The sequence below is a fragment of the Castor canadensis genome, chromosome 4 (genome assembly GCF_047511655.1).
Source record: "Castor canadensis chromosome 4, mCasCan1.hap1v2, whole genome shotgun sequence".
NCBI lineage: Eukaryota > Metazoa > Chordata > Mammalia > Rodentia > Castoridae > Castor > Castor canadensis.
The window spans coordinates 150,621,778-150,741,349 of record NC_133389.1 but is presented as its reverse complement, the minus strand read 5'-3'; the positions used below and the strand labels follow the sequence as shown (position 1 = coordinate 150,741,349).

The following is a 119,572-nucleotide window of genomic DNA, read 5'->3' as shown; positions in this document are numbered from 1 at the left end:
CCAGCCTCATCACTTCTGAGTGGCTCAGTGAAGGATGAACAGGAGTTCTTTGGAAAAACAAAGAAAGAACATTTTTTAGTAGAAAGAACCATTTGTGTGAAGGCAAGAAAGTTAGAAGTTGCCCATTATGATTCAAAGATTTGTAAGTAGTTTTATTCTTGTGCATGAATTGCATGGGGATGAATATCAAATAAAATCATTCATTCAAAAATATTTGTTGTTGCCTGACCATGTCCTAGTTACCATGGAGCTTAGGAGTGTGTGTGTTCTGCAGGAAGATAAAATGTCATGTATTCCTAATGTGTAAGGATAATAAACACCTGGAGAAATGAGGCCTCTTCAGGAAACGGTTTAGTAGTTTGATAAAAATGGGTGAGGTGGTAAAAGTGACTTGAGAGACTTAAGTTTAGTTTTAGGTAGTCAGTGCCTGAGTGCATCTCAGCAGAGTCCTAAAGGACAAGCCCACCAAGAGAAGGAGTGGGAAATGAGCAGTAGATACAGTGGCTCCAAGAAAGAAATGAACTTGTGTGGAAACAGCGCAAAGAAGACCAGCATGGCGGTGAGGAGAGCAGAGGCAAGGTGGTGTGAGAGAAAGTCAGAGATGGCAGGGCTAGGGGGGCTTGAAGCCATCAAAGTTTTGAGCTAGGTTATAATAGGATATGATTTAAATCTGAGAGCTCCATTGTGTAAGAGAATGAATTGTTGCCGGCATGGTGGTGACTAGATCTGAAGCTATTTCTGTATACCCTGGGCTAGAGATGACAGTGACTTGGACTAGGGCATAAGGTGGTGGCATCAGGAAGGAGAAAAGGGGACAGCCTTGGTATGAATTTTAGAGGTAGATCCACCTGGACCAATTGATAGATTGACTGGGCAGGGGGCAAAGGGAAGAAAGGACTCAGGACTGAGTCCTGGGTCTTCGGCTTGAGCAGTTGGGTGAATGGTGGTGCCATTTGGGAAGACAGGGGATGTAACAATGGCAATCAAGGCAAGAGAATCAAAAGTCCTCTCCTGGATCTGCACAGTTTAATTTGCTTCTTTTATTTCCAAGTGCACATGTCAGTTGGATATAGGAATCTGGAGGTCAAGGGAGGGGTCTAGACTGGAGATGCCAATTTAATAATCATTAGTTTATTGATGGAATAAGCAGAAACTCCACAGAGTTGTGAAGTATTAAGTAAAAGTCCCATTTCTGTGATGGCAGAAGAACATTCTGAGTTGTTAGCTGATCTGCCTCCCCCTGCAACTGCTTTGCCTACTCTTTAGAGGTCTGTAAGGGCAGCCTATGCTCCCTGCCTTCAGAGCACAGCTCCTACGGCAGGAACATGGAAAAGAGTTCATGCTCAGTCTGTCTGAAGACAGGCCTTTGAAACCTTTGGCAGAGATGCCAGGAACAAAGATAGGTAATACAATAGACAGGACAGCTCAGGAATGCCAGTGCCAGTGCCCCAAGTTTTCGGCAGGATTTTGTATTGCTGGGTTTTTGCTGCCCAGTGAAATAGGACTTAAGACAAAATTTTAATATATATGGGGAGGGCACATGTGTGTGTTTAAATTTGCATGATAGCTAACCATTGCTCAGTATTCAAGTATATGCCAGGCAAAATGCTTCCCTGTGTTAGTTCATTTAATCTTCATGATAACCTTTGTGGTAGGGATATAATGCCCATTTTATAAATGAGAAATCAGAGGCACTCAGAGAAAGATAGTTAGGTGTTTTGCACATCTGAGCCTGTGCCCTATGAAATCCCATTTATAATTTCACATGGCTTGTTTCCTTAACCACTCAGTGTGACAGAGAATGATTCTCGGCTTCCCTGGAGTGCTAGAATAGTCTACCCTAACAGAGTAATAAAGTTACCACAGTATGTGAAATAGAAACTACTGCAGCTTTTAAAATGTCAGGGCAATTTATCTCCCAGCTCTTATCCATCAGGTTTTCTAAAATTGGAGGGTCTGACCCTGAATTCTTCCAGTTGCTCTCTGGGCTAGCTTGGTTTTGCCAATGATGCACCATGAAAACATGGTTAGTGGGCAGACCCAGTGTGACCCTCCTGAAATGTGATAATTCGTAGTCCATGCTATTTTGATGCTTTTTTTTTTCCCAAGCACATGGAATTTCAGTGCCTTTCTGGTGAACAGAAATGTTTATGTATAGAACACCAGATGTTCTGGAAGATTGACTAGCACAGAGACCCTACCCCAGCCCTGGGCTCTTTGTTTAACCTGTAATCATAACAATGACCTGGTCACTTTTAGTATGTGAAATCTGCAATTATTCCTCGGACTTAGATATTTCTTGAATTCTTGCATTATTATAAGGCTTGGATCTTGTTTTTCCAAAAATGTAAAACTATGGACTTGTCTTTGTTCTGGTGGGGAAACCCACCCTCTCTGGAAAGGCAGGTGTGCTGGGAGCTTACAACCTTGTAGGTCTGAAGACCTTAGCATGGGAACACCAGTTGTTTAAGTACCCTTAGCACTTGTACATGTGTGACAAATAGAACATACAGAGTTACCTCAGGGACACTGATTTCTTCAAATATTTCTATAGCTTTTGTGTATACCTTACAATGTGTACTTGAGTTTGGCGTTTCCTAGTTCTAGTTTATTTGTAAGAATAGAAACCTTGGGTTCTGCCACCAAGTGACTGGATGATTCTCTTGTGTTCTTCCTGCCATGCAACTGCCTAAGGACAGAACGGATCCACCATGTGGAGGGCTGGAGGGTTACATAGCCTAGCCCTATTCTCTTCCACTCCAGAGAAGAGAGTGGGTCCCCCCAACCTCTCTGTGGATGCCTGGGCCTGAGAAGCAGCGTAGAACCCTCCAGCACTTCTCCTGTTCCCCTGTGGTCTTGTAGCTCCCCACATGAGCAAAAGGCATCTCTAGCAGTACATTGTTGTCATGTGAAGAAGGCACTGTTTCTCGCGCTCCTTCCCTTGCTGGAGAGAGCGTTCTCTCTGGCTCCTTGGTTATTACTGGACCTAACTGGGCTTAACTGGGGGCAACTGGAGATTTTAGAAAAGACACAGGATAGACAGACAGAAAGTTGGGGTCAGGTGTTTTGTATGCTTGGCCGGAGATGCACACCCCTAATTGCTTCTTTTCTCTATCTTGATTTTTTAAGGCCTTACCTCTTGCAATTCTTTAAAACCTTGCTTAAAACCTCTTTACTTAGGCTCACACTGTCCCATGTTTGCTCTCAGCTTATCTTTAGCTTAATTGCTCTTAAAGTCTTTTGTCCTTAGGCTTGCACTGTACCATTTCTCTTTAGCTCTCTCAAATCCTCAGTGTTCAAACTTGCAAACCAGCAGATACTCCTAAAAACTGCACATACATAGCTCTAAACTTGCACTGTGCACTGTCCCATGTTTTCTTTGGCTTTTCTTTAATTTAGTTTTCCTAAGGCCTATGTATGAAGAAGTTCTTTCTCAGTTTTGCTTTCTGAAGCCTATGTTAAAATTCTCGGTGCAGACTTTCCATCAACCCTTCTTTAGCATTTTCCCTTCAACAATTCTTTTCTCTTCAGCAATTTTTTCCTTCAATAATTCTTTTCCCTTCCAAAAGCTTCCCACACCAAAAGGCCCAGTGTAAAAGCTTATTCCCAATATTCAAAGCCAAAAAGCCTCCCAAAGCAAAAAGCCAAAAGCCAAGCCAAGTCAAAAGCCCAAAGTAAAGCCCCAAAATGCAAAAGCCCCTCTCCTCCCTTCAGGGGTCTTATATAGCAACAAACAGGGTGGAGCCACGGGGAGGGGCATGACATTGCAATAGGAGAAACCTGTGTTCCTGCTTCTCTGAACACAATTTAGGAGATGCAGCTGTTTTGCTTTTCCCTGTTCCATGGCCGGGGGCTGTGCCTATTTCGGCCTACAGGTGAAAGTAATTAACTGCATCTTGCCTTGCTTGTGTCCAGTTCTCATAGGTTTTAATCTGCTCCCCACAGGAAAATAACCTGCCACGGAACTCCCTTCTTTTAAGCAAACAGATATCCCGTTGCTAGACTTTTCCCACTACTCCCCCAGGACCACCCTGAGCCATCTCTAGAGCAATAAATCCCCTCTAAGTTGTAGATACTCATTTGGCAGTGACAAATAACTTTGCAAGATGGTGTCCAAAAGGATGCTTCTGAGCCTCCTTTGGGAGGCCTGCCCCCAATTTGACCTCTCAGGAAAAGTCCTCTACTTAAGACCTTATGAATACTGGTCACATCTCATACATACAATTAAAGGCCTGAAGCAAATGCACAGAATACCCCATGTTATGTAACAAGGCTGTGTTAATAAAACCTGCCAGCCACCCCACCCCCTCCCTAAGGACTGTCCAGATTTTTCCTAACTTACAATTTATAAACTGGTCTTTAAACAAAGAGATTAATGTTTCTATGCCACCAGGCAGGAGCACATCACTTATTCTTTTGCAGTGCTTCCTCTTACTTTTTCTTTTCTTTCAATAAAGTTTTACTACTGTTTGCAATTTGTTTCTCTGTCCTGTTCTTTGTTCAGGTGACAAAAGAACTTGGATCTTCTGGATTAGTGTCTTCTTAGACCACTCAGCCCAGTAACACTTCCAGGATCATAACTGACAGACTCAACCCTTTGCTCTGTTCTGCCTCGGGCTTTTCACTTATGCCTTGTTTTCATTATTTTGTTTTTAGTCGTTAATAAGATGTCATTATCTCATGCTATGGTTTTCCTCTAGTTTGTTCTTTATTTCATTTTTCCCTGTTTTCTCCTTTAAACAATCTTTTGTGACCACAATGCAATCATACTGAAGATTAATGACAAAAGATAAATAAGATGTATAATTCTAATATAAAATTTCTAAGTATTTAGGCTCAAAGAAAGAATACAAAACAGAAAATAGAGCAGAGCACCTGCCTAGAAAGCATGAAGCCCTGACTTCAAACCCCAGTACCACACAACCCCCCCCCAAACCCCAGAAAATATAGATTACAGAAAAACAAAAGACTATATATCAAAAATCTCTGAGATGCAACTAAAGTTGTATTCTGGGTGATGTTTGACAGTTTTAATTTTTAAAAATTAAACTAGAATGGTTTAGAATAAAAGAACTAAACTTTCAACTCAAAAGGTAAAAAAAGAGATATTAGGAATAGATATATAACAGACAAAAGCAGAAAAACATTTAGAAAATGGGAAAGGAGAATTAACAGGAATTAACTTTTTTTCTTTGCAAGTCTCATTAGTATCTAATAAATCTGATTAAGAAAAAAATAAAATTCAAATAAAATTAAGAATAAGAACTAGGATAAAATTATTATATTCAACTTATGCTTATAGAATTGTAGTATGTACTACCAAATTTATAATAGGACAAATGCATGTCAATGGAAAAAACTGTTGAAAATCATATATAGATGCTTTTAAACTGGAAAGTCAGACCCTTCCCTATTTTAACAACCATCTGATTTATTTTCTTTGACCAAGTGTATTTCCCCAGCTTTCCAGTATAAGACTAAGAGATGGGGGCCACCATTTGTAGTCTCTACTCCCATTTCCTGTACGGGGGCAGGAAATGTTTCTTTTTTCCATTTCTCCCCACTTTTCTACTGTTATACTAAATTTCTTTCCTAATAAACTATACTATTATTTTTACTACAAAACTATGCAGAGTCATATGTAATCATTGGTTATTATTGTGTTATTTTCATTATTGTAGTTTCAGAAAACACTCCTGAGAACCAATAATATAAATTGTCTCCTAATTTCCTACTCCTGCCTAGTCTGCCACCCTCAGTCTCTCATACAAGCTGCTCCTACATCTTGTAGAAGGTGCAGAAGGGAGAGGTATACCACAACGAAAAGATGAGAAGGAATGAATGGAAACCCAAAATGGATTCATTGGGTTGAGTAGACTTAGGGTGATTCCAATGTGTGAGATCAGCTTGTTGGTTAGTAAAAAGTTTGTGTATATAAAAACTGTACAAAAATAAGTCTTCTATTGTGTATGCTTAGCATTTGAACATTGATGTCAGAATACTCCAGACTGGACAACTTTTAAATATTCTTTGAATACTGAAAATTTTGTTTATGTGTTTTGAACCTAACCTATAGTGTACTGACTACAATTATTTGGGCATCTTTACCTTAACACAGATTTATTTTGAGTAGTCAAATACAACCAATCTTCATTGTGAACACAGAGAGAAGAGGAAAAGGGCAATGAATAGAACAAGGCTAAACATTAATTTATTGGTGTTTTATTGGAAATATTTCCATAGTCTTATGAAATTGTTCCCTCCACTTTCCTCAAATTATTCTCCTATAAATCAGCTTAGGAGGTGGCTCTGTCTTATTCAACATCTCATTGAGCAAATCAATGATTTTTTGGAAACCGAGAACCTTAGAAATCAAGTGACTTGCCAACAATTCACTTTTTAATTTGTGCATTAAAATAAGCAACTAGCTACTAATTTCACACTCACTGTGGATCATCACTTGTCATACAACAGTATGACAAACACTAATGATAAAAGCCGAATAAGGATAATTTTTAGGCATAGCATTGTAAGCAGGAAATTTCACAAACTGTAAGCAAACAACCACAAAATCCTATTTTCTAATTTTTTTCCTCAGAAAAGGAACATTATAGTCTAGGCATTCATTTTCTCTAATCAGCAGATAAGGACCACACACAATGGAAAAATGCCAAGCTGGTTATTCTGGATTAAACGCCATATTTTTGTCAAAGTTTCAGAAGCATCATTGCTTATCTACATAATTGGGGATTATAAGATATTGTGTAAATGTGAAATATATATATTCCTTATATATTTTAGATAAAGATGTTTATATGAGTGATCTGGTCCATCAGAATGTCACCTTCCGTTCTTGAATCCCAAACATCAGGCCACAGGGATGGACCAAGGCTTACAGCACTTAGAATCAATTTGTGGAATCTAAAAGAAAAATTCAGGAAAAGATTAAGGAATATGGTCAGAAAAGCATTCAAAATTACTCATATAATTAATTAGTTGAAAATAGTTTCTTTTAAAAAAGACATTTAATTTTTTCTTCAAAAATTATTTAACCTGTATAAGCTTTTCTTTTCCTTTTTCCAAACAGGGATTCATTAATTTTGGATAAATTAAAAAAAAAAAACTTCTAATTCTTTGACACTCTAAAACAGAGACTAAGTATACATAGTACTTACTCTAGCTGAAGTGAAACTAAAGAGGTGATTTTTTTCCAATATAGCAGTAAACACAGGGAATCAACATGTTCCTTATATCCTCCTCCCTCCCACTGGTACCAATGCCCAGATAGGACCTGTTTTACTTTCCTGTTCTCTGTTTTTGAAAAAAAGACATTTTTGTTTATTTAAGATATCTGTTCAAAGAGTTTCATTATGACAGGTCCATGTAAATATGTATTTATCCCAAATTGGTTCATTCCCTCAACTCTTCTCCTTTCTACCTTAGTCTTCTTCTTATGGTGATTCTAACAAGTTTAAAAAATTCTATATTTGTTTTCATATAGAAAGTACATCAACCATATTCATCTTCTTTACTCCCTTCTTTTACCCTCCCCCCTGCCATTAGTGCTCTCCCTTTAGTGTGACCTGTTTTTCATTCTTGTCTCTTGTTGTTTAGGTGTCTTTTCATTGGTTGGTAGAGTTTTTGCCTTGCACAACTGCACGTGCATTGTGCTTAAGTCACTGTAACCCTTCCCCACTGTACTTCACCCCTTTCCCCCATCCTGTGTTGTTTAACAGTGTTTAGCTTGTTTCCGTGTGTCTTATTCCTATACAGAAGTGATGAATTTCAGTATTACTCTCTTTCTTTCCTTCTTTTCCTCCTCCCTTAGTTTCCTCTACCAGTCCCACTTCTGGATACATGCTCTGTATATATTTCTATGTATGAATAGTATTACTTGCAATTGTCTTAGGCCTATATTCCACATATGAGAGAAAACATGTGGCCATTGGCTTTCTGAACCTGACTAACTTTGCTTAAGATGATATTCCCCAGCTTCGTCCATTTACCTACAAATGACAAAATTTCATTCTTTTTTAAGGCTGAATAAAATTCTATGATATACAAATACCACCTTTTCTTAATCCCTTCATCAGTTGTGGGGCATCTTGGTGTTCCATAGCTTGGCTATTATGAATAATCCTGCAATAAACAGGGGAGTGCAGATGTCTTTATTGTAACCTGACTTGCAGTCCTTTAAGTATATCTCTAGGAGAGGTATTGCTGGATCATATGGCAGTTATTTTAGTTTTTTGAGGAGCCTCCATACTGTTTTCCATAGTGGTTGTACTAATTTACATTCCCACCAGCAATGTATGAGGGTTCCATTTTCCCCACATCCTCACCAACATTTGCTGTTGGTGGTGTTCTTGATGGTAGCTATTCTAACAGGAGTGAGGTAGAATCTTAATCTGGTTTTGATTTGCATTTCCTTTATGGCCAGGGATGTTGAGCATTTCTTCATTTGTTTTTTGGCCATTTTTACATCTTCCATTGAAAAAGCTCTGTTCAGTTTATTTGCCCATTTCTTCATTGGGTCGTTGATGTTTTTGGGAGCTTAATTTTTGAGCTTCCTGTATATTCTGGTTATTAATCCCATCCCAGCTTGTATAGCCAGCAAAGATTTTCTCCCATTCTGTGGGTTCTTTAATCTGGTGATCATTTCTTTTGTTGTGCAGAAACTTTTTGGTTTCATGTAGTTCCATTTGTCAATACTTTTTCTTAGTTGGTGAGCCATTGGAGTTCTATTTAGGAAATTATTGCTAATAACTATAAGTTCCAGTATATCCCCTACTCTTTCCTTCACTAGCTTCAAAGATTCAGGTCTTATATTAAGGGTCTTCACCCACTTTGAGTTGATATTTGTATAGGTTGAGATACATGAATATAGTTTCAATTTTCTGCATGCAGATATCTAGTTTTCCCAGCAACATTTGCTAAATAGGCTGTCTTTTCTCCATTGTATGTTTTGGGCGCCTTTGTCAAAAATCAGGTGAGCGTAGCTGCATGGATTTATCTCTGGGTCCTCTATTTTGTTCCATTGGTCTTCATGTCTATTTTTATGCCTGTACCATGTTGTTTTTATTGCTATGGCTCTGTAGTATAGTTTGAAGTTGGGGATTGTGATACCTTCAGTGTTGCTCTTTTTACTCAGTAATCATTTTTGCTATTTCTTAAGTGCCTGGCCACAATATTATTTAGGTGCTCCATAAAATTTTGTAGAATAAATATATGAGTGAGTATGTATCTCAGCCTATACTCTACTTTCTCTTTTGCTTTGGCTCTTTAAGAAGAATGAGTCTAACAGTTTAATACACACACACACACATACACACACACAACATAACTATTGATTGGCTGTCACATTTCACCCTTAGTACTGAACTGTACTAAAGTCACAAGCATATTAGAATGCATTATTATTTAACCGTCAGGTCCTTATATGTCTGGTGGCAAAGGGAAGTTTCAGTTAACATGGGTGGAGATAATCTCTCTGTGGTTATAGAAGACTTACCATATCCAGATACCTACCTGTTCCTGCCACTGTGACTCAATCAAAAGTCTTCCTTTGATCAAGGTCATACTGAGAGCTAGTAAGTGGCTGAGCTTGAATTTGAATCCAGCCATCTGATTTCAAAGCCTGCACATTACTCCAACCTTTTCCAGTCTGTCAGCTCAATGAAGGAAGCAGAAGTAGAACATGCTGTCTCCTCTTAAAGAAACCTGCCTCTCAGCTGAGGACCAAGAACTAGGGAACACTGTGGATGAGTGGATAGCTCACAGTTTTTGTGCTGCCTTAGTGTGCAGTCCCAAGCATTGGATGGTTTGCATAGTAATTAACTATTGCTGTGTCTGTCTCTTGCTAGACTTTGGACTCCTTGGGGCAAGAACTTGTGTTGTTTGCTGTGGTTCTGCCTCAATCCATAGTGAGTACATAGAAAGTGCTTGGTGAACTGAGATAAGTGGGGGGTTGTCATAAGACAAATGTAGTAACAGGCAGACAGTGGTTGGTAAGTTGGGCGAGGATCACGGGAATGATTCGTGGAGGGGAGACTTGAGGGATGTGTAAAGTTTAAGGGAACTTCTTCCTCCCTTCCCTCCTCTACCATCTCCTCCTCTCCCTTTTTCTTTCTGCTCCACTTTGGTATGTGTTTTAAAATTCTGGACCTTGTAAAAGTTTGTTTTTAAGCAATTAAAGGATTAACTTCTTCCTCTATCTCCCCACAGCCCCCAAATCACTCTCAAGTACCAGTGCCTCCAAGTCTTGCCTTTTTTCCCCTCAAGTGTAGATGCTAAAGGACAGTTCACAGCAGTAATAGTTCAATAGAAATGCAGTGGAAGCCACAAAGTTTTAAAGTTTTCTAGTAGCCACATTAAAAAGCAAAATATGTTGGTATGGTTTGCATGGGGAATGTTTCCCAATGTTTCATGTGTTGGAATCTTGGTCCCCAATGTGGTGGTAGGAGATGGTGTGGAACTTTTAAAAGGGGAAAGGGCTTAATTGGAGGCCCTTGGGTCATTGGGGGACACATGTAAAATCAATTTTAATAACGAGTTAACCTCAACCCTATATTTCAAACTACTTTCATTTTAACATCTTATAATGTAAAATTATTAATGAAGAATTAATTAATTAAAATTATCTTATAATGTAAAATTATTAATGAAGAATTAATTAATTAAAATTATTAATGAAGAATTTTTACACTCTTTTTTAGTAACTCATGCTCAAAGTATATGTCCAGCACTGATAGCACACCTCAATATGGACTATGTCACCTCCAGGGCCCAATGGCCACATGTGGCTCAGAGAGGGCCAAAGGAGGAGCCTCAGGAGGGCTTCCCAATCTCTTCCAGGTCATACCACAATTAGGAAATGACAAAACTGCTGGGGTAAATGGAGGAGGTGAGTTGTGGCTCGAAGTGGCTTTGTAGCTGAAAGGCCATATTCAGTCTACTGCAGCCCTTTCAGGACCCAGATCTTTGCTCTTCTCTCTCTCTCTCTCTCTCTCTCTCTCTCTCTCTCTCTCTCTCCCCCCGCCCCCCCCTCCAGGGTCTTCCTATGAGACCTCTTAGCCCAGGCTGACCTTGAACTCCAGATCCCCCAACCTCAGACTTCTACTTTGGTGGTGAGCATTACCACCAAGTGCAGGATTCCAAGTGCACCACAATGTCTGTTGGGATTGTGAATTTTCTTTGAAATTCTTTCACGACTCAGTATATCCCCCACATAGACTGAGAATCACTGAAGGGAAGGAGAGATTTACAGACAAGATGGAAGAGTCTCATACCAGCTCTGTAAACTGATCCCCACAGGCCATGCGAATCAGCTCTGGAGTGGCTGGGCTGTTCACTGCCAAGATCGGGGCCCGGCCCCTCTCCCTGTGAGCTGAAGCCACAGCATCAGCTATGGCGAAAAACACAGAAGACCCCAGAAATATTCTGGACTCACCTAGGCCCTGGGAGTAGAGGAGACAAAAAGAAGATTTTTAGAAACCTAGTCCTAGGACAGGCAGCCCATGGGAGGCTGGGAGGGCTGAGCACATAGACTACTGGCCTGAGTGGATTTAGAAGAGAATCCAAAAGGGTTCTCTTCCCTTCCATCCCTGCAACATCCAGTCAGTAGACCTCTGATCTGCTCCCTGCCATATCCTTGGGCTGTCAAGTGCCTGATTCATGTGGGGGCTCAGTGAATGTTTGTTGAACAAATCGACCACAGATAGAGTTCATGTCAACTGTAGCTGAGAGCCTCTTGCCTCTTCTAATCCTTGCCTAACTAGGCCCATTCTTTTCTCAAGATGATGGCCTTTCCATCCATCCCTCTGATGATTGAAGCCCTGAGCTCTGCTATAGAGCTTGCTTTCTATTTGTTTAGGGAACTGGCTGGGCCTCAAAGATGCTCTGTTCTGGAGGAGGGCAGGCCTAGGTGGTAATCCCGATGCTGGCAATGATTGCCAAATGGTGAGAACTTGGCTGAGACCTGGCATATTCCTACCCAAGGGGACTGCATGGGTGTGGCCACAGTTCCAGATATTATCCACAATGCCAACTGGGCTTTCAAAAGATTGAGGAGGGTATAGAAATGTCTTGCTAGTGACTGATACTCCTAACTGATCCTTTGCCAAGGGAAAGGAATTATAAAGTTTTCCCAAGCTATAAACCCAGAGTACTATAATGAGTCAAAGCTCCTTCCAGGAGATTCTGATGTGTTTCCTTTGTGGGTGGTGCCTGTCATTGAGGGTATATGGGTTAGATGTCCTCTGGGGTAAAACCTAAGCATTCCAGTACCTGGCCCTGCACCACTATATCGAAGGGCATTCATTCATCCTGTCCTGTGTGGAAGGTACCATCTCAGATACTGTCAGGGTTCTGTCTGTCTGTACAGACTGATTCCTACACAAGGCTGCATGCCAGAAGGTGACATCTAGCCCCTATCCTCCACTCCCCATGAGGCCTTGATTTATGAGAGGTGCAGCCATCTAGAGGTAGGCAGCCTTTCTCTGATGCGCCAAAGATGCTCTGTGGGCTAGAGCAGAACTGCTGTGGTGACCAGAGTCTGTATACAGCTTTGCCTTGATAGAGTTTAGGTCTGAGTAGGAGAGTGATGTACAAGGAAATGAGCAGACACACAGAGGGGGGAAAAGATGCTACAAGACAGGACAACTGTGGGCACCTACATAGCTGTGGGGAAAAGCTGGCTTCCTGAAGAAGTGACATTTGTACTGACACCTAGGAGGTTGAGAAGGTATCATTCAGGTCAGAGAGGGTGGAGGGAGGAAGGTAAACTCCAGAGGGGTAGTATGATGGTTATGTTTGTGCATTCGGTGAGCTATGGCACCCAGTTGTTTGGTCAAACACCAGTGTAGGAGTGATGTGAAAGTGTGCTATAGATGTGATTAACATTGACTTTAAGAAGATTACCCTTGATAATGTAGGTGAGGCTCCTCCAATCAGTTGAAGTTCTTTAAAGTAAAACCAGGTTTCCCTGAGAAAAAGGAATTATTCTGCCTCAAAGCTTCAACATAGAAAATCACACCTGAGCTTCCGACCTGCTGAATGATTTTGAACTTGTGTCCCCATAATTGTGTGAGATAATTCCTTAAGATAAAACTGCATATGCTTATGCATGTATACCTATACCTTCACATATGTAGCATTCCTATGTATACACACATGTACATATGCATGCCCAAATACTATAACACATGTACATATGTATACATACCTATACACAGATATATCTCATTGGTTCTATTTCTCTGGAGAGCACTCACTGATGCAGGTAACATATGCAAAGTTGTCAAGGAAGAGAAAAGCTGGGCCCATCTAGGCAGCTGAAGGAGATCATGTGGCTCAAGTGCAGAAATCATGGCACAAACTATACATCAGACAAAGGACTGATAACCAGAATATACAGGGAACTTAAAAAACTAAATTCTCCCAAAACTAATGAACCAATAAAGAAATGGGCACGTGAACTAAACAGAACTTTCTCAAAAGAAGAAATTCAAATGGCCGGAAAACACATGAAAAAATGCTCACCATCTCTAGCAATAAAGGAAATGCAAATTAAAACCATGCTAAGATTCCACCTCACCCCTGTTAGAATAGCCATCATCAGCAACACCACCAACAACAGGTGTTGGCGAGGATGTGGGGAAAAAGGAACCCTCTTACACTGTTGGTGGGAATGTAGACTAGTACAACCACTCTGGAAAAAAATTTGGAGGCTACTTAAAAAGCTGGACATCGATCTACCATTTGATCCAGCAATACCACTCTTGGGGATATACCCAAAAGACTGTTACTCCAGAGGCACCTGCACATCCATGCTTATTGTGGCTATTCACAATAGCCAAGTTATGGAAACAGCCAAGATGCCCCACCACTGACAAATGGATTAAGAAAATGTGGTATCTATACACAACGGAATTTTATGCAGCCATGAAGAAGAACGAAATGTTATCATTCGCTGGTAAATGGATGGAATTGGAGAACATCATTCTGAGTGAGGTTAGCCTGGCTCAAAAGACCAAAAATCGTATGTTCTCCCTCATATGTGGACATTAGATCAAGGGCAAACACAACAAGGGGATTGGACTATGAGCACATGATAAAAGCAAGAGCACACAAGGGAGGGGTGAGGATAGGTAAGACACCTACAAAACTAGCTAGCATTTGTTGCCCTCAACGCAGAGAAACTAAAGCAGATACCTTAAAGCAACTGAGGCCAATAGGAAAAGGGGAACAGGAACTAGAGAAAAGGTTAGATCAAAAAGAATTAACCTGGAAGGTAACACCCACGCACAGGAAATCAATGTGAGTCAATGCTCTGTATAGCTATCCTTATCTCAACCAGCAAAAACCCTTGTTCCTTCCTATTATTGCTTATACTCTCTGTACACCAAAATTAGAAATAAGGGCAAAATAGTTTCTGCTGGGTATTGAGGGGGTGGGGGGAGAGAGAGGGGGCGGAGTGGGTGGTAAGGGAGGGGGTGGGGGCAGGGGGGAGAAATGAGCCAAGCCTTGTATGCACATATGAATAATAAAAGAAAAATGAAAAAAAAAAAAGAAATCATGGCACAGGAGCCGTGGGAAAGCTGGTGGGGCAGACTATGTAGGAGTTTGGATTCAGAGTTAAGAACTGTGTCTTATTATCAGGCCAAGGGAAGCCATCAAAGGGTTTTACTGGAATTACACAACCTTCTCCCTATTCTTGTACTCTGTGGTGAATCTGTTGCCTTAACAGTTCAGTCATGTCTTAACTCACATACTACGCCTAAGAAATCCCTTAAGCAGTGCTGGAAATGAGGCAGCTGGCGAAGTGATTTTGGCCTAGGGAGGCTTCAAGGGCCTTTGAATGACATTATCAGGAGATCGTTGCTCCATCTACACACGTTCAGTCAGGTTCTACAGCCCTGCCCTCACCAGCAACTGGATCTCTCTGCAGTTGGAGGCCCCTAATCCTGCCCTCAGAATCCAGAGTGCTGGAGGCAGACAAGAGGAATACTGTGACTGTGGTTCTCTATATGGTCATATGTCACTTAATAATGGGGATATGTTCTGAGAAATGTGTTGTTAGGCTGTTTCATCATTCTGCAACTGTACAAGCTAAGATAGTTGCAAGGTTGCTAGGTGACATAATCTGATGGGTTCACCATTGTATATGTGATCTGTCATTAACTGAAATGTCATCATCTGTCATCTGACTACACTTACTTTCTGCAGGGTGCTGCCAGCATCTTCCCCCATGAAGGTCCCAAAATGTTGAGAAATTTCAGAGAATAACAAATATCTTTCAGGGCAAAGGAGGATTGCTACATGACAATTTGCTAATCTCAGCCCAGATGGGTATGGTGTTGGGTGGGGAAGAGTAGGAAACTGGGGGACAATGGCGTATGTTGTGCTAGGTCAAATATTTCTTGTCATGGTCGAAAATGAATGCCTTAAAAAGGCAAGCCATTGAGAGGGAATTGTGAGGCATCAGCATGGTCTTTTCCCTAAGTGGTTCTGAAACTGCACCAGGTGAAACTCTCCCAAGTCACTGCCAGCCACACAGATTATTCCAGGGTTTCAAAAGGCCACAACTGTTGGGAAAGAGACTGTACTACCCAGCTGTCTCTCCCATACATCCTCTAGAGAAGGTAAGTGCAATGATCAGGGGTCATGTCTATGGATCAGAGTAGTGTCTACAGTAGTTCAACCTTGTAACACACTCATAGAATTCCTTAGGATGCTATGTAGTCTAGGAATCCTGTGATCCACTTCTTATAGAACTATGCATTTCCTAAAATAGATTATTTTAATGCTATGAAAATACATTCTGGAAAAATATTGTGACCTATTTGATTTTTATTTCTACAAATTCTAGTTAAAAGAAGAAAAAACTTAAGTGACAACACAAGCCCCCAATTTTTGAGTAGCCCAACCTTTCATGAAGTTAATGAAATGAAAAGATGATTTATTCTGGAACTTACCCTACACTACTCTATTCTATGAGAATAAGCTCATAATGCTTGTTAGGTATTTCCCATGTTATTTATTAGACAAAATGCACTGGGATTACACTTGACTAAGACATAGAATATGGACACTCCAGAGCAGTGTTTCTCCAACTATTTTTGACCATAAGGCATTGTAAGTTATACACATCACAATTTTTTCCAGAATACTCATGTGTGTAATATGTACAGGCACACACACTTAAGAAATAAGTCCTTTTCTTTATTATGTATAAAACATTTTAATATTTTCTTTGCTGTTGTATCCTATTAAGCTTAATTAAGTGGTAGTTTTAATGCAATAAATTAATTTTATGATCTTCTAATAGGCTGTGAACTGCAAGTTAAAAAACTACTTAGGAACTGATCTAAGAAATTTTACCCAGGGGACATCAGGAGAAGAGCAAAGAAAAAAATGACCTCTGCTTTTCTTTCAGAAGTACAATATAGTGAATATTACATTTTTTTGTGGGGAAATACATTTTTTGTATGTGATGAGAACAGATGCAAGTTTTATATTCACAGATGTAGTTTTAGCCCAGGAGCTAACTCACTTTACTAGTCAGACTGCTTTCAATTACACAAGTTTTTGTGGTATTGGGGTTTGAACTCAAGGCCTCATACTTGATTGGCAGGTGCTCTACCACTTGAGCTGTTCTCCCAGCAATGATTATACAAGTTTTAAACAATTTTCAATCTTTCTTCTTTCTCCCTTCCTCCTCCCTATTCCCCCATGTGAGGAAACTCAAGATTAAACATCCTTTCAGCTCCTTATCTCCTTCACCAGGAGTGAAGGAACTTTCAGTACAAAAAGACATGTAGCTCTGGAGACTAGTGCCAGTACTTTAGGATATAAGTAGACCCAAGTTCACTATTTGGCTCAAAATCACGCCTCTCAGCACATATGCCTGGAAGACCAGTTCCTTAAAAACCAGTCACTCTCTTCCCCACCCCAGAGCAGGACTGCAGCTTTTGAGACACTAGTCTGCTGCTCTTCTCCTTTGTCTGGCAAATGAATAAATCTTATTTTCTTTTCTCCAAAACCCTGTTCTCATTATTTGTGAATTTGACATTGAGTCCAGGGACTGAATTTTCATTATCAGCTGACGGAGTGGGTCTGGGGGACCTTCTGATTTGATTTGAGACAGAAAAATCAATTCAACTTATCAAATATTTATTAGGTACTTCCCATGTTTAGACATTGCTCTAGGAATAAGATACGGGGAGTGACACAGACCTTGTCTTTGAAACTCTTATAGCTATTTACTAATGGATAAAATTATGTAGGGAGTTCTTGTAGAATGAAGCCAAATACGTCCAGGATGGAATCCCAAGAATATCAACATTTTAGGGCTGGGCAGAAAAATGGGAATATGAAGTAACAAGATATAAAGAGCAAACAAAGAAGAAGGAAGAACACCAGGAGAGGAAAACATTGTGGGAAGTAAGGAGAGTGTTTAACAAGAAAATGATAATTGGCAATGAATTTGCTGAAAGATCAAGAAGATTAAGTGTTAAAGTGGGTTCACTGGATCTAGTAGCTTTGACTTCTCTGGGGACTTTGATGTTAGTTGCTTTAGTGGCATGATGAATGTGGAGGGCAGATTACAGAGGTGAGAAGTAAGTAGGTCACATGCTATATAAACACATTTAAGCAGGTTGTTATCTACAAGCAATAGATATTGAAATTGACTATGGCTTGGAGAACCATTATCTTGGCCTTATTAATATTCTCCATTCTAACACCTTATCTCTCTGTGGGTCAGTGTTTTCCCATATCATGAACAATGACCAGTTGTGTAGATGGAAAGGGTGTATTATTGAACAGTGCTGTTATTGAAAGGAAGATGTTAAATCTAGCTTCTTTAAACAACATATTCAGAACCATATTTAGAATGCCCATATGGCCATCCTCAAAACTGGTCAATCATTAAAGCTTAAAAAAGAAAGATCAAATGGAAGACTAGGTTTTGTAAAACTTAAGTTCCATACATATTAAAATGAGACCCCCAGATCTCAGTCCCCTTTTGTGTGACTGCATAAAACTCTCAGATGCTTTTAGTAGGAAAATAAATACCATAAAAATTCTAGAGAAGTGGGAGCAGGGTTGGCTTTAGATAGGAGGGAGTGGAATGGGGTTGTGGAAAGTCAGATGAAATTACAAATCAAGTCATCCACCCACAAAAAGGGTGGGGTTGTTATAGAATGTGTGATAATGTATGCATATGACAACACTGGATTTGGTTCAAGATGGAGGACCAATGGCTGAACATTGGACGGGTAAGGAAGTTTAGGGGATTCCCTGTGTATCACATATGGATTAGGAGAGAAAAGGAGGAAGAAGTGATAAGAATGTAAGAACAGTTTTCTGCCTCAGCAACCTGAGTGAGTTTGGCTAACAGCGATGCCTTGGTCCTGCTCCCTCTGGTTATAGATGTCACTGTTTGGAATGTTGGGGCAGCCCTCTTCACTGGTGAGGATGGCTTCATGAGGAAAGGCTCATGGTAGCAGGTGTGTTGTAGGTAGAATTTAGCCTGCATATTGGTTGAGAGATAGAGTAGAGATGGTGGTGTAGAAATTCTCCTTGTCTAAAGTGTGAGCAGGTTTTATAGACTGCAGGGGCAGAAGACTCTCCCAGGACATTCTTGCTGCTAGTCTAGAGGTAGAGTGAGGTTAAAGGAATTCATAGATTGTCCCCTGCTGTCCTTCCAGAGTAGATGCACAGCCCCAGTGCTGGCCTGCTGCATAGTCACCTTGAAACCTCCAGAATGGGTCCAGATATAGTCCAGACAGACTATTAGACAAATTATTGGAGTTTTCTTTTGAGATTTTCACCAGTTTATGTAAACTAACATCACATTTGTGGTCCAAGAGTGGGGTGGGATCTTTCAATGCCTGAAGTCCCCTTGCGGCATTACAAAATTGTGGGCAGTTAAGCCAGTTCCAAGAAGCTGTAATAAACAGATACTAAGAGTTCAGAATGGTAGGTGCATGTTCTACAAGTGAAATTCATAGCTCTCCTTGTCTGTACGCCCTCCCAAAAGGAAAGAATGTGGCTACCAAATATGTTAAGGGTTGAGGATATTTGTATAGATTATTGCTTTCTTTCTTTCTTTCTTTTCTTTTTTTGCACTTTATTTTATTATTTTTTTTCTTTTATTATTCATATGTGCATACAAGGCTTGGTTGATTTCTCCCCCCTGCCCCCACCCCCTCCCTTACCACCCACTCCGCCCCCTTCCTTTCCCCCCCACCCCCTCAATACCCAGCAGAAACTATTTTGCCCTTATTTCTAATTTTGTTGTAGAGAGAGTATAACCAATAACAGGAAGGAACAAGGGTTTTTGCTGGTTGAGATAAGGATAGCTATACAGGGCATTGACTCACATTGATTTCCTGTGCGTGGGTGTTACCTTCTAGGTTAATTCTTCTCGATCTAACCTTTTCTCTAGTTCCTGGTCCCCTTCTCCTATTGGCCTCAGTTGCTTTTAAGGTATCTGCTTTAGTTTCTCTGCGTTAAGGGCAACAAATGCTAGCTAATTTTTTAGGTGTCTTACCTATCCTCACCCCTCCCTTGTGTGCTCTCACTTTTATCATGTGCTCAAAGTCCAATCCCCTTGTTGTGTTTGCCCTTGATCTAATGTCCACATATGAGGGAGAACATATGATTTTTGGTCTTTTGGGCCAGGCTAACCTCACTCAGAATGATGTTCTCCAATTCCATCCATTTACCAGCGAATGATAACATTTCATTCTTCTTCATGGCTGCATAAAATTCCATTGTGTATAGATACCACATTTTCTTAATCCATTCGTCAGTGGTGGGGCATCTTGGCTGTTTCCATAACTTGGCTATTGTGAATAGTGCCGCAATAAACATGGGTGTGCAGGTGCCTCTGGAATAACCTGTGTCACAGTCTTTTGGGTATATCCCCAAGAGTGGTATTGCTGGATCAAATGGTAGATCGATGTCTAGCTTTCTAAGTAGCCTCCAAATTTTTTTCCAGAGTGGTTGTACTAGTCTACATTCCCACCAACAGTGTAAGAGGGTTCCTTTTTCCCCACATCCTCGCCAACACCTGTTGTTGGTGGTGTTGCTGATGATGGCTATTCTAACAGGGGTGAGGTGGAATCTTAGCGTGGTTTTAATTTGCATTTCCTTTATTGCTAGAGATGGTGAGCATTTTTTCATGTGTTTTTTGGCCATTTGAATTTCTTCTTTTGAGAAAGTTCTGTTTAGTTCACTTGCCCATTTCTTTATTGGTTCATTAGTTTTGGAGAATTTAGTTTTTTAAGTTCCCTATATATTCTGGTTATCAGTCCTTTATCTGATGTATAGTTGGCAAATATTTTCTCCCACTCTGTGGGTGTTCTCTTCAGTTTAGAGACCATTTCTTTTGATGAACAGAAGCTTTTTAGTTTTATGAGGTCCCATTTATCTATGCTATCTCTTAGTTGCTGTGCTGCTGGGGTTTCATTGAGAAAGTTCTTACCTATACCTACTAACTCCAGAGTATTTCCTACTCTTTCCTGTATCAACTTTAGAGTTTGGGGTCTGATATTAAGGTCCTTGATCCATTTTGAGTTAATATTGGTATAGGGTGATATACATGGATCTAGTTTCAGTTTTTTGCAGACTGCTAACCAGTTTTCCCAGCAGTTTTTGTTGAAGAGGCTGCTATTTCTCCATCGTATATTTTTAGCTCCTTTGTCAAAGACAAGTTGGTTATAGTTGTGTGGCTTCATATCTGGGTCCTCTATTCTGTTCCACTGGTCTTCATGTCTGTTTTTGTGCCAGTTAAGTTATTGCTTTCAGTGTGAGGCCATTTCAATGAGAAGGGCTTTAAAAGGTCAATGCAAGGGCCCCATGATCAAGCTCAAGTCAAGATGCTCTCTTGCCCCATCTTTGGTGCTTTTCTGTCCACAGGATAGAGAAATGAGAAGACTGGGGCTGCTCTCAAAGGGAGGTTGAAGAGGTGAGAGGCAGGGCTGGGTATGTGCTCTTGGGAGGAATTTGGCATTCTCTCTTTGGCTCACCTTTGCCCCCCTCTGACTTCCTCCCAGTAAGCTAAGGGAAGAGGGCTTGAGGCATTGCCTCCCAGGGAGCTGTCCTTATCCTGGAAGGCCTGGGGTAGGGATTAAGCTCTACCAGTTAGGCAGAAACTCCTTTTCTTACCCATAGTTTAAGCAAAGGAATCTCCAGGGTATGCCAGTGCCAACCAATGTAGCTCCCAACCTCCCACCTCAGTGTGTGTGGGTATAAGTCAAAACTTTTCTAGAAGAGAATCTTGTGCTTGACTGAGGAGATTGCAGAAAGACTAATGATGTTTACTGAAACCCAATGTTCATATTATTTATTAATTCAAGGACTTGGTAGTTTGTTTAACTGAGAAGGTTTTAGAAGTTGAGAAAAATTTAAATGTGTATGTGTACGTCATTGTTGGAATTGACTTTTGAATGAGTATAAGGAATATTTTTTTCATTTTTCTCTTCAGACAGGCACTGATTAATTAGGAGTGAAGGAGTTAGTTGGTTTCAGGCAAGGGAGTGAAGTGTGTAGTTTTCTGAGCCTGACTGGTATCTTGTTCAAAGCCAGGGCAGTGCAAGTTCACCTGTCATACCGTGCAGATCACTTATCATCCCTACACTGCCCCCTGCTCACCACAGTTGTCTTTCCTAATCACATCATCTTTTCTAATTGCACAACACAGTTAATTTCCCTAAATCTCAGAGTGGGTTGTTGAAATAACTGTTTGGGCAATTTTGAGAGATTTGTCTGAAGGGGTACATGACAATACTTAAAAGAAATGGGAAAAAAAAAAAGAAACGGGGATTTGTGCTAGGAGACGTATATGGATGTTGATGAGTCTTTAATTAGCATCTTGACTCGTTTCTGGATAAAAAAAATCTATCTTGGTCAATGTTTTCCTGTATCCAGGATTGGGTCCTTTCAGTTTTTGCTTCCCCAGTGTTTTCTTACCCATTAGGTCGAGCCATATGAAATGAGTTAAAAAAATAGTGAAATCTACTGTCAATTTTATATGATGCAATCTAATATTAGACTAAGACGTCTAGTGATACACTGTTATTCACCCCTCCTATGCCCCTCCCCACCCCCATGTAGGAATACTTACCCTCCTCTTCTAGCAGACATATAGATTTATGTAATTTTGGTACTTGCTAATACTAATTTGATAATATTGGCATTTGTCTAAAACACTTGAGGAAGGAGTCATTTGACATCCTTGGGACCAAGAGGCTGAGTAAAACCCCAATCCATCTGGAAACCCTTTGATTCTTATTGGTGGGCTATGGTTAACCGGAAAGAGCAAGCAAGATGCAGATTTCATTGGCAGGCCCTCTCCCCCTGCCTCTGCTGATCCTGGCTCCTTTCTGTCATATTTTCTCACATGAGGGGACAGGGGTTGGAACTTTGAGGGGTATGGGTGTGAATCAGATTTTTTTTAAAAATTTTATTTAACAAAAGGGCTCAAACCTCTGAGCCAGGCTTGAGAAACACATGGCCAAGTACTCTGGTATTGACAAGCCTACAAAGACAACCCCCGCCCCCACCACCAAGATTCTGCAAAGGATCTCATATCAATTCAGCACCTGTGTTTTATAAAATGCAAAGGCTCTGGACCCTGAAATGGGTGCTAGAAATAACTCTGAACCAATGATTTGTAGCAGGCAGCAGCTGTGGGCTATCCCTTCACCCTTCACACCTGACATCATTAAATGCAGCCCTTCCTTCTGTATTCTCTCGCATGGCTTTCATTTATGCATCTCTATGGACTTCATTCTCAGTGAATTATCCAGTGTGAGTGGTTTTCTCCTGATAGATACAGATATTGGTCCATCCATCCATCCATTCTTCCATCCATCCATTTGTTAAAGACAAAAAAATGAAAACTGATCATAGATGCTTACCTTGGAGGAGTAGATTGCTTTGGGGTTTTGGGTTGGTGTCAGCAGGGACACATGGAACTCCTCAGGAACATCAGTAACTAAAGGGATTTTGTACTGCTTTGGACCACGAGTGTAGAGGACTCCTTCAGGAGAATACTTCAGCTCCTCTAGAGTATAAAGTCCAAGACCTTGAACAAAAGCCCCTTCAGTCTGTGACAGAGAAAAAAATGAAGCTCACTTTCTGTGCTTTGTTAAGACTTTGCAAATATCATCTAAGGATGTCATTCTTTTAAGTGACTGATTCTCTCTGGAGTCCAGGTTGCTACAGTGCTCTTGCAGATGAGCGATGACTTTTGAAATCCCCAGGCAGATTTTAGAAAAATGCCTGGACATGCTTGCAAAAAAAATTGCTTATTTTGAATGGTCTGATAAATCATTTGAATAATTGTGATTTTAAAAACAGATGCCTGATTCCCCTGTGGTCCAATCTCTGGAACAAGGTCTTTTTACCTCATGACCATTTGACCAGTGGAAAGATAACTCTTCAGCCCCTTTTCCAGGTACCAGAGTGTCCATTCTGGGAATAGCGACCAAGGTCTTGTATCTGTTATTTCTCAGAAGAGAATGTTCCAACAAATTTCTTTAGCAGTAGGCTCATATCCCAGCACCCAACCCCTTCCTTCCCTCATTCTGAAGACTAAATTCTAACATAATCGGAGTGTATTTTCTTTTAGTAGGTATTTAAATAGAATTTATCCCAACAAAAATTAGATTCAAGAAAAATCAATGGTAGGAACTATAAAAGTTATGTTGAAAGAAACCTTAAAACATTTTCTTTCTTCATATTTGTAATATGCTAAACTATTTGGATTCATTAAAATGAATACAATTGTGTGGTTCTTCACTGGTGAGTTAAAGCCCCCAAATTATACACACACACACACACACACACACACACACAGAGAGAGAGAGAGAGAGAGAGAGAGAGAGAGAGAAAGAGAGAATATATATAGAGAGAGTGAATATATAGATATTCGCTCTTATGATCCCTGATTCTCAAATAGTTTTAACTACCACTTCTCTTTGGATCACTCCCAAATACACATCTGTAGCTCAGTCCCTGAAGTGTAGATTTGGACACCTGGACATTCAGTGCTCTTCTCGACACTTCCTGAAGTCAACAAAGCCAAGTTAAACTCATACTTCTCTCTCAGAAGTGTGAACCCTTTTCCATCCTTGGGACCACCATCAACATTGGGTCTCCACACTGGAAATTTGGGATCTATTCTTTTTCTCCCAACCACTGCCTCTTTCTACCAATCCTGGCCAATTGCTGATTTTACCTCCCAAGTATTTCTGAATACCTGTTTCCTCTTCCTCATCCCTCTCTCCATTGCCTTAGTTTCCACCTCTTCTGTTTCTTCTCTGACTATAATGAGTTCCTAATTGATTCTCAGGCATTAATTCAGTAGTTCCCTTATTCACTGTGGGTACCATACACTCTTGAAAATTTTGTTGAAAACACAGATTTCAAGCTTTACTGGATTCCCTGGGTTTGTAAGGGATATATCTATGCAACCCATAAACATTTGTTGAATGAATTTATGGTTTTTAAGGATTCTCCTTCCATGTTATTAAGTGTAACAAATGAAAAAGAAGACAGGGAAATAATTTTAGTTAAACTAGAACTATTTAGTGGTGCCCAGAAAATAGAAGAGAGGGTTGCTTCTTTCAATATTTTTCTAGACCAGGTACAATATTATAAGATTAGTGTATGAAACATTCAGATATTAAGTCATTGATAGAATAAGGTGTGTCCATACCTGTCCTATACCCACAGCAGGATTTATACTGAAAGAAGCATCCATAACAATGTCAGTTCTAATGTTCTGTAGAAATAAAAAGCTCAGATAGTTACAGTACCTCAACCATTTTATAAACATTACGAATTTTTTTAACAGAGGTTTTTAAAAATTTTTTATTTATTTAATTTATTTTTATTATTCATATGTGCATACAATGCTTGGGTCATTTCTCCCCCCTTCCCCCACCCCCTCCCTTATTCGCCCAAGTCCCTCCCTTACACCCTTATCCCTTGCTACCAGGCAGAAACTATTCTGCCCTTATCTCTAATTTTGTTGAAGAGAGAGTATAAGCAATAATAGGAAGGACCAAGGGTTTTTGCTAGTTGAGATAAGGATAGCTATACAGGGAGTTGACTCACATTAATCTCCTGTACGTGTGTGTTACCTTCTAAGTTAATTCTTCTTGAACTAACCTTTTCTCTAGTTCCTGGTCCCCTTCTCCTATTGGCCTCAGTTACTTTAAAGTATCTGCTTTAGTTTCTCTGCATTGAGGGCAACAAATGCTAGCTAGTTTTTTTGGGTGTCTTACCTATCCTCATATCTCCCTTGTGTGCTCTCGCTTTTATCTTGTTGTGTTTGCCCTTGATCTAATGTCCACATATGAGGGAGAACATACAATTTTTGGTCTTTTGGGCCAGGCTAACCTCACTCAGAATGATGTTCTCCAATTCTATCCATTTACCAGCAAATGATAAAATTCCATTGTGTATAAATACCACATTTTCTTGATCCATTCGTCAGTAGTGGGGCATCTTGACTGTTTCTATAACTTGGCTATTGTGAATAGTGCTGCAATAAACATGGGTATGCAGGTGCCTCCTCTGGAGTAACCTGAGTCACATTCTTTTTGGTATTTCCCCAAGAGTGGTATTGCTGGATCATATGGTAGCCTCCAAATTTTTTTCCAGAGTGGTTGTACTACTTTACATTCCCACCAGCAGTGTAAAATGGTTCCTTTTCCCCCACATCCTCACCAACACCTGTTGTTAGTGGTGTTGCTAATGATGGCTATTCTAACAGGGGTGAGGTAGAATCTTAGTGTGTTTTTAATTTGCATTTCCTTTATTGCTAGAGATGGTGAGCATTTTTTCATGTGTTTTTTTGGCCATTTGAATTTCTTCTTTTGAGGAAGTTCTATTTAGTTCACTTGCCCATTTCTTTATTGGTTCATTAGTTTTGGGAGAATTTAGTTTTTTAAGTTCCCTATATATTCTGGTTATCAGTCCTTTGTCTGATGTGTAGCTGGCAAATATTTTCTCCCACTGTGTGGGTGTTCTCTTCAGTTTAGAGACCATTTCTTTTGTTGAGCAAAAGCTTTTTAGTTTTATGAGGTCCCATTCATCTATGCTATCTCTTAGTTGCTGTGCTGCTGGGGTTTCATTGAGAAAGTTCTTACCTATACCTACTAATTCCAGAGTATTTCCTACTCTTTCCTGTATCAACTTTAGAGTTTGGGGTCTGATATTAAGGTCCTTGATCCATTTTGAGTTAATATTGGTATAGGGTGATAAACATGGATCTAGTTTCAGTTTTTTGCAGACTGCTAACCAGTTTTCCCAGCAGTTTTTGTTGAAGAGGCTGCTATTTCTCCATCGTATATTTTTAGCTCCTTTGTCAAAGACAAGTTGGTTATAGTTGTGTGGCTTCATATCTGGGTCCTCTATTCTGTTCCACTGGTCTTCATGTCTGTTTTTGTGCCAGTACCATGATGTTTAACTGAGGTTTTAAAGGTGATTATAAAATTCCACAGCACAGTACTATTTATGGTAGAGGTCCAAAAAGCGTCAAATATTACCAGTTAAAATATGTTTCTTGGAATAAATAAAATGAGAGGTTAGTGGGTAAGTAATGATTATAGAATTATTGACATGGAATCTAGTAGAATTTTTAAAGTTTACTCATATCATCTTCCTATAAAAATTGAAGTTGCAAATTAGCACCTTAATCAGTCATAATATTATGTAGCCATTTGACATAATTGTTATGGAGATACTAATGTGGAAAATGGGTACAATAGCTTATCAAGTAAGAAAAGGCTGTAAAATTATATGCACAGATAAGAATGCATGCATAAAATTTTGCAAAAAAATGGTGGAAGTAAATATACCAAAATACCCAGTATGCTATTTTAAAGTAATAATATTGCAAAAGAGTTTTAAGAGATATAGCTTTTATAATAAAATTATGTGGTAGAGGTTATCTTTAGCTTCAGGATCAATAAATAAGTACCATTTATTATTTACTTTGGATAAGACATTCTGCTAACACTTTATAAAGTATCACACTGAATTCACAGAAATGCCCACAATAGGTTCCCCCCCACCCCGCCACACATTAGTTTTTTTTTTTTTTATTTATTTTTTATTTTTTTATTATTTTTTTTTTTCATTTTTCTTTTATTATTCATATGTGCATACAAGGCTTGGTTTATTTCTCCCCCCTGCCCCCACCCCCTCCCTTACCACCCACTCCACCCCCTCCCGCTCCCCCCCTCAATACCCAGCAGAAACTATTTTGCCCTTATCTCTAATTTTGTTGTAGAGAGAGTATAAGCAATAATAGGAAGGAACAAGGGGTTTTGCTGGTTGAGATAAAGATAGCTATACAGGGCATTGACTCACATTGATTTCCTGTGCGTGGGTGTTACCTTCTAGGTTAATTCTTTTTGATCTAACCTTTTCTCTAGTACCTGGTCCCCTTTTCCTATTGGCCTCAGTTGCTTTAAGGTATCTGCTTTAGTTTCTCTGCATTAAGGGCAACAAATGCTAGCTAGTTTTTTAGGTGTCTTACCTATCCTCACCCCTCCCTTGTGTGCTCTCGCTTTTATCATGTGCTCATAGTCCAATCCCCTTGTTGTGTTTGCCCTTGATCTAATGTCCACATATGAGGGAGAACATACGATTTTTGGTTTTTTGAGCCAGGCTAACCTCACTCAGAATGATGTTCTCCAATTCCATCCATTTACCAGCGAATGATAACATTTCGTTCTTCTTCATGGCTGCATAAAATTCCATTGTGGAAAAAAATTTGGAGGCTGCTTAAAAAGCTGGACATCGATCTACCATTTGATCCAGCAATACCACTCTTGGGGATATACACATTAGTTTTAATACACTTTTTTTCTTTCAGAGCTTTGCTTCTCATGTCTGTTCCTTACTTCTGGTTTCTTTCATTAAGGTTGGTGGCTGAGAAATGCTTTTAGCTTCTATCAGAAAAGGTTTTGGAAATCTAGGCTGACAATTATCTCCTTTAGAAGATATTTCTCCATTGTTTTTTGGAGTCTGCTTAAAAGAAGTCTTGCACCTATCTCTTATAAATAACTTGCCTTTTCACATTTGTAGCTTTTAAATATGTTATCTTCTGTTACTACAAAGTACCTAGATGTGGTTTTATTTTTAACCATCTTGGTCACCACTTGGTATATACTTTGAATTTTCTACCTCCTTCAATTCTAGAATATTTTCAGCTACCATATGTGATGTTTAATCTTAATTGTCAACTTGATTGGATTGAGAAATGCCTAGATTAGTAAAGCACACCACTAGGGTATTTGTGATGGTATTTCCAGAGACAATTTGATCATGAGGGCTTTGACCTATGAATGCATGAAACCCTTGGTGGATTCATAATATAATGGTGTTTGGGGAGGTGGTGAAAGGTAGTAGGTGGGCTCTGATGAAGGAATTCCATCACTGAGGACTTGTCCTTGGGAGTTATATCTTGCTCAGGTCTCTTCCTGTATCCCTCTCTCTATTTCCTGTTGTCATGAGGTGACATGTGGCCTCTGCCATGTTTCCACCACCGTCATGTTCTGCCCAAGTGCAGAACAACTTGGGCAGAAAAGCAACTATGGACTGAACTTTCTGAAACTGTGAGCAAAAAAATCCTTTCCCTCCTTAAGTTGTTTAAGTCAGGTATTTTGGTCATAGTAAAAAAAGAGATGTCTAATACATCATCTCTTTGCCATTCCCTGTATTTTACCCTTCTGAAACTTCTATTAGACATATCCTAAGGCACTTCAGTTTGTCCTTCACATCGCCTTTTCTGTTTCATGTTTTCATCTCTGTATCTTGCTGGGTCATGTTCTCAGTGACTTCCTCAATTTGGTTTTCGATTCATTAATTCTCTTTTTGACTAGGTTTGGTGTCAACATTTCTAGCTTCTGTGACTATGTTTTTTTTTTATAATAAAGATATCTTATTGGTCCTTTGCACACATACATATTCATAGTCACCAACTTTTTTCATATCCTCTTGTTTTTGAAAAAAAAAACATTTCTTTGAGGTGTGTGTGTGTGTGTGTGTGTGTGTGTGTGTGTGTGTGTGTTGAGACAGGGTCTCACTCTGCAGCCCAGATTGGCCTTGAACTTATGATCCTCCTGTCTCTGCCTTCTTAGTGCCAAGATTATAGGCATGTACCACCATGCCAAGCTCATATCAAGCCCTTAAATACATTTATCTTAAAGTAATTTCAAATTGCTATATTTATCTCATGGCATAAATTATCTCTTTTGGTGAATTTCATGGATTAGTTTTTCCTTATGTGCTTTCAAAGTTTTACTTTGCAAGTGCATCCTTAGTGGAGTGTCTTTTATTTTCTCTCCCCCCACCATTCTGGTCTGGCAGTTTTGTGGTTGTTGTTATCTGGTTCTTTGGTTTGGAACCAGGGCTTCTATTAGCAGCTCTGGGCTCTTTTCTGTGGGGATAGGCTGATGGATGAGGCATCTCCTAGTTTTCAGGCTGCAATTGCAGCTTTCCGCAGACTCAGGAATGGCTGGGAAGCTCTGCTTCCCCAGCCCTTATTTTTTTGTAGTGAACAAAGCTCTATTCTTCCACTGTGGCATGGGTAGCTTTTAGTACCCATTTACTGAAAGAGCTGAATTACTGGCTGCTTTTGTCTGTCTTCTGTCCTAGAGTCTGGTGGTCTGAAGGCTTTGGTGTCCAGTGGGTAAGAAAACAAAGACTTAGAGTAATATCACTACCCCAAGTAGTGCATGGCACCTCAGAGCAGTCCATGTAAACTAGATCCCATAGCCTGGGAGAAGGTGTCCCTAGTGTTCTGTACAGAGAAGCTGCAGGATCTGAACTAGCAGAGCTGGGGATCAAGTTCCAAATTTCCATTAAGACATTGACTTCCCAGCAGTGGTCCTATTACCACACATGGAGAGCCCATTACAGCCAGCTCTTTGGTAACTTATTCTTATTGGACATTGGTATATTGATGGTTTGCCATTTGGGGTGGAAACTCTGATTTTTGAGTCTTTTTTATACCATACAGTTAGTGAAACTTTGACAAGTCACTTAACTTCTCTGAGTCTCAGTCTTCTCATCTGCAAAATGAGAATTCCTAGCTCATGGAATTGCTTTGGAGATCCATGAGCTAACTTACTAGAAAGGTTGTTGGTAATTACAAAAGGATACAAAAGCAAATTTATGAAGCATAATTATTATAATAAAATAATATTGATGCACTACAGATAAAGCTAAAAATTCACTAATTCAATGGCCACTTATTGAATATCTAAATTTTGCCAGGCACTGGGAAAGACGCTGGAAAAATAAAACTAAGTGAAACATGGATCCCAAGGTAGGAATGACCATTGCTCTTTTCTTTTCACTTCCTCACTATTCCATCACGAAGTGCCATTCATTTTCCATCTGAAACATGTCTTGAGACTGTCCCATCCTGCTGCTACTCCTCTGATTTGGGCACTCATCCTCTCTTGCTTAGATTATTGCAGCAGCCTCCCAAGAGGTCTCCCTGCCTTCTGGTTCTGTGTTAGTCCTGCCTTTTCCTAAACTCACCCTCTACACAGTCCCCATATTGATCTATATAAAGCACAGGTTTAGCTATGACTTTTTTCTGCTGAAAACTCTTCATTGGCTCCTCATTCCTAAAAATTAAATGCCAAATGTGTCAGTGGGGTATTCCTTGTCTTTCCCTTTCTGAGTGGTACCACCCCCGACACAGTGCACTGGCATTGCTGTTTTCTCTGCATAAAAAAAAAAAAATCCCATCTGCAACCTCTTCTGCCTTTTTCTGCCTATAGGACTTATTTTCTAAGTCACTTTCTCCAGAAGCATTCTCTGGCTACCTCTCTACCTCTTGTCCACCTCAGGTTGAGTTAGGAAAAATGCCTAATAGAATTCTGGCTTGAGCTGTGTTCAAAATGTGAAGATATTTGATGTATCACTTCAAGCAAGGTTATACCACTTGAATAAATCAGGGCCAACACTGGGTAATCACTTTTCCACAGGCTTGCTGGTACAAAAATTATTTATTAGATATGTGCTATGTGATAGGCAAACAAAGGTAAGTCTCACCATTTTTATTACAAATTTACCATATCAGTTGTATGATATTTGCCACTTACCTTGTAAGCACCCCTTAGACAGTCAATTTCAACCTCTGAACAGGCAGCTCCAAAAACAAAATAAGGACAAATGTCACCTTCTCCCTTCTCCCAGTCCATGTGAACTTCATAGCCCCTGAGAAGATAAAATACAGTCTGTGCTCAGGTTCATGGGATTTGCAGTGGAGCTTTCTCAAGACTATGAAATTGAGAGAAATGAAGAGGTTTCAGAGGTAAACTATGCCACAAACACAGAATGCTGTATTTTCCAAAGTTTTACCAAGCACTAAGAGCAGAGGTGAAGGGACATTGTCCCACCATAAGTGTGACCCGTTTCACATGTGGCATTTCTACAAAAGTCTTTTGTAGACTCTTTTAGACTTTTAACCTTAAGCAAGTGGAAAAATTCAGAGTCTAGATATCTATACAGATCTGTATATATGTGTGTATTGTCTATCTATCTATATCTATCTATCTATCTGTCATCTATCACCTATCCATCTATCTTTTTAAAAATATACAACATCATGTTAAATAATTGCAATTGGGAAAAGAAGGAAAATCCAAAATAGTTTGTTTTAAAAATTATCTTGTTGGTTGTTGGCAAGTTCCTGTGGCATTGAGCATGTGTTTTTCAGGAAGTGAGGCTAAAATGAATTCAAATGACAGTTTACCAGATTCAACACACAAACTGCCGCAGGTTACAAAAATTTTGGTACTTTTTTTTCCCTTTAAAATTGTAAGTCTGGACCACCTGGAGAAAGTTGCTCTTATAAAATAATAATAATAATAATTATAATAGGATTGGGTAATTTACTTATCATTTCCAACTTGAGCATCTAACTAGTGAGACTTCTTTTTCCCATAAATTCTCCATTTCCTTCCTTCCTTTTTTCTTTCCTTCCATCCTTTTGTTCTTTCCTTTTTCTTTTTCCTCCTCTTCCCTCCCCTCTCTTTCCCTTTTCTTCCCTTCACTTCTTTCTCTGTCAAGCCCTTCAACTTTTCTGACATGTGAGACCAATGGAAGCTGAGCTTCCTCAGTTGTAGTTGCTTAAGTTCACACCCTTTCTCTGGGTGATTGACATTAAGGATGGTCTCCTGATTCAGCAAGATCCAGCCTATCTCCTAATGTGAGGTGCATCTCTACAGACAGCACTAGGATACGACACTACCCTCCAAAAAGCCTGAGAGAGGTGCCCAAGTACACTCATATTACAAGAGCAGAGTTAGTTTTTTTTTTTTTGCTGTTTTCAGTGAAATCTCTCTGTTGCTTGTTTGGACAAACTCCCTCTTCTGATGTACTTGACTCAACTCCCAATGTTATTTGTATGAGGTTTTGGGCATGTCAGGCTTTACTCACAGCTTTAAAAATGACCCCCCACCCATGCATTTGACAAGAGAAAAGGGCCATAGAGGTAGGATGTAAGACAAGATTTTTGGAGAGCCAAAAATATTAGCTGGGCATGGTGGTGCATGTCTGTAATCTCAGCTACTTGAGAGGTGGACAGCAGGAGGATCACAATTCAAGGCTAGTCAGGGGAAAAAGTTAGCAAGACCCTATCTTAACTACAAGTTGGATGTGGTGGCATGCATCGATGTGGTCCCAGCTATGCAGGAGACCGTAGGTAGGAGGGTTGAGGTAAAAAACATGAGACCTTAATAAATAGTAAGACAAAAAAGGGCTGAGGACCTGGCTCAAGTGGTAGAATGCCTGTGTAGGAGGTGTGAGACTTTAGGTTCAAATGTTAGTACAGCCAGAAAAAAAAAGAAAAAAGAAGTATTGGGAAGTACCAAATGCTATGTTTTATTAAGCATGCACACTGAAAGGCAACAGTTCTAAGTCCATGGTGGACAGCATTAAAAGCTTTGCAAAAATTCCCTCTTTCCTGAGTTGTCCACAGTACACACAAAACCATTAATATGAAACTTGCAAATTTGTGGCTGCTTTATGTGTAATAAGGCATGATACACAGGAAATTATGAGACTCATCTTAAAATATCTACCTTCCTGTCATGATAACATAGCATCTCTCTCTCTAATGAAAAACCTTCCAATGAAAATTAAAGGAAAAAAATAACAGACTTAATATTTAAAATGTAAACAACTGAGCACACCTTTCCAAAGATTCTTTCTGTTCTTAAAAGGCAATAGCTTTAGGACAGCATTAGACACCTCTTACCTAAAATATCCAGTGGCAGAGAGACTAATGCTTTGAGTAAAAGCTTCATTAACCTGCAAAAGAAAGATATTTTCAAAGGACAAATATACAATTGGACAAAAGCAGCAAAACACAAGAATTCCTGCCCTCATTTCCCCATGAATATTTGAAATGATGTGTGGAAAGTAGCATTTGTAGTCTTTATCAAAGATGATTTTCAAATCTTGATCAGTATGACAGCTTCTTCTTGTAAGAACTGCATTGCCTTTTTTTTTTTGCACCTACACATTTTTAAAATTGAACTGGATGGCATAGGCCTACCTCCTTAGCTAATCACCAGCTATCTACAAAGTTTCATTTGTGAATGAATAGCATTTAGCACCTCCAGATGAATCAGAGATTTCTGTCCAATAAGATCCCATTGCAAGGTGCATTGTTGATCCTTTACTTTCTTGCATAGGTGTTACTTGGGAGCTTGACAAAAGTACAGACTTGGAGGTTCACCTGAAACTTACTGAATCAGAATCTGCATTTTAGCCAGATGATTGGGTGGCACTCACTGCCCTGTGTTGGGTAACAGAGAAAGAAGGCATGTGGGATGCAGCAAACTGTGGAACAGTTGCTTCCCCAAATGACTCCAAGGACCTCTGCAGGCTTCAGCTACACCTGGTACTCACCCACTCTTCCCAGGTGCCATTAGGACTCTGGCTGATGATGGGTTCCAGGCGTTTCATGAGGGTCTGGCAGGCATTCTGCAGGTTGGAGAGGACAGCGGAGCACAGAGAATTAAAAGATGAGGTCTTCCAAACACCACTGTTTCTCTCCCTGCACCAATCACTGTACTCTCCCTTCCTCAGATGTCTCCTATGTGGTTTGTCTCCATATTGGGCAAGGATCAGGTCCTGGTGTCCCCTGTAGAAGTGGTGCTGAGGTAGAGCTTAGGGGGCCACCCCAGGAAGTGAGAGAAGAGACCAGAGGGAGGCTAGGTAGAGGGCAAACCCCATTTGCCCGGTTCACCCGAAACAGCTCTGTTTATATTTGTTTTATGTCAAAGTTCCACGTAAGATTTACTGAACATTTTGCAAAGCTATGAAAAACACTACCCAGGGCAGCAAAGTCAAGAATTGTTCCTAATGAGGCCCAGAGAAAGGCAGCCTGGTGTGGAAACACAGCGTTTGGATCCCTGGGGCTGAACAGCACTGCTTCTGTTCAGCGTTTGAGTGGCTTTTGCTCTCCATGCCTTGGGGACCTCATCTTTGACCTGAAGATATCAGCACTAGGTGACCATAACACCCTATTTGGCTCAGTCCAATCCCTAGGAACACTTGCTGTCTTTGTGTTAATATCAATGGCTCTCTTTGCTCTCTGAGGAGATGGATGATATCACTACCTTAATGCAAAGGGTTGTCCTAACTATTAAGTAAGACTAGATAACCACAGCACTCACTGTTAGCTCAGTTACTTTATTGTGGAAGCACTGCTTAAAGTGGAGTGGTGGGGGAAGAGCCAGAGCTCAAGTGGCTACAGTACCATTAAGTAACCCCTGGCATTGGTATCAAGGTCAGCTGACCAAACCAGGGAAGTCTGTCCCCTTTCAGAGTGGGCATTTCACTTGCCCTCTTCCAGATATCAGGCCCCTCAGCTCAATGAGACCTCTGTTCTCTGTCCTGCCAAGAGAGCAATCTGTGGAGATCTTTGTTGTCATGTAAGGAGGTCTTTTATGTAGGAGCTTGTTGTGACTTTGTCCTGCTCAGGTGTGAGTGAAATGGCAAAGATATAGGAATAGAACCGACTACATTCAAGGCCTTCAAAGAGATGACCTCCGTGCTTTAACACAGAGCTCAAGATGTAACAACCTTATCTGAGGATTCTCCCTGAGCCCCTTCCTTGTGTGGGTGCCCACACCAGCCTGGGAAGGACTGGGTCGTATCACCATCCACATGTCAGAAAAGAGGCAAGATTGGCTGCCCTTGGGAGGTTAGGATCTTAGTGTGTTCTTAAATTATATTAAAGAAAAACAGACTTTATGCTGCTAAACAGTACTCTGGTGCTCACTCATTGGGGTGGAACTGAGAGATACTAGAAGATGGTATTTTCCCTTCTTCTTTCTGACACTCTTGTGAAGGAGCATCAGGAACATTTCCCAGACTAAAAAAGTGGGTTCCTTGGGAAAAAGGTTTTGAGACACAGAAGGTGGCTGGGAGTTGGTGAGTCATCACCTGCACAGCTTTTCCATTGATGTCTGCACCAGTGGAGGCTGCGGTGGCAATTGTGTTGGGCACTGTCACAGTGTTCATCTCCCCCAGGTATATGTAAGACATTGGAATTTTTAGCTCATGGGTGGCCACCTGCCCAGGAAAACAGACACATGTACTAGTCCAGGCTGAAACTGGGACTATTTAAGCCTATAGCAAGTTCTGTTTTAAAAAGTAATAAGAAGATTTGAAAATCTGTGATTTGAGTAGATACATTCAAGTAAAACTCATAAAGAATTTTAAACCTCTTTCAAATGGTAAGTGCTTCTTTCTCCCCCAAACCTGTCAAGTGCCAGGAGTCAGGAAAGATCCCCCAGTGCCATATGGCAGGGCTTAAAGTAGGCTTTACTAGGGACAGGGTAATTTGCAGTGACAAAGCACAGATCCATCATATTTTCATTACCCATGGAGAAGTCTTCTGGACAAGTGGCTTGGGTCTACATTCTAGAGAAGGGTTCCCTGATTCTACTATAGGTTCCTATTTTACAGAGTGAACACAAGGAAGTTGAATTTTTGATGGGGAAGGAGCAGGTTGTTTGGCACCAAGAAGTCTGAATTTGGTGTGCTGCTTATATACGGCAGTTGTCTGGGAATGCTGGCCACCCAGCTTCTGAGCTTTGGAGCCCATGAGAAGTTGTGGCTGCTGCAGTCAAGGGAAAGGAGCCACTGATCCTTTGGGAAGCTGAGATTGGGTGAAACCTCTCTCACTGGAGAAGGGAGGTGAAGCCTTCGTCCTGAATTCCAACTGGCTCATTGCCAGGTAATCCAGAATGAGCAACTAGGGAGACTTGTGGGCATCTGATCATTGCATCACAAAGCCCAAAGCTAATTTGTCTGGCAATATTTTATAAAGCCTAATTTTTGTTGATGGAAAAATTGAAATAATTTCTCTTACCTGTATCATTAATACCTTATCCCAGTTCAATTCCGCCATGAGTAACTAATACAGATCCAACTGTGTAGATGTGAACCAGAGCAGCAGCCTGAAAATTGAATTAGAAATCTGTTATTCCTGCCATTTGTATTTGATATATATTTTTTTTGATAGTTTTAGGGATCAAACCCAGGGCTTTGCACATGCTAGGCAAGGGCTTACCACTGAGCTACATCCCCAGCCCTGTTCTTGAATATTTGACAGTGAGACAGTCACAAATGAAGTACTCAAAGTCACTGAAATAAAGCTAGGTTTTCATTGCTACAGGGCTAATGGATCCTCAAAGGTGTGTGCCATCTGAGGACAGCAAAGGTGCTGCCCTTAGGAAAGCCCTAAGTATATATCTTGTTAGAATGTAGTCATGCACTGTTACATTCTCCACCCTTCTCAGTAGCATTAACTAGTTATACTTCATTTGCCTACTGGGCATTGTCCTTTTTTCTGAGTCTTTTCTAGTGTGAACTTGAATTCAACTAGCAGAGTTGCTCACTCTGCACAGAAATAACAAACTAACCTGAGCTGTTAGTAACTAGTGGAATCTGGTGCCCACTGAACTTTGTTGGCCATAATTTGTCATTTGGGGATTGACATTCTATCCTAGTGTATTCTTTCTCTTTCCTCTTCTGAGTGTGTTATTCCTGATTACTTCTGGGAATTAAACAGCAGGCAAAGAACCACAGAGGAAAATATAAGAAACAAATCTTCATTCATCCACAATTTCATTGCCCACATGCCTTTCTTATAAGAAAAATTGATAAATGCTAATATAAGTCTATAATCTTTTAATTGCAATTCTGAATTCCAAAACTTCTGAAAACCTGTCTGGTACAGAAACTTAATTGAATCTTATCCAATGAAGTAAGGTGCATAGTCTTTTTTAAAAATCTTACTTAGTGAGCCAAGCACAATGGAGATCATCTCTAATTCCAACACTGGGGAGGCTGAGACAAGAGGATAGAGAATTGAGGCCAGCCTAGAACACATCATGAGAACTTGTCTCAAAATAAAAACAAAAACAAACAAAAACTTCACTTAGAGTAATCATATACTTCAATGCAGACAAATCACCATTCTTGAATCTAGTGTGTTGCCCATACACTATATGATAAATGATGTATTATGGATCATAAACTTTTACATCTGGCCTCAAAGGTTCCATAGGAGGGAAAATGAGCACCTGTATGTACCTAGTTAAGAAATCAAACTTTTCATAAAGATACAAGGTAAAGAGTGAGTGCTTCATTGTCCACACATCAGCCCAGACCCTCTTCCTAAGCGAAATCAATCATCCATTTGTTTCAATTCCTTTCAGAACTTTTTATGAATATTCCATAACTGTGATATGATTTTTACAAAAGCTGTGATTGGATAAACACTATTCAGTTCTTGATTTTTAAAACTTAATCTATCTTGGGTACTTTTCTGTATCAGCATATATAGATCTACTTCCTTGGTTTTAATATTTGCCTAATATTCCATCATACATATGTGCCATAATTCATTTAAAAAGTTTCCAAATGAGGAATGTTTTGTGCAGGCTTTTGTTTTGCTGTTTGCACTCTTGTAGCAATATCTTCCAACAATGAACATCATTGCATATACTGCTTGGCAAATACATTTTGAAAATTTATTTTCATCAATAGATTCCTAGCAGTGATAGTGGGTATGAAGGGTTTTGTTTTTGGAAGAGGTAATTAATCTAAAATTAGGTTGTGGTGATGGTTGCACAGCTCTATGAATAGACTTCAAACTATTGAATTGTACATATATTTTCTTAAGATACCTGACTGAATTGTACATCTTAAATGGGTGAATTTTATAAAATTTGTTAAAAAACTCCTAGCAGTGTAAGTGGCCCTACTCTACCATGTACTTACTGCCCTGAGTCTGCCAATTGTGCCAGGATGGAAACAATTCCATCTGACCTCTTTGGGTAACAACCAGTCCCACCATTAAGGACTGCATCACACTTTCTTTACCTTTCCAACATTGTCAGACAAACTTTCTAATTTAAAAATGCTTCCGGATGTTTTGTGTTATTTAAGTTCTGTGAGGCTTGTTTTACTATTCCTGCTCTGCAGATGAGGAAACCAAGATGAGAACTCGAAACCTGTCAGGGTCACACACTCATTCAGTATCAGATGCATGTGCAAACTCTGAACTTGTCACCTGGACGAGGTCATGGGTCAATGAGGAGGTGTTGGAGATGCTGTGCTGAGTTTAATACTAAGTTAGTTTCAATTTGCTTTATTCAATAGGGAAGGAAAAAAGATAGTAAGTGGGAGGTGAGAGGATCATTCTTACACAAAGATGTTATGACATCATAAACCTAACATCCATTTATGTATGTGAATGTTTCCTTAGTATTATTTGTGCAAAGAGAAAGAAATGGAAGGATGTACCCCAGACTACTAACATTGGCTCCCTGGTGGCTGGTGGTGGATATGGAAAGTGGGGGGAGGCAATAATCCCACCTCCACTGAAACAAAAGAACAAAAAAGAACATCTTTTTCAAATGTATTTGTAACTAAACACAGCAAGTATAAAATGATGGCAATTGTATAAAATTATATAGGTATGTGCATATTTGCATAGAGAAGTATAGAAAAAGATATTAACAAAATATTAATGGCAGTTTTCTCTACATAGTGGGCTTCCAGATGATTTAAATTTTTTTCTTGAAACTTTTTATATCATTAAGAAATTTTGTTGTAATAGTAAGCACATATTATTTACAGAACCACAACCAAAGCAATAAGGTTATTTTCATTAAGAAAAGAATATTGATCACTGAAATACATTGTAACAATTATCTCTGAAAGGAGGTATGCTAAGCAGCCATCTGTGTGGTTAGGGGTAAATAATGCTTGGTGTCACCTTGTCTTGTAGGGGTGGGACTCTCAGTGGTGTCACAGGTTCCTAAACCAGGAAACATAGATATTTAGGTACTACCTCTAGAAGTCCCTCATTAAATAGAGATTTTACCAGATGGGTACAATTTGTGACCTCAGGCTATCATCTGTAAGAGCGGAGCAGAGAATGTTTTGAGCAAATAGAATCCTGGTCAGGTAAATTTGGAGAGGGGTTGATAGGAATGTTCTGGGAAACAGGGCACATCAGAGTTAAGCTGAATTTGAATTTGCTTGTTTGTGGTACTGGGGTTTGAACTCAGGGCCTTGCTCTTGTTAGGTGGGCACTCTACAACTTGAGCCATGCCACCAGACCCTATGAATTTGAATTTTAGAAAAGCTAAATTAGTCATTCTCTTCTCTGAGCTCAATGGTTTCTTTCAATCATAGTTTGGGGTGTGGTTAAACACCTGAAAGAAATTTGCTTGCACAGGAAGAATTATGTCTCCAAATCACCCATTGGCAAGGTGCAAAGAGAGCAACAGAATTGCTGAAGCTGGCATGTGAGCCAGCTCCAGGCAAGTTAATGCCCTGGAGTTGCTTCCTCTGCCAGGGCTACCACGGGAAGGTAGTTGCTGGAAGCATGAGAAGTTACTTCATAGTCTCATCTCTTAGACAAGGAGCCCATGAATATTCAGTGTGGGAATGTTTAGCTATTTTCATCTGTTTTTTCTTCTAATACAACCCTGTAAAACTCTATTCTTGTATAACATTATCCTAAAATCCCACTAACAATACTCTAACAGCTACTTAGAAACTACTTTTGCTGAAAGGCACTGATGCCTCACTTGGGCCTGAAAATGTCCAAAGGGTAACTAAAAGCAGGATAAAAGCTTAGCATCCCAAGCTTTACATTTGTCTCCTTTACTCTGAGTCTCTCTCCTCTGCAATCACATTGGAATCCAGGAAGGATAGGACTGATTTATAGCATCTTGTGACAAGAGTTGAAATTGCCCCCAGATAACAATGACTTTCTAATTGTGACCATATTTCTCCCCTCAAATGATGACAACTTCTCCAGAACCTCTCAATAATGTTCAACCAGACCACACTTTTCCTGGGACTGCTTAATAATTATACATACCTTTCTTCTCCTTCTACAACTTTTCCTCTACTTAAATCTAAAGCTCCCGCCTGTGCTGTGAAGATGGGGTGAAAGGCTTCCTTTCCTCTTCCCACAGCATGCCTGTGCTGCACAATAAATCTTTCTCTGCCTTTCACCACTACTCATCTTTGATTTTTGTGTGCTGGGACAAGTGGCAAAAACTGACATGTGGAACCTCTGAATTTGGGCCTTTGGTCTTGAACTTCCACTTTGATTACATTTTCAGGGCTATGACTGCCTAATTATGATTTCAAAAGACTCATTATTAGCTTCTGACTACTTTCACACTCCCAAGGTGAAATATGTTCCTTGAAATAGCTATAGATATTTTGCCACAATATGTTTGTGTGTTCTGGGTACGACCCAGTGATTCCACTTGTCCTGTGTAGGAAGGACCATACAGCTCTAACTTATTGCCCTAGAACTTGTAGAACAGTTTCAAGGAAATTACAAAGAAAGACCTAACAAAAATTCCATCACTTCTCATTCATATAACAATGTATCTATCTACCTATTATCCATCCAACCAACTATCCATCCATACAGATATGTGCTTGATTGGGGAATAAACAGATAACTAAGACAAGGGCCTATCTTTTAGCCTAAAGTGAGGAGCCCTAAAGGGAAATCAGTAATTTTGGCACAGTAGAACTGTAAGAGTTAAGAAGCAAGAGTGGGTAATATAGGGCCAATGTTATAGGTCAGAAACTACTTTCAGAAGTAATGCTTAAGGGTTACACCAAAACATAACAGATATTAAATGAGACTGTGATTTAAGGCAGTCCTCAGATGATCTATAAATTAGACCTGTGGCATTTTCCTTGTAGGGGCTTCTCTGTTATCAGCACTATTCAACCCATAGCACCATAGCCACTAAAGCCAAAGAAACAAATCTGCCAAATCAGTACCACAACCTCTGGAATTGCTTTTACAATAAGCCCTTGGATTTTTTTTCAGTCTTACAAGCATTTCTGAAAATTTTACCTGATAATAAAATGTCTTGGGATATCCAACTGAGAATTTCATTGGGATAATTGCAATTCCTCTCTTCTTCCAGAAACTCTGTTGGTTAAATTCCTCTACAGCTTTTTTTCTGCTGTAGTATGAAGAATTTTCCATACATTTTTGCCAGCATCTTATCAGATTCCTTGGATCAAATTCTTGCTTGTGAATTGTCCTATCAATCGTCTTGTACATGTTTAACTCTCTAACCTGGTGGATTAAAATGCCACACTTCACAACAAGATCCATAGAGAGTGAGTCCCAAATAGAGATTAGCTGTAAAATATTATGGAGCCAGCATGAAAATAAAGCATTTAAGAGACAATGTCATCTTATGAACTGAAAGACTGTGCCCTTATCTATTTAAAGATCCCCCCTTTTTTTTGGTAATCAGTTCCTGGTACCTTCTCTGGTGGTAAGTGGCATTTGGTTGTCACAGCGGTCATCCATGTCTCTGTTACAAATGCTGCCTGGGGAAAACCGAACCCCCTGAAGGCTGTATTGGATGGTAAATTGGTCTTGCAGGCCTGGCCTCGGACACGCAGGTTGGGGATCTTATAAGCATTTTCCAGTTTGAGCAAGGCATATTCTATTACCTGCAAATGTGCCAAGGGGAAGAGTAGATTAAAATAATGAAATATGGATTGATGTCACCTAAAGTAGGCACTCGTCAAATTCCTCATCCAGGTAGGAGAAATGACAGCCTCGCTGAGATGTATTACTCTATCCAATTCTCAACACCACCATGAAGAGGAATCTCAAAGTTCCCTGGCTACCTACCTGAGGGACTAGCTACTTAATTTTACATTATGTGGATTTCATTTATACATATGTATGTCCATATTTATATGGGTAGATAAGGGATATTTCTAAGGACTGGAGGTAAAGCTCATTGTAGAGTGTGTGCTTATCATGTTCAAGACCCTGGGCTCAATCCCCAGCACAGAAAGAAACCCAAAAGGTACTTCAGTAATTTATGTTCTGTATTTGGTGGAAATAGAAATTGCTTAACATTAGCTTAAGTTAACATTAAAAAATTCTCTGATACCCCCAAAATATTATGAGTAGTATGAATAGTCAGACTTTGCTTTCTTTAGGTCAGAGACTCCAATTTCTTTACTATTTCCTGGGGTCTTTTCCATTTTTTCCAGCATACTTAAAACAGGAAAACCAAGGAAACCCAAAGTGTTTGATAATTACCTGACCAAATTCCAGATGGCCCTCTGTATCTGAGGTTTCCATATCTGAGAATTCAACCAACCTCCCATCAAAAGAGTTAGAAAAACATTCTGTCTACACTGAACATGTGTAGACTCTTTTAATGTTATTCACACAATATAGTATTGCAACTATTTACACTGTATTTTTTTTTGGTGGGACTGGGATTTGAACTTAGTTCTTTGCACTTGCAAAGCAGGCACTCTACTGCTTGATCCACACCTCCTATCCACTTTGCTCTGGTTATTTTGGAGATGGTGGTTTCATGAACTAGTTGCTTGGGCTGGCGTCAAACTGCAATCCTCCTGATCTCAGCCTCCCAAATGGTTAGGATTACAGAAGTGAGCCATTGGCACCTGTCTTACACTGTATTGGGCTTTATAAGTAATCTAGAGATGATGTAAAACATATGGGAGAATGTGTGTAGGTTATATGCAAATATTATGTCATTTTACTATAAGGAACTTGAGCACCTGCAACTTTTGGTATCTGCAAGGGAACCAGTCCCCTCTGGATAGTGAAGGACCACTGCATTTTGGTATCAGTGGCATAGAGTGACTCCTGAATGTGACTCCTGAATCACTGACTGTGACTCCATGAGGAAAAAAGAACTGACAGAACAGTCCTGCCAGATGTGTATAGTCATTCTCAGCTTTTTGAGCAGGTGGGTCCAACAACTCTTTGCTGGGTCTCAGGACAGCATCTTCTTCAAGGCGCTATAGAAATATTTTTTTTTTTTAAAAAAAGTCAGAATACATTAATTTTAAGAATTAAAAACAAGTAACTTTATGTATCATGAAACCATAAGAGGGTCATGAGAATTCCATCAGTAAGTGGAGCAGACTGTGGATTCTTACTCTAGGGCTCCTTGGTAAGCAAATGCAATGGGTGGGTGGACTTTCCTCTGCTGAGATGAGAAAGTGGAGAAAAGACAAGCTCTGAAGCTTCTAGAATAGGTGGAAATGTTTAATAAGAACAGAGGAAAAAGCCAAATAGGTCAGTGATATATCCATACCTACTTTTTGAGTGACAGGGGCTGTAGGAAGGACTCCATGTGATTTTGTAACATAAGGCACTGCATGGATAGCTCTGGACAAGAGCCTAGATGAGGCCCAGGATCTGAGTGGGAGAGTAGGTACTGGGGATTGTAGGTAAAATGTTTCCTGTAAGCAGAGGAGAGGTTTGCCTGGGATAGTCCCAAAGCCCTGGCTTCCTTCCAGAAGCCAAGAGTGCCCTTCCCTGACACCCACACACATAACCTCCTTGCTTAGGCAGAGGATGTTGGGAAGAAAGGAGAAATGGAGTACTGAGCTGTGTGCTGTGGAAGTTTTCTGGGGGGCAACCAAGGCATTCATCAAAGGTCATGCCCCAACTCTACAGCACAGAAAAAGGAAAGTAAATGTTGGCTGGTCTCTTCGAAGGGTTTCTCAGAGCTGCAGAGTATCTACAGCTCCCTGGTTGCCTCACAGAGGGTGGTGGAGATCTAGAAGCATTTAACTCATCTTTGCTCACAATTTACATTCCATGACAAGTGGCCTTGGGTCAGTGGACACAACAGACCTAAGTCTGTACTCTGAGAAACCAGTACTTAAGCCGGTACTCACAGAAACCCAGTGAACATTAAATCTACTGTCAAAGAACTGGGATCCCAGGTGTTTTTGCAAGTCACATACCAGTTCAGAATCATCTGGTGTGCAGCCTCCGTTGATGTGATATTCAATGTCTGCTGCCTCAATTTTCCCGTTGTTCATAAAACCAACCTGTGAGCAGTAAATAGCATTACTTCTATGAGTGTGTGGGGTGTGAGACTACGTCTGAAGCATTGGAATAGTGTCATTGTTGGACTGGAGTTCCTTCCAGTCCTGGTAAGAGTGTTGCTGGGGAGTGAGCCTGCCTATGCTCAAACTCTGGCTCGACCATTTTGCTTGGGCTGCCCATTCCACCTTTCTATGCCTCAATATCCTCATGTGTAACAACAGGAACAAAACTATCATGTATTAGTAAGTTATGAAATAAACTGATTCAGTTGGGACCAGTGTATTTAAAAGAATAAGTAAAAGAGAAGGAGAGGAAAAGAGACAGGGGAGTAGGGGAAGGGAGAGAAGAGGGGGGCGAGGGGAAGAGGGAAGGAGAGGTAAGAAAGAAGGAGAGAAAAGAAAGTATCAGTGTATCACACATAGCAATAGTAAGTCTCTCTCTCTCTCAACATCTGAACAGGGATTTGCTTCTGATCTATGGAGGAGTAAAAAGCCATCCATACTTTTAGTTGGTTGATAAAGCTCTGCGTGATAACCAAAGCTCCTCTCTTATGGGCTGAAATCCCTGGGGTAGAGTTGGAGTCTTGTGAAGCTTATTTTATTGCAATATTTTCTGCTCCCTTCTAGAAACAAGGCTATATTCTGTGGTAATGAGGTTGCCAAAGGTGGAATATCCTACCAAAAGGTGGAAGCAGTTCTGTAACTAGACTAATGAATGCACGGGATGACTCAAGCTCAGAAAAGTGTCACACCAAATCCTAAAGTTTCGATTCTGAAAGTCCCCAGAAATGGAGAAACCTAAAAATGCCAGAGCTTTGCTCATACTTCTGTGTTGCTTTTAGCCTTTCTCTCATTCCCTGCATTAGTATTCCCTTTTCTTTTATATGCACTGACTCAAGTGTCACACTGGGCAGTAACTAGGCTTGGTGAACATCACTGTGGGGGTGAGCACAGGGCTCTATATAGATTTGAAACTGCAAGTTAGCATATCACTGAATTGGTTTGGTGCCTTTCCTGTCCACTTACCTTGTATTTCCCCAGGAGTGGGTGCCGGCCTCCAGTTATCAACATGTCCTCCTCATGTTCTAGAATAAAATGGATTGGGCAGCCAGTCCTAGAGAGAAAGAAATAGAATGACAATTTTAAGTGATTTGAGATTTTGAGTTCAGGTTTATGGAATGTTTCATGAACCATTTGTTTTCTATCCACATACAAGAAAGAGAAAGAGGAGAGCTACTCTCAGGAAAGACAAGGAAGTTATGAGTTTACTGCTTCTTCATGATGAATGAGGCAGCTAGGAGGTTATCTGTATGTTTAAGAAGTTCCTGTTCTATTAATCTTTCTTAGAAATCATGTTAGAGCATTTATGGTAGTTGTTTTGGGCCTAAACTCAGTTTTTTCTTTTCTTTGGTGGGATGGGGTTTGAACTCAGGGCCTCACACTGAGCATGTCTCCTGTCAGTAAATCACAGTTTTTAAGAGTGCTAACAGTAACATGCTGAATTTTTCCCTCAGAGTAATTTGAGAGTGTTAAACTCTCTGAAGTTTGGTTTCTGATTCCTTTATTATTTTCAGTGGGTGTATTCTTCATTTATATCAGTGGCATCAATGATCAGTAAACCTGCAAGCTCAGTTTGAAGTCTTTATTTCTCATATTCTTCACCCAGATACCAATTCATGTTCAAATACTGCCATTTATTTCTTCTACAACATTTCTAGGATTTTGTCTCCTCTTTCAACAGGCATCCCCTTGTCTGAGCCTTAATTTTCATATATCCAGATGACTGAAGTTGGGGGATTCTGGGATCTTCTCTGGCTATTTCACCTTTACCACCTTCTAAGAAAATCAATACCACTTTGATCATAATTCCCATACACAGACACCTGCTGGCATCTCTTCAGCATAGTGACCCAACTTTTTGCATTTCACTTAGGATTACATCATATATTAAAGTCTTGCAATCATGGTCTACCTAAATATGGTTGGTTGGTACTGCTAAAATTTAACATACGCCTGTGTCTTTGCAATATTGTCCTTTTCTGAAACATTGTATGTGTGTGTGTGTGTGTAATGGCTCACAATTCCTGAGTACTCTCCCTGGATGCTTGATTACATGAGAACATACTTGGTTTGGTTTAGAGAAGCAGAATTTATGATCTGCTCTCTACCAGCATTATTTCAGCATTCTTTACTAGCTGTGTGCATCAGTAATGGCTATAAATAACTTATTTTTTGAATAGGTAATACATGCAGTTGTTACACAATTCAAAAAGTTTGAGAGAGATTCCAAGATGGCGACTAGAGGGAGGAAGCAGAAAGCGTGCTTCCTAAAGTAAAATCTTGGACAGATGCTGGAGATACACCTTACAGGAAAAACCACTGAGAAGAGTCAAAACTCTAACCCCTTCACACCCCCAGCCCATGCATAGCATCCCCACTCCACATTAAATGGAGAAACTAGGAGGGCTCCCGCGCCACCAGACACCAGCTCCTAGACCACTTGGGAAGTCTCAGATCACCAAATGAGCTAAGTGCCATGCAGTACTCCCACAGACAACCCTGGGCCATATCAGCATAGCCTCCTGGACAGACCAACCTTCACCCAGGGAAAAAAGAGAAAAAAACCAAACTGAATAAACAACAACAACAAAAAGACATAGCAAAGAGGGCAAGGCGCCCTGAGCACTGAAGAGTGGGGAAGGGGCAATCCCTTACAGAACTGTAAATAAACAAGCCAGCCGGAGAAGGCAGGAGCAGTGGCACACACCAAGCAACCTTGGAGTGGGAAAGCTTGTAAAAGTGGCAGTGGGAGGAAAACTCCACAGGAGAGGGGGGAGGGTCCACTTCCTATGTCAACTGTAAATAAACATGCTGGCCTGAGAAAGCTGGTGCAGTGACACCTCCCCAGTGTGCTTGGAAAGGGGAAAGCTTGTAGCAGTGGTGGTCACACCCAGGAGAACTCTAAGTAGACAAAGCCTGAGGGGCTAAGTGAGTGTTAAGCTCACTCCTGAGATCTGCATAAATAAAGCCTCCAGCAACAGCAGGCTGACAGCAGCTGGCAGGTGAGCCACAGCCTCAGATAGACATTCACAGAAAAACTGTCTCCAGACCCTTATTTTTTCTTTTTCTCTTCTTAGATGAGACAACAACTGAACTACATCTGCATGCTGAAAAACTTACTGAAACTGTATTGCATTTGAACTTGGGACACTTTGTTGTGTTTTGTTTTTTTCCCCTTTGATGAGACAATGACAGAACAACTTCTGAGACACCATCTCCAGGATTGGAGGCTGAGGGACTAACACCAAAATTATAAGACTGAAACTTTATTGCATTTGAACTTGGAGTTTTTTTTTAAATCCTCTCTCTTTCTATCTAATGTCTGTTTAGCTTACTGTTGATTAGTACACTATCTCTCTCCCTGTTTATATCTTTGACACTGTTTTTTTTTGTTTGCTTTTTACTTGTTTATTTGTTTTTCCCTTTTTCTTTACCTTCTTTGCTTTCCCTCTCCTCTCACCCCTCCATTCTAAATATCACAATTGTTATTATTACAAGCTAGAAAATACTTAATTGAACACAGTACAGGGACAGTAACAATACCAAAGGCAGTGATGGGAAGACAGAAAAAACAGAGAAACCAGTTTCTCCACAGCAAAAAATTAGAACAGGAACCAGAGGGAAATGAAGAAAACAGATACTCAGATCCAGACTCCAACAAAACGAAGATAAACTATGCCAAATAACCCAATGAAGCCCACAAGAATAATCTGAAAGAAGAAATCCTCCAAGTAATCAATGAGAATTTTATAGAGATGATACTGGATAGGGTCAACCAAAATGTACCAGAGACACTCAAGAAATTCCAAGACAACAAAAATAGAGAATTTGAAAAAGCACAAGAAGAAATAAAAGAAACCATAGAAGCACTATATAAACACCAAAGTGAAACAAAGAACATGATCAATAAAGAGATAAATGAACTCAGGACAAAAATAGACAACATTAAAGAGGAAACCACTCAGGATATGGAAAACCTCAGAAAAAAGAACGAAACAGAAATGCAAAACAAAATGGAAGGCCAATCCAGCAGAATAGAACAAGCAGAAGACAGAATCTCAGAACTTGAAGATGAAATGGTAATTAAAGGAAAAACTGAAGAACTACTAATTAAACAACTCAAGACCTGTGAAAAGAAAATGCAAGAACTCACCGACTCCATCAAAAGACCAAACCTGAGAATCATGGGCATTGAAGAAGGAGAAGAGGTGCAAGCAAAGGGAGTGCAAAATATATTCAACAAAATAATAACAGAAAATTTCCCAAATCTAGAAAAATCTATGTCCATACAGATGCAAGAGGGCTCCAGAACACCAAACAGACCAGACCAAAATAGAACTACCCCATGGCATATAATCATTAAAACAACAAGTACAGAGACTTGAGAAAGAATATTGAAGTCTGTAAGAGAGAAAAAACAAGTAACATACAAAGGTAAACCCATCAAAATCACAGCAGACTTCTCAACAGAAACATTAAAAGCAAGAAGAGCATGGGGTGAGATCTTCCAGGCACTGAATGAGAATAACTTCAACCCCAGGATACTCTACCCAGCAAAACTATCATTCAAAATAGATGGAGCAATAAAAGTCTTCCATGATAAGCACAAACTAAAACAAAATGTGACCACAAAGCCACCATTACAAAAGATTCTTCAAGAGATTCTGTACCAGAAAGTGAAACCCAACATAACCACAAAAGGGCAGGCAGCACCAAACTGCAGGAAAAGAAAAAGCAAGAAAGTAGAGAGTAACCTCGATTTAGGTACACACAATCAAACCTTCAAACAACTAAGACAACTAAATGACAGGAATCACCACATACCTATCAGTAGTAACACTTAATGTTAATGGACTTAATTCCCCACATCAAAAGCCACCGTTTGACAAACTGGATTAAAAAGGAAGATTCAACAATTTGTTGAATCTTACCGACAGAAATAAGCATAGGCTTAGGATGAAAGGCTGGAAGATTTACCAAGCCAATGGCCCCTGAAAACAGGCAGGAGTAGCAATACTTATCTCTGATAAAGTAGACTTCAAACCTACATTGATCAAATGAGATAAAGAAGGACATCCCATAGTAATAAAAGGGGAAATAGACCAAAAGGAAATAACAATTATCAACCTATATGCACCCAATGTCAATGCACTCAATTTCATCAAACATACCCTGAAGGACCTAAAAGCATATATTAACGCCAACACAGTGGTTGTGGGAGACTTTAACACCCCATTATCATCAATAGATAGGTCATCCAACAAAAAAATCAATGAAGAAATCCAAGATCTAAAATATCCCATAGATCAAATGGACCTAGTTGATATCTACAGAACATTTTATCCAACTTCTACACAATATACATTCTTCTCAGCAGCCCATGGAACCTTCTCCAACATAGATCATATCCTAGGGCACAAAGCAAACCTCAGCAAATATAAGAAAATAGAAATTATACCATGCATTCTATCTGATCACAATGCAATAAAACTAGAACTCAACAACAAAAATAAAGACAAAAAACATGCAAACAGCTGGAAACTGAATAACTCATTATTAAATGAACAATGGGTCATTGATGAAATAAAAGTGGAAATTAAAAAGTTCCTGGAAGACAATGAAAATGAAAACACAACCCACCAGAACCTATGGGACACAAAAAGGCAGTCCTGAGAGGAAAGTTTATAGCGATGACTGCATATATTAAAAAGACTGAAAGATCTCAAATCAATGACCTAATGATACATCTAAACTTCTAGTGTTAGGACCCGGATTCCAATTTCCCCGAGAGACAGAGAGCCAGGCGTGAATGCAATCAACAAAGCAGAGTTTATTGGGCTGGCTAGCCAGGGTCGAGCTCCCACACGGACACGCAGGACCGGTTAGGAAAGCAAGACCCTGAGCCTCTTAAGGGGAAATCTTATATAGACTGCAGTGGCGTGCATATTTTCGTTATCAACATTAGGCAAGCAGGCAGAGCACATCCTGCACGTACTTCACATCTTGCACGTACCTCACATCTTGCACGTACCGCACATCTTGCTCGTACCTCACATCTTGCATTCCTCACACTCTATATCTTATCTACATGGGATGTTTGGTACTGGTTTCTCCAACAAGGGGGTTGGGGCCCGCTGAAACCTCATATTCCTTTCATTCCCCCCTTTCTTACGGCCTAAATTGAGGAATCATTCTCAAGAGGATGAAGAGCCTGATATTGTTGGCGGAGGACCAGAAGTTGGATAGTATTAATTCGACTTTTGACAAAAGTCATAAGTCGGTTTAGAATCCAGGGTCCTATGGTAACAAGCAATAGGATGATTATTATTGGCCCTGCTAATGCAGATAAAAGGGTAGCCAACCATGGGGACTGGTTAAACCAAGACTCGAACCAGCTTTCCCCGGCCTCTCTTTCTCGTTTTCTTTGTTCCAGACTCTTTCGAAGTTTAGACATGGAGTCACGAACAACTCCGGTATGGTCAGCGTAAAAACAACATTCTTCTCCTAGAGCAACACATAGTCCCCCCTTTTGGAGGAACAGCAAATCCAGACCTCGTCGGTTTTGAAGTACTACCTCGGACAGAGAAGTGAGGGATTTTTCCAGGTGGCTAATGGAGGTTTTTATTCTTTCTATATCTTTGTCTATGGCTGCGCGCAGCGAAGACATCCCTTTATGTTGAGTGGCCAGGGAGGCTATGCCGATCCCTGCCCCAGCCACTCCTAAGCTAAGCAGGGTAGCAATGGTTAAAGTAGAAATAGGCTCTCGTTTTTTCCTTTTTCCTTTAACCATTTTTGTATTCCAGTATGAATATAGACTCTCCTCTGAATGATACAGGATGCGGGGCAGCACAGCCACCATGACACAAAATTCTTTGGAGCTGTTAAACACCTTAGTTGATAGGCAAGGGGTGAGCCCGGACCGTGAGCATAGCCACCATTTCTCGCCCTTTGGAACTATCCATTTAATAGTGCTGCCCCAGTTGTTGTTTCCTTTTGTAACAACAGTACATAATCCTTGTCTATCCCTTGGCACCTTCCCTAAGCAAGTTCCTTGGCCACTTACCTGTCGTATGGTTAGACCTCTTTTACGGTTTCCCCAGGCACATTGGGTGGGGTTGTCACTGGTTGAGTTATCATAAGTGATATTTAGCCCTATTGCCTCATAGAATGGGGGCCTCACATTGTAGCACAGCCAGCAGGAGGTAGTCATGCTAGGGTTGGTGTGGTTTAACGTCAGGAATGCAGCGTCCACCATGTCCCAGAGGGGGTCTTTAGACCTGGTCCTGAGACTGGGTTTTGGGTTTCCCCTGGAAGGGCGGGTTTCTAATGGTTTTGGAGTTGTTACACTAACCAGAGCTGTGGTAAAGGAAAGGTGGTGAGTTGTGGAAGGTCGGGGAGGTGGCTTTACATAGGGTGGCCTAAGTACCCTATTAGGGCCTAACGCTGTGGATGGCGGCCCTGTGGGCTCAACTTTTAATCTGACTACTATGGTTGAACCAGGATATCCAGTTGTATAAAACACAAGTCCCCATATCTTTCCTTGTATCCACCCAGGGGTGTCCATTTTGCCAGCTTCAGTGAAAGTGACCTTGATTCTATCTAGATCTGTGGGCCAGCAACCCCGGTTGGAACTCGGAAGGCTTTGGCCCCCAAAACCTGTGTCCCCCATGAAAATCGGGCCCCCCCCCGCTGCCTCTCCAGGGTGTTATCCTTGGTGCCTCATTTACAAATGCAAATGTGAGCAGGTCTGGCTTTGATACTGCCCATTTTGAGTCACCATCGTTAGATGTGACGCATGCCCATGACTTACAGAAGGAGTATTGTATCCCCCCACAGTCTTTATTCTTTTGGTGCCCTGGGCAGGCATAAAAACCCCAGCGTCGAGCTATGTCCGGGGCGGCGGCCTTGTAGGCAGGATTGATGTCTTTGAAGCAGAATTGTAGTTCTGGCCACCAAGTTCCCAATGGGGAGATGTGAGTGGTCTCGTTGAGGGTGGTGTGTGTCTCCCCATCGGTAAGTATCCAGGTTTGTTTATAAGGCTGGTGAGGGTTGGTTTCCGCAAGGCTCCCGCTCTGGGCAGTGAGCAAGATCAGGGAGATCATCCAGTTTATTTGTGTTGGTTCCTGAAAACTCTGCATGTTTTGGGGGCCGCAAGAGCTTCAGCTTCAGTGGGTTGTCTGGGTGCCGCCGTACAGTCCACTCTCTGGCCTCTTCGTGTTTCTGATGATTGGCTCGACGCACGTGGGAGTAATGGATCCAAGGTCCGATGCCGTCAACCTTAAGAGTGGTAGGGGTAGTAAACAGTACAACATAAGGTCCTTTCCATCTAGGCTCTAGGGTTTTGGACTGATGCCTTTTAACCCATACCATGTCACCCGGGACTATGCCATGTTCCGGAGCCGAGTCCCTCTTAACAGCGTGGTATGCTTGAATTAAAGGCCAAATCCATTGTTGCACTTTAGCTAAAGCCTGCAACATGGTCAGGTAATTTGGGGCCAAATCACCTAGTTCTGGGCTTAAGGTCCTCTGAATGATGGGGGGTGCAGCCCCATACAGGATCTCAAAGGGAGTTAGCCCATGGACATAGGGGGAGTTCTGGACTCGGAAAATGGCTAAGGGAAGGAGCGTCACCCAATCACCGCCAGTCTCCAGGGCCAATTTGGCTAAAGTCTCCTTTAGTGTCCTATTTATCCTTTCTATTTGCCCTGAGCTCTGGGGGTTATATTCACAATGTAGCTTCCAATTGGCCCCCATAGCCTGGGCTAGTCCCTGCAGGACTTTACTAACAAAAGCCGGACCGTTATCTGACCCAATTGCCTCGGGCACCCCATATCTGGGTATGATTTCCTCCAGCAAAGCCTTTGCCACTACCTGACTCGTCTCCTTTTTTGTAGGAAAAGCCTCCACCCAGCCTGAAAAGGTATCTATAAATACCAGCAAATATTTGTACCCAAACTTTTCTGGTTTTACCTCAGTAAAATCTACTTCCCAATTTCTTTCCGGAGCCCTCCCCCGTTCCCGAGTACCTGTATGGTGCCCCTCCCTTCGTCCCGGTTTCATGACTGTGCAGCTGGCACAATCTTCCACAATTTGGCGGACTGCTATGGTCTGGTTCGGAAATCGGAGCTGCGCAGATGTCAACAAGTCTAGTAATTTTCTCTGCCCCAAATGAGTGGACTTATGTAAGTTAGCCAACAGGAATCGTCCGAGTTTTTTAGGCAGAATTAACTTGCCTTCCAAGTCGCTTTTCCATCCGTCTTCCCCTTCTCTAAAGGGGAAGTGGGCTTTCATCCAAGTGAAATCCTCTGTGGAGTATTCTGGTCGGGGGGGTAGCGGAGGGAGCTCTGGGACCGGCACGTCTATCGCCGCAACCGTGGAAGGTTGCCCTGTCTCCATGAGAGGACTCTCCATTGCTACTCTCTTTGCTTCTTGATCTGCTCTGTTGTTACCGACAGCTTCCGGCGTCTTGGCAGACTGGTGGCCTGGGACATACATCACTGCCACTGCCTTCGGTTTTTCCACTGCCATTAGTAGACGCTGGACTTCAGCTAGGTTCTTTAGATGTTTTTCTTCTGCTGTGTGGAATCCTCTTTCGCGATAGATGGCCCCGTGAACATGGATGGTACCGAAAGCATAGCGGCTATCAGTGTAGATATTGACTCGCTTTCCTTTTGCCCTCTCCAGGGCCTCTGTCAAGGCAATTAATTCCGCTTTTTGGGCTGATGTTCCGGGTGGGAGGGCGCTACTCCATACAGTATTTCCTTCTTGGTCGACTACAGCTGCCCCTGCCCTTCGGGCTCCATCTTGGAAAAAACTGCTTCCATCCGTGTACCAGTTTAATTTGCAGTCGGACAGGGGGGTATCCTTTAGGTCAGCCCGTACCTGTGTAACTTCAGAGAGAAATTCCTTGCAGTTATGGACAGGTGTCCGCAGTTCCGGGTTAGGCAACAAGGTGGCAGGGTTCAGGATTACGGGATCTGTGAATATGATCCGAGGGGAATCCAACAAGAGCCCCTGGTAGTGAGTGAGCCTGGCATTCGTCATCCATTTCCCAGGGGGTTGTTTAAGGATTCCCTCCACCGGGTGAGGGGCTGTTACCCAGAGGGCCTGTCCAAAGGTTAGTTTATCTGCTTCTCTCACCAGAATGGCAATGGCCGCTATGATGCGGAGGCAGGGGGGCCATCCTGACGCTACTGCGTCTAATTTCTTGGAAAAGTATGCCACTGGTCTCTTCCAGGGACCTAGCTGTTGGGTCAAGACTCCTTTGGCTACCCCCTTTTTCTCATCTACAAACAGAGTGAATGGTCTTGTAGGATCTGGCAAGGCTAAGGCAGGGGCCTGCAAAAGAGCGTCTTTTAGCTGAACAAAAGCCTGTTGTTCTCTCTCTCCCCAACTCCAATCTGGAGTTTCTTTGGTGGCCTCATATAGGGGTCTGGCTATTTCCGCAAATCCTGGAATCCAGAGTCTACAGAACCCCGCGGAGCCCAGGAATTCTCTCACCCCCCTAGTGGAGGTCAGGGATGGGATAGCTAGAATAGTCTGTTTCATGGCATCAGTCAGCCATCTTGCTCCATCTGCAATCCAATAACCCAAATATGTCACTGACCTTTTACAGATGTGAGTTTTCTTGGCACTTGCCCGATACCCCAGCTCACCTAATTCCGTTAGCAGGTGTTCAGTAGCCTTGATACACTCCTCTCGGGTTTCTGCCGCTAATAGTAAGTCATCAATATACTGTAATAGAGTGACTTGTGGGTGACTCCGACGAAAAGATTTCAGGTCCTGGCTCAGGGCCTCATTAAACAGGGTGGGAGAGTTTTTAAATCCTTGCGGCAGTCTGGTCCAAGTGAGCTGTCCGGATTGCCCCCCATCTTCTTGCCATTCGAAAGCAAATAGCGGCTGACTAATTTCTGACAATGGAATGCTGAAGAAAGCATCTTTCAAATCAAGGGTTGTATACCATACTCGGGAGGGGGGTAGGTGGCTGAGCAAGGTATAGGGATTCGGAACGGTGGGATGAATGTCTTCCGTCCGCTCGTTTACCTTTCGTAGGTCTTGCACAGGCCTATAGTCCCCGCTTCCCGGCTTTCGGACGGGGAGCAGAGGAGTATTCCAGGCAGACTGACAAGGCCACAGTACTCCTTCCTTTATTAGCCTGTGGATATGAGGGGCTATGCCTCTTCGGGCCTCCCCAGGCATAGGATACTGTTTCACCCGAATGGGGAGAGCAGAAGCCTTCAATTGTATAACTACGGGCGGGAGGTGTTTGGCGAGGCCGGTTCCCGCAGTCTCCGCCCAGGCCGTGGGAAATCTTTTTACCCAATGAGTCATGTCCCCTCCTGGTTCCTGTTGACTCTCGAATAGACGATGCTCGTCAGCCAATGATAGAGACAAGACATGAATCGGGCTCCCTTCTCGATCAGTCACAATTATTCCATCCGGTTCAAAATGGATATGGGCCCCTATTTTGGTGAGTAGGTCCCGTCCGAGCAGGGGAGCGGGGCTCTCAGGGACAACCAGGAAGAAGTGTGTGACCTGGTGTTTTCCTAAGTTCACCTTTCTTTTGGTAGTCCATGTACATAATTGCGTACCGGTGGCCCCCTGAACAACACTTGTTCGTGCCTTATTTAAAGGTCCATGTGCCTTGTTTAAAACCGAATATTGGGCGCCGGTATCCACCATGAACCCTATCGGCTTCCCCTCCACATTTATTGTTACCCAGGACTCGGGGGAGGGGTCCAAGCCCCGTCTCCTTCAGTCCTCTTCTCCGGCTAGGAAGACTCTGGCCTGCTCTACTGCTCGTTCCCTTTCCCTGTTTTCCCCCGGTCTCCTTCCAAACCCTCTTCTTTTCTTTAGCTTAGGACATTCTCTCTTCCAATGCCCCGCTTCCTTACAGTAAAAACAGTGTTCCTTATCCGGGGTCCTGGCGTGGCCCCCTCCCCTGGGTTGGTCCCGGACACCCACTAGGAAAATACGAGCCATTTCTCTCTGTTGCTTTCGGTTTTTCTTAGCCTGGAACTCCCGGTCCTCCTTTCTCAATTTCTCCTGGGCTTCCCTGTCTTCCTTTCTCTGTCTTTTCTCCCTTTCTTTTGGAGTTTCCCTAGCGGTAAAGACCTTTTCCGCTACCTGTAGCATTTCCCTTATAGTCATCTCCCCTAAGTTTTCCTGTTTATTGAGTTTTCTCCTAATGTCTGGGACTGCCTGATTAATGAATGAAAGTACCACAGCAGACCGGTGGAGGTCCGCCTCAGGGTCAATAGGGGTGTACTGACGGTATGCCTCATAGAGGCGCTCTAAGAAACCGGCTGGGCTTTCGTTTTTCCCTTGAATGACTGCTTTCACTTTTGCAAAATTGGTGGGCCTTCTAGCGGCCGCTCGGAGACCGGCCATAAGAGTCTGGCGGTAGATCCGAAGACGCTCCCTACCTTCTGCGGTCCCGAAATCCCAATCAGGGCGGCGTAGGGGAAAAGCCTCGTCTATGGCCGGTTGGAGAGTTGTGGGTCTCCCATTATCCCCCAAGACGTTCTTCCTCGCTTCGTTGAGGATGCGCTCTCGTTCCTCCGTCGTAAAAAGAGTATTGAGCAGCTGATGACAGTCATCCCAAGTGGGGCGGTGTGTATGCATGATGGACTCCAAGAGATCTATGAGACACTTGGGGTCTTCAGAAAAGGGCGGGTTCTGCATCCTCCAGTTATATAGATCACTGGAGGAGAAGGGCCAGTACTGAAACTGTTGCCCCCCTCCCGGTCCCCCTTGGCCTACCATCCGGACTGGAAGTGTAGGGACAGTTTCCTCCCCATGTGTTGATGAGGAGGGCCCATCTTCCCCCTCCCTTTCCCGGATCCCTCGGGGGCGAAGTCTTCGACCCATTCCTCCTCCAGCTGCCAGTCCTGTTGAGGAGGATGAGGAAATTTCCTCCTCCGGAGCACTGGCTTGGCCAGGGGGAGTCACGTATGGAGGCGGCCGATCTTCCTCTGCCCCTGCGAGGGATGGGTAAAGGGGGGAACTCTCTGGTAAGACCGGAGATGGTAAAGGAGATGCCCTAATTTTAGAACCGGTCAAGGTGGGAAGAGGAAGTTTTTCCTCCTCCTTTATGACCAAGGCGGGCGTGACTGGGGTTTTAGCCCCAGGGGCTGAACTGGAGGGGTGGGTCAGAAAAACTGTTAACCAAGGGGGAGGGCTCCTCACCAGATCCTCCCAAACCAAAATGTAAGGAACTTGGTCTGGATGGCCTCGATTGTCTGGCTGAAAAATGACTGCTTTAACCTTAGTGATCAGATCTAGGGAGAGGGAACCTTGAATGGGCCACCCGACTCCATAAGTGGGCCACTCTGCAGAACAAAAGGTGTCGAACTTACCTTTCTTGATGTCCAGACCCGCACTTAAGGCCCTTTCTTTAACTTCTGAAAAGTGAGAAAGGATCAGAGACTTTGGGGTTGTTTGTCCCTGTCCCATTGTGGAAGGAGACTCAAACACCAAGAGAGATAGAACAAAAAGGGTAAAGGCAACAATAATTCCACACACACATAACACTCTCCAGCACTCGCTCGGACCGGTCCTTCTCTCACATTGGTGCGCACCCCATTCAACCTCCTCACCGTCCAACTGGGATATCAGGCCGAAAGGCGTCCACTTGACGGGTGGTCGGTCGACTAGCTCAATTAGTTCTTTACCTGGCGCCAGGGTTCCTAAAATGCTCGAGCCCAAATGAGAGGAAAGCCTCTCCCAATAGGACCCTGTGGTCCTCCTTGCGAGATTCCCAGAATGAATCTCCCTGGGGATTGGCCGAATCCCCGCCGCGGCCCAAATGGAACACTCAAGTTCCTCCAAATGAGGGTCTGGGATCCCCTCCCTATGCCTAGGACTTGGGATCGCCCCTGCTTTCTCACAGGCAAGTTCTGTCTCTTCGAGAAAATGAAAATGGAATCTCACTGGGGCCTCCAAATGTTAGGACACGGATTCCAATTTCCCCGAGAGACAGAGAGCCAGGCGTGAATGCAATCAACAAAGCAGAGTTTATTGGGCTGGCTAGCCAGGGTCGAGCTCCCACACGGACACGCAGGACCGGTTAGGAAAGCAAGACCCTGAGCCTCTTAAGGGGAAATCTTATATAGACTGCAGTGGCGTGCATATTTTCATTATCAACATTAGGCAAGCAGGCAGAGCACATCCTGCACGTACTTCACATCTTGCACGTACCTCACATCTTGCACGTACCGCACATCTTGCTCGTACCTCACATCTTGCATTCCTCACACTCTATATCTTATCTACATGGGATGTTTGGTACTGGTTTCTCCAACAAGGGGGTTGGGGCCCGCTGAAACCTCATATTCCTTTCAACATTTATCCCAAAGCCAGGCAAAGACATCTCCAAAAAGGAGAACTATAGGCCAATCTCCTTAATGAACATTGAGGCAAAAATCCTCAATAAAATAATGGCAAACCGAATTCAACAACACATCAAAAAGATTATTCACCATGACCAAGTAGGCTTCATCCCAGGAATGCAGGGGTGGTTCAACATATGAAAATCAATAAATGTAATAAACCACCTTAACAGAAGCAAAGACAAAAACCACTTGATCATCTCAATAGATGCAGAAAAAGCCTTTGATAAGATCCAACACCATTTCATGATAAAAGCTCTAAGAAAACTAGGAATAGAAGGAAAGTACCTCAACATCATAAAAGCTATATATGACAAACCTACAGCCAGCATTATACTTAATGGAGAAAAACTGAAACCATTCCCTCTAAAATCAGGAACTAGACAAGGATGCCCACTATCTCCACTCCTATTCAACATAGTACTGGAATTCCTACCCAGAGCAATTAAGCAAGAAGAAGAAATAAAAGGAATACAAATAGGTAAAGAAACTATCAAAATATCCCTATTTGCAGATGACATGATCCTATACCTTAAAGACCCAAAAACTCTTCTCAAAAACTCCTAGACACCATCAATAGCTATAGCAAAGTATCAGGATATAAAACCAACATAGAAAAATCATTAGCATTTCTATACATTAATAATAAACAAACTGAGAAAGAATATATGAAAACAATTCCATTTACAATAACCTCAAAAAAAATCAAATACCTAGGTGCAAACTTAACAAAGCATGTGAATGACTTCTACAAGGAAAACTATAAACTTCTGAAGAAAGAGATTGAGGAAGACTATAGAAAGTGGAAAGATCTCCCATACTCATGAATTGGTAGAATCAACATAGTAAATTAGTAAATTAGCTAGCATTTGTTGCCCTCAACACAGAGAAACTAAAGCAGATACTTTAAAAGCAACTAAGGCCAATAGGAGAAGGGGACCAGGAACTAGAGAAAAGGTTAGATCAAAAAGAATTAACCTAGAAGGTAACACCCACACACAGGAAATCAATGTGAGTCAATGCCCTGTATTGCTATTCTTATCTCAACCAGCAAAAACCCTTGTTCCTTCCTATTATTGCTTATACTCTCTCTTCAACAAAATTAGAGATAAGGGCAAAATAGTTTCTGCTGGGTATAGAGGGGGTGGGGGAAGAGGGGGGCGGAATGGGTGGTAAGGGAGGGGGTGGGGGCAGGGGGGAGAAATGACCCAAGCCTTGTATGCACATATGAATAATAAAAGAAAAAAAAAGGTTAGTTTGAGAAGAATTTACTTAGAAGGTAACACACATATACAGGAAATCAATGCATGTCAACTCCCTGTATAGCTATCCTTATCTCAACTAGCAAAAACCCTTGATCCTTCCTATTATTGCTTATACTCTCTCTTCAACAAAATTAGAGATAAGGGCAGAATAGTTTCTGCCTGGTAGCAAGGGATAAGGGGGGTAAGGGAGGGAGTTGGGGGAATAAGGAAGGGGTGGAGGGAAGGGGGGAGAAATGACCCAAACATTGTATGCACATATGAATAAAATAAAATTCAAAAAAAAGTTCAAAAGAGTGCTTAGTGAAAAATGTCTCTCCTGCTACTGTCTCCAGCCACATAGCTCTTCCAGAAGGCACAATTGTCAGCAGTTTCCTGAGAGTCCTTCTACACACATTAAATTTTTTATGGACCATCAGGTGTCCTCTTTCTTCAGAAATAGTAAGCCATCCATAGGCAAAATCTTAATATTCTATATGTGTGGAGTTTTGCTCATGTCCCAATGAATACTACTAATTAATAAAATTGTCTGTTTCATTTTTCCTTACTTCCTTTGCTGTTGAGAGGCAGGAAGGACTTTGAGCTAAAAACACAGGAAAAGTTAGATCAGAGATGTTGATTCCACTGAAAGCATGAAGGCAAGCATGCCCAATTCTGTGGCCCTTGGTTACTATCCTCCAGTATCTTTGAGACACCTCTTAGATTTAAAGGAATGGAGTACTAGGAGCTGGAATATGGAGGACCACACATCCCTATGAGTCTGGCTTGCAGATGCACTCACTTGTGTGCTGCCACAGCCGCCACCGATGCCAGGAGCCCAGGCTTGCTTGATTTCCCTCGAAAGGCTCCGCCGACCCTTTTTACATGGCAGTTGATCCTGTTCTTTGGGATTCCTAAGGTACAAGCCACCTTTTCCTGCGAGTCAGGGGTTGGTTGCAGGTCCCCAGTTACACAGAACACACATAATAAGCAAGAGGTTCATTCACCGAAAAAGAAATTTCTTATCATTTGCCCATTGTCCTGAATACAAATATATTTCTTTATCATCTATTTGGAGGGACTGACTCAGAAAACGTTATAGGCACCTACAATGCTCCAATCAAAGGAATAAATTGGTTTTGCTCTTCAAAATTTATTAATGATAGATGACATTACAAAATAACCACATTGAAGTCTTCATTGTCCTCTGCTTAGCAGCCCTACAGTCTTGCAAAGGGTTGCCTGAGACTCTTCCCTGTCAGACATTAACACTAATACCTTGTATGAATGAGCTGGCAGAAAAGACAGAAGGAGTTATGCACTATCCAGAGGGAAATAAGAAAAATGATCCCGAATCAGGGAGCCAGAGCTGATCAGCAGTCCATAGTCCATGTGACATAAATCTGGGCTGGCTGTGACCTCCATAGTTCTGTACAGATAGGGTGCAGATAGGGAGGGACTGAAGCAGAAGCAGGTGGGCTGGAGGAAAACTGGTAAAGATCTCAGCTGCAGCAGGTGAGAAGGGGTGATGAACTTTACAGCAGCAGGGTGGGAGGAAGTTTACAGAAAGGCAATTCCCATTCTTTACATGGCCTATGGGGCCACTCAGTAGAGGATCCATGTATAACTCAGTCATTAGGAAATAATTCTTTGAACTATGGTTTGGCATTAATGAATTTATTCATGTTAAAGATAAGAAAACTTGGAACTATGATTTTAATGTGAAGAACAAAATCTCAAAACTTGAATCCCCATTGAGTAGTTTTTCCATTTAAATAATGGCTACTCTTTCTTCTTGGCAGAATATGGCCATTGGTACAGAATGCTATGAACAGATCACACTCAGAATAGAGAGGTAGAAAGTAGGGCTGGAAGGTGGCTAGAAGGGAGGGCGTGGCCATAGCAGAAGCCACCATGGGCAGTGAGTGACAGGGGGTACTTCAGTGGAAACAAAATGAGAAATAGTATCTGTGCATTCTGAGGATAATCTGTGTAGCTTGAGAATGGCCTGAAACCAAATATGTGATACCCACAGAGTTGTGCAGGCATAAGAAAGATACTAGAAACACAGAAATATCATAGAATTGGGACAGAGAAAGAAGAAGATAAGGATTGTCTTTAGCTATAATTGCCTGAAGACTCACCACTCATTGCATGAGGAATGAATGAAAAGTGAATAACAAAGCACCACCTGATGCAATTTCCATTTTATTCTCCATAATTACTTGTGAGTTACATTAAATTTTAAGTGATTTCTAAAGTTCTTGATACATTTCAGAGACAAATCCCTTATAGATTATTATCAACAGGTATCTAAATTGGATGGCATACTGAGAATCTTGCGCTCAGGGTTTGCAAATCTGATAAGGAGCTCCCACTAAAGCGATACATTAAAAAAATACCTGACTGGGATTTTGATCTAATTGGTCTGAGAAGGAGAAACAAACATTCAAAGAGCTCCTGGGTGATTCCAAGGTATGACTAGGACCACTGTGCAAACAAATGGTCATTTGCTGGATTATTTCTGCCTGTAGTGATGTGAATTCCAGGAGCACCCAAACACCATGGCTGGGGCTAATAGCAATAGACACGGGGTAAACACCCTGAGTCTCAGCTCCAATTTGGATGATTCATGGCAGGTAGGTTGGCAGGAGATGGATATTACACTCTCCAGTGTGTAAGGGCACTGGGGAAAAAACAGTTATTAAAAACTCTGGGACCCGTGAAGACATCCTTATAAAGTATGAAGGTAAGTCCACACACTTTGATAATGAAATGCCAATAACTGAAGCCATATATCCAGCTATTAATATTTAGGAAAATGCTTTATATAATAAGAATTAAACTTCAATCAGAAAATCCTCTAAAATAGAATGTCCAAATTAACTTGACTGCATATAAAAGTGATATGACCATAAAACATTAATCCAAGTAAACGTTGAACCCAGTACCCTGGCTGTATACTGTCAGTAGTATAGAAGAATAAAAAGAAAGCTTAAACTTGACTTAGTAAGCTTGTTGTGGATAGTGTTGAATGAATGCTTCTGAAACTATTGTGTGTGCACTATAGGACTGAGCAAATGAATAAATACATGTACCTATATTGTTGGGAACCAGGGTTCTCACTGTGAGTGAAGGGAGTTGCAAATAAGGAATGAAGGAAAGGAGGAAAAGGACACAGTGCTATTGGACTGAAATTATTAGCACTGTGATGTGATCTTTTTTTAAAAATGTATTTCCTAGCTGTGTCCATGGAAAGAGCTCAGGAGCAATGGTATCCCCGTAGCACTGAACAGATTCAGTTTCTAAATACCATTCCCCATTAAAAATAACCAGGGCTTCTGGGAGCAAAGGCCAATTCTAGCTCTGGGGCAAGGAAAGGACAAAATCAGCCTGAAATACCTGCTAACCCAGAAAGTAATAAAATTCTAAACCACTGATGGATCTCTGTCAAAAGGCTGAAGAAGCCAACTTGAAGGTATTCCCACTGGCCAGATTTGGGGCACTTTGAGCACCAAAAATCATAATTAGAATGAATTTTGACATATCAATTCTATTTTTTAAAAAAAACTATGAGTTTATATCTATACAAAGATAATTTAAAGCTCTCTGAAGGAGAACTAAGTAATAAATATAGGATGTATAATGGAATTAGAAGAAGTCACCAGTTCAGAATGATAGGTGGTACTAAACCCAGCAGGGAATAGACATATACTTCGTCTTAAGTAGCAGACCATAGGTGACTTATTCATCACTAAGGGGTTGGGGAAGGTACTTTTGCTGACCCAGAAGTGCCATTTTTACCCAATGACTAATAATGGCCCCACCAACATCATGTTCCTCCTTATATGGTGAGCTCAAAGACACCACCCTGTCCTCTCAGTGCCAAAAATGTTTATCCTGAATCTAATCAGCAGGGGACAACTCTAAGTCTAAATTAAGGGACATCCCACTAAACAACTGGTCTGGATCTTCAAAAATGTATATGTTATGAGAGAAAAAAAAAAGTCTTGGGCATTGTGTTAGATTAAATGAGACTAAAGAGACAAAGAATGCACGATCCTGGATTTGATGCTAGGTCAGGGGAAAAAAAACCCTAAAATACAAAATCCAGGACATTAGTGAGCCAATTGGGGAAATTTGTACAAAATTCACATAGGAGATAAATAGTGCTCATTAAAGTCAAATTTTCCAAGGATGGTTGTGCTGTGAATATAAAGGAGACTATTATCGGTATGTATGTTTAGCGTATTCTATTTCCTTCTTATGCTTTACTATTTCAGCTTTTATTTTGAAAAAGCTCCATCATTCAGCATAAGTAAAAACTTGAGAAATTAGCACCAGACAAGACAGGAGCATGGAGAGTGACAAGGACATGCTGCGGTGTCCTCTGCAGATGGTCTGTAGTGAGCGCTGCAGTGTGGAAGGCAGCAGGGACATCCGGAAAGGACAGAAACGCATCATTTAGATTTGAGAGGTAGCAAGGCAAACTCATGATCTTGGCAGAAGCGGTGAGTTGAGGCACAATGGGAAGTAAGGAAGTAAGTCAAATGTAGGCAATTGTTTTAAAAACTTGTCTCAGAGCCAGGGTTGGTGGTTTATACCTATAATCCTACGTACTCAGGAGGTGGTATAGGAGGATCAAGGATCTAGGCCAGTTCAGACAAAGTTATTTGAAAAGCCAACTAAAAGCAAAAGAACTGGCAGAATGGTTCAGGTGGTAGGAGTACTTGGCAAGTGCAAGTCCTTGAGTTCAACACCCAGTGCCACAAACAAAACAACATTTGTCTCAGAAGGGAAGGAGAGGTAGAAGCCACAGCCATCTGGTAAAGCAGAATCAAGGGATCACTTAAAAGTGACTCACTTTTGGTTATGGATGGATCGAGATGGAGCAGTGAAGAGTGGGACGTTAATTGTTGGGAACAATGGAGGGATAACTGCGGGAAGCAAATGGGACCAAAGGTGCAGGTGTAGAGCTGGCCCTGGAGAGGAGGAGGAGTCCTCACCTGCAGAGACTGGGCGTGTGGTGGGGGTGGAGAGGGGAGATGGGGACCAGGAATGCTCATGCCCAATGGCCTCAATTTTGTTTTCTAATGAAGCAAGAGGCAGTCATCTGAGACACGGGGGTAGGCTTTCGCATAAGGCTAACAGAATCTAGTAAAAGTGGGACTAGGCTTTGCCTCTACCATGATGTTCAGCCTTTGGCCAAATGTTACCTCATCACCTTGGCTTCACAGTTAGAAATCAGAAAAATGACAATGTCTTATGTAGAATTTCCAGCACAGTGACACAAGTAATTAGATTGGAAAGGAACCCACCTGTGTAAATGCCGCATCCTGGCTGGACATGTATATGTCAATTTCTTTATCTTCTGTCTTTGGTACCACACGCACACTTTGAGTTTCCATATAAAAATGTTCCTGTCCTCCAAAGCTCACTTCCCCTTGTAGACACAGCAAACACACAATGTGCTTTAGAGATATTGTTTTTAAATATATTCAAAACAAAGTGCGGTACATTTTACTAAGTGTTAATACTATTTTCTTCCAGGCCATAGTGATGACATTTGGTTTCTCGCCTTTATTTTAAAGAATCATTGTAATTTGTCTAGTTTCTACAAGCAGCTGTTATTATACACAAGATAATTGAGCAATCATATGCAGTTTAAAAATCTCCTGTGCTTATGGTTCTGTTTCCCTACTTGCTCATGTCAGTGTATTCTCAAGAACTGGAAACTTAATTTTTATTGACTTGAGCAACAACTTGGATCGTCAGGGAAGAGTAAAGAATGAGATGCTCTTACCTAAGGGAAAATTCATTTCTGTAATGAAGCTGCCTGGGGGACAGAGCTGACCTTACACACAACAAAAAACTGATTGTCAACGGTGACAATAAGTCATCTTTTTCCATCTATTTGCAAGAAATATTAAACTCCAAACCACACCTTAGAACCCACTGAATTGACGGAGACTTCATTAAAAAACCCACAGGGGGCAGGGTGTAGAGCTCAGTGGCAGAGGATTTGCCTAACACATGTGAGGAACTCCAGCATCTCAAAACAACACCCCCCCACAAAAAAGCAAAACCAAAACCAAAATACTATGGCTTCTCCCATACCCACCTCTCCAGCCCAAGAATTCCTTAAAGCAGCAGAATCCTTTCTAATTGCCCATGGACAGTGCCCATGAATGTCCTTTGGCCTCAAAGGACCCTTCATCTTCTGTCTGCCTGCAAACATGCTGTAATGTCTGCCATTTCACTAATGATATCACCTTTCCCCTGGTCAAACAAATCTCTCATTTTTAGAATCTTCCTGGATTTTCCTTTGTTTTTCACACCTAGTCAGTACAATTCTCCCTACTCTGTTTACCAATCATCACCTCTCACCTGGCACATTGTAATGACCTTTGTCTCATCTATGTGGACATTCTTCCCATTTCCACCAGGTGCTTTGATCCTCTTACTTTGCTATTCAAACATCTCAAAGGTCTTCTGGAACCAGCACAGATTTTTTGGACAAGGAATCAAGTTCCTTCATAAAACTTCCCCCACCTCTCTAAGTCTAATGTTCTGAGTGTCCTTCTCTTTTCTAATTTCCATGAGAAAAATTAAGATGTATCAACTTTACCCAATGTCTATATAAGCAACATCATTGACTGAAGTAGCATCAATATATTAAAAACTCCCATGATAAAAAAGAGACTTAAGAATTTACCTTCAATGATTTGATCAACACATTGAAATGCCTCTTCAAAGTTTCCCTGTTCTAGTTTTTTTTCAGGTCCTATGAATGATTTATGTTGTATTGCATCCTGTGGAAAATAACAAATAATAGGTATTACCAGTGTTGCCCAATTCAAGATTTCTTTTTTTTTTTTTTCATTTTTCTTTTATTATTCATATGTGCATACAAGGCTTGGTTTATTTCTCCCCCCTGCCCCCACCCCCTCCCTTACCACCCACTCCACCCCCTCCCGCTCCCCCCCTCAATACCCAGCAGAAACTATTTTGCCCTTATCTCTAATTTTGTTGTAGAGAGAGTATAAGCAATAATAGGAAGGAACAAGGGGTTTTGCTGGTTGAGATAAGGATAGCTATACAGGGCGTTGACTCACATTGATTTCCTGTGCGTGGGTGTTACCTTCTAGGTTAATTCTTTTTAATCTAACCTTTTCTCTAGTTCCTGGTCTCCTTTTCCTATTGGCCTCAGTTGCTTTAAGGTATCTGCTTTAGTTTCTCTACATTAAGGGCAACAAATGCTAGCTAGTTTTTTAGGTGTCTTACCTATCCTCACCCCTCCCTTGTGTGCTCTCGCTTTTATCATGTGCTCATAGTCCAATCCCCTTGTTGTGTTTGCCCTTGATCTAATGTCCACATATGAGGGAGAACATACGACTTTTGGTCTTTTGAGCCAGGCTAACCTCACTCAGAATGATGTTCTCCAATTCCATCCATTTACCAGCGAATGATAACATTTCGTTCTTCTTCATGGCTGCATAAAATTCCATTGTGTATAGATACCACATTTTCTTAATCCATTCGTCAGTGCTGGGGCATCTTGGCTGTTTCCATAACTTGGCTATTGTGAATAGTGCCGCAATAAACATGGATGTGCAGGTGCCTCTGGAGTAACAGTCTTTTGGGTATATCCCCAAGAGTGGTATTGCTGGATCAAATGGTAGATCGATGTCCAGCTTTTTAAGTAGCCTCCAAATTTTTTTCCAGAGTGGGTTGTACTAGTCTACATTCCCACCAACAGTGTAAGAGGGTTCCTTTTTCCCCGCATCCTCGCCAACACCTGTTGTTGGTGGTGTTGCTGATGATGGCTATTCTAACAGGGGTGAGGTGGAATCTTAGTGTGGTTTTAATTTGCATTTCCTTTATTGCTAGAGATGGTGAGCATTTTTTCATGTGTTTTCTGGCCATTTGAATTTCTTCTTTTGAGAAAGTTCTGTTTAGTTCACCTGCCCATTTCTTTATTGGTTCATTAGTTTTGGGAGAATTTAGTTTTTTAAGTTCCCTGTATATTCTGGTTATCAGTCCTTTGTCTGATGTATAGTTGGCAAATATTTTCTCCCACTCTGTGGGTGTTCTCTTCAGTTTAGAGACCATTTCTTTTGATGAACAGAAGCTTTTTAGTTTTATGAGGTCCCATTTATCTATGCTATCTCTTAGTTGCTGTGCTGCTGGGGTTTCATTGAGAAAGTTCTTACCTATACCTACTAACTCCAGAGTATTTCCTACTCTTTCTTGTATCAACTTAAGAGTTTGGGGTCTGATATTCAGATCCTTGATCCATTTTGAGTTAATCTTGGTATAGGGTGATATACATGGATCTAGTTTCAGTTTTTTGCAGACTGCTAACCAGTTTTCCCAGCAGTTTTTGTTGAAGAGGCTGCTATTTCTCCATCGTATATTTTTAGCTCCTTTGTCAAAGATAAGTTGCTTATAGTTGTGTGGCTTCATATCTGGATCCTCTATTCTGTTCCACTGGTCTTCATGTCTGTTTTTGTGCCAGTACCATGCTGTTTTTATTATTATTGCTTTGTAATATAGTTTGAAGTCAGGTATTGTGATACCTCCTGCATTGTTCTTTTGACTGAGTATTGCCTTGGCTATTCGTGGCCTCTTGTGTTTCCATATAAATTTAACAGTAGATTTTTCAATCTCTTTGATGAATGTCATTGGAATTTTGATGGGAATTGCATTAAACATGTAGATTACTTTTGGGAGTATCGACATTTTTACTATGTTGATTCTACCAATCCATGAGCATGGGAGATCTCTCCACTTTCTATAGTCTTCCTCAATCTCTTTCTTCAGAAGTTTATAGTTTTCCTTGTAGAGGTCTTTCACATCTTTTGTTAGGTTTACACCTAGGTATTTGATTTTTTTTGAGGCTATTGTAAATGGAATTGTTTTCATACATTCTTTTTCCGTTTGCTCATTGTTAGTGTATAGAAATGCTAATGATTTTTCTATGTTGATTTTATATCCTGCTACCTTGCTATAGCTATTGATGATGTCTAGAAGCTTCTGAGTAGAGTTTTTTGGGTCTTTAAGGTATAGGATCATGTCGTCTGCAAATAGGGATATTTTGACAGTTTCTTTACCTATTTGTATTCCTTTTATTCCTTCTTCTTGCCTAATTGCTCTGGCTAGGAATTCCAGTACTATGTTGAATAGGAGTGGAGATAGTGGGCATCCTTGTCTGGTTCCTGATTTTAGAGGGAATGGTTTTAATTTTTCTCCGTTAAGTATAATGCTGGCTGTAGGTTTGTCATATATAGCTTTTATAATGTTGAGGAACTTTCCTTCTATTCCTAGTTTTCTTAGAGCTTTTATCATGAAATGATGTTGGATCTTATCAAAGGCTTTTTCTGCATCTATTGAGATGATCAAGTGGTTTTTGTCTTTGCTTCTGTTAATGTGGTTTATTACGTTTATTGATTTTCGTATATTGAACCACCCCTGCATCCCTAGGATGAAGCCTACCTGGTCGTGGTGAATAATCTTTTTGATGTGTTGCTGAATTCGATTTGCCATTATTTTGTTGAGGATTTTTGCATCAATGTTCATTAAGGAGATTGGCCTATAGTTCTCCTTTTTGGAGGTGTCTTTGCCTGGTTTTGGGATAAGTGTAATAGTGGCTTCATAAAATGTGTTTGGCAGTTTTCCTTCCCTTTCTATTTCATGGAACAGTTTAAGGAGGGTTGGTATCAGTTCTTCTTTAAAGGTCTGATAGAATTCAGCAGAGAATCCATCAGGTCCTGGACTTTTCTTTTTGGGGAGACTCTTGATTGCTGCTTCAATTTCATTTTGTGTTATAGGTCTATTCAGGTGATTAATTTCCTCTTGGTTCAGTTTTGGATGATCATATGTATCTAGAAATCTGTCCATTTCTTTTAGATTTTCAAATTTATTTGAATATAGGTTCTCAAAGTAGTCTCTGATGATTTCCTGGACTTCCATGGTGTTTGTTGTTATCTCCCCTTTTGCATTCCTGATTCTACTAATTTGGGTTTTTTCTCTCCTCATTTTAGTCAGGTTTGCCAGGGGTCTATCGATCTTGTTTATTTTTTCAAAGAACCAACTTTTTGTTTCATTAATTCTTTGTATGGTTTTTTTGGTTTCTATTTCGTTGATTTCAGCTCTTATTTTTATTATTTCTCTCCTTCTATTTGTTTTGGGATTTGCTTGTTCTTGTTTTTCTAGGAGTTTGAGATGTATCATTAGGTCATTGATTTGGGATCTTTCAATCTTTTTAATATATGCACTCATGGCTATAAACTTTCCTCTCAAGACTGCCTTAGCTGTGTCCCATAGGTTCCGGTAGGTTGTGTTTTCATTTTCATTGACTTCTAGGAACTTTTTAATTTCCTCTTTTATTGCATCGATGATCCATTCTTCATTAAGTAATGAGTTATTTAGTTTCCAGCTGTTTGCATGTTTTTTGTCTTTACTTTTGTTGTTGAGTTCTACTTTTACTGCATTGTGGTCAGATAGTATGCATGGTATTATTTCTATTTTCTTATATTTGCTGAGGCTTGCTTTGTGCCCTAGGATATGATCTATTTTGGAGAAGGTTCCATGGGCTGCTGAGAAGAATGTATATTGTGTAGAGGTTGGATGAAATGTTCTGTAGACATCTACTAGGTCCACTTGATCTATTGCATATTTTAGATCTTGGATTTCTTTATTGATTTTTTGTTTGGATGACCTATCTATTGATGATAATGGAGTGTTAAAGTCTCCCACAACTACTGTGTTGGCGTTTATATATGCTTTTAGGTCTTTCAGGGTATGTTTGATGAAATTGGGTGCGTTGACATTGGGTGCGTACAGATTGATGATTATTATTTCCTTTTGGTCTATTTCCCCTTTTATTAGTATGGAATGTCCTTCTTTATCTCGTTTGATCAATGTAGGTTTGAAGTCTACTTTGTCAGAGATAAGTATTGCTACTCCTGCTTGTTTTCGGGGGCCATTGGCTTGGTAAATCTTCTTCCAGCCTTTCATCCTAAGCATATGCTTATTTCTGTCAGTGAGATGAGTCTCCTGTAAGCAACAAATTGTTGGATCTTCTTTTTTAATCCATTTTGTCAAACGGTGTCTTTTGATGGGTGAATTAAGTCCATTAACATTAAGTGTTAGTACTGATAGGTATGTGGTGATTCCTGCCATTTAGTTATCTTAGTTGTTTGAAGGTTTGATTGTGTGTACCTAACTTGATGTTACTCTCTACTGTCTTGCTTTTTCTTATCCTGTGGTTTGGTGCTGCCTGCCTTTTCATGGATAAGTTGGGTGTCACTTTCTGTGTGCAGGATCCCTTGCAGAATCTTTTGTAATGGTGGCTTTGTGGTCACATATTGTTTTAGTTTCTGCTTATCATGGAAGACTTTTATTGCTCCATCTATTTTGAATGATAGCTTTGCTGGGTAGAGTATCCTGGGGTTGAAGTTATTCTCATTCAGTGCCCGGAAGATCTCACCCCACGCTCTTCTTGCTTTTAATGTTTCTGTTGAGAAGTCTGCTGTGATTTTGATGGGTTTACCTTTGTATGTTACTTGTTTTTTCTCTCTTGCAGCCTTCAATATTCTTTCCTTAGTTTCTGAACTTGTTGTTTTAATGATGATATGTCGTGGAGTAGTTCTATTTTGATCTGGTCTGTTTGGTGTCCTGGAGGCCTCTTGCATTTGTATGGGAATATCTTTCTCTAGATTTGGGAAATTTTCCGTTATTATTTTGTTGAATATATTACGCATTCCCTTCGCTTGCACCTCTTCTCCTTCTTCGATGCCCATGATTCTCAAGTTTGGTCTTTTGATGGAGTCGGTGAGTTCTTGCATTTTCTTTTCACAGGTCTTGAGTTGTTTAATTAGTAGTTCTTCAGTTTTTCCTTTAATTACCATTTCATCTTCAAGTTCTGAGATTCTGTCTTCTGTTTGTTCTATTCTGCTGGATTGGCCTTCCGTTTTGTTTTGCAGTTCTGTTTCGTTCTTTTTTCTGAGGTTTTCCATATCCTGGCTGTTTTCTTCTTTATTGTTGTCTATTTTTGTCCTGAGTTCATTTATCCATTTATTCATTGTGTTCTCTCTTTCATTTTGGTGTTTATACAGTGCTTCTATGGTTTCCTTTATTTCTTCTTTTGCTTTTTCAAATTCTCTATTTTTATTGTCTTGGAATTTCTTGAGTGTCTCCTGTACATTTTGGTTGACCCTATCCAGTATCATCTCTATAAAATTCTCATTGAGTACTTGTAGTATGTCTTCTTTTAAATTATTCTTGTAGGCTTCATTGGGTCCTTTGGCATAGTTTATCTTCATTTTGTTGGAGTCTGGCTCTGAGTTTCTGTTCTCTTCATTCCCCTCTGGTTCCTGTACTAATTTTTTGCTGTGGGGAAACTGGTTTCCTTGTTTTTTCTGTCTTCCTGTCATTGTCCTTGGTGTTGTTACTGTCCCTGTACTGTGTGTAATTAAGTATTTTCTAGCTTGTAATAATAACAATGGTAATATTGAGAATGGAAGAGTGAGCTGAGATGGAAAGCAAGAAGTTAAAGAAAAGGGGAAAACCAATATACAGACAAGAGGGAGAAAGCAGAACAAGGTATCAGACAAGAGAGTTTCAAAGGTATAAACAGGGAGTGTTAGTGTACTAATCGACAGTAAGCTGAACAGACAATAGAGTGACAGAGAGAGGATTGAAAATCAAAGATAAAAAAAATAAAGAATAAGTATATGAAAGTAATATCTATTTCTAAAAATGAATTAAAATAAAATGGAAAATAGAAAATTAAAAAAAACAAAAAAAACCAAAAAACCAAAAAACTTCCAAGTTTATATGCAATGCAATTTCAGTCTTAATAATTTGGATGTCCGTCTCAATCTCCAGTCCTGGAGTTGATGCCTCAGATGTTGTTCTGTAGTTGTCTCATCAAAGGGGATGCATAAAGTAGAACAAAACTACACTCACCCACACACAGAAGAAAAAAAAAAAAGCCCCACCAAGTGTCCCCAGTTCAAATGCAATACAGTTTCAGTAAGTTTTTCGGCTTGCAGGTGTAATTCGGTTGTTCTCTCATCAAAGGTAGGGAGAAAAAGAAAAAAAAAGCGTCTGGAGGCAGTTCTGAGAGTGGTATCTGCAACTGTGGCTTTCCTGCCTGCTGCTCTCAGCCTGTAGCTGGCGGCGTTATTTATGCAGATCTCTGGGGTGAGCTAGCACTCACCTGGTCCCACAGGCTTTGTTTGCTCAGAGTTCTCCTGTGCGGGGAAGGGGGGCCTCTGCTACAGGCTTTTCCCTTTCCAAGCACTGGGAAAGGCGACACTGCCCCGCGTTGTCAGGCCTGCGTGTTTATTTACAGTTCACGTGGGAAGTGGGTCTTCCCTCCTCTCACAAGCGTCCCCGCTCCTGGTTGCTGGCGCGCCCCGCTCCCGCCAGAGCCTCTCCGGCCCGCCCGGCTCGTTTATTTCCAGTCCCGGGAAGGGTTCCCTTCCCCCAATCTTCAGCGCTCAGGGCGCCCCACCCTCTTTCCAGCGTCTTAACTGTTCTTATTGCTTAGTACTCAGTTTCTCTTTTTTTCCCGGGTGGAGGTCAGTCTGTCCAGGGGGCTATGCTGCTCTGGCCCAGGCTTGTCTGTGGGGGAACCGTGGTACCGCGAAGCTCACCTGGTCCGCGTCTTCCCAAGCCGTATGGGCGCCGGCCACTGGCGGCCCGGGGGCCTCCTCGGTTCTCCGTTTAACGTGAAGTGGAGATTCTCTGTGCCGGCTGGAGATGTGGAGGAGTCAAAGTTATGCCTTTTCTCGGTGATTATGCCTGCAAAGTGTGTCTCCAGCGTCTCTCCAAGATTTCACTATAGGAGGGTCGCTTTCTGCTTCCTACCTCTAGCCGCCATCTTGGAATTCTCCCCAATTCAAGATTTCTGACTTTGATGACCTCCATATCCCTCACACTGGAAAACAATATGTGATGTTAACCATTGATTCTAAAATTTTCCAACTGCATTTTTCAGACCATATTTCCTGAGCTGTCACATTTCAGAAAATATGAAACATAACATATTATGGTGATGTTAGTGGATGCTATTTTCCATCATATGCATATTTAACTTACCTACAAATGGCAGTCTTCACTGAATTTGGGACTCCTTTATCTCCTTTTATCCTCAGGACAAACCTATTATGGAGGCTTAATATTAGATTAGTCTAAACCCCCTAGACTAACTTTAGAATTCTTCCCTCTTCCTCCTTTTCTAGTTAGGAATTTTGATGAATATATTACAGGAGAGTGATTTCAATATCTTGACCTGCACAGAAACATACCCTTTGTTCCTTAATTTAGTCAAGTTGTTCTCAAACATTAATCTATTTACATTCTTTAAGGAACGATTTAAGAGATTTTCAAAGTTATATTTAAAATTTCTTTTTAAAAAAATCAGATAATATATTCCAATGGTTTAAGAATGAAACAGAATCTGAATGTATTTGGCCAAGAGTCCTGCCCTGACCTAATCTGGTTTCTGCCCCCTTCGGAGATGAACACCATTGTTAGCCTCCTGTGTATTCTTCCAGAGCTTCCCTATGCAAATACAAGCAAATATGAATGTGTATTATTACACTACCCACTTTGTATACCTTTCTGCATTTTCCTTTCACTTACCAGTATAACTTGGGGATGTTTTTATAGCTGTGGGTAGGAAATGTCCTCATTAAAAAATATGCATACAGCTATACAGAATTCCATTACATACATTTGTATTCTTATTTCTTGCAGTGTTGGGGAGCAAACTCAGGGCCCTCCACATGCCAGGCAAGTGCTCTACCACTGTGTCATATCCAGAAGTCCAAATTCAATTATATAAATAGATGGACACTTTAGTCATTTCTGGTATTTTACTATTGTAAACAATGACTCAAACAACAACTTTGGAAACTATTACGCAGCCTTTCTGTTGCTGTAACCAAATACCTCACAGAGACAATATACAGGAGAAAAGATTTATTTTGGCTCACAGTTTCAGAAATTTTAGTCCACAGTCCTGAGTTCCACTGATTTTGATCCCATGGTGATGCAGAATATCATGACAGTGGGAGAGTGTGGTAGAAGAAGCTATTCACGTCATAGTGAACAGGAAGCAAAGGAGTGGAGGGGACTGGGGACCAGATATGACCTTCAAAGATACACCTCCAGTCACTTACTTCCTCCAGCTAGGTCTTACCTCCTAGTTTCTACCACTTTCCAAAATAGCACCATCAGCTGTGGACCAAGTGTGGCTCAACACATGAGCCTGGGTGTATGTGTGTGGGGGTGCGTTTCATATTCAAAACATAACAGAAATGCATTATTTTGAAGGTGTACAAGCTAAGCTTCAGGATAAATTCTCAGAGTAGGGTTGCTGGTTAAAGGGATTTTATAGATATTGTTAAATTTTTCTTCATAGAGATTGTTCTAGCTTATATTCTTATCAGGAAGATAAGAAAGTACCTGTTTGTCCACTACTTGCCAACTGAATGTGTTGTCAAACTTCTGCATTTTTGCCAATCTGATAGGTTGAAAATGGCATGTTATTATAGCTTTTAATTTAGATTTCTTCCCATTTTTAGTCAGGAAATATCTCTTCCTATGTGTAAAGGCTACTTACAATTCCTTCCTGTGATCTGTCTGCCTGTGACCTTTGCCCATTTTCCTGTCTGCACCTTCTTTTTCATGTCTAGAAAATCTTTATATAATTAGGAAGTTAGCTCATTGCCTGTGGTATGGTTTGCACATATTTTTCCAGTCAATGCTTGTCTTTTGACTGCTTTTTCTATTTTTCTTTATGTTGAAGTATTCTATCTTATGTACTTGAACTTATTAATCTCGTCCCTTAAGAAATTTAGAATTTAAGTCATATTAAGGAGTGCACCTGTGTTTTCTTCCCTTGCTTTTTTGGATTTTACTTTTGACCTTCTAATTTTGATCCTTTTAAATCTTATTTTATCTTGGTGTAGTGGGGTAGTCTGTTAAGGTTAATCCTGGTCATTCCTTATTTTCACTCAGAACCTTGCCTCAAGTGAGATACAATCCCATGGTATTTATTTGTGGGCAAATCTTCAGTTTCTATTCTTAGGTGAAGGAGTGTAGGGTATCCATTTGGCTACCCAAACTGGTCAAGTAATGCAAATGATTCCCACAACTGTCCCTCCTCTAGGCAATGGTGCTACATCTCCTTTAGAGGATCTAGCACAAAAGGCACAAAAGAATCATGATGGCTTTATCTTGGAATGGGCAAACGGTGAAGAAAAGCACAGAGTTTAAAAAAAGACACTCTCTACATTCAGTGAGGTGTGAGCCAGCTCCACACAGGACAAGAGAAAACTTAAGGGCAGTGAAGAACCTGAGCAGTTGGAACATGGGACAGGAGCTAAGGGAAAGAAATGTCAAATTTACAGATATTCAAACTTACCTACGAGGTAAAGGCTTGAACTTTCTACGATTCAAATGTCAAGTTTGGAACTTGGGACTTTCTCCTTGGAAAACCAGCATTTCAGGTTTATTTGGGGACAATGGGTATAATTAGGGATCTGTTGTGGTCTAAGAGGAGACATTTCTAACCAGAAGTATCTGGTGGTAATAATAAGGCAGACTGAGACTTTCAGAAGAAAATATATTTTTTGATCTGTGTTATCTTCACAAAAGATGGAAAGTTCCTCATGATTAAGGTTTTCACAAGTACCATGGTAACAATATCCTTTGGAAATTTCTAGAAAGACTCACTGCCAAATGGCCCAAAGACTGAGCAGATGCTGACATTACCTGAATGGTCACAATCACAGGTTCCACATCTTGATACACAATCTTCACCATTTTTGTGGCCTGCTTAGCACGAGCATATTGAATCGGCTGCCACAGCACAGACAATCTGACCCACACAAATCACCTATAGAAAGCAAAGACCAAGTAATGTGCAAGGAGGAAATGAAAATGCAAGTCAGCAAGGCCCTTATCAACTTCAAGAGGGAAGGAGGCTGTGCCTGCAATGGTGTGTGGGGTGATTTGTAGCAGAGAGCATGGGGCTGGGGTTGAATCCTGGCTTTGCCATCACTAGCTCTATGGCTTCTGACAACTCACTAAACTATCTAAGCCCCAGCCTTCACCTTAAGACAGCGAGAACAGTACAACTTAATAGGGATCTTAGCTGACTTAAATCTGTTCCAAAACCAAGGCTGAGTACAACTAAATAGTCTGAGGTCACTAAGAAGACTACATTGGGTATGTATATAAAGTAACCTAGAAAATAATCAGATCAGGGCACAGCAACTGCCGCTATTATTAATATGCTATGAGAGTCAATACCATTACTACCTTATCCTGTGCATATAGTCTTTCTTCTTCACTGCCATTGTCACCAGGAACATCCTGAACTGTTACCACGTCAATCACACCAGGCAACGCCAAGGCCTCAGATGCATCAGTGGAACTGGGGAGGAAACAAATCACAAATGCATCACAGACCCTCTTCCATGTGAATATTGAACCCACTGTAATTCACCTGAGCATCACCAGGCCAGTCCATAATGGGAAGTGTGTTAAGCCCAGGCTAACACTATGGGAAGTGGAGGACATGGGTTTCACTGGATGTGGAGTTGACAAAAAAGGGGATCTCCAGGACAGCATGTACTTCTCTCCTTCCAGGGAAGGTATGCCCTGAGTTTCCCTAAGCCAGTGCTCAATCAATGGCACTTTGAGAAGCTCAGGCTCCTCTGATGATAGAAAACAAGAGTCATAGCTCTTTGGGATCTAAGGAGCCAAGGAAGTTGCTCCTTTGCTTTCTCAGGTAATAATGGCAGCTCTTCCAATTCCAGCTCCTTATTTTGATAGGGTCCTACTCTGTTATCCATTCTGAACCCCACAGCTTTCTGACTTCTTTAATTTTCTCTTATCAAGGTATATGCTAAGATTATTTTTGTGTATGTGTGTGAAATATTTCAACATGTTAGGTTGGGTGGATTGCCAATAGATAACCTTGCCCTTCAGTGCCTGGCAGGTATTCCTGGCTTCCCAACTCTACCCTTGTTACTTTCATGGTTCTAGCATGTGGCCTGGTGCTGGTTACTACAGCCAAGAAGAGTTTCTCTGCCAGAGGAGGCATGTCATCACAAAATACAGCCTCTCCCGTGGCATGTTTAATGCCAGACTGATGCATGATGGGATGTCCGACTGGGTCTTGGAGAGGCTGCTGGGGATCTATACACTGTGTTTAGAAGACAAAGCAAAGTGTGAAGCAAATTGATGAGATAGGAATGCTTATGATCAAAAACACCCACTAAGAAATGAGTACCAGCTAGTTAGACTTTCCTAACTAGCTGGTGTTCAGCTTTAACTGGCTTTTTCTTCTTCCTTGTTGTTCATCTGTATGAAGCTGCATGGGTGTGTATGATGAAGATGAAGCAAGATAGGGACTGGAGCATAGGTGATACTGATTATGTAGCAGCTGGCATATGAGAAACCGTGCTTTTCTGATAAAATCAAAATGTTTTATCAGAGATATCAGTCAGAGGCCATTTAAGATAAGTTTCCCATTATTGGCAAGTCCAAGTGCTCTGGTGATGTCATTAAAATAAAGGGTGCCATAGAGCCAACCCAGGTGGGACCTCCCTTCAGGTAAGGAGGCAGTGCTGGCTGAATGAGAGTCAGGTGAGAAAGAGAGAGACATGAGTTCTAGTCCCAGTTCCACCATAAGTAACTTCAGGCAGGAGCCTTTGTGTGTTTGTCTTAAGCTCTTTGGGCTTCAGTTTCTGAAGATGTACACTGAAAGTGTGAGACTAGATCCATGCTTTCCAGCTAAAACAACATTTGAACTTGTAAACTAAGAGGACCATGAATTTAGAGGTGGGGTGACAATGAAGTTTTATCTCCCTCCATTTGTGTGTTGTGCAAATGGCATAACACGTTAAGTGAAGATCGTTAAGGGCTGAGTTCTTATATTCTGTACTTTGTGCAATGAAAGCTACCCATTGGATACTCCCATCCCTTGAATCTGCCTCCTGGTGATCCTAGGAGTGAACACCAGGAAGTTTTCCAAGTAATAGGCTCTTTTCTGCCATGTGGTAAACCTACTTAGACCAACAAGCAAACCAGCTACAGTAGATTAATTGATGCCAGTGGGAAAGCCAGGCTCTCTGACTTGACAAATGAATTTGGGCACTGCTATATCCTCTTTCCCCTGGTGGTCCTGGGTATACAGTGGTGGGTTAGCTCAAAGTCCAAAGGTAATGTGCATATGACCATATGTCACATATGTGGATGACTGTAAGTTCTCTTTCCAGCCACGTGGGTCAGCTGCAATTTTTTTTTCTCACATCTTCCTAAGACTTCTAGTTTTCCTTCCTTCCTTTTTTTCTTTCCTTCTCATTTCCTTCCTTCTTTCCTTCTTTCCTTTTCTTCCTTCTCTCTCTTTCTCTCTTGTAGCAGGGAGGAGAACCACAAAAGAAACAGACAAGTCTGTGTTCTGATAATGTAGCAGGGGGAAGGGATGGCATAACAGAGAGATAAAAACTTAAAAGAATTGAAACATGAAGAATGTCACATAGCATGTGAGGGGTGAAATTGCCAATAAATATGCATGCAACCATATATGGGTTAAACCTTGCTTTTTGCTTCTGTAACCTGCTTGCAAGGGTATATAAAAATTTTAACCATGGCTCTTTTTAAGTTTTGTTATTACAGTTCTGATCCTTCTGGGGGCATTTACAATGAAGTCCATAAAAAAATGACTCTAATAAGTACTTATATGTCAACCAGGTTAGCGTTTTAGACGTCTGCTTTTGTTGGATTTTGTTTTGAGCTGTTCTTGTCTAGAAGCCTACTGCTTAAGAGCCACTCCTTCTAAGACTCTTTGTTGCTTAAATTTGGCCAAAAGGGTTTAGTTGGCACTGACTCCCACTTGATCTGCTCGTTACTTCTCCCTGGCATGGGACCAAAACCAACCAATCAAACAAAATCCTCATGATGAGGAAAGAAAATGATCAATCAAGAAAGATCTTCAGTCTATGGCCATACCACCCTGAACGTGCCCAATCTCATCTGCTCTTGGAAGCTAAGCAGGGTCAGGCCTGGTTAGTACTTGGATGGGAGACAGATCTTCAGAGAAGACTGCTCAGAGATAAACAGTTTGGAGACAAGGTGGGAATTCCATCAAAGTTCAAATGGAGTCAGACCTCTAAAAAATAACCAAGACCCAGAAGATTGAGGAAGTGGTTCTTATACATGTGTGGCTATCTGCATTAAAGCCCATCCAGACACAAACTCATATTTTTTTAGACAGGGTCTTCTATTTAAATAGAGACAAAATGACTATTTTTACTGGCTCTAAGCATGTCCTTTGAAACTTAAAGATGGTGGTTTAAATTTTTTTTTAAAACATCACATTTTCTTGGACATATATACTGATAATATATTGTTGCCATGGTAATTCTACTCAGTTAAAAAAAAGAAACCAAAAGATACTATCTGGATTAAAGAACAAAATGTCCAACCATTAAAACCCCATTGGAGGGACCCTTTTGTTGTTATCTTGTCTATTTCCACTGCAGTTAAAGTAGCAAAAAATTGCTCCCTGGATCCACCACAGCCGAGTAAGACCAGCCTCTCCCAAGTGGGAGTGCGTCCCTGACCCAGCCTTACCATGCAAGATCACCCTCCTGAATGCCTGCGCCCTTCCTTAGCAGAACCCCACTTCTCAGGAGACAAGAGGGGACCATGAACAACAGGACAACAGCCCTGCTCTAGTCACTCTAGAAACTGACTAGTCTATGCACTGGAAGCTTGATCATGGGACGCACCCCTGCTCTCCTCTACACACTTGGACTTTTCTCTTTTGGGTTGGCCCTTGCAAGGTTTCCCCCATATACTGAATGTTACAAGAGAGCCATTTGGGGACCTCCGCATAGCCATACTTTGTAGCATGTACCCACAAACAGGTCAGGTGTTATGTTGGCTCATGTACTCCCCAGGTTTGCCAAGTTGCGGGTAAGCTATACTAAAAGTCCCAGAGTAAATACAGGCTACATTTGTCATGGAACATGAGGTGATGGGTCTTGTCTTGGAAGCATGTTTGGTGTTACCCTGCCTGGTTCCCTTGGTATTGCAGTCCATCAGGACCATTATAGAGGCCACTACAGAAAAGAAAACAGTCACACATGTCATGTTGCTATGGAAATACAAAACCCTAGATCAAAATGATGTTCTTTGACCCTTGGTGGGTCCGAGCATCAAAGGGGGGAATAATGTAGCAGGAAGGAGGACTACAAAAGAAACAGACAAGTCTGTGTTCTGATAATGTAGCAGGGGGAAGGGATGGCAAAGCAGAGAGATAAAGAATTGAAATATGAAGAATGTCACATAGCACTGAGGGGATGAAATAGCTAATAAAGATGTATGCAACCAACCATATATGGGTTAAACCTTGCTTTTGCTTCTGTAACCTGCTTGCAAGAATATATAGGGTGAGACTCCTTTGTTCTTGGGGCTCAGCCTTTGGATGTGAATCCACTGAGCCACTGCCAGCACACTAATAAATAATGCTTCCTGAAAAGCCATGGTGTCCTGTGTCTCTGTTAGAGATTCCCCTAACACTCTCTCTCTTTCTTTGTTAGTCCAAGGGTTTGAACTCAGCAACTCCTACTTTCTAGGCAAGTGCTCTACCACTTAAGCCATACTCCCAGTCCTTTTTGCTTTAGTTGGTTTCACATAGGGTGTCACATTTTTACTGGGACCTGTGTTGGACCAGGATTGTCTATTTCTACCTTCCAGGAAGCCAGGATCACAGGGTATGGACCACCACACGCAGCTTGTTTTTGAGATAGGATCTTGTTAACTTTGTCTGGACTGGCCTTTAACTGATATTTTATCTACCTCCCTAGGAACTGAGATTACAGGCTTTTGCCACCATGCCCAGCTCAAGTCTATCTTTGGTGTTCATTTTTCTGAGATTTCATCAGCGTAAAACATAACAGAACTATTGGTCTTTTAGTCTCTTGCTATAATAGTGTCTATAATTTTTAACTATTAGAGATATATATTACATTTTACTATTATATAGGGTTAGTTCCCCTTATTACTATTATTTTTCATAAGTGCCTATTTTTCTTTCTATATAAACTTTTAAGTCAGTTTCCCAAAAGATCATACTGGTATTTTGATTGGGAATACATTTAATTTACAGATTATTTAAGAGAAACTTGATATCTTTTATGTCTTCCTAACAAAGGACTACATTGTTCCCTGTATTTGCCTTTTTTTTTTAAGTCCCCTTCATACCATCCCTGCAATTTCTTATGGATTTTATTTCTAGACACTTATTTTTCATTTGCTAAGTAGAACTGTTATTACACTATATTTTCCAACTGATTCTTGCTCATATACGCATTCCAGAGCTGATCCTTTTCTAAAAGCAATTCAAAAGCAAAGCCATGTCAAAAGACAGTTGCAGCCCTACTACCTGCTTATTCGGAAATTGTACTGACCTCGAATGACTGCATCCCCCGAGGTATGGTCAAAGGAAAGTCTTCCAGGACACTGAAGAGTTTCTTAGAGACATCAGGATATCCATGGGGGTCCTGAAGAAAGAGACTTTCATTATTTTAATGAAAAGTATTAATGATGAAGATACAGTTGATTGATATAAGAACATTTCAGTAATTTGCATTATTGTGTGGTTTTCATACCCTTATTTTCATTGCTTTAGAGAAGTTTATAGAATTAAAAGAGCTCTTTGGTTTTCATCCATTAAGGGACCTCAGAATCATAACTTGAACACAGAGCTATGGTCAGGTCTGCAGGTGTTCCTTTAAGCTTCCTAACCTACGAGAGGTTGGAAGCATCTGGAACAAGCTCTCTTCCTCTGGGAACCCAAGAGAAAAACTCATCTTTACCCTCGTCTTCAATTGCTGCAAAACACCTAAGTAGAATTTGAGGAAGAAGCTGATGGTGAGAGCTCTTCGGTATGCCACCTTCCCCAGGGGCCGACCACGGGAGGGTAATTTCATCCAGAATGAGCCTGCAAGCTTCATTCAACAATCCTTCATCCCAAACCTAGACACACACAAAAGAAATCCAACCACTTTAGTAAGGAAGGGATAAACAGGTGTGTAATATTTACTAGAGAACCAAATTAAATGTACAAAATATAAACAGGTTGCTAAAAACTATTTTCTCATGCAGGAATATCACAATATACCCTTAGGCCTTTGTGTACACGGTTTTATTTAAAATCTTGCTTTAAATAACCACATACACTTACTCTGAACTGCTACGATGCTATAGAGAAGAGACACAGGTCTCCTTTGATAACCATGACAGCTGTCTCCACTGAAGGGGCAACAGACATTCATATGAGTGAAAAGTCTACAAGTCACCTTCCAATAAGCTGCTGGCAGGATTTGTTTGCACTGACTACAGCAGGGCCAACTCCTCCATAGATGATGCTGACGTCCATAATGGTGTTTGTGCCAGCTTTGAAGAGGACCCTCATCCCAGCATTTGCAATCGCAAGGGCATTCTGCTGACACGAAGCCTGTCTGAGAGCTGACACAAACTCCCACTGGAAAACAAGAATGACCATTTATTCTCCAAAATTTTAAATTTATTTTGCAAGAGAAGTCTAAAGTACTTAGATCCCTTTCTCCCTTCACCTTGATTGTCTGATTAGCCAGTGATGACATTATATGCTCACTCTCACTCTCGTACACACACACACACACACACACACACACACACATGAATCACAGGCATTTCGACAGCGTATCACTAATTATATCCTTATGTACCTCCTAAAAGATAAGGGCTTTTCTCCTATATAACTGTTGGCTAACAGCATTGTCATGACAATGAGTATTGATATAACACTATAATTTAATGTATAGTTCATATTCAGATTTCTCCAAATATACAAGTAGGATCCTTATCTCCCCTCCCTTCCCAGATGTCATCAAGCTCTGTTAAGCTTCTTTACTCTAGAAGAGTTTGCTACTTTTTTTTTTGGTTTCTCATGACACTGACATTTTTTTGTGAGTCATAGACTAGTTGTTTTGCAGACTTTCTCTCAATTTGGGCTTATCTGATCATTCCTTCATAAACTTATTCAGTTTAAACACTGTCCGGGGGGGCGGTGGTGTGATGGCAGAAACACTACTTGGGTGACAGGATCTGCTGCTTCATTTACTGCAAAATCACCCCACTTGTTGCCATAGATACCCTCATGAAAACTCATGAGCCTGGAATGGGCTCCATACCCATTAGTTTGGCAAAACTTGTTTGAAGTCCTAGTATCCTTAAGATGAACCAGCACAAACTCTGCGTGATGGATTCTGCTGGCCAATGGTAAGTTAACTATAGCTAATCTTTATCTTCTAATTTACTCAGCCATCACTCTAAATTTTAGCTAAAACTTCAATATATAACCACTGGGGAGAAAAGATCCTACTAATATTTTTGGCAAATGGGTGATTATTTTTCTGTCCTTGGTGTTTATCTAGTGCTCAGTAGACTTTCAATAAATATTGTTTATGATATTGGGGAGTGTCACCTGAATGAGCATGGTACTCTTCTGTGTTCTGGCAGTGACAATTAGTTTTCATTGATTGATTGAACTGATCTGGAGGATAAGAACTGAGATATGATAGTGACATCTACTTTTGTCCAAGTTTTCAATTGGCAAACAGATATTGCCATTCACTAAGAGCAAGTTGAAACTATATTTCGCCCATCAATGAATACATGAAACTCTTACATGCTAACAGTGGCTTTATATATTCAGAACTCATTTGGTTCCTTAAGCACTGCTTTGTAGTTTGCATGAGTTTGAAGGAAATGTTAATTTTGGACAGTAAGACCAAAATGAAGGATTTTATCACTTATTTTTTATTCTGCTTAACTCTTCTGAAGCTGGTGGTGGGTTTGGCCCTGGTTCCGGTGACTTTTCACTGTGAAATTTTGTTAAAATGGTTGCACTTCTTTAGGCTTCAATCTCCTCACCTACACAATAAAGTTATTGGTTTGTCTTAATGATAGGATTTTGATTCCAAGAATTCTCAGTCTTCAGAGTTTGTGAAGAAGGATCCGAAAATAAAGCAGCATCCCGAAGTTCTCTAATGAAGCTGATTGGTAGCTAATCTGTTGTAACTGCTTGCTGGCACCTAGACAGGTATAAAATATTTACTGCAAATTCTGGGTTTTTTTGGGGGGGGTTCAGTACTGGGGTTTGAACTCAAGGCCTCAAGATTTCTAGGCATGATTCTAAACTTAAGCCATGCTCCTATCCCTTTTTTGCTTTAGTTTATTTTTCAAATAGGGTCTTGCTTTTGCCTGGGGCTGGTCTCAGAGTGAGATCCTCCACTCTTTGCCTCACATGTAGTTGAGAGTACCAGCAATGCACCACCATGCTCAGCTTGTTCTTTGAGACAGGACCTCAGGAACTTTTTTCCCAGGCTGGCCTCAAACCATGATCCTCTTATCTCTGCCTACCAAGTAACTGGGATTACAGATATGAGTCACTGTGCTTGGCCTCAAATTCTATTTTTTATTATGCTGAATTTAATTCAAGATATAAAATAAAGCAACTAAAATCAAACATATGAAAGTGAATGTTATAAACATCATAATCTCATACCTTTCTAGAGACGGGAATGAAAATAGAAACTAGAATTTGTTGTGGCTTCAGGCCTGTGTTTGTTGTTCCAGCAAAAATGTGATCATTTAAAGAAATTTGCTGCATTCCTTCTGTTAGAAGAAAAAAAAGCATTTTATTCAAGGATATATATCATTGAAACTATTTTATACTTTATTAAATCCAGTAGTAGTCTTATCCTAAAAATACATTCTAAAAATTAAATTAAAGGAATAGCCACAATTGTATCCTGACTATTCCATAACCTGGTTGTATGTAGATGTACCTGGGACCCTGTCTTGGATCTGTACTCACAGGTAGGATTCCTCTGCTTATGGGAAGCACTCTGCCTAGGTTACAATGTGTGACTTACAGGGCAGAATAATGGGAATGGGCGTGTAAATAAATGGGTGGACAGTGAGTGTGCTGTGAAGGAGGAGCTGTAGTGAGTGTGAAGACCTGAATTGTCTGGAGGCGGATGGTGGTAATGCCCGGCATATTACCTGTGCTGACACTGACCTCAACAAACACCATACAAATGGTAGCAGCAATGTCATCACATGAAACAACCTTAAGTTCATGTGACTATTTCAAGCCCAAATCCTAAAATGCAAACATGTAGATAAATGTTCTTGAGGGAGATGACACATTTATCTCAATAGGGGTGTCTCCACACAACATTTTGGAAACTCTTTGGGAGATCTTCTTTCAGAGCTTGGGTGGTGATGAATCTTTATCCTTTGAAGGTGGGATTGATTTGTGGTCAGAGGGAAAAGACATTCAGAAGCCATCTTGATGGAAAAGGCAGTGGGTGAAATTGGCTAATGCACATTTTGGTCAAAAGTCAAGCGGAAATAGATTGATTTTTCTTGTGCAGTTTGTAAAGTAGGAAGGGTTCTGTTTTGTCTTTTGTTTCCCTGCACAGGGACCACTCATCCTGCTGGAACTTCCCTTTCAAATAAGTTTATCTGACAAGGTCAGTGTCAAATTGGTGTTTTATATTCAAAAGGCCCTTGACATTATGACAGATATCTTGTGCTCCTCATGAACCCTCTTTTGTAGATTCCACTATAGTTATAAATTTTCCCATAAAATGTACCTATAATATTATAAAATAATAAGAAATATATATTGGTCTCTGCCTCCAGTTCCTGACATAGAGCTCCCAAAACTCTTGAAAGCAGAAGTGCTAGGAGAATCTTCTGTTCTAATATTTGGTTTTTGATCCTGGTTACTGATACAGATCTCCTAAGACCTCTGTGACATCCTGAGTGTCAGGACCATTTTGACACAACTCTTAGGTTCCTTGGAATTTCCTGGTTGATAGGAGCACCTTTTTTTTTTTTTTTTGTGATACTGGGCTTTGAACTCAGGGCCTTGCACTTTCTAGGCAGGCACTCTACTACTTGAGCTACTCCACCAGCTGTAGGAACACCTTTTGTTCCAACAAGGTGACTCTTGGTGGGCATCTGGATAGCCTCAGGATAGAGGCTGGCTGCCAGGAGATCCAACAATGTGGTGCCCTCAATCATCCCTGTGTAATGAAGCATCCATATAAGAGGACTGAGTTCAGATGAGTTTCCAGAGAGTTCATCTCTGGAGCTCTCTGAAACATCCCTGGAAGTTCCTGAAGTGTGGTTGGCAGGGAGAGGGACTTGAAGCTCTGTATCCTCTCCCCCAAACTTTGCCCATGTGTCTCTTCCACCTGGTGTTCATCAGTATTCTTTGTAATATCTTTTATAGGAAATAGTGAAACATAAGGAAAGTGCTTGCCTGAGTTCTGTGAGCCACACTAGCAAATTAATGGAACCCCAGGGAAGGGTCATGGAAACCCTCATGTATAACCTATTGGTGAGAAGTTCCAGAAACCTGGATTTGTGACTGGCATCTGAAGTGGATCCTTCAACATGTAGTTCTGATGCTATTTCCAGATGGACAATGTAGAGTGGAGCTAAATTCAGTTAACGTCTGCTGGAAAAGTGCTTAGTGTATGAGGAAAACCCTTTCTCACATCTGGTATCAGAAGTGTACTGTGTTGGATGGTATAGAGAGTAGGAAAAAAAGTTTGCTTTTTCCTTTAGAGTACTAAAGTATAACTTTAAAAAATGAAAATGAGGCTGGGCACAGTGTCTCACATCTATAATCTTCGCTACTCAGGAGATGTAGATTGGAAGGATCACAGTTTGAGGCCAGCCCAGGGAAAACTTACTGAGACCCCCATCTCAACAAATAATCTGGGTAAGATGGCTCATGGCTCTAATCCCAGCTACACAAGAGGTATAGGTAGGCGGATCGAGGTCCAAGGCTGGCCCTGGGCAAAAATAAGAGAACCTATCTGAAAAATAACTAAAGCAAGAAAGGGTTTGGGGGGCATGGTTCAAGTGATAGAGCACCTGCCTAGTGAGGCTCTGAGATCAAACTCTAGTACCACTACCAGCAAAAAAAAAAGGAAAGAAAGAAAGAAAAACCTAAACACATAGAGCAGAACAAAGGATAAGTGATGGTGTTAAAACAAACTGTCACTAAATAAACTCTGTGCTCTATTACATTGTAGTCTTGCTTTACAACATGAATCAACAACGATCTCAATAACGATCAGATAAGAAGAAAATCAAGTGGGGTGGGTCCCCTAGTGTGACCCAATTACTCAGAGTGCCTCATTTCTGCCTCCTAGCTGCATGATGCCTGTATTTTCAGGTCTATCCACAGCAAAATGAGAAATCAGTGTGCATCCAATTACGTACCTAAGGAGTCATATTATTACACAGGTTTGCACTCCGTGTGTATAAAACAGACATTGGCACTTATAAGGGAATTCATAGCTCACCTTTGGAAGCAACATTGAGGATGCAATTGCCTACGCCCAGAACAGGATTGAGATCAGAGGTTGGCAGTCTGCTTATAATATGACCACCTAAGGACTGAGAGAAAGCTCAGTAAGCAACCTGGGCTTTTGTTTTGAGTGCTGAATTAAACAGAAATGACATTTCTTTGCAACCCAACTCAGCAATTAGAATGAAACATGCCAGCACAGATGACAAATTTTCTTGCAAATTCTAAAATGTTTCATAGGAATGACTCGTCCTTTTACTTATTTACAAAACAGAAACTGTGAAGACAGGGAAAATCATTTCAAGTCCACTCCCTTCTAATTTCTGATTAGGAGGGACTCAATTATGATTTGTAGATGAGGAATTAATTCTAAAACTGTGCCTGTGTAGCCTGCACCATGATGGACAAGACATGGTGAGGCAGAGGAACTTTGAGGGCTTGCAGCTGGCAGTGGGAGGGTGGGCAGGGAAGGGAGAAGGGGTGTGTGAGGGAGATATGGGGTGGGGAAGTTGCTGAGGCAGAGAGTTTGGAAGAAGGGACCAGGCAGTGTCCATGAGATAGTGGACATCTGCAAGACTTGAACTGTTGATATCCTCCCAGCTGGGCCCTATTGAAGTCATTCCCATTGACTGACATTGAAATGAAGGATTTAGATGTGAAGTGGGGCACCCACAGCAACAGCTTGTAGTCTGGGGAAGCTGCCTTCTGGGAAAAGCCATCCATGAGGATTCCATCAGTCAGGAATTTATTTGCAACAATAAATGTCAACAGAATGACGGGATTGCCCTGGCCAGTTAAAGACACTCACATAAAGATAATATAACCATTCCAATTCAGGCAGCCGAGAAGATGATTCAAAAAAACCCAGCAGAAACAAAGCCATGGTCATCAAAGCAGAGGATTTTCATTGGGCCACAGAAACAATCCAGCAATTCTTTCTTTGTTACTGTTGTGCTGGGGATGAAGCCAGGCCCTTGCCCATGCTAGGCAGGGCTCAACCATTGAACTACATGACTACATACATCCCTAGCTCCCAGCAGTTCTTTCATATGGAGTGACTGAGGGTTCATAAGAATAACGCTGTATATTATGTCCAGTTTGTAGTTATTTATCTGTATATTATGCTTACAGTTAATATTTTAACCTATTTAGTTTATAATACAATTGTAATATAGAATTATGTTAAAATGTTGAGTAAACTGTGTGGTTCTCATTCATATGTTACCAGGTCAGTTATTTTCACTAAACCTATAATTAGTTGTCTTTGTAAGATAACATGTCAAAGAGCCCCTTTGGGAGGAACTTTCTGGACCAGAGAGCTTCTCAGCAGGTAGTTGCAGACAAGATCCAAGTCATGGGTGGGTGGAACAGGAAGATACTGGTCTGCCCACCCCCAACCTCATCACTTAAGTGGCTTATGCCACAGGGTCTAAAATCAGGCAATCCATGAGTTAGCCATGTGAAAAATGCAGATGGATACAGCAGGAAATGGTAGAAATAGTGAATAGTGGATTATTTCCTTCCTAAAGAATCCACCAGAATCCCCAGATGGGACCACAAGGAACCCACTGCCATGTTCCAGATCTGTTGTCCAGCCAGGGTCCTGAGCTGCTTCAAGAGAGCATTGTATGTCTGTGTCTTCTCCTCTGGGAGCTTGGCGACCACACTGGCCAGAATGTCCTTCACCTGGGCCAGGCTGAGGCCAGCACCTAGGGTCAGCCCTGAAAGTGAAACAGCTTAATTAATATTCTGTAAACCTGGGAAAGAGGAGGCAAGTCACAAAAGAAGGCCATAGTTAGTGTCTGACGGCACTTTTCTCTCATAAGTGTTCTGTTTTTCTAATTATTAAAGTTCCACATATTCATTGTGGATCACCTTATAAATATAGAAAAGTAGGGAAAGAGCAATGTTCGTACAGGACTTCCAAAAGGCAATCAAACCGTTAGCGCTGTTCACTGTACTCTGCAGTAAGGACCAACCGTGCTCCCTCACCAGGGGCTGTGTGCCTCATTTCCATCTCCCGCCTTCTCCCTCACTCCCTGTCCCAGCAACAGGTGCAGTTTTCAGTCTCTTGCGGGGATATGTGCAGTTCCCACTCTCCTTATCTGATTACTCCCACCTACACTTAGGTTCCAACTGGGAGAAGCTCTCCAAAGTTCCAATAAGGTTTTTGTCACTCTATTATCTGATCCTCTAAACCATGCACCTCTCCAGGATAGCATGGGTCACAACTGCAAATTTGCATGCTATTTGTGTGACACCTGTCTTCACCATCAGATCATAAGCTTCATGAGGGCAAGGTCCAGGTCATTTTTTTCCCCCACCATCCTATCTTTTGTACCTAGCACCACTTTTGTTTCCTTGTCTACCTTGAGGCTCTCCCCATCTGAAAGTTGGGCTTGAATTCCATCCCTCCATCTCTGTCCCTTCATTAGTTCTCTCTTTCCTCTATTTCCTATTCAATTTGCATGTGGTTCCATTTGATTGGAACTGAATCATTCTGTAATTGAGCCATAATCCTAAATGACACCTAGAGTAAATGCTGACATGCCTGCCTCCCTCCCTCCACTGCACAAGTGTTTCTCAGCACCTACTGTATGCCACCTACTGTTCTAGGGGCTAAGAGCACAGACAAGTTCTCCTCTAGAGGAAGTGAAGGCTCAGTAGGGGAAGATGGCCATAACCAACCAAATGAATAGATAATGTATTTATTTAGCTTGACAAGTGCTCTGAAAAAGCAAAGTCAGGCAATAGGGTGGGTCTGACAAACACTCCTGGCAATTCATCCTGGTAATTGTCAAGTAGCGCCACTCCAGTCATGTGCTTAGGAAGTCAGAAAGGCTCAGCTACTGAATCTCTATCTTGTAAACTACTTTTCCTGTCTATTCTACCTTGTATGATAGTCATGAGGTTTTCTAAGAAGAAAAATTTGAATAATTCATAATCACTTATGTTTTTAAGAGCATAATGCCTTATAGGCAACTCTTGAATGTTTTAGATTCTGTTTCATCGACATACATTCAGCAGAGGGAGCTCGTGCTTTGATTTTGGGAAGTTGGACAGAAAGCACTCTCTTGCTCTTTTTGGAATGGAGCCCATTTTGATTAAGGGAGGGTTGGTTTTCATTAGTGCAAATAGATGTGGCTGATAAATTCATTTCAGGGAAGAACTTTCTCCAATAAGGTTCTGTTTTGCTTAACTAATAGGCTACCAGGTATCCTCAACTCAGGAGTTCAAAGATTTATCTAGAACTCAATAAACAGATTTATCCACCACTCTATGGCTTTTTAAATTACACTGTAAATTTAGGACATAAACTTATTTGACTGTCTTCATGGCTATGGTCTATCATAGAGCTGATAGAGGTCTCTGCCCTTTGAGATTACAAAACAAATATTTATTTAAACTCAAAGCACATTTACTAGAAGATGATCCAAGTTCAAGCCTAAATAAATAAAAATTGGGAAATTTAATTAATTTCTCAGATAAAGAGTCAGAACTGCGATTTATTTCAGCAATGTTGAAACCACAGGTAAAATCAGCAATACTAACAGTCTGTGTGTGTGTGTTTCTAGTTATTCAAAGGACACTGAAATGACAGAAAAGGGTGTTTTAGATAGGAGTTTCCCTAGCATCACATACACACACTATTATAGCACTAGGCATTTCCATAAAACAGGAAGCAACATTTAAAATATACTCTTGGGCTGGCAGAGTGGCTCAAGTGGTAGGGTGCCTGCCTAGCAAGTGTGAGGGCCTGAGTTCAAGCCCCAGTACTGCCCCCCCCAAAAAAGACCTATAGAAATACTCTTTTTTTTCTTATTATCAAACAGATTTGTAAATAGAAAATACAGAGAAAAGAGTGAAGAGCATAAAAAGCAAGGCATCTTACTCAGTGCTTGCAACTTTATCTCTGGCTTTAAACTTAATGTATGAAGCATTTTAAGTGGATATTTGCCTTTGTCTTTCTTTCTTTACAAAAGAATTAAATTAATTAAATTTATTAAGATTTAAAAAGCACTATAACTGTATTAATAAAAAAAAGCACCATTTTGAAAGCATCAAACTGTGGAGGAAGATTCCACATTAATTTCATGTTAATGATAGCGCATTTATTACATCATTCTTTAGTAATCTCCTTATATGTCTGCCACTTCCATTATATGATTGGTTCCTAGGTAAGAAATTGTCTTTTTCAGGAGACTTAATTTTTCAGCAGGCAGTGCCTTACACAGGGTAAAAGCCCAATAACTTTAATAAACAAAGGAGTGTTTAGAAATGGTTTTATACCATCTGTACTTTTCACAGAATAATGTTGATTTAAGAGTTGAGTCCTAGCCGGCTACAGTGGTGCATCCCTGCAATCCCAGCATTCAGGAGGCTGAGGCAGGAGGATAGAAAGTTCAAGGTCAGCTTGGGTGATATAGGGAGATCCTGCCTCAAAAACCAAAACCAGACCAAAACTAAACAAAAACCCAAACAAAACAAAAAAGAATTAAATCCTAAATTGTGAGGGGACAAGAAGTCATGGTTCTCCTCGTTGGTACATTTGGGGCAGTCACTGACCGGGAAGGTGCTGTGTGGAAAAGGGAGAACTGCTGATGGAAATGCTGAGAAGCTGTGAGCTGTTTAACAGAGCCAGGGGTGGCCGTTCTCTGCTGCTGGAGGGAACAAATAGGCTAAGAACTCCTCCAATAACAGAAGTGCTCCAGAGAGCCTAATGAGTTTCTGGGCCCCAGCTCTGTGCAGAAAATTGAGTCTCAAAAGATGTGCAATTTTTTTTTATTTTTGATTTTTTGGTGATACTAGAGTTTGAAGTCAGCACTTCGTGCTTGCTAGGCAGATGTTCTACCACTTGAGCCATGACTCTAGCACTTTCTCCTCTCTGGTTATTTTGGAGATAGAATCTCACTTTTTGCCTGGGTCAGCCTGGACCACAATCCTCTTATCTTAAGCCTCCTGCCATTGCTGGGATGACAGGTGTGCACTACTACACCTAGCTATTTTCTGTTTAGATGGGGGGGTCTCACAAATTTATTTGCCTGGGCTCACCTCAAACCATGATCCTCCAGATCTCAGCCTCCCAAGTAGCTAGGATTACAGGTGTGGGCCACCAGCACCAGGCTAAGATATGCAATCTTTACTAGGATTTTTCTTAATTTAAAAGATCTGTTGTGGTTCAGTGTAACAGGGCCAAACACGATTTCCTCCAGTGATATGATCCTGTGATTTGGTTAGTGTTAAATTGCCTCTGCTTTCTTTATCCAAGCCATTTATGAAACTTTCCATAATAAATGAGAACACACCTTCTTTTGTGTTAGTCACTATGAATAATTCCAAGATCCTTGCAGGGGAGATGATAATTGGATAGAAAACTTCTTTGAACTTCATGTTAGGCCCTAAAAAGAAGAAACAATATTAGTGGGAAAGAAGCCAGCTAGATTTCATTGTGAAAATAAAGCTATGACTTTAGAAGTGATTATTATAGGCCTAATAAATAAAGTAAAATAAAATTATGGCAAATGGGGCTTGTTGTCCTGCTCAGTAATTTCCTCCTTATTTGAGCAGAGACTATTTATGGATTTCATCCTCTAGAACTTAGTGCACAGCTTTACTGTGCACTAATGCTTGAAAAAAATGGAAATCGTCATTCCAGTACAATCTAATCACATTCTATATGAGATGCCAAATTGCACTTTAAGAGCCAGAGGAATTAGTTACAGAACAAGCTGGTCATTAGCCAGGCAAAGATGGGGGAGGAGTTGTCTCACCAGGTAAGCATTTTCATTTGTGAGCAGCTGCCACACCTTTCACCCCCGTTCAGGAATTTGGGGTTCAATATAAGAAGCAGAAAAGGGAGTCTCTTTGCTACCCACCAAGAGCAGTGTTCCCCATCACAAGAGGAGCATAGGGGTACTTCGTTTTCAGTTCCAGGAGGTCTTTTAGGGTTCCTGGGGCAATCCAGGTAGTCCTCTCTCCATAAAAAGTCAGAACTTTCTTTTGGGGATCCTCTGACATCCTCTGCAGTATTTAAACTCAGGTTTAATGCTGATGTCATTATCAAAACACACAAGCTTCATTATGCCCACAAACCGAACACCAACGAACATACTCCACCATGGACAATAAAGCGAAAATACTTGTAGAATGATAGCCTAACCAATTCATAATTAAATTCACTGCTTTGCATATTTATTCTCCCATTTCTTATAGCTTAAAAAAAAGAACTGGATTTTAATTAAATCTTAACTTATAAACAAATAGGAATCTTATGTACAGGGATAAGATTTCTGATGTCAAATTCCCAACTGAAGAAATAATTTTGATTAAGTTACAAATAATGATAGAACATCAACAGAGACTTAACTGTGTGTGCTGGGGGCTGTGTGCTGATTTATTATCAGACAAGTGTGTAGAGCAGAAATACACTGAATACAGCAAGAAACAGAAGACCCAAGTTCTAATCCCAGCCTGGCCACTAAGTTGCCAGATGAATTTCAGAAAACCTTGGAACCTCTCTAGGCCTGGTGTGCTTTATTTGAAAATTAGGAATTTGGCTAGATGACATAAGAAAGTCTTTTGGATCTCAGGGGTCATAGAAGTATGTGGTAACAATGACTGTTTTATTGAACAGCAAAAATACAGTAAAAACACAGACTGCCAAATTTATTAAAGTCAGTGGGACTTTCCTCTCAGAGATTTTATTGTTTCATGAACAAGACTGAAGGGTTTCACAGCTATAATTGAAAGCTGGGCCTTTCTCAATTATCAAAAAATAGTTAACGGGCAGAATTTCTTTGTTTTTCTCTCATCAATTTCCCTAAAACCAATGTCTGTGGTAGGTAGTAATAAGATGACATGAACAAGCATGAAATACATATTCATGAGTATAATTTGTAAATATTGACCATTCTTAGCAGAGCAGCCTTTGTCTTTTCCTTTCTCTTCTTTTCTTTTTAATGGACTTCTGTGTTATCAGTTTTGATTTGATTCAGGGATCATTTAATTCTCTGATACATTCTATGTTTAAATTTGTTCTTCTTCCACTAAGGAAACCATTTTTCAAGCAGGAATTGAATTGCTTAATTCGTTTGCAAAAATATTTTATAAAAACTATTCTGTTCTTTGTGGGTGCATCCAAAGGGCAGATCTTTTGGTGGAGCTTCCAAGTTTTCATAGAACAAAAATCATAGTGAAGGGCACAGGATACAAGCAGTAAGGAAAGGCAGATCAGCCAGATGAACATTTCTGTTTCATAAAGATTCTATAAATGTTGAGTTAGGTCATGTGTTTTGTTGGGAAGGATGACAGAGGGCTGGGAGGCCTAGGCAATGGCTGAAAATTCTGATTAATGAAATAATTTGTATGTTCTCATTAGGTGAAGCTGGCATTTCTCAAAGTATAGTCCAAGGATTCTTGGAGGTTCCTGAAACCCTTTGTAATAATCTCAAGGTCAAAATAATTTTATAATGAATATTACTTGCTTTCCTCCTTTCCATTCCCTCAGTGTACAGTGGGGATTTATAAAGGAGGCATGATGTGTGGTATCTCAACTTACTGAATTCGGAGGCAGATATATGAATCCAGCTGCTTCTCTTAAGTCACAGTGTTAAAGAGATTTACAAAAATACATAAAAATTGCCACTCTTCTCACTGATTTTTCTTTTGAATAATATAGCTATTCTTCACAAATAATAGGTTGTTTAGGCTAATGGGTTTATTCTTACTAATAAAGAAATGAATAAACGCAGGTCAGAGTGGTGGTTTTCATGACTGTAATCCCAGCTACTCAAGAGGCAGAGATCAGTAGGGTCATGGTTCAAGGCCAGCCTGTATAGAAAGTTAGCAAGACCCCATCTCATTCAATAAGCCAGGCTTGGTGGTATGTGCCTGCTAACCCAGCTATGTGGGAGGCAGTGGGTAGGAAGATCCTGGTTCAGGCTGGCTCAGGCTAAAACATGACATCATATCTGAAAAATAACTAAAACTGGGTGTATGACTAAAGTGGTAGAGCACCTGTCAAGTAAGCAGGAGGCCCTGATTACCAGAGAGAGAGAGAGAGAGAGAGAGAGAGAGAGAAATGAATATTTAAAATATTTTCCAGTTTTAATTTCAGTTACTACAAATGTCAATAGATATCACTCCATATGACTTCACAACCTAGTGAGCAAAAGGGCAATCCCAGCCGGGCATAAGGATGCCCTGCAGGGGAAAGATAGGGCTCAGTGGGAGCCCAAAGGTTTCTGTCCACTTTGGAAGGACTGTGAGCTCCTTAGGGGCAGTCAGTTTGTCTTTCTGCATCTCAAGTGCCTAGCTCAACCTGAAACAAACACAAGTGTGTCCAAGGGATGCTTAGGGAACTATTTTTAAATTTCTTTTTGTTCTTTTTCTTTCTTTCTTTCTTGTTTTTGCTTTTGAGTAATGATTTTTAAAAATGAAAAGGAGGTAGCTAAATGCTTTAAACCTGAGCCGGTCAGATAATATGAGATAGGGAGCTTGTAGCTGCTCACAGTTTATATCCTGAGTTTTCCCCAGATCTTAATAAAGACTACACAATGTTCTGCCCTGGACACAGAGAGTGAGAAAGGCCAGGAACAAGCTGAGTCTACCTGGAGGCAAAGCCTGGAAACATGCTTTCATGGGTCCCTGAGGGTAACAGTTATACAAAGCCATCACAGGACAAATGGTAGCAGAGACACAATTTGGGGTGAGCTGGCGAGACCGCTCATTCCCTCACAAGCATCATATGGACAGAAATAAACCAGGAGAAAGAGAACAAACCATCAGTTCAGGTGGAAATATAAGTTCCTGGGTTGGGTCCAAGGGCTGAAATTCTTCTTTTTCATACAATTTGGTGCAAACCTTAAGGAAAAAAAAAAACATTTTAGCCTTTTGGGTAAAACCAGAGTCGAAAGTGGTGGATAAGTATCTTGGTCCTTAGCATTGAGAACCTCCCATTGGAAAGAGCCCTGGGACACGAGGCAGGGAGGCAGGCTAGCCCTTCCCTTCTGATTTGGCTGGAGAAGCCTGGTGAAGCCTGAAGAAGCTGAGCTGAGGAGCAGAAGGAAATGGTCAGCTATTAAGCAACTGCTCTGTGCTTGGCCCTAGGCCCAGCTGGAGAGTTAGCTAGACAGAGGGGCAGCAGAAGTGAAGTGTCAAGGAGTGGCACAGGAAGCAAGCTTCCTGGGAAGGCAGAAGCAGTGAATGCAGAGGCTCCTACAGAAGAGAGAGAGACGGGGAATGCAGGGGCCTTGACTCAGATGAGAGGTCACTCATGGGGTGCAGACAGAGATCAAGCAGATCCTCTTGACTACAGAGGAAGCTAGTAGGAGACAGGGGTGTGTGTGGGAGGAGGGAATAAGGAGGGAGGGCTCAGACCAGACCGCAAGAAGTCTTTAAAGCAGGCTTCATATCTGAGACAGTATTTGGCAGCCAGCAGGAGCCACTCAGCATTTCTGAGCCAGTATTTCTGGGAATTAATTTTTTTGTGGTTTGCATTGCTTTCCAATTCGAGGTCTGCAGACTGGCTGCATCTGTCTCCTGGGAGGGTTTGTAAAAGTTCAGAGTTATTCCAGGGCCACACCACAGGAAGGTCTAATCCAGTAAAATCAAGGGAAGTCTCAGGCAACCACATTAAAAAAAAAAAAAGCTTCATAAGTAATTCTGGGGAATTTGGGAACTCTGCCATGAGTTAGGTTGCATGATAGACTCAGGATCAAGTTCAGGAAAGAGAACAAAAGAAGAAAGGGATTTGGGAATCACGTATGGAGGTGTCACCTGGAGTCTCAGGAGTAGGTGAGATATTAAGTGAAGCAAGAGAGGAGACAGGAGGATGAGTGCCCAGGGCATTGAGGATGAGAGCAGGCTGCATCTGTGTGGAGGTCTGCCTCATAGCTGAGGGACAGGGGAAGTTACAGGTCAGCAGGTTGCAGCTCAAAGTAAGACAAGGCTTTGTAATAGGTCCAGCTCTGACTGTCAGCTGATGCAGTTCTAGGACAGGTCAGCCATCAGAAGTGTACCAGTTCTTACAGGAACTCAGTGTGAGGGGGAGAGCAGTGGAAGAATTAGCAATGTAGTAGTAATATCTTGGAGAATTAGACTAAGCACTCCATTTGATTTTTTATAATGCCAATTTTCTATGCAGCTGAGAAGTGAGAAGTCTGCCATCTTGTAGTACATCCTTATTTATATTTCTATTGGTGTCAGAAGCACCAAATGTGGCTTCAAGGAGCCATTCCCTATTGCCCTTGGGCTTCAGATTATTCCATCTCTGCTCTGGTTCCCTTCTTACCATGCCCCTCCTAGGGGCAAAGAGACTGTATGGTCAAGGAACGCTCCACTTACAGCCGGTATCCCATTCCATCTATTAGCCACAGGCTGTGGGCACCACAACCTCAGAATTTCCTGTTCCAAAGGTCCCAAACCCACTTCCAGGGCCCATGTGGGTATCTGCTCCAGTTCCTCCTTCCAGAAAGGAGAGAAGCCTGAGCCATGGCCAAAGGGCAGCTGATTGGGAAATAATGAAACTTGAACATGTAAGCTTGCTGTCCAATCTGTGATGCCAGCAGTGTAGGACAGAGTGGGGTAACAAGAAGAGAGAACTGGAATCTTCCACTTGTGTTCTTGCTTTGGGCCTACAAATGTCAGGGGCAGGCCTGACCTTTCCTGTCACTCCAAGCAGAGATATTTGATGGCTACCAGGTAAACAGCCCATATCAGTCTTTCAAGTTCCCTCTTCTGCTTTGAACTCTAAACTAGGACTCAAGCCAACTTGGCATTCAGAGAGAATTGTGTTTTTCCTGCAGGCACTATACCATCTATGGGATCTTTAAACAAATTTGCGTGTGTGCAATTACTAAAAAAGCATGTTGAGTTACTGAAAAATCTACAGAGTAAAATTATTTCATAATACAACTGCACAAAGATAAGCACCATTAATACATGTATTTCTTTCCACCCCTTCTTCTCACTATGTATGTGCTTATATTATATATATCAGTATATTTTCCCCTTTGTTTGATGTTCAATGTTGAATTTTTAAATTGCTCAATGTTTAAATTATTTCACTTCAAACAAGTCACTTTTATTTTTCAATTCTTTAAGTGTTGCAAAAAAAGATTTTACAAGATAGTCTATGTTTTATAACATAGTTATGTCATGATATATTTAGGTGATCCCTTATTGTTGAACATTTAGGTTACCTCTAATTTTTGTTATTATAAATAACAGTGTGAGAGGTATCTCTTTGCATAATAAATGTTTGAGCTACCTCTAATTATTCTCTGGGGTAGGTTTCTGGCAGTGGAATTGCTGGGTCAAAGAGGGTGAAAGTAGACATTTTTAATTCTCTAGACACTCTAATTTCTATTGCCTCTATGAGCCATCTCTTGCCAAATGGGCTCAAAGGGTGGCTGAATTTCAGTCATTATGAAAAACGGCATTTAATAAGCAATTGCTGGAGTTTATCTCTGTACTTGGAACTTTGTGTATATCATTTTTGTCTAACACTTACTCTTCTCAAATATGAAATATTATTCCAATTAGACTGAGGAAGAAGTGAAACTTGTGTGGGAAAAATCACAGAGCTGGAATTTGAGGCAGGCCCTCTCTTTCCAATGATAGCAGCACCATGCTGGTGCCATCTTTGAATAATTGCCGTTTCCTGCAGGCCCCGTTTGGGGGATCCCTTTCTCCCTAGTAAACTTGGGTTGGCAGTAATTAAGGGTCAATGGAAGGAAAGGGAGAGGAGGACTGGGAGAAAGACATTTGTTTTGGAACCTTCCAAGATCCCTCCACCAGCACCCCAAACCCTGTTGGACTGAAGGGAGGCATGGAGGCCAAATATGAAAAGCTGGAGGCTGAAGAGAGAAAAAGAGAAACTTACATTAGCTTTGTTCTCAGGCTTGTTTTCTTCTTGATCCAAGCAACATTTCTTCTTCCCTTTCATCTGGAGGCAGGTTGAACTCTATAGAAGAAAACAAAAGTGGCAAGCTCAGAGTCTTAGAGTTATAAAATGCCAGAAGAGGTGATGATGATGATATGCTGTGGTTTCAATGTTTGTCCCCTCTAAAACTCATCGAGATGTAATTGTCATTGTGATAGTATTAGGAGCTCTAATGACTAATGCCACTATAGCAGGAGTAGGCTCTTATTAAAAGGATCATTTAGGCTCTACTTTGCTTCTTTCTCACCCTTCCTTGCTCTTCTACCATTAAATACCTTCTGCATGGTATGTTGCAGCAAGAAGACCCTCACTAGATGCACTTCCTTGATCTTGAACTTTCCAGTCCCCAGAGCTGTGAAAGCCAATAATTCCTGTGCATTATGAATTACCCACACTGTGGAATTCTGTTACAATAACATAAAATGGACTAAGATATGATGGTGGTGGTGGTGGTAGTAACCATATTAGTTGCAGTCTAGGTTTTGTTAAGCATATAGTATGTGCTCGATGTGATGTTTTGTGCTTTGCAGACAGGATATAACTTAATTCTTATAATCATGCTCCTATTTTACAGATCAAAAGACAAAGCCAAAGGTTACATAATTTATCAAATTACATAGCTAAGGAACAGTGCGATCAGAATTTGAAGCTGACCACTTGATAATGGAGGTAGTTCAAGCATGCACAATATAACTTTGTGTTCTCTGTCATTATTACCAGTAACTACAATTTCCTGATTGTGTACCACAGCCTGGCATTGTAGTCAGTGCGTCTCATGTATGAAGACCCTTAGACTTCCGTCATCTCTCCAGAGAGAGGAATAGGGAGAAGTTTGTCCAAGGAAGGAGTGAAAGGCCTGGAGCCCCAGACTGGGCCTCGCTGAAGAGTACTGTTGCCCAAATCATGAGCCCTGCAACCATTTCAGGCTTGAAATCTGTAGCACAGGTCTTTTCTTTGTGCTCTTCTGACCCAGAGATCTACTTTATTAAATTGATTCAAATCATCTTTTAATCCAGGTGCTGGTGGCTCATGACTGTAATCTTGGCTATTTGGGAGACTAAGATCTGGAGGATCATGGTTCAAGGCCAGCTCAGGCAAAGAGATTGTGAGGCCCCCATCTCAATGGAAAATAGCTGAGCATGGTGGAGTATGCCTGTTATTCCATCTGCACAGAAAGCATAAGTAGGAGGATCATGGTCCAGGCCAGCCTTGGCAAAAATTGAGACCCTGTCTCAAAACAGAGCAAAGAGGGCTGGAGGTGTGGCTCACGCAGCAGAGCACCTAAAAGCACTCCACTTTGAACAAAGCCCTGAGTTCAAACCCTAGTAGTAAAAAACAAAAGTCTTTTAATCCACAAGGACACCGAAAATGAAATACAGCTGACAATGGAAGCAAACTGGAGTCTATAACAAATAATAGTGAGTGAATGAATGAACAACTTGAATTGAAAATGAGTAAGTAAGTAAATAAATCCAATGATGATTTGTCTTACTTCTCCAGCTCAGATAGATAGTAATAGTAATATTTATAGCTTCTATGAATAATGATCAATATTTTATATGAATTATTCATGTCAATTTCACTTACTGAGCTCTTTAGTCCCATTCTCTAATCTTTTAAAATTAGTGTATATTAATTGTACAAAGGGATTTCATTCTGATATTTCCAGACATGCATATAATGCACTTTGGTCATATTCATCCCTTCCGCTTCTATTTCCATTCTTTAATCTTTTCTTCAGACACATTTCATTGTTTGTATGTCTCCACCTCTCCCCCACACCTTTTTGGTAGTAGTAGGGTTTGAACTCAGGGACTTGCATTTTCCAGGCAGGCACTCTACCACTTGAGCCCAACCACAGCCCTTTTTGTTTTAGATATTTTTCTGAATAGGATCTCATACTTAAGCCCTAGCTGGCTTTGACCATGATTCTCCTTTTTATGCTTCCCATGTAGCTCACCTTTTATTGGAGATAGGGTCTTGAAAACTTTTGGCCGGGACTGGTCTTGAACCCCCAATCTTACCCCACAACTAGCAAGGATTACAGATGTGAGCAACATGCCTGACTACATGTCCATTTTTGTCATTATCTTAAATCTTTCTCACTTTTCCATATTTTTAAAAACAACATAGGAATTAAAATATGTCTGGATATATAACTTCTTTAATTTATAAGATATATCTTTGCAAGAAAAGGATTGTATTTTTAGATTAATGACTTCACACAGTCTTTCTTAGATACTTATTAGCAGGGCTTTATTGGGGGAGGGTATTACAATTTTTAAAAAATTGGTCTTTGTTCCTAGTATCTAGTGTAGACCTGAAACCCTCGGAACTTTTTGAGTGACAGGAATGTCTAGTTTTTCATGATGAGCTACTTTTGATCACATCTGAGTTTATGCCAGGAAGGCTTACTGTGGGACCCTGAATAGACTCAGAATGGGGCTGGTGAACAGAAAGATCAAGTGTTCAGATGGTGGAAACCCTCAGCCTCACCCATTTATGTCTGGGGAGAGGGTGATTGGAGACTGAGCTTTATAAAAACTCTTGAATAAGGAGGTTTATGAACTTCTGGGTTGGTGACTGCATCCCTGTGCTGGGAGGGTGGTACACCTCATCTCCATGAATCTGGACCCTTCTGGACCTTGTTCTATATATCTCTACATCCTGACTAGTCATCTATTTCCTTTGTAATAGCCTTTATAGTAAACCAGCAAACATAAGAAAAGAATTTCTTGAGTTTTGTGAGTCATTCTAGCAAATTATGTAACCCAAGGAGGGAGGAAAGGGAACTTCTGATTTATAGATGGTAGGTCAGAGACACAGGAGACTATGACTTGTAATTGACAGATGAAGGGTGTGTTTGGGTGGGGGAGCACTCTTGTGAGATTGAACCCTTAACTTGTGGACTGTGACACTAACTCCAAGTAGTTAGTATTAGAATCGGGTTAAATTGATAGGACACCTTGCTGATGTCTGGAGAGTTAGTGAATTGCTTGGTGTGGAAAAACTGCACATCTGGTGTCAGAAGTGTTCTGTTCGAATGTGGGAAAACATGTGTGTCTTCAGAGAGGGGGCTGCAGAGGGCACGGGCCTGTGTAGGATCTGAGACTGATGTTCTGAGGATGTTGCAGGTTGCTTGGTGGTAACTGATTCCAAGCAGCATAAAAGATGGAAATGACTTCTCGCTTCCCCATGTACCATCAGTATTAATTGGATGGAATCGCATTCAGAGAGAACATAGGCATTTGCCTGACAAAAATGTTTCACTTTGGCTATGATTCAACAGCAGGTGTTGCTGAAGTGACAGTATGAGAAACAGACTCCTCTTGGCTTTTCCCTATTGTGAAGCAAGATGTTAGGAGCATGGCACAATCCGTTTTCACTTAGAATATGCTGTTTCATAAACTTCACATTCTAAAAAGCTATTAAGGTGTCTGTATTTCTGAAAAAATATCTAGTTATGTTTACTAAGATGGGAAAAATGGTAAACCATTTTTCTCTAACACACAATATTGCACTTTCCCTGAAAACTGAGGAGGGAGCAGGCAGGGGATGCTTGGCTTCTTAACTGAGAACTGCTGGCTCAGCAGTTATTAGTCATTGCACACTCACAGGACTGAAACTGCTCCCACTCTCCACAATGGGTCTGTATCCAGTACAGCGGCATAAATTACCTGCGTAGAAAGGAACACACAAATATTTCAACCCAAAGCCCATTTCTCTGCACTTGGAATGTCTTCTTCATCCCTGAGTCTCCTCTCATCCCTCCCTCCCCCCAATCATATAAAAATCCCAGTAGTTTTCTACATTGAGCTAGTGTTATCAGAAGTCACTTAGGTGTTACACACAATGGAATTTTATGCAGCCATGAAGAAGAATGAAATGTTATCATTTGCTGGTAAATGGATGGAATTGGAGAACATCATTCTGAATGAAGTTAGCCTGGCCCAAAAGACCAAAAATAGTATGTTCTCCCTCATATGCGGACATTAGATCAAGGGCAAACACAACAAGGGGATTGGACTTTGAGCACAAGATAAAAGCAAGAGCACACAAGGGAGGGGTGAGGATAGGTAAGACACCTAAAAAATTAGCTAGCATTTGTTGCCCTTAACGCAGAGAAACTAAAGCAGATACCTTAAAAGCAACTCAGGCCAATAGGAGAAGGGGACCAGGAACTAGAGAAAAGGTTAGATCAAAAAGAAATAACCTAGAAGGTAACACCCACGCACAGGAAATTAATGTGAGTCAATGCCCTGTATAGCTATCCTTATCTCAACCAGCAAAAACCCTTGTTCCTTCCTATTATTGCTTATACTCTCTCTTCAACAAAATTAGAGATAAGGGCAAAATAGTTTCTTCCAGGTAGCAAGGGGGTGGGGGGGAGAGGGATGGGGCGGGGGAGTAAGGGAGGGGTGGGGAAAGCGGGGAGAAATGACCCAAACATTGTATGCACATATGAATAAAAAAAAAAGAAGTCACTTAGGTGATGTTTCTGGGATACACTCTGAGTAAGAGAAAAGAACAGAAAATCGGTGAAGAGAAAGGACAGAGAAAACCCTCACAAAGGGTTACAAGTTGCATGCCCGAGATATGTGCATCTTGAGAGCAGAGGCATTGACTGCTTTTGGTCTAGGCTCTCTGATTGTACAGTGAAGGAACTTGGGAGATGACTCTGTGTTGAGTAATGAGCAGGAATGCTTACTTCCAGTATAAGACAGATAATGTCACCTTTTGGGAGCCTAACCAGCCATTACATAAGAAGAGTTGCAGAGGTCAGGGTTTGCCTCCTGTAGTATAACCCATTTCATATGTGGGCATCAGCTGTCCCTCTTCACCTTGCCATAAGGGAGTTGGAGCACATGCTACTAGTATAGCTGTTAGTGCTGTGAGTAATAAAGTCCTTTGTCTCTGAATCAGTGGTCTTGTATCTTCTGTGAGAATCCATCAAACTGTGGCTGGTTAATTTTTTGGCTTGTAAGTAGGGTAAATCTCAAATCTTTTGCAGTTCTTGACAGTCACTAGGTGGTGTTAACATATAATATCAAAGTGACTAACCCTGACACAGATGCAGTATTTCTCACAAAGACTAGGAAAACATGTCTGGGGCACAACACTTAGATCCACTCAGGATGCCACTGTTCTACCATTATTTCTGTGTCTTTTAAGCCACTGGCTCATACCTTTATATGAAGGGTCAAGGAATCTTTGAGTATTTGATGATGTCTTTTCAGTGAATGTACACACAATATTTTACACAAAATTTGTGTGTTGGTAGACCCCTTAGAGATATGAATCGGCCCTGAATCAGAAACTTTGTTCAGGATTGATTTCCCCTAATGTGAGGCCCACAGGCATAACGCACATGCAGTCATTGATTTCTATAGAAGGGTCTACGACTTAGTTAGAGAAGGAAATAGTTAGAAGACTAAAACATACATAGATGATGCTCTGAAATATGAAACCAAAGAGGACACCAGTTATAGTGGGGGAAAAGAATGATAATAAAGATGGTCTTTGTAATTCTCCAGAGAAAATAACTAGAAAAAGTAGTCTTGGTCTAAGTGTATAAGTATATTCAGACCAGACATGGTTTTTATCTTCCCATGTTTCAAATTCTGACTCTTCCACTCACTAATTAATTATGTTATCTTGGGCAGCAACTTCATCACTCTGTGTATGAGTTCCTTCATTTGTACAACCTGCTTATAGTATTTACCATAGAGTAGTACCTGACACGTAGAAAGAACTCAAGAAAAGTTAGCTGACATGGTGGTGTCTAGATATCCAGGCACAGAATGTAGGTGATTAAGAGGAAGACTTGCAATTTTGGTGCAATGAAGCTACTGATGTCTAACAGGCATCATCAAAACCTAGAGATGACAGTAAAAACAAGAAAATTAAAAAAAAAGGCATGGGCCATAGGATCATAAAGTGTACACTTGAATGGAAATCCAGGAACATCATAGGAAAGAAGGAGGTAGAGACAATTTGGGTGAGAGCTTAAAGTCAAACAAACAGAAATTGGCCTAAGACTCTCTTGTGTGTCACACATGGGACACAATGCTTGCTAGAGATAATTAATTGTCTGTATTCCCAACTCCCTTTTCTTTTCTTTTTCACTCCCTTTTCTAATTTACTATTTTTAAACTGATTCTCTGATTCATAGAATTCCTTGACTTTTGACATCTGTTCTAGTATATTAGTTTTCAGCAAAGTGTTGAGATTTCTCGCTTACTGAATCCAGCTTCCTCTTTGACTCCTGGGTCTGTTTGAACAACTAGCTTCAGCATTGCCTGCAGCCTTAGTGTGGGAACCCTTCATACTCCGCTTCCATCCTTCCCATTGAACCAACATTTAACTCCTAGAGGGGGTTTGCCAACATAGGCTACCAGACCAGGTTCAACAAAAGGTATGGATGGGGCTATTTTAGAGAAACTGTTCCAGTTACAAACTGGAACAGAGGAAGGCTACAGCGGGGATATGACCAGGTTTAAGAAGTTCTGCTTCGAGAAACTAAAGCAGATACCTTAAAAGCAACTGAGGCCAATAGGAGAAGGGGACCAGGAACTAGAGAAAAGGTTAGATCAAGAAGAATTAACCTAGAAGGTAACACATAGGCACAGGAAAGCAATGCAAGTCAACAGCCTGTATAGCTATCCTTATCTCAACTAGCAAAAACCCTTGTTCCTTCCTATTATTGCTTATACTCTCTCTTCAACAAAATTAGAGATAAGGGCAAAATAGTTTCTGCTGGGTATTGAGGGGGTGGGGGTGGGGGGGAGAAATGACCCAAGCATTGTATGCACATATGAATAAAAAAAAAAAAAGAAGTTCTGCCTCTTCTACAAGAAGAAAGGCTAAAAAGTTCTTGCATGTCTCAAAAGTAGGAGGAATCACTGAGGCGCATGGCTATCAGCTAACCACCTGGCAGTGATATGAGAATGGCAGAACGTTGGGGGGCAGTGTCTCTGCAGAAGAGGGATGCTCGGTGTTCTTCAGAGCCAAAATCTGTAAGAAGCCAATTTCAGAAAGTACAGAGCAGTGAAGGGCTCCCATCACAGGCCAGAAACTGCAGAAAGGGCATAGGAAGCTCTCTGAAATAAAATTTAAAAGATATAATTGCAATGAGGGAGGAGAACTGTAATCAGGTTGCTTTCTGATCAGCAAAAACAAATTGTAGAGCACCTGCCTCGCAAGTGTGAGGCCCTGAGTTCAAACCTCAGTATTGCCAAAAAAAGAAGAAACGAGATGAAACAATGAAAGTCATGGGGCAAAACTGAAGATGAGGAGAAAAGTGTGGCACAGAGCAATGTCAACTTGGCTAAACACCAAACTGACATTTTGTGGAAAATGCCATCAAGAACCAACCCAAACATTGTATGCACATATGAATAAAATAAAAGATAAAATAAAATAAACAACAAAAAAAACCCAGAAAATAAAATTCTAATAGAAATGCAAAAAAAAAAAAAAAAGAACCAAGTGTCTTAAGAAAAGAATAAATACATTGTTCAGTGATAATAATCTTAATTGAAAGACAGAGAAGGCATAACTACCTCATTCCTATTTTTGTTTCTGTATTGCTCACCAAAGGAATGCTTGATAAACTAATATCATCAGACAAACCCAGTTAAAAAAGCTGTGAATCCCAGATAGATGGAGATTATAAGAGAGACCTTAGCCTCTCTAAATTTGTTCAAGGAGGGGTCAGATGGAACCAGGTGAATTATGTCCCGGGACCTTGAAATAATATTTAGATGATATTGTGAAACACTGTGCAATAATCTTTTTGAGAAATCACAATGAATCAAAGTGGTCCTAGACATTGCAGACAGGCAACCACTGACCTTGGTTTTTAAAAAGATGGGCATTAGGTGAGGTTGACTTCACTCTTGGGCAATTCTTTGGATCTCTTCAGGAATGGGTTATTGGTGAGAGAGCCCAGAAACAGTAGGGGGAGACTGGGTACTCAAGAAAGCTATCCCCCTTCTCTTTTGGGATTAGAAGTCTAGACTGAGAATCTGATCAAAGCCATATGCACAATGCATGAGGACTTCAGAAGGCATGTGACATGTCTGTGCTTCTCTACAGAGGAGAGCTGAATGTAAATGCATGGTACTTGATTAAGCACTAGTTCAGTGTTAACAGTGTTGATTAATTTTCTCATAAGCCTTTGCTTGGCTTATTCTGTTCAATATTTTAGCTGAAAACTTACATAAAGATGTACGGCAACGTTTAACAGATTTGCAAATAACAGAATAGAAATTTAAAAGTATTTTGATAAGACAGAATGCACATATAATATTTTAGAATTTAAAAAAAGTTTTCAAAAGGACAAAGAAGGAGAAATACTTTTTAAAAAAGTCCTCAGGATTTTTAAGTCATAAGTGATTTTCCTTCTTAATTCCTGAGAGTCTATGATTTTATAAGCATTAATTCTACTTCAGTAACAACTGCAGCAGCAACAGCCACAACAAATAAAAATAAACCACAAGGTCATTGCTTCTTTTGGCTAGCTCCAAGTACATAATTTAAAAATTTTGAAGTCCTAATGTTTCCAAACACCATCTTAATAACACTGCATTTGCATCAATGACACCCATGCAAAGACTGTTTCAATAAGCATATGCAATCCAAATACATATGACACTTAAGTTACCAAAAAGAACTGATGTGCCAAGAACGTAAGAGCCATACTGAAAATTCACACTTCTTTTTTGGCTGGCTGCCTCAGTTTCCCTTCCTGGTAAATAGGGTTGGATACTTCTTGCCAATAATACTTGAGAAATGTAGATCATAAGTATCAGTAAATACATCTTTATCAAATCCTTTGGCCCATTCCTTGCATGAAGATGTGCTAGCATCCCTGATCCTCTTGTTTAGGATAATAATCATCCTACAACTTAATAGGTTATAGTGACTCACCACCCAAGGTTTCCACTAGCTGCTCTGTGGAGGGATGCGGGTGGTTCCTCAAGAGAGTATAGATGCTCATCACCATGCCTGGGGTGCAGAAGCCGCACTGGGTCCCATGGCTTTTGGCAATTCTTTCCTAGAGGTAAAGAACATGGGAGCTCCAGGTAAAAGTTTAGGGGTTCTAGCCATCAGAGATGAATCAGAGCCTGTGTTTGGTCTGACTACAAGCAGATACAGGGTAGCAGTTGGCAGTGCTGTCATTGCTCATGTTTATGATGCAGAGAGAAGCTTTCTGGGAAAAGACTCCATCGAGGTGGTTGAGACAGCAAGTGATCAATGTTGACCAAGTACATTACTTCTAAGGGACAACCAAGCCACAAAAGTAGAAATTACCTACTTTTATTTTGTCCTGTCTTCATTCTGCTACCACTTGACCACCCCTCCTCTACCCCGCACAAAATAATTTAATTTGGAGACGTTTATTGTCAAGGCCTGTCTCCATAAAGAGAGTTCCATCTTTTCTATTTCTTGCTTTTTGTTCTGACCTTGGCAGTTACCTGCAGTTTCAGTTATTTTTTTGGACAATTTTATTAATGAGTCTTTAGTACTCATTAAAACTCATCTACAAACTTGGCTCTGAGACTAACACACCTAGCTGTGTGCCTCTGATGTCGTGAGAGGTTTCCTGGGGATAAAAAGACAACTAGGTCATTGACAGTCTTCCTCCCTTTTACTCAGTTCTCTGCTAACAATCTTTACGGAACCCCAATTCCTTGAAGATATTTCTAGGACAAGACATAATCCTTTCCCTCAAAGCGTTTATATCCTAATTTTTGGGATACTCATTATACATGGTCTTATAAAAGACTATTATACAGCAACGAATGCCAAATACAAGATATCTAGTTCAGAAATAATTCTTTTTCTGGCTAGAATCAGCAGCTTGGCTATTTGCACAGACCAAACATAGAATATACACCATTGTCTGTCTCATTTTATTGCAGAAACCAAAATAAATGTGAATTGTCCCCTTTCTGTGTCTTTGTGGTAGGACCCAAAGCATTCCTGGAAGGAGAACTCCTCCCTAAGGTGATGAGATAGTGACTCAGGCTGGAAACCACCTCCTCTTCACAACTTCTCTACATTTTTATAGACTTATAGTAAGTTTCAAAGAATAATAAGGAAGGCTTCAGAAGGAAAAATAATTAAAAGGGTAATATTTCTTCTAATAAAGGGACAGAGACCTTTACCTGCCATCTTTATCCTCTAATACTATAAGCTAACAGCAACTACAGACACCACCAAAACCCCTGTTCATCAAAATTTGTTAAATATGCTCTTACCTGGACAGGGTGAATCCTGGTTTTGGTGCTTCCTATGCCCTCTACAGTGGTGACAGCGGCCCCATATAGAGAGCAGATGGGCACCAGACATGCGGTGACAGAGATGTGACTTCAGAGTTCACATAGTGAAGCCCCAAATAATTTGCACACAGCAGCAGTGTTAGAAAAACACAAAGAAAAAGTGTATTTAGATGATTATAGCTGTAATTACTTTGGCGTGAACACGATTGAGTGTATATTAAAGCTGAGTCACTACACTAATGATTTTGAATTTAAGCATTCTATTTAAGAAAGCCATTTATCTTTCAAAATATCTTGCTAACAGATAGGAGTCGAAGTGCCCTCTGTTTGTTCCTATGCTCATTTCAGTTTGTCAGTTGTACTGGCTAGTCACACAGTGACATAATTACCCTTGAAACATTTAGGTTATGTGTGGTTTTAGACAAAGCCTAGCTGGCTGGGGGAGAAGTTCAATGAGGCCCACCTGTAAGGCAGGTCATTTGATAATTTCACTGGCTCGCACGTTCCACAAGTGCAGGTAACTTTGTTTGGTTTCCAGTGCTTAGGGGTACCTCAATGGCTATGGGTTAAATGATTAATGAGGACACCTGGACATTTTCCCAAATGCGCAGAGGTTGCAGTGCATGTGAGATTCATTGTACCTCTCAAGAGCAGAGTGAAAGAAATTAAGTTAGGACCTAAAGTTTGTCATCTGTCTTCAAGAGAGATACCAGGAAAGGTGGCTTTCAAAGGTCTCCTGGGGGCAGGGGACACCCTAAAATAGGAAGAGTCTAGGCTTTACAGACTGATGGGCTGGGGCTGGGGCTGTACCACTCACTAGTTCTATGGCCTTGGTGAAAGTACAAATTCCTTTAGAACCTCAGCTTCCCTCATTTGTAAAATGAAGTGACTAAGACTTAGAGTCAGGATCGATGGGAGGATTCAGGGCAATCTCGTGCCTCTTTCTCAAAGTGTCAGCATGTAAGATTGTTTTAGTTCCAGCTCATAGAAACTGAGGTGGCTCAGCTTCCTTTCTGATTGGGAGGTGGGCCACAGTGTGCAGGGAATGAATCCTGTGGGAAATCAACATGGGAGTCGGTCACATGGGAGATGGTCACATGGGAGTCAGTGAGTCACATGGGAGATGGTCACATGGGAGTCAGTGAGTCACATGGGAGTCAGTGAGTCACATGGGAGATGGTCACATGGGAGTCAGTGAGTCACATGGGAGTCAGTCACATGGGAGTCAGTGAGTTACATGGGAGTCAGTGAGTCACATGGGAGTCAGTGAGTCACGTGGGAGTCAGTCACATGGGAGTTTGACGGTCACATGGGAGTCGGTCACATGGGAGTCAGTCTTGAAGGACACCTGATCCTCTTGGAGGTGAGGTCATATCTTGAGATCATTACCGTGCAGGCACCACAGGCCCCTTCTCCACAGCCATACTTGGTGCCTGTGACTCGGACTAGAAGAGTTATGGTCAAGGAAAAAAGAGGAAATTGAATTCGTTCAGTCTATATTCTAAAATTTTCATGCACAGGAAAAATGACTTCAGGACAGGAATGGTCTTTCTTGAAGTATCTTGCTTGCCATTCGAGTGGTTGGTGCCCAGTGTAAATCAGCCAGCGTGCAGCGTCTCCTGAGAAACTCTTACCATTTGCCTCATAGCCAGTGGATGGCAGTCACTTGTTCATGGGGAAATTAAACAGCCTCAACCAACCCCAGATGGTGGAGGGAGTCCTCTTAGAAGTCCGAAATCCTGATCATTCCTAATTCAAAAAGACGCCAACTTTGACTGCAAGTCAATGCTATCACTTTAATTCATGCCAAGTCCTGAGAGAAAGGCATCGAAAAGGCATGCCAGTCACTGAGAATGGAAACTTCCAATGCGATTGGAGACTCCAATACCACCTCTTCTTAAATCAATGAGATATAGAATATAAAAAGAATATAATACAACTTTGGGTGCTTGTCCTAAATATATAGAGAAAAATCTATAGTCGTCTGACACAAAATGCTTGAACTTTCAGTTCATTCTTGAATTGGCAATGGGGAGGGCTCAGGGATAGAGTGAGTCAGAGATGGTTTTCAGAGTGAATGTCAGAAATATGCCAGTGCTGTCATTGCACCTTTAACCAGTTATATGAGTGTGGGATGTTAAAGCAGAAAAAGTGCATGCAGCTGGGCATGGTTACTCATGTCTGTAATCCCAGCTACTTGGAGGTGGAGATAGGAGGATCGAGGTTTTAGAACAGCTCTTGCGAAGTTAATCAGACCCTATTTCAAAGAACAAGCCTGTGTAGTGGTTCATGCCTGTAATCCCAGCTACAGGATGTGTAGATCCAAGGCCAGCCTGGGAAAAAAATGTGATATCCTGTCTGAAAAATAACTAATGCAAAAAGATCTGGAGGTGCCCCTCAAATGGTATAGCACTTGTCAAGCCCCTGAGTTCAAACTCCAGTACCACCCCCCCCCAAAAAAATAAATGTGCATGCAAATAGGGTGCAGCCCATTAACTTCTAAGGGCACTTTTCAAACTTCTTTTTTTTGGAGGGCGGGTGGCAAGTATTAAAACATACAAACACAGAGCAAACAGGAGTCAAGGTCTACCCAAGTCTTTCTTTGGGTGCTGGCTCTCATTTTGTACGTGGATGCAGGTGATATGTTTTTTAGTTTCTAAACCTGCCCCAGGGACCAGCCCATGGTGGGGTGCCCGTATTCACCCTATGAATAAAATCTGGGACTTGGGAGGGGGCAAGGAAGACTGGCCAGACATTGTAGGGCTCAACTTTGGGGAACTCAGGTGATTCTCTCTCCCTCCAGAGCTTCAGTCAACACTCAGCTCCATGCAGGGGCTGAGGTGAGGATCAGGAACTCACAACTGAGCTGGTGGCCAGACCTGGAGATCAGGCTACCACAATTAGTAGGTCCAAGCTAAATGTGATGCTGGCCAAGAAGCCAGTGGCCCATGAATTACCGTTTCTCAGAGTGATTCAGGGTCCTTGGAAGTGGAAAAACCCTCATTTTAAAGAATATCCCCAGGTATCGTTCAAACTGGGAACCACTGTGACGTCCCATCCCACTTGCAAGGCAAGCCACTTGCTTTATTCCATTCCTACACACAATCAAAATGTTTCCAGCAAAGCATGAAAGAAGGAAGCACTTTCATAAACGTGAGAGAAATCATAATTTCTAGAGTTAAAAAATGTTGCTTTGTTTTCCCAAACAAACCAAAGGTTACGGACTTTTCTCAGATAGAACAATAAATTAACTTCAGAGTCTGCCTTCCTCTCAGTGACCTGCACACAGGAGAGGATCGTGCAGATTGAGGCAGTTTTCCTGTGGCCCACCGTTATTTCTCAATAGTAAGAATCATTTAGAAGATGTTTGTTGATCTTGTTTGCCTGACCTGACCAAACATCACTCTTTGCAATTATAAAATTGCATAATGCTGTATTGTATTTGGGTTTATTTTGGCAAGACGTGTTTGGCATTGTTTCAGAGGTTAACCAACAAGACAGCGTTTTAGCACAACACTGGTTTCAGGAAAATAATAAAGAGGTATGAAATATTGAAGAGCTACGCACACTTTTAAAATTCTTGCATTCATACAGCTGAATACAAGAAATGGAGAATTGGACCACCTGCAAAACCTGTGCTTTATTCTCTGTTCTTCACTTCAACTTTGAGAAGTTAAGTAAACAAGGTCTTGGCACCAGAAGAGCAATGGCATTCTTTCAGCACCCCAGGAAAACAGTCACCCAACTCACTTGTACCACCACCTACTTCAGTGCAGGGATTCTAGAAGAATGGTCATCTTTTTAGGAGTTTGGGAGTCGGAGAAAGGATAAAAATTTAAGGACAGAGTGATAAAAGTCAAGGTCCCCCCAGTATTTGTTAGCTGAATGATCTCAGGCACGTTGCATAACCTCACTGAGCATTCATTTCTTTTCACAACTGCATCTGCAGTGCACAGAGCACAGTACCATTAAGCTCAGTTAAACTTTGCCTCTTCCTTGTTGCCAATAGTACAAGTAACAAGAATATCATACTGCATGTCACAATGTGATGCACACACACAATGTCAAAGACAATGGAAAGAAGAGCATATCCCAGTCTTGGGTTATGCCTTGGCTGAATCTCAAGAACTCCAAACAAGATGGGACCAGAAAGGAACAAACTGTTATATGTAAACAGTGAAGTTTATTCCTGGCTTTCCAATAAGTCTTCTCTTCCATTCTTCCTGGTCAAAAGTGTTATAATTATTTGCAAATGCATGAAGACTTTATATTCCTGTTTTGTTTTGTGTGTGTGTGTGTATGTGTGTGTGTGTGTGTGTGTGTGTGTGTGTGTGTGTGTGTGTGTAGCAGCAGTGGCAGGGAAGAGGGGGATAAAGAAGTTTGAGTCTAAGCTGGGGAGGAGGAGAGAGAGGGAGAATCCTAATAAATAGGAGTTAGTATCCAACAACTTAGATGAATACAAAAGCAGTTACAACATGTGGTATGAAGACATCAATATAATCAAGTGCTTTTCCTTTAATAATCCTAGTACATTTTACATGAATTATAAATCCTCTCTCCTTTTCTGTCTCTCTTTGTTTCTTTCTCTCTCTCCCTTCCTTCTTCATTCCTTCCTCTCTCAAGAATTACAAATATATATTACTACTATATTTGGCAAAGCCTCATGGAGCAGATCAGCCACTCTCATACTACTCACTTGAGTCTAATACCTTCTTTGGTGACATTAATAAAATATTGTTTCTACCAGAGTTTCATTGTTTATATAAATTTTAGTAATAACAATGTAGAAAACTTACTTTTCTTCCATTCACAAAAAAAATAAGTTCATCTGATTCCTTAAAATTAGGCATTATTCAAAGATAGTCTGCTGAGGTTTGTGAAGTTGTGTCAAAGGCACTCGTCGCTGTGTCCCCCAGACAGACTTTGCTGAAGGACTCACTGGAGGAGGATGAAGAGCAGGAGGAGCAGTGATTTGATCAGCTTTCTGAGTGAGCGCCTCTAATCCAGTCCTGTCCCTCTATGTCTCAACCTTCTTCCTTCCCCACTTTCTTCTGCTACTCCCACTCCCCACCCCCTCATTCCTTAACCCGTTTGGAAATTCAATCTCAATTTATCTCTAACTCAGTACATACTTGTCCTTGCCCCCGGGCCAATCCCCTGGAACGAACTTTCCAGCAACAAGAACCTTCTGTACTCAGTGAAGTGAAGCTGAGTTATGTACACACGCTGCACCCAGGATTTCTTGATGCCAATGGACTTCTTTGTAGTTTGTTTTTAAATTACAGAAAGAATGCTTAGTTTTAAAACACCAAACTACCGAAGGGCCCAAAGCACAAAGTAAAACTCTTCCATGCCAACATTTACTTTTCAGTTAGCAATTCCCAGACTCCTGTAGATTCCCATGGTTTTCCCATGCACATATGCACACCTGTTCTATTTTTGTTAGTTTCCAAAAATGGAAATTGAGCTAGTCATACAATTTCAAAATTTGATTTTTTTCAAGTTACTGAGGCTCACTGTGCCTCAATGGCCTTATCTGTGAAATGACCCAATAAACAGTATCTCCCTCAGCGTTATTGAAGGATCAATACATGTCAAGAACAGCACCCAGCACAGAGCAAACTCTCAGTAAATGTTAACTGCTTTTGTTTCTGCTATAATATATTAAATGGCCATCTACTGATTTACAGTGTACGTTATTTTCAACTTTCCACAATTATGGATGTACTGCAACGGGAGTCCTTGGAATTTATCATTGCCCATTTGAGCAACTATTTCTGTTAGACAAATTCTTAGAACCAGAATTCCTGGGCTGAAGGTGTGCACACTACTGACTCCAACTAACTGCCTTCTAAATATGTGCCTAATACGGCAGGTCACGTGTGAGAGAGTGTGCCTCTCTTCATCCTCACCAAAATCAAGTGTTATCCACACTGCCCCTCTCCCCAATATCTGATGACAGATATAGCTGACATTGCTCTTCTTTTGTGAGGTTATCCATATTTCTACATACTTAGTGAATATTTGTATTTATCCTCTGTCCTTTGACTTTTTCCTCCTAATGTTTCTGACTTTATCAATTTGAAGGTTTTTTTTTATATTCAATGGATAGTAACCATATTCTGCTATAAATGTCCAACTATTTTCTGCAAGTCTGTTGTTACTGAGAGCTAGCATGGTAGAGAGTCCTTCAATTTCAAGCATCCTGCATCCTGGAGAGTGGCACTGCAGTCAAGCCTTCGCTAGGCATCCACTGCTGTCAGAACAGCACTTCTGAGTGGTACAGCATGCGATGTACCAGTGGGATCCATGGCCACGTGCTCGCTCCCACTCTGCTATAAAGTGGATCCTTTCATATCGCTGTAAATTGTCCTGATATGATGTCACATGGTATCTGAAGAGTGGGTTTAATACTGTGCAGGCCCTTAAGAGAGTGGGGATGGTTGCCATCACTACAGGCAGGACAGGCAAATGTTTACCCAGAAAACATGTTTATTTTTGTGAAAGTGAATCACTGCTCCTCCCAGGGTGGAAGGAGTTAATGTAATCAGCTTGTCACCAAATGGTCTGTTGAGCTCCTGGAGGGATAGTGCCAGATTGAGGACTAGCTTTGCTCTGTGTTGGACAGATGGACCATTCTGCAGCAGCAGGTGCTTACATGATAAGTAAGACCTCATGCAGCTGGCCAAGCACAGCCTCCACCCCAATGCCATGACGCTTGTCACTCCCTGCATCTGCATGGGTGACCAAGAGCCTGTCAAATAGCCTTGTCATTTTCCATTTGCTTATCTGGCAACTCTTTATTTTGGGAGCTTTCTGCTGGGTGTTAATCTGTGATGTAAAAATCCTTACACACAATGGGCCCACTCCCATGTGCCCATTCCTGTGCCTCTTACTTCCCCCTCCCATATCCTTGGTCAGCTGATCAAAACATTTGCTGCCCCACAAATATTCTCACCTTGGGCCACTTCTGTATTCCACATAAAGTGGATAACCAGGTATGGTGCCCACAGCTCTGCCCACTGGGCAAATTGTCCCTCTTCACCCCTCAGAGGAGCTATGGTGCAATGCTGTGTGAACCAAGCTCAGGCTATCCTTCTCTGGAAGCTTGCCATAAGGAACTCTCTGCTCTGCCATGGAACTCTGGATATGAAGAGAGGGAGAGGTGTTGACCCAAGAGTAGTGATAACAGGTCTGGGTACCTGTTCATGCCACTTACTTGTTCCCTCCATTCCTGTTTGTGCATGACTCTGGATGTCCCACTTTTGTCCTACCTCAATGCTTCTGGGCTTGCATGCCCCATGACTTGCATTTTAACAAGACCTAGAGTTATTTTTGTGTATGTAACAACACAGAAACACTACATAGTGCTGGGATCCAGAAAGGACTCAGGAAAGGAATTAACAGATGAGACACACAAAAGTACTCACTCACTCAGGAAGAGAATGACAAGACACATGACCAGAAGGCTGGTGACCAACTGGCAAAATTTTATTTTTCTCAGCCAGCTTTATACAAAAGAGGAAGAGAACTTAAACATCAAAAACATTCTGACCTAGTTACAATCTTTCTGTTTTGGCATTCTTACTGCCAATGGAAGGTGGTTTGTAAACTTCTTTTCAATCAAGGGAAACCGTTTAGCATTTCTTCCCACCGTGATAGAGACATGGTGCACCTGCAGATTCTGACCTTGTTGGAATGCTGCTAAGCCACAGTGACCTTGTCAGACTGTGGCTTTTGGTTCCCAAAAACATAGTGGCATTCAAATGGAAAGGTAAAAGTGAGAGCATCTTCCAGGCAGAGGACAGGCAAAGGCTCCAAAGAGTAAAAGAGAATGGGAAATCTAGATGGTAAATAGAGGGGATCCTGAGACAAAGAGGAAGGGACAGGCAGGGGCTAGATCACAGAGTGCCACCTTAAGGATTTAGGACATAATCTTGGTGGGTGAATAGAAAGCCATTAAAGGGTTCTAGATAAGGATATTACATGATCATATCATGTATGTGTGCATCTGTACATGTGCAGATGTGTGTGGGTATCCATACATCCATACAAAACTTTGGCATTAACATGGAGAATGGTTTATAAGGAAGCAAAACGAATGCAGGGAAGTCAAGAGAAGACTATTACAAAAATCAGGGGGGAAGGAAGGTGCTTTGTAATAATAGTAGCAGTGAAATAGTAAGAGGCAGATTTAAGAACTATCTACAAAGTGGGATTGACAGATTTTGTGCCTGCATAGACACGTGCACAAAGAGAGTAGTGTGTCCCACTCCCTTTCAGACTGAGCAATCCACGGTGGGTGCATTGACAAGGAGATTTGCTCAGGACACATCAAGTCTGGTTTGCCTTTGAGAAATCCAAGTGACGATCAAAAGCAAGAGTTGGATTTGCAGTGAGAGTTTCAGCAAAAGAATCATTCCCAGCCCCAGGAGTAGACCACCTGGTGATGATGAGAAATGATGACCAGCACCTCCCTTGAGAATCCCAGCATTTACAGAAGTGGTCTGGAGGAGGGGGAGCTGGCAAAGGGATTAAAAGGAAGCACCTGCCAAAGAGAGGGGAAGAAAGCAGAGAACTGTGTCTACCTTTCTACCCTTGCCCTCCCATCACCTACGTCAACACAGCCTCCAGTGCCATCCTTTAAAATAGAATTACTTCTACGTCTCTGCTCTGCATCCATGAGGATTAAAACCCCAAGTTATTATAATGGC

At 41.0% G+C, this 119,572-nt stretch overlaps 1 protein-coding gene across 1 annotated transcript; it reads right to left on the bottom strand.

The window, feature by feature from the left end:
- Positions 1 to 6,225: 6,225 nt before the first annotated feature.
- LOC141422709 (aldehyde oxidase 3-like) lies at positions 6,226 to 116,174 on the bottom strand. Its single transcript, XM_074072308.1, is given in 38 exon segments — positions 6,226 to 6,921; positions 11,289 to 11,456; positions 22,929 to 23,117; positions 24,731 to 24,796; positions 31,146 to 31,260; positions 33,305 to 33,357; positions 33,961 to 34,035; positions 35,503 to 35,631; positions 36,026 to 36,153; positions 36,434 to 36,521; positions 41,471 to 41,698; positions 41,893 to 42,084; positions 44,380 to 44,466; positions 45,490 to 45,577; positions 60,957 to 61,090; positions 65,473 to 65,597; positions 66,870 to 66,966; positions 76,946 to 77,023; positions 77,025 to 77,069; positions 77,495 to 77,609; positions 78,196 to 78,383; positions 82,657 to 82,749; positions 83,065 to 83,149; positions 83,151 to 83,222; positions 83,545 to 83,732; positions 85,800 to 85,909; positions 88,624 to 88,717; positions 90,198 to 90,349; positions 93,935 to 94,027; positions 94,505 to 94,649; positions 97,410 to 97,490; positions 100,513 to 100,593; positions 104,188 to 104,249; positions 109,504 to 109,630; positions 110,838 to 110,946; positions 112,207 to 112,303; positions 114,080 to 114,137; positions 115,655 to 116,174. Coding segments are annotated over 38 exon segments (4,143 nt in total). The 5' UTR covers positions 115,709 to 116,174; the 3' UTR covers positions 6,226 to 6,867.
- Positions 116,175 to 119,572: the final 3,398 nt, after the last annotated feature.